Here is a 142,374-nt window from a genome sequence, read left to right on the forward strand (position 1 = left end):
CATCTTCCGACGGATCCAGGCACACTCAGGCAGGTGCGGATCTGTATCGCATGGTTGGTGCGCGCAGGCCATCATTGGAGGTTTTGTCCAGCAGGGTAGTCAGCCAGCTGGTGTTTCGAAACTGAGATGGACCTTTCCAGACGTGACCTTATAGGGAATCCGCTCGCAGTCGAAGTCGAATTGGCCGAAAAAGGTAATGCAACTCGTTCGAATTTAAAAGTATTCCAAAGTAATCTGTATTTTTTCAGTTTGCCGCTAGTCTAGCGCCAAAACCTGATATTTTTGTCCTTTGGAAAAGATCTGTTACGGATCAACGGCCGGAGAGTGGCCCATGGGCAGCTGATGCTCTCAGAGAAGGACAATGATGTGTGAGTCCTGCTTTGAACACGATTACGTGCTGGGATCAAGATCGCCGATTTTCAGGAAGATTCATGTGTTCAAGCTGGAACATGAAAATTGCAACCGCCAGCGAAAGATCTTTATTCGAAGCAGTTCAAGAGCCGTTCAAGCCACCTTCAGCGATGGTGGTCGGGTTGCGTTAACTGGAAAAAGACATAAATATGCATCGATAAAGAAGAGGGAGGGGGAGGGTACAGTCTCTTTATTTTGAAAGAAAAACAGGTGGCAAAATGCTGCAGGCATGATTGTGTTCGCTACGATAGCAGCTGGATACTGTGGTGGCAGTTTTGGTACATATATTTGTAGTCTCGCAGTGGATTGATCCACTTCTCGTCCCATGTTCTAGCCGACGGGCAAACCCAGCTGGCGGTTTATGGACGACCAACGGGCGTTGCTGGTTCCGACGGGCAAGCTTCTTCCCTCTTTGACTAATCGTCAGCCCCAGCATCCGCTGATCCGGGTGTGCCGAGTGGGGTCTCTCCATTAGTATGAAGGCCAGCGGCCTGAGGATAATATAACGTGGAGAGGTGCCAGACGACGGGTTTAGATGTTGGTAGCTAGCTATTCATGGCATTCACGCTGCCGCTGGTTGGACCGAGACGGAACGAGTGCTCACGGAACCTCTTTCCTATTCGGGTTGCACAGTTCAACGGAAACAAAACGTGAGAAATGAGTTTAACAAACGAATTAAATGTATTTCGATTCGAGCGCGAGGTTTACAGTTCGAGATCAACTTTGAGAGAGAGAAACGGAAGTGGCAAAACGCAGAAGGCGTTGTTGCTCGCAAGCAAGAAAGGAAGCACAACTGTCAAAGTGGCGACAACGGTCGAGGGATAGGACAGTCGTTGTTTACACTCTAATACTCCTCCTCAACGACCACTGCCGTGCGCTGCAAGTCCAAGCAGCGAAGACAGCTTCCGGTGCTTCACGGCTCCTACGGGTTTGGTGAGCACGTCCGCAATCATGTCCTCGGTCGGACAGTACTCCAGCTGTAGCACCTTCCGTTCACAGAGTTCCTTCACGTAGCAGTGCTTGGTATCTACGTGCTTGGAACGCCGCGTTGTTCTTTCCGCTGCAACAAATTTGATGCAACTTTGGTTGTCCTCCTTGATGGTCAACGGTTTCTGCTCCGGTTCGCCGAAGTCTTCCATCAGGGTCAGCAGCCAGACTGCTTCTTGGGATGTGTCGCAAAGAGCGACGAACTCCGATTCCATGGACGACAGAGTCACGCACTGCTGGAGACGGCTCGCCCAGGAAACAGCTCCTCCGGAATAGAGGAAGACGGATCCGGTCGTAGATTTTCTGGTTTTCAAATCGCCGGCCCAATCCGCGTCGGAGTAGCCGACCAATTCTCCGTCTGGATCGTCGTAGCGGAGCTGCCAGGATTTCGTGGCTTTGAGGTAGCGGACCACTCGCTTCGCCGCCGCCATGTCCGCCTGCGTGGGCGCCGTGACACTCCGTCCGAGTATCGAGGCACTTACTGCTATGTCCGGTCTGGCACAAACCGCCACATAGAGGAGCGCGCCGACGAGACTCCGGTACTCCGTGCTGTTCTCAAGTGGACGACTTTCTTCTACGGTCTTGGTGAATCCCTCGTCCATTGGAGATTTCGCACCTTTGGCATCCGAGAGACCGAAACGTTCAGCTATACGGTCGATATAGCCTTCGAGGGAAATGCCGTACTTCCCGTCGTTGCACTTAACCTCCAGCCCCAGGAAATAGTTAGCTGGGCCAAGGTCAGTCATCTTGAACTCCTTCTTGAGCAACGAATAGATCTTCTCGATTTCGCCCCCAGACTTGCAGCCGACCAAGATGTCGTCAACGTAGACTAACAGGTAGATGCGCTTACCTTCGACGACCTTCACGTAGAGACAGGGATCTGCGGTGCTCTGCTCGAACTCCAGCTGCTCGAGGACCGTGTGCAGACGCTGGTTCCAGCAACGGGCCGACTGTTTAAGCCCGTAAATGCTCCTCCTCAAACGGCATACCAGGTCCTCCTTGCCTTGCTCTTCGAATCCGGCGGGCTGCTTCATGTACAGTTCCTCTTGCAGCACCCCGTTCAAGTACGCCGTCTTGACGTCGAAGTGTCGCAGCTGCAAGTTGTGTTTGCTTGCGATGGCCAGTAGCATCCGCAGCGTTGTTTGCTTGATAACTGGCGCAAACACTTCATCGTAGTCCTGTCCGAACTTTTGACAGTAGCCCTGGGCTACCAGCCGAGCTTTGTACTTGATGGCCTCGCCCGCGGCGTTCCTCTTGACCTTGTACACCCAGCGACAGCCGACGGGTTTGCGGCCAGGCGGCAGCGGCACCAGCTCCCAGGTTCCGTTTTCGGCGTGTGACTGCAGCTCTTCTTCCATGGCACTTTTCCACTCAACACTTTGGTCACACCGCAACGCCTCCCGCACACTGGTTGGTTCCGCTTCGTCGTTCGTGGGGGACGCAGCAACCACGAAAGCTTCGTCAAAACGGACTGGTGGCACACCCTTTGTCGACCGCAGCGAGCGCCGCGCAATCTCGTCGAGAGGGAACCCATGGAAAGACAAATCTCCCTCCGACGCGGTTCTAGTTGCTCCACGTCGTCTTCGGTCGTTTCTGCACTCGGGCCAGCAACCGCGGGTTCGCGATTGCGCTGCTCTCCGCCGCTGATCGGCACGTCAAACGTTTCCGGTTTCTTGGCCGCATCAGGCTCTGTCTCGTCCGCGAACAGGTCGCCGCTGTCTTGTACTGCCTCCTCACCGGTGCTCTCCAGAAACTTGGCATCGCGGCTAATGACGATCCAGTCGGCATCCGGATGCAGAAAACGGTAGGCTTTACGCCCCTCCGCGTAGCCGACGAAAGTCATCTTCACGGCCTTGGCGTCCAGTTTTCGGCGTTTCTCCTTGGGTACGTGGACGTAGGCTTCCGAACCGAACACACGCAGATGGGTGTAGGATGGCTTCTTTCCGTGCCACAGCTCGTAAGGTGTTCTCTCCACGGTCGAAGTAGGCAAGCGATTCTGCAGGTAGTTGGCAGTGCTGATCGCCTCGCCCCAGTACTTCTTCCCCAAGTTCGACTCCACTAGCAGACAGCGCGCCATCTCCACCACGTACCGGTTCTTTCGCTCCGCCTTTCCGTTCTGTTGCGGCGAATACGGCGCCGTCTGTTGCAGCACAACACCGTTCTCGGCCAGGTACTTCTTCAGCGTTGCACTTGAATATTCCCCTCCGCCGTCCGAACGGATCACTTTTGGGTAGTACCCGAACTGATTTTTCATCAGGCTGCAGTACTCCCGGATCTTCGCTTCCACTTCCGACTTCTTCTTCAACAGGCACAGCACGGTGTAGCAGCTGTAGTCGTCCACAAAAATCACGTAGAACCTGTTGCCACTTGGCGTGGCCTCCTCCATGGGGCCACCCACATCGGTGTGAATCAGATCCCCCACGGCGCTGGATTTGCTCTGCGACTGCTTCGGAAAACTGTCACGACTCATTTTCCCCTTCAGGCACACTTCACAAACACACTTTACGGCGCACTTTTCCATCTTCAGGCCGAAGCCCAGATCTTCCCGCACAATCTTCGACACCGCATCGGGGTCTCGGTGACCCAGGCGCCGATGCCACATGTGCTCACACAACGCTGGATGTTCCGCCTTCGAGACCAAAGCGCGCTCGGGGTATTCCTTCAGCCGGTACAAGCCGCCGCTTCTCTCCCCCACTAGCACAACTTCTTCGCCCCGCATCACTTTACAGCCAGCTTTGTCGAAACACACGGCGTAGCCCAAATCACACATCCGGCTGACCGAGAGGAGATTCCCGGCGAGAGACGGCACGTGGTACACATCGGCCAAGGTGACCGACATCCGGATTCCACTGCCCGTCACGGAGATCAGCTTCCCAGTGCCCGCGCCGCTGGATTTGATCCTGGTTCCATCCGCCAGACAGATGTCTGGCTGCTTCGAGGCGTCCACGTTGTTCAAGAGCGATGTGTTGGACGTCATGTGGGAAGTAGCACCGGAGTCCAAGTACCACCGGTTTGGGCTACACTCTCCACTTACGGCCAGACACATCTCCATCCCAGCTGGTCGCTCCACTGCCAGATTTGCCTTCGGTGAACCCGACGTTGCCTTGGACAGCTTCGGGCAATCGCGTTTCCAGTGACCGACAGCTCCACAGTTGTGGCACGCACCGGCCTTCTTCGTTTTCTTCTTGTCGGTCGCCTTGGAACTGCCACCGACCGAGCTCTTGAGCGCCTTCTCGTGCAGCTGCTCGTCTTCCGAGCAATCCCGACGGCGTCGCCATTCATCCCGGAGCTTGCCCTTGATGTTGTCCAACTTGATCTCCGCCTTCGGGAGATTTTCTATCACGTTGATCAAGCTCCCGTACGACGGCGGCAGGCTCGAGATGATGAGCCCCACGAACGTTGTCTCCTTTAAGCCTTCGCCGTTCATCTCCAGATGGTTTGCCATCGCCGTCATCTCCTTGAGGTGCTCTGGGAGGTTGCCGCCTTCTCTGAGTCGCAACGAACACAACTTCCGCAAAACGTGCAGTGTGTTGCTGTAGTTCGACTCCCCGTGGATTTCCTCCAACGCGTCCCACATCTCCTTCGACGTCGTCTTCCGACAAATGTGGACGAGTTGATCGTTCTCCACGGCCAGCCCGATCGCCACCTTGGCATCTCCGTCCTTTTTGAGCCAGGCTGCATCCGGATTGGCCGGTTTGTCCTCCGTCACCGTTGCGGTCAGGCCTTCCTTGAAGAGCAGAAGTTCCATCTTGAACTTCCACATCACATAGTTCTCGTCGTTCAACTTTTCCACCTGCACCTTCGCGTCCGCCATCTTGTTTTTCACTGATGCACGCGACGCACAAAGTCCGATCAGAAAAAAACGACTTTTCCCGACTTTCACTCGCGGAAAACTCAAATCTTTACTACTGTGGGCCCACAACCTATTCGGGTTGCACAGTTCAACGGAAACAAAACGTGAGAAATGAGTTTAACAAACGAATTAAATGTATTTCGATTCGAGCGCGAGGTTTACAGTTCGAGATCAACTTTGAGAGAGAGAAACGGAAGTGGCAAAACGCAGAAGGCGTTGTTGCTCGCAAGCAAGAAAGGAAGCACAACTGTCAAAGTGGCGACAACGGTCGAGGGATAGGACAGTCGTTGTTTACACTCTAATATTTCCCACATATGTTGTCGGTATCCCCGGTCGGAAATGGATGGCACCTTTCGGACGTGTGTTTGGGGCTTTGCGCTTGCCATCTGGTAGATTCAACAAACCGGTCGCAGGATATCCCTCGACTCATCTGGCGTTACCCAAAACCAGGCTTAAACAAGTAGCCGACCTCGTTAATTTGGCCAATCGTATTGATATGGCCATTTGCCATGAATGCTTTGAATCATGACTAGATTGCCTAAATACCTTCGATAATTGATTCTCAGAGGGCTGTGTTTAACAATCGTACCGGCTGTAACAGTGCGATTTATTAGCGTGATAACGCTCGCTTGGGACAAGTACTAACCACGCTTCCATCTTCCCAGATCGACGACCGCAACATGTGCTGATCCTCCCCTACGTTGCAACTTATGAGCATAGATCGTTGCGATTTGAGTTTGGCAAGGTAGTGTGTGTGTTCGTTGATAGTGTAAGAGCCGGTTTGGAGGTGGAGAAACTGATGATTTACCGGATCAGTTTTTGATCAACCTTTGATTTGCCCGGTGAACTGAAGTGCGACAAGGCGCGAGAACCGTTATAGATTCGACTACAGCTCAATGAGCCTAGGTGAAGCGAGCCATCCAGGAACTCTAGAACCCCGCGATTAGGATACTCCGGCATCACCGGTGGCTCACCGAACCACGCCCCACCTATCAAAGTGGTCAGAAACGGTAATTGTCCACCAGGTCGACGAGCAGCGACCAGCCGCCATTGCTGAGATGTGCATCCTCCGTACGGGAACAACGAGCCACACCCAAGACCTGCCCTACAACTACAACCCTGCGCCGGGAACCGGGACATTCCACGAAACATCGGTGACGTCGAAATTCGAGATTCCGTCAACATACTCGAGGGCGATAGGGCAGGCACAAAGGGGTGAGCGAACGCCGGCAAGTTGAACGTTCACCACCAGACCAGCGAGCAGCAGGACGAGACGGCTGGAGCTGGTTCCGGAGATGTTTTCCTGCCTGAGCGCATGCTGACCCTGCAGAGCAATAGGGGAGTCATGTGGACCCCCACAGCCATTGCTGTTGTCAGCAAATCTCCAACTGTCTATCGGCTCAGGTTTCTAGACGTTTGGTAGGCCGTCCAGCGATGTGCTTAAGTGGTTCAGCACTGAATCCGAGGTATGAACCCGAGGTTGCAGTCTCCAAAAGCGTTTCCGACCAGGGAACTTTTTTAAAGTTTCAACTGCAAATTAAAAATGATCAGTTTCTATTACACCAACTGTTAAAATAAAAAACCTGTGTTCCTTGCGGCCTCGTTGATTAGTTGTTCTCCTTTTGTTCCAGATCTCGGTTATTTTTTTCACGGTGATCCGTCCGATCCGATTGGGACGCGAAACGAAGGAACAGATTTTTTTTTTGTTTCTGTCAATGTCGAATGTTTTGCAAGTGTTTGCAAAGGTTACTATGAGTTTTCTGGTAGTCGAGTTCCCTTTTCGAGCAGTTTTAACTTGGTTATAACTCTTAAAACTAGTTTTAATCTGACAGCTCGTTGTATGGGCAAAACCAGAGTTATAGCCGGTTTTAAGAGTTATAACCACTTTTGGTCTTATAACCGGTTATAACTCGCCCGTGCGAACGGGGTATTAAGTCGCTTTAACGCGCGTTAACTTGCGATAACTTACTTTCTGGTGGCGTTATGTGAAAACTCGGCACGATGAGTAGCGTTGATGCTTTTCGAGCTCGTTTTTGTGCGTTTTAGTGTGTTATCGCGGAGTGACATTCCCCTCGGGCAAAAATCTTAAACTAACTAAATTTAATTTGATTCCTGAACGCTTAGAAATTATGGGTTATATCACAAATATTACTACAGTCCAGACTCAATTATCCTTGATCCAAAGTTTTGTATGGGACTTCGGATAGTCGAATCACAAACATGCGGTTTCTTGAGAGAACAAAATACTCAGCGGCGAGAGAGCGAGGATAAGTAAAGAACTGATTGGACATTATTATATATTATTTGGAAAAAAAAAACTGAAGCGTGAAAAAATTCCCTTGAAAACCATCGGTCATGGCGATATCTACTCGAACCTTAGCGTTCGAATAATTGGATTGGGAGAGCACCCGAATTTAAATGTAGGATTTTGGGGAAAATTAATAAATTTTACGAAATTGTGTTTATTTTAGCTAAAATAAAAAAAAAACGCTAATAATTTATTTTGAGAAAATGTTCTGCGATCTCTTTTCAACATTCTGATTTAACTGATAAAATCTATAAATGCAAAATTTGAAACGGGGAATATGATTTAAATTTCTTCTTTAAAATCTCATGGTCTATTAAGTATTTTTTTTTGGTAAAATTTTACAAGTTAATCATTTTGAAATTCTCAAATTTGTAATTTCAAAGAAAAATAACATAAAATATGAATGTAAAAACTTTTAAGTGGTCTTAAAATATCGGCATAAATGCTATTAAGAGTTTTTCAATGTATATTGATGAGAGCATGAGAAAGTTCCCCTTCCCACGAAATACGTCGATTCAGCTTTCAAAATGTTAAACAAATCAGGGATTAAGTTATAAGCATTGGATATTTGAAATTACATTTTTCAATAATCAAAATCAAAATTAATACAGAGCGGATTCGTTAATTCGAATTTCGCTACTTCGAATGTCCGCTAATTCGAATGCTCGCTAATTCGAACGTATTCGAGAAAGCACTCATCCGTCAAAACCAGTTGTCAAACTGATGTTGACGTTTCAACCCCATAGAGTAATCTACGTGCGTATGTATTGTGTTTACGTACACGAAAAAAAAGTGAGGTTAAATTTTGTCAGCCAGCAAAATCAAATGGTGCGCTAGTGTGCGTACGCGAAACGTCATAAAGCTCTATTGTTCGACAATGGGGTTTCAAGCTTTTGACAGCTGTCAGTCGTTCCAATTAGCGAATTTGGATTCGCTCATTCGAATGCAGTTCCATTCGAATTATCGAATCCACTCTGTACTCCAATTTATCGGAAATTCAATAAATTATATTTATAAACTCAAAAATACACAAGCTTAAAAATCATTCCATCTCGAAACGATACTTTCAAAAGACCCGAGTTTCCACTAGAACCGCGGCTCTTTTTTGTGAGTCACGGCTCGCATTTTAAAGCATTTTAGAAGTATACAGATTGTAATGAACAGCTTGTAGAGCAAGTGCCATAAAATTGTATCAGTTTCAGTTCGATATTTATAAGTAATGCAGAGATATGACCAATTTCGTAAAATAAAAAGCGGCTTTCTCCTAAATTTGAAGATTAAATTCCTGTTCATAGGATAAACACCGCCTACTGAGTGTTTTTTATGATTCCCACGAGTTTTTTTTTTCATGAATTTCGTGTATTTTAATAATTTTTTATTTTTTATTTTAATTTTTTTTTTCAACTTGTATATTCAACAAACTTTTGCCATCAATACGAATATTTAAGTAGGCGTCATTCATCGTTGAAATAGAATTAAAGTCAGAAATTTTGGAGAAGACAATTTTTATTTTATGAAATTGGGCATATCTCTGCTTAAATTTAACTCGACTTTTTTAAGGTAAATTGATCTGCAAACTGTTCTCTAAAATCTGATTGCTTCGAAAATGTGGGACCGATTGGCTATTAAACAGCTTTTTCCTGGAATAATTTACGTTTAGCACTGTTTAGTGTTCCAATTTTTATCCGGGCAATACATATATTGCTGAATTTTCATGGCAAATTATACAAAATAAAAAGAATTATTCGGTTGTCTTGGATTTTCGACTTAATCGGATCTAAACTGTACTGATCTGCATAACATAGGGGATACTCGCTCTTAACTCCATCCAATTTGTTGATTTTCACTATTTAAACAACTTATTTTGTAAAACTAATGGTGTAAAGTTTCTTGCTCACTTCCTATTGAGGTATCTATCGCTCGATTTCAGTTGGAAACGCTTTTTAAGAGCTGTAATTGAACGTCAAAGTGCTGATACGGCAACATTAGAGGCACGATGGATTTAGATGCAGTTCCCCTAGTATTATAAAATACCAAGAAAAGTAATCAATTTTCGTAAACACTCAGCTGTGATAAGAGATGCACCAAAGAGTATTGAAATCCTTCTCTATGGATGCACAATGCTTTTGGATTCGCCCTACGCAAGCGATACGACCATTATATTTGGCAATTGGCATAATCACGAAACCTTCACAATCCTAAGGTTTCGAACCGTTTCTTCAAGACGCATGAAGAATCCTAAAAATCTATTTCGTCCCATGCGTAACACACTCGTTTTGATATAAAACCACTATAAAAACGCATCTTTGTGTTATTCCACCGCCAAACAAGAGAGAAATCGCGCGCGCGTGCTCTCACGAGAGAGAGAGGGAGCAGTAAACTACAACCACGCGCGAGAGTAACCAAGGAGAAGAAGCATTAGTGACGACCAAGTTGCCACACATCTCTATGCCAACTTCATTCATCGATTCGTAGTGGCCAGATTCGGCAGCAGCAGAGCTCTCCGGCAAGACACACAAGGCCCGTCGTCGTCCCCGTCGGAATCCGTCGTGTACACTCTCCGTCCTGATCGTTCAGCCAGTCTGCGTGTGTCGCGAGTGTGTGGAGTTCGTAGATTCCGGTGGATTTCCGCGTTTCCGTGGCCAATTGCTGTGTTTTGTGTCTGAGTGCGTGTGTGTAGTAACTCCTCTCCGACTTCCGTTTCCCGCGCGCCTCCCGGATTCTCCGTCGGAACCATCTTTTTTGCCAACAAAGAGAGGAGAGCGCTCTCTGCAAGAGAAGGCTCTGGCCCACTTGGATCGATTAATCGCGACATGTCCGTCGTTTGCCGTGGTTGTCGTCGGTCGTAGAAAGAAGCAGCGCAAATTTGGTGTGTGATTTTTTTTTTGTGTGGTGTGTGAAAGCCCCCAGAGCATCGGTTCCGGTTTTTGGCCACCGTGTGTCCACCGCAACAACAGTGAAAGTATGAATCTTTGAGGAACGGTGATCCCGCGGACCACAAGCAGTTGTGTCTGAGCAAAGTTTTGCAGCCCTTTTTGGTTTCGTCGTCGTCTTCGGTCGTCGTTTTTTGTTCCAGATTACTGCGATCCCCAAGGAATTTCTTCCGCAAGGGTGAGTACCTTAATCTTACAAGAACCAACTTATGACGCGTTGGCAGCAACTTTCGTGATAACAAAGACTGGCTTCAAGGGCCCCCCCTCCGATAGTAAGGGCAATTATTAATCATATATATTAGCAATTCAATGTACACGCGGAGGTAATCAATCTACTCTATACGAGACGAGATACATAACATGTCGTATAGTGAGTAAAGAGTTTCAACATGTCCGCGTGCGGGACTCTTGCCTGCCTCTGTCCGATTCTCTCTTGAGAAGATTGCTCGGGTTAGTTTTCAAAACGTCGTAAGAGCCAAACCCCTCAAGTGGGGAAAACCGATGAACAAGTTTTCAACCATTATTTTAATTCTTATTTATATGTAAGTGGATTTCAAGGGCATATTTTTAGTCAAAATCGTTGCTTTGACTATAAGCTATGGTTGTCATATCAAGTGAATTAAAATTTTTAACAGTTGAGCAATTCTCTACCAAAACCGGAAATGGATTTTATTTGTATTTTTTGATTTGGCTCAAACTTTGTGGGGGCCTTCCCTATGACCAAAGAAGCCATTTTGCATCATTAGTTTGTCCATATAAATTTCCATACAAATTTGGCAGCTGTTCATACAAAAATGGTACGTAAATATTCGAAAATCTGTAACTTTTGAAGGAATTTTTTGATCAATTTGGTGTCTTCGGCAAAGTTATAGGTATTGTTGAGGACTATTTAGAAAAAAATAGGTACACGGAAAAAAAAATTTCCCGATTTTTTTATTAACTTTTTTTTCACAAAAACTCAAATTCCCAAAATACGTATTTTTTGATTTTCGAGATTTTTTGATATGTTTTAGGGGACAAAAATCCGCAACTTTTGAGCTATAGAGAAACATGGTCAAAAAATCTGCCGCCGAGTTATGATTTTTTGAAAAACTGGTGATTTTTGGAAAAAATCGAAATTTCATACATACAATTTTTTTGACCTCATTTTTTTATGCAAAATTGAATTTGCAATCGAAAATTACTTTACAGATTTTTTGATAAAGGGCCCCGTTTTCAAGATATAGCCACCGAAAGTTTGATTTCAGCGAAATATTTGCAGTTTTGCGATTTTTAAAAATAGTGACCATGAGTGACCATTTCTAAAAATATTTTTTTTGAAAAGTTCAGAAAATTTGCTATAAAATTGTCTAAGAGACATTGAAGATTGGACCTCTGGTTGTTGAGATACAGCGGCTTAAAGAAAAAGAAACACGAAAATTGAAGTTTTCTAAGTCTCACCCAAACAGCCCACCATTTTCTAATGACGATATCTCAGCAATTAATGGTTCAATTTTCAATGTTAATACATGAAACATTCGTGAAATTTTCCGATCTCTTCGAAAAAAATATTTTGAAAAAAATTAAATCAAGTCTAACATTTTAAATGGGCATAATATTCAATGTTTGGCCCTTTTAAAATGTTAGTCTTGATTTAATTTTTTTCAAAATATTTTTTTCGAAAAGATCGGAAAATTTCACGAATGTTTCATGTATTAACATTGAAAATTGAACCATTAATTGCTGAGATATCGTCATTAGAAAATGGTGGGCTGTTTGGGTGAGACTTAGCAAACTTCAATTTTCGTGTTTCTTTTTCTTTAAGCCGCTGTATCTCAACAACCAGAGGTCCAATCTTCAATGTCTCTTAGACAATTTTATAGCAAATTTTCTGAACTTTTCAAAAAAAATATTTTCAGAAATGGTCACTCATGGTCACTATTTTTAAAAATCGAAAAACTGCAAATATTTCGCTGAAATCAAACTTTCGGTGGCTATAACTTGAAAACGGGGCCCTTTATCAAAAAATCTGTAAAGTAATTTTCGATTGCAAATTCAATTTTGCATTAAAAAAATGAGGTCAAAAAAATTTTATGTATGAAATTTATATTTTTCCAAAAATCACCAGTTTTTCAAAAAATCATAACTCGGCGGCAGATTTTTTGACCATGTTTCTCTATAGCTCAAAAGTTGCGGATTTTTGTCCCCTAAAACATATCAAAAAATCTCGAAAATCAAAAAATACGTATTTTGGGAATTTGAGTTTTTGTGAAAAAAAAGTTAATAAAAAAATCGGGAAATTTTTTTTTCCGTGTACCTATTTTTTTCTAAATAGTCCTTAACAATACCTACAACTTTGCCGAAGACACCAAATTGATCAAAAAATTCCTTCAAAAGTTACGGATTTTCGAATATTTACGTACCATTTTTGTATGAACAGCTGCCAAATTTGTATGGAAATTTATATGGACAAACTAATGATGCAAAATGGCTTCTTTGGTCATGGGGAAGGCCCCCACAAAGTTTGAGCCAAATAAAAAAATACAAAAAATAAAAATGGTCGAAATCGGCCGGTTTTGTAGAGAATTGCTCAGTTAATGTGTGTGGGTCTCGTGGTGCAGGGGTAGCGGCTTCGGCTGCCGATCCCGATGATGCTATGAGACGCGGGTTCGATTCCCGCCTTATCCACTGAGCTTCTATCGGATGGTGAAGTAAAACGTCGGTCCCGGTTTCTCCTGTCTCGTCAGAGGCGCTGGAGCAGAAATCCCACGTTAGAGGAAGGCCATGCCCCGGGGGCGTAGTGCCAATAGTTTCGTTTTCGTGTGTTTTAGCCTTGTTTTACCACACCAGGTTGATTCGACCTTTTACATGAGCAAATTGTTTCATACGTCCCTGTACTTGGGACTTTTTTTGAGTAAGAATGACAATACGACCATCGGCAAAATTTATTTATTTTATGACTAAACCACATTTAAATCAAACATTATTATTTTGAACATCGTTTCAACACCCCCCGCAAAGAGGGCAGTCGATGTTTTGTGTTTTTGGAGGAGATTGGGAGAAAACATCGCAAGGGAGAAAGGCCCAACTGACAGATTTTATTCTCCCTCTCTCGCGTTGGCTCATACGCTAGCTGAGAGCGCGAACAAAATGACGAATTACCACTGATTTGTTTATCTTTTCTTCAGTGGTCTATAGGACCTCGAAGAACTCGGGGTTTCTGGAGTTTTGAGAGGGCGTTTATGCGTGATAAGATGGATGCGGTCATTATCGCTTGTTCCTGAACAGATTATGCAACTTGATTTTGTGTTGGTTTAGGCTACCACACAAAATGATGATTTTGGGGGAAGCTAGCCGTCTCTTCCGGAATAAATGACTGAAAGTGGGTTTTGCTGGCTGGCAAATTGGAAAATATTCTTCGCGCATCCTTTAAGTCATATAATCAGCGCAACGTTTTTGACGGGATAACAAATATGCATCTTTTTTCGTAAAAACTCATGTGCGCATAATCATAAAGCAATTAAAACTGAACTTACGTCCTTTTTCTATGAGCGTAAGTACATTTTTGAAATTATCAGTACTTACGACCTTGCATCACCAAGGACGTATGTGACTTCTCCGTATGAAAAGCACTTGCGTCCTTTTATATGCGGGCGATATTTTTGTTTAAATTTATTTTTTTGGAAATTCTGCCCGAGTAGATCATTAGTAGTGCGTTAGAAGAGTGCAACCGTGCCAAAAACTCAATTTTGGACAACTGGCGCTTACGACCTTTCGAAAACTAACCCGAGATTGGTACGAGGTCATAGATCGGTTTTCTAGAAAGTTCACTGGGTTTGATAACGCGTGGTGCGAATGAGCCATGAATACTCTGCCCATAAACGCATAATTGTCCCACCGGGATTTTTGTCAATTATTTTGAAGTTTGGTTGCAATGTTGTTTCTTTCGAACTTCAGAAGAAAGCATTAAAAAACAGATTTAGTGCAGAACCTACACATGTTTCAAAATATTCGCAAAAATATCCCATAGTAAGATGATGAGATCAAAACAAAATATCAAGTTTGACACACCATTACTTTGCGGATGATTTTAAAAAAACTTCCAATCCGTTTTTTTCTTATTAGGATGTTTCTATATGAAAAAAATACTTGCAAACCCATAAAAAAACCAAAAATACATATTACCAAAAATCCATATTTTGACACCTTGCACAGTGGGAAAAACAGGCCCAAAAATTACCGAAACATGTTTGGTTGCTTCCTGAAAGCAGATTCAGATTCAATGGGCAAAGTTACAAGGAAAAACAAATCTAAAGCTTGTTTGAAAAGGTCATATAAGCATATGAAAGACCCTTTAAAAAATCTAGAAATAGTTCGTCAATTTTCGAATTTCTTTAGGGCAGTCTCATAAACATTTCCCTTGAAATTAAAATTTTCTAATTAAGATATCTCGAGTTTAAAGAAAAGTACCCTTGAGATTTTGCAGCTTTTATAGTGCTAGATCTCTCCTTTCGAATGCAAATTTTGCCTGCGCTTTTGGATATATTTATATTTTAAAATTTCATCTTTTTTACCTTGAGGTGATGACTTCCATCATTTCAATCATTTTGCAATATTTTCACAAAGTTCCTTCTACAAGTTGTTTAGGATAGTACTCTACACGTGTTGATACTTTTTGGCAACGATTTTCCTCTTTTTTGCACAGTTATGGAAATCATCATTATTCAATAATTGTTAATCAACAGTTCAAAGATTGCTTCACAATATTATATAACTTTTGGGGCAAATTTGATTTAAATAAAAAAAATATTTTGTTTGTTAGAGCTCTAAAAGTGCTCATAACATCAATTTTCTTTCAATCTTAACCTTGATTGCTACGTTCAAAAACTGTTTTTTTACTTAATTTTGCGATCTGGACCACTGTGTAATGGTAGACAAAGTTAATTAGTTAAGAATTGATTGTAAAAGTGTTTTGTGTGTGTGTGTGTGTGTGTGTGTGTGTGCAACCAATCAAACGGGACCACGCGGCCGCTTCTTACAAATTGAGTTGTTTCCATGTATTTAAGATTTTATATTCTATACATGCAAATAACTCGCATAGGCATTTGGAAGGTGTAAGCTCTGCCGAGCTTCGGTGACCCATTTCTACGCTGGCTAGCCGAGCGCGAGGTACCTCCGCTGAACCGACAAGCCCCGCCCTAAAGAACGGTTGCATCAATTTGATCCAAACGTTATTCAGAACTTCCGGACCCTCGTCAAATGGACAAAGATCCAGCGCGTATATAATTGTTAGCAGTAACAGTATTCCTAATTCCAGTCATAGCTCATAACGCCGCGAATCTGGACGGGGGATCGAACCCCGCCTTGAGCAATTTTGATTTTTTGTTCATGTTCAGGAATTTCAAGAATTTATATTTCCTTAACTTTCTCGTTGGGAGCAGATGGGAATCGATCCCAGAACTATTCGCTTATAAAGCGAACACCGTAACCAGTCAGCCACGGCCGCTCTTGAAAATTAAATAAGAATGCAAAAAGGAAATTCCTCACCGGGTTTGAACAACACGATCTCGAACAGCCGTTCTATGCCGCGGAAAGCACAAATCCAAATCCCTCAGCTCCACCTAGTTTTACATATTGGCCAACTTCCACTAATTTTCTTCAGACCAAAATTTGATAGCAATCACCTCCCAGCGCCGTCCGGTATAAAGCTGTCCGTAAGGCGAACTTAGTAATTCACTAGGTTGATGGCCGGCGCGGACAAAACAGTTTTCTTCTTCACCAGGTGCACAAGTTTTAAAACATTCACAAACCGTTCGAATAATTTTGAAGACATTTAAATTTTGTCTCAAACATTAAAAAATGAAAACTCCATGTAAATGACAGGAGCACAAAAATTTGCGTCCAACCCGCAGCGCGACCTACTTCGATCTCAATTGATTGTAAAAGTGTTTTGACTAAAAAATAATTCTTATTTTTTGGAATTAATTTTGAATTTTCAAAAAGCGTTGAGAAAGAGAACTTAATTTTTATTTTGAAAATCCTGGGTGTAATGACTTTTTTGTGACATTCTTGATGTTAAAAAAAAGATTTTTGGAGTTAACTTTGGCCATGCCTTTTAGTAATGTTCATCACTTTCAACCTAAAAACTAATGATTCCATTTCATCAGCAATTCCATAAGAATTTAAAAACGTAGATTTTCAAAAAGGGCAAAATCTTGTCAGGAAGTTGCCTTAAATAATAAGACACGTTTGATTATGTGGCCATAAGAGTGGCTCAGCTAGGCTGGCTCCAAAAATTGAATTATTCGTAAAACGGTAAAAAAAAAAACTTTTTTTAAGTCATAACTTGTCGTTGTTTTATCCGGTTTTAGTTCTCTTGGACGCAAATGAAAGGTTATTTGTTAAAGGCTGGTATGCAGATCGGAAGGAAAGGGGTCAAGAAACAGCTTTACGAACAGCAGAACAAAGGAGAGTGAACGATTTCTTGTGGCTTTTCTACACCTTCTCTGGCTTGCTTTCGCTGCCGCTGCTGCCCATTTGATTTTTTTTCTTGACCGGTTCCTTCCGAAGTGCGTATACCGCTTAAGCTTTTAAAGAAAAATAGACTTAGGACTATAGCCTTACATTTGAGAAGGTTGTATGAAACTTTGAACTGCCGTTTTGATCGTGTCTGGACTAAAAAGCCTATATCTGAAAATATGTGTTCTGGACTTCCGGAGAATTTCACAAAACATTATCAAAAATTGGAACAGTTAATTAACAGAATTCCGAGAAAGGTACAGCGTTTTGAAAAAAACGAACATGCAAGCAAAAAGCCCTTAAAATCGCCATAAAAGTAGTTTTCTAATTTTCGCAAATTATTTCGCGATCTTAAATTAGATTTTTTTTAATTGGATGATATTTTGTCCACAAAAGAAGCAATTTTGCATTATTAGTTTTTCCATACAATTCTGCGGGCTCGTCATACAAAATACGTAAATATATGAAAATCTGTATCTTGAGATGGGATTTTCTGATGTGATATGATATGATATGATAATATGATTTTCTGATGGTATGATATTATATTTCAAAAATACATCACCATAGTACATGATTGTTAGGGTGGTCCAAATCCATTTTTCTCGGGGATACCCCCCGAAATCAAAGATTGGCGAAATCAAAGAAGCCTTGATTTGGACCACCCTAATGATGGTGCAAAATTTGGTACAAGAAATATAAACTTAAAAAAAATGATTTTTCAAATTTTTGTTTTGGTTTTGGAGACAATTCTTGGTTATAATTTTAAAATTTTTCGTTTTAAAAAAATATTTTAAGAAGGATAGCACCAACAAATTTTTTGAAAAGCTGAGAAAATGTCATACAATGTTGATTTTCTCTCTGAAATTTTGAAGATTGGACAAGTGTCACCTAATTAGCCTGTATTTTTCAACTGACGATATCGCAAAAAAAATTGGTTCGATTGTCAATGTAAGAAAATAAAACTATAGTGGATTTTTTTTTGATCTTTTCAATAAAAATAATCCCAAAATTTTAAAATTTGGTCTAAAATATGAAATGACAAAAATTATCTATTTGTTGAACTTTTTAAAAAATATGCTTGATCAGATCAACAATAGAAAAAAATGAATTGAAATTATTTTTAAATTAAATTAAAGATGGCCCAAATTATGAAGAATTGCTCTCGTTCATATTCCAGTACGCACCGAGTCATGAAAACTGTTCTATGCTGCTCTCGTTGATGTGTTGATAACAAGTCAACAATTTAACCGTATTTAACGCGTTCAACGTGTGTGTGTTGGTCAGTCCAAAAGGCCGTGGATAATGATAACATTTGCAATTATCTCCTGGACTGGTGTGGCGGTGGCCAAACAACACGAATGTTCCAAACACACACACTCACCACTACCACTACCAGGAGCATATTAGCACATGGCTGCGAAATGAAATTACGCGGAACTCACACAACCGACCGACGGCGAAAAGACAGGTTCAACCGAGGGGGATGACACTCCCGAGATGAGCTCGCGATTTAGCCTCGATGACCACGATTTCCCTCGATTAGACGCGATTAGCGCGATTTGGTGCGATGAGCGCGATTTCATTGCGATGTGAGCGCGATTTGAAAAAATCTCACGATTTGAGCTGTCAAACTGCTCGAAAGAGCTAGGCAACAATAAAATGACATTTCACGCTGACATTTGATTCGAGCAGTGAAAAAAGCAAAACAAAAACATGAAACACGTGGGAAAATTCAGGAGGAGGAAGGATTTTGTACCTACCGAAGAAGCGGATTTGAATACTCCCGATCACCGTGCGGAGGTCTTCCGTTTGTTTTGTTGTGGTACGATCCGTGCATCCGCGCAATCGCTCGAGCTAGTTGCTGGAATCGGTGGTTCTGAATCCTCGCCGGGGTCCACGACCGCAACCAGTACGGCCACGAGAAGTGCCGCGAGCAGCGGAGGTGGAGACTGGTAGAAACAACAGAAGTGGTACAATGCGGTTGGAGGAATTAGCAGCAGCAACAGGTTCATGCACAAGAACCAACTCAATCAGCTAGTCCTGAACACGCTTTGCCACCAGAAGGTCTTGCAACGGTTTATAGTGGACCAGTCCAAATTATCGCCGGATACGCCATCAATAGTAAATATAGTAGTAAAGGACTGCCCAACCGTGAGGAATCACGCATTTTCAGATGCCGAACCGGTCGATCTGTCGTGAATCTTCTGCGAGGTCACGTGAGACTTCTGGTCGGACTTACTGCCCACGCCTGAGTTTGCCCAGGTTTACCAGCCCGTTTCCAACATCATTCAGCACAAGGCTGGCGGCAGTTTATCCTCGTCGTGGTCGCTTGTCCAAACAACCAACAAGAGTTGCTGGAGCGCACGACATAGAGAACGACTCGGACGAGCATCTGCAGATGTTCAACATTGATAACTCGCAGAATGAAACCATATCGGAGTGCGTCGGCGGAATCTACCCCACGCTGGACGAATCGCTTGACACGTTCAACTCGAAGGACGGTTCGGTGCTGGCGATGGACGACTCACGGGAAACGGCCTACAACTACAAGTGGGGAAAGTGCATTGACGAGGTAATCCATGCACCGACATTCCGATTGCAACACTGTCAACACTGTAAGAATCTTGTCGTTATTTACCAATCCTCAGGAAATGGCGGCCAATCTCAGCTGCCTGAACATTGATGCGTGGGCAAACCTAATCGACATGAACTCGTCCTGCAAGACGCGTTGGGCTGGCAACAAGAACCAGCTGGTGACGTCGCGGTTGGTAACCTGAACCTGACCGACGCCAAGCAGTATGGCATCCGGCAGGCAACGGCTACTGCAACTACAGCCAGACAGGCTGGCATGCTAATGACATTTGACTAATAGATGTGAGATTGATAAAGAAATCCGCAGGATTCCGGGAAAAAAGTCAGCTCGACCTAAAAAATTACTAAAAAGTTAACGATTTTGCTTTTAATATTGTATAACATTCGAATAAAACAGTTCGTTAATATTCCATTTATTGATTTCTGTTAGTACTTATTGTTGTATTACAACCAAGATTACAACCAAACGTGTGCGCCCATTATCCACTGAGTTTACCAAGTAGGTCATACTGCAGCCTGAACAACGCACAATTCTTGAGTTTCCAACGCGACCCACCCCACTAACATCTCTGCCTTCTGGTTCCGGTTTGGTGACTATTTTTCGTGAAGCGGTTCGTACGAAATAAATTCTTCAGCTGCGTCCTTATAGAATACGGTATCATTTAAACCTAAAGCAACGTCTAAATCAAATCGTTCAGCCAGTCAGTCTTCAATTCGATCTTCGTCTAAAATCCTCCTACCCTGGTCAACGTCAAACACGACCCAGTTTTCTTTCTTCACCACTTCCGGAAGTCCGTGCGAGACAACGATTGCGAGAAGACTCTAACCACCAGTAAAGGCATCGTTGCTAAAACTGTCCGGCAGCCTGTGGGTGTACAGTACAGACGCGAGCTGAAACCGAGTGCGAGCGGGTGATGCAGGAGGTCGAGAGCAAACTGCCGGAAGTTATTTTTGACCATCTAAACGCAACAGCATGCCAGGGAATTCCTCTGGGAAACACCATTCTTGGACCGACCAAGAACATCCAATTGATTGACAAGGCTGTCCTGCAGGCTTACACCAATTCGCACTTCAAGGTCCCTGCATCGTCCTGGCCGCGTTCGGTGGAGTCAAAGAAGAAGACCTAATTAAGCTGGCCGAGTCTTGCCTCGGAAAGGTAGGCAGCACCTTCGACGGAAAGGCCCCCGCTCTGACGCCGCCGATTCACCGGTTCTGAAGTGAGTTGCGGCTGGACCGATCAGAACAATGATCCGCTGATGGTCGCCAATATGCTGATTAGCGCGTGGTATGGCACGCAGGGTGGTGGCGTCAAAACGCCAAGGACAACCTGTGCTCTAGCTTCCAGAAAAAGAAACCGTCCTGTGGGGCATCTACTTTATGTGCGATCCGCTCAAGTACTAGGACATGGTGTCCCACCTGCAGAACGAGTGGATACGTCTGGCACGATGGTCACCCACAGCGAAGTTGACCACATCGAGAACCTGCTCAAGACGAACATGCTGCTGCAGCTTGACGGTACGACGCCGATCTTCGAAGACATTGGCTGCCAGATGCTATGCGACAACAGTCGAATTCCGCGGCAGTACATCTTTGACTGCTGCTCGGCCATCGCCCCGATCGAGAATCTGTTCAATTACATGCGCATCCGCAGCTCGATGTAATGGGTCCGAGTGTAAATTTCTCGCCGCGTTGCATTGTGGCGTGACCATTGTCACTTGAACCACCGACTTGTTTTTGGTTGAGTGTAGCTCAACCCGCTCGCTCCTGTTTGACCGACTTCCGTATCTTGACTCTTGCGTATGGTGCATCAGAAACGCCATTTGACCAGCTCGGTCCAGAGGTCAACCGCAAATGTGCAGGTTCGTGGTAGCTCGCGTCCTGTTTGAAAGATTGGTCTATTTTTTTAATTCAGACAGAGCGTAGCACTTGCCGGCATCCGAGCTGGACAGCACCGAGTGGCCGTTTGATGCGGCGTTTCGTTGACTAAACCAAATTGACCAGGATTCAGGAGGGCGGGGCGCAACAAGCACAGGTAGATAAACCCGGGTTAACGCGGGTCCGCACTAACGGTTCGCTAGGCGATGGCCACTTGGCGACCACGAACTTTTGCAGACAGTTGCAGATGAAACGCACCGTCCGGGGACACGCGCCCGTCGAGGTGAAGAGGGACTGCGTCAACTGGTCCAGGATCATCAACTAAAATTTCGCTTTTGAGCATGCATCGACATTCTCGTCCATTTTGGTTGGGTCGGACCGGCCGGACACGGCCAGTGAGGCACCACGGAAGAGCGTTGTCGTTTCGTTTTCCCGTGTCACTTTCGCCTGGCACAGGATTCTTGACAGTTCGGTTTCAAGCTTCTCGTAGTGGAAAACTTTCAACAGTGAGGTGGCCGGGATGCGATCGTTGATAGATTTCGAACAACGCACGAACCGCGTTTAACTCCGCCTCGACCAGCAGCTGCTGCAACGGGCTGTATTCCTGCAAATATCATCGTAAATGTTAAACAGACCTCTTGACTCAGGATCTCAAGCACAACTTACCTCGCACGGCATGACCAAATCGTCCAGATATCATACAGGCAAACGGATCGATCCCCACTCGCCCATCCGAGTCATCCCGATCAGCGAGAATGACAGGAAACCACTCTTCGGATTCAACACAGGTCCACGATCAGCTTGGCCCCATCGGAATCCTTACCACGTTTTTCCTGGCTCAGTACGGTGATGGTAACGGTCATCAAATCCGGCGGAATGTCACTAAAAACGATTCCTATTATTACACGAACTTATTCCACCATAAAAGCAAAACTTACTCCAGCACAAACTCCTCCTCCGAGATGGGATCGGGTGCGGTCTTGACATGCGTCTTTCCCATCTTGACCTGGTTCCGCGAAACGATACAGTACGGGTTGGGCACGAGCTTAAACGGCAACTGGTGCGCCTCCAAGATGTGCAGATTCAGCCAGCGCAGTTCGCACAGCCGCGGCAATTTCGACTGGGCCTTGCTGAGCTGGGACACGCACGCTTGCAGGCTCCAGCTCATAGCAGTCGAAAAAGTTCCGGATAAACCTCGAGCTGAACACCTTGTCCGCGAGAAAAAAAGAATCTGCAAAAGCAGCTGCCGCAATCCGTCCCGAAACAAAGAATTTTGGTTTGTTTACCTTTTCGGGCTGCTCGAATAATTTCAACAGTGCTGCCAGTTTTATGGGAAACTGCTAGAACGAATATTGTATGGCAACTCTGTCTGCATGATTGTAATTTTTCATTCGAGCACGATCTGAGCACGATGAGCGCGATCTGGCGCGATTTGGCGCGATGAGCAAAAAACGACCACGATGAAGGTACGATGAACAAGAATGAAGGAATTTGACGCGATTTGGTGCGATTTTATTCAAATCGCGAAGTGTCATCCCCCTCGGGTTCAACACACTTTCGCGATGTGCGAAGGTTGGCCAACCAACCGACTACGAAGACAGTTCCTGGTTCAAGAAGAATTAGGAACGAAAACGCGCCGGTTTCTGGAAAAAGGGGAAAGTTCTGGTTGAAACTGGAAAATGTTTGCGGAGATCAATATTTTTGAGGCGCAAATTCATCTTTATCTGAAGTTCAAAATCTGTGTGAGTAGTCTATGCACTTTCTATCGAACCTGTTATGCAAATAAACCCAGCCCTGCGTTTGACAGGTCGTGATGCCTTGCACACCTTTAGGATTGCCTACCTTGAGTGTGTCAAGGAAGACAATGCCAAAGGTGCAGTCGACGAGTTTGTGCACAACCTGTCAATCGCAGGGCTGGGTTTATTTGCATAAAAGAGGTTCAACGAAAAGTTCACAGGTTCACAGTCAGACAAAAAACACTCAAAGTACGTTCCGCGTTCAAATTTTCATAAATGGGAAGGTAACGTTGCTAGCCTGACCTGTTTCGGAAAAAAATAATTCAATATGATTACGGCTGGCCAAACTAGGCCAACTTCGCATCGAGTCAAATCATCCTTAGCCGGAACTAACCTCTTGCGAAGCAATCTTTAAATTGCTGTAAATTGAACAGATTACCCACTCGGCTGTGGGAGCACCTTTTGGCAACCCTGACACAATTTTGCACAACCCTGATGCTGGTAGGCTTGAACACACACGCTCATTGGTTTCTACTTATTCGCATGGCGATTTTTTTTTCGCTTGGTCTCCTTGCCACCTCTTTCAAGGCTGTTTCAATCATTCTAACATGGCAAGGCTATCTGCTCGACAGCCGGTTCAATAGCCAGACCTCTGCCCGCTCCATCTTTTTTATGGACTCCATGATGGATTGAGCGTTGGTTGCAGAGCAGATGAGCTTGTTCGACGATTTTTGAGCAGTTATGATGACAGCTGAGATGAGATGATGACACGTTTGCTAATCTAAAAATTATTAGAATAATTAATTATAATTTTGTGTCAGATTTTTCAAGATTTTTGTTAAACGCTTTTCTGAAATTGAGATCTGCTAAATTTATACAGTCGAGCACTTTTGACAGTTTGCACACCTTGCCATGGTTCGAGTACCTTGAGTCGTGTTTCGCAGGTTAAGCTACCGGTAAATTCCAGTATTCTCAACGTGTAGCTGGTTTCTGCAGGTTAAAATTAATAAAATTTCGTATAAAATTTTGACAAGCAATAAACAACCTGCTCGGATAGAGTGGAGCAACAAATGGTAGTTTGGAAACGGTCTGCTTACTATTATTTATAATTGGACAGCGACAGATTAGCTTTGTCCTTGCCCAGATAACGTGGCAATTCAAGTGTATTGGCACACAAAATGTATTGATTTGACTGCACGAGGGTATTTTGAAGTGAGTTTATTACCTTTATTGTACTTTTCGAGCAGCTGATTCCAGGGCTTCGTGTGACAGATGCTTACCTTCAATTAATGCAAATAATGTGGAAGGTTGGCAAAATCGTCAAAATATGCAAGCGTTCGTTTCCTAATCCCCCAACTGACAATGAGGTAAATGTCAAACAAAATGAGTTTGTTATTTTCGAATTCCAGTCTTGCGCGTGACGGAAGCTTATCCTTCACATTTTGTCTTTTGATTGTGTTCTACGCATCAAAGTAAACAATGCGGAAGGTACACAACTGTCAAACTCTGCAAACATTCAATCCCTAATTCTTCAACTGACAATCAACCTAATGACTTGAGTAATTTCTGTCTCCACACTCTGTCAAACTAAACCATCAATTTTCAGCTAAATTTAGTTCCTTGCCGTTCTCTCAGCATATCAGTTCTCTGAACCTCTTAACAGAAAAAAATCGAGATAAAATTAACATTCGCACACACTGCATGTCAAAGTGAGTCAAAAACGTGCCCCTTTTCCTGGACACGTCGCCAAGTCGCCGTGTCATGCCACCAAAGACCGGGCTAAAATTGTCTCGTCAAAAATTGACATCTCTACGCTCTAGGAGTGGACCCTATTTTTTACCGCTGTGAAAGATTGTTGGCGAAAATGACAATACTCTAGGTCATTCGCGGGGCCGTCGCTCCGGATTTTGGCGAAATTTCTCGACCAAATTTTACTTTTTGCAAAATTTTAGAAAGCTACGAATTTTTGAATTATTTTTATCCAGACTTCTTAGAAGTTAATGTTTTTTTTAAATAAATTTTCTGAAAGAATATACAAAAATGTATAATTTAAGAAAAGTTTAACTAACACTTCTAGTTGAATTAAACGATTTTTTCACGAAGCAAGGAAAACAATTTTGCAAAAAAATTTCACCGTTCCTTGACCAGTTCTGAATCATCTCGATGCGGTCACGGGAAGCCAGGGAAAACCCTGTCCATTATGAGAACGTGAATGCATCGTAATCATCATCGAGCTAGTGAAAGTGAATAATTGTTTGCTTTCGTTGGCACTTGAAAACAAATGCACATGGTTCTGGACTGCACACTTGGGGTGCTGGTGGTGCAGGCGCATGTGCAGCACCACGACCGACGGATGTGATTAAAATAGTGCGACGACTAGCAATTAAAAAAGCACATGCACTTTGTGTTTGCCCCTTTTTTTTTTGTGCGGAAGGGAGCAAAGTCGCCACTCGCCAAATATGCAAATCTAGGTCGAACGCAACAGGTGGGTAATTGTAGGCTGCATGTAATTTGCAGACTTCGATTAACAGTCTGGGTTAAATTAGTGACAAATCGTTAGGGACAATTTTGAATTTTGCATTTGATATGAAATTCGAATTGAAAAAAAATGAGATTTTCAGAAAAAAAATACATTTTATCTACCAATGTGTCTAAAGTTAACGGTTAGTTAAGCAGCTGTTACAGCAATATAAATGTTCAATTCTAATACAAATTCAAAATCAAGTCACTTTTTTTAATTATTGTTTCTTAAAAAGCTATTCACATTTTAAAAGCAAATTTTGAAAAAATATGAAGATGAAAGAAAAAAGATTTGAAAAAAACCTTGGGCATGAGTAAGGACCTCGACGCCGTTAGCAATGTTGGCTTTAAAATAAAATTTCGTGATAATATCACTTCCCCCCAGCCAACATTTTTGCCATGCGAAGCGGGCCTCGACGCTGTGTCTAGGTTTAATTCCTAGCTAGGAGCCATCAGTGTCTTAAGAGGTGGTCCCAAGGCCGAGTAGGAGTTCATGAAGCAAATTAGTCGTCTCCCACCCCTTTTAAATTGAAAAATGAACTCTGAAACCAGCGCTTACTCACAACAGAAACAGAGGCCTCTTCTAGGCATTGTAGGATAGAATAGATTTTGAAATTTATTTAAAAAAGATGTTACGTGCATAAATTTTAAACTTCCATTTAAGTAATAATACAAAGCATTTTGATATGTCAAAATTTCCATAGAGTCTCAGTCATTCAATAATGTAATGATATCGGACAAAATTCGTTAATCTGTTGAACTAACGGTTTTCGGATTATGGTTGTATCGACCATTGTTGCGAATCGAGGATCTACTGGAGCCTTGACGATCAAATGGAGCCTAACATTTCAAAGGACACATGGGTTTTGTGAACAGGAGTGTGTCTCCTTCACTCAAATGACAGTTTACATAAGGTATGATAGAGATGCACTCTTGTTTGCAAGGCTTTATGCCCTAATGAAATGAAAGGCACGAAATAGTCGTCTTAATGACGAGTGTTCAACTTATGAACTGTTCATTTATGTTTATGAACTGTTCATTTATGTTTATTGGTTTTTGGAAGCGGCAAGACTGGTTTAAAAACAAGGTCCTTTACCTTATTTGGCGTTGTAATAAAACATTCGGGGATTTGAGATTAAATTTACTTTCAGACAGTTTAGTTTAGGTTGTTGATTAAAGTTTGTTAGTTTTCCGTAGACGAATAATTGGACTTAAATGATTAGTTGATTTGGTCGAAGTGTAATATTTCATTGGAAGATCTGTTTCTAGTTGTAATGTAGGCCGAATTTATACTCCCTAGACAAGTTAGTTTTCATCTCTTGTTCTCTAGTATTTTTTTATTTCCTTTAAATTTGGAATACATCATAGGTTTCTTTTGTATAGATCTTCGATAAGTCACATTTTCTTATTTAATGAACTAATAATTTAATTTCTTCCGGGCCTTTTTACTTTGAATCACAATTTCAGATTTTCTTTATTCAGTTTTAAAGTTAGATTAACGTAACTGCTCAAGTCATCCAAGTTCTTACTACTCACACCAACATTAATTTTCTTTCCCCTTCCCCCACCCGATCCCCTATATCTTCCGGTGGTGTTCATTTTGTATGCAATACTAGTTCGGCCACTACCCTTTTTTCCACAAGAAACCGGACTTGGACTGACTTGAGTCCGCGTCCCCCACCTTGCTCCGTAAAACGAAAACGAAAACGAAAAATATGAAGATGAAAGAAAAAAGATTTGAAAAAAAATAATCCTATTAGTCAATCTGGTCAAAACTTATCTCTTGCAACAAGTTTAATTGTAGGAACTTCTCCATACAAATTTGGAATCAGTTCATACAAAAGTGCTTTGAAAATATTCGAAAATCTATATCTGAGCAATTCTCTGCGGAATCGGCTGATTTCATTATTTTTTTTTGTTTGGCTGAAATTTTTTAGGGAGCTTCCCTATGAACAAAGAAGGCATTTTGCTTCATTGGTTCGTGTATACAAGTCTCCTTAGAACTTTGACAGCTGTCCAAATAAAATGGTATGTTTTTTGAAATATATTCAAAAATCTGTATCTTGAAGAGATTTTCTGTTCGTTTTGGTGTCTCCAGTAAAGTCATAGGACAATTAAGAAAGAAGTTAACTCTTGAAAAATGTGTTTAACCTATTCACAAAAAGTTAAATTCCTATAAATCGTATCTTTTATTCTTTGATATATTTCCGCGCACCACCAAACCGAAGTGCGCATCACTTCCGTTGCGCGAAAAAATCTGTTGCGCCGAACAAAAATAAGGTGGTTTGTCGTTAGCGTGTACATCAGCCTGTTGCGCAACAGGCTCTGACAGGTTGCGCTCGTATTTTGATTTTTGTCTGCTTTCACAATATTATTGAGGACAAAAAACGGAAACTTTTGAGCCAAAAGAAAAAAAAAACAATTTTCAACATTGAAAATCCATCCAATAGTTCTAAGATAACTTTATAATATGACGTAACCTTGGGTGTTTTCAAGCAAGTTTACGTCCTTTTTAAAAATTGACTTGGAGTTGTCTAGCTATCGTCAGTTGAAAAATTGAGGCTAAATACAGGTTGATACGTATACGTTGAGGTTCGAAAAAAACTAGCTGAATATTTGAAAAGGTCCTATGAAAATTTCATTTGCTAATTTGAAGGTCTCGGGACCAGAGAGCTAATATCTGAAAATATTTTCCCTGATTCCTTGTTATATTTTACATAACATATCCAAAAATTCCATAAACACGATTCGGAAATATGCTTTTTGAACATAGGATAGGAGCACCCTAATCGCAAAACAAAAATACTTATTATTTTGGCCAAGGAACTCTCATGCCAAATTTGAGCCAAATCGGAGCACTTTTGATTTGGAGACTTCCTGATTGACGTGGAATCGCTGAATAGAAAAGGAGTGTTCTATAATTACGTAACGCAAAAATGTGATTTTGGACCCCCCCTCTCCTCTTGATACAAAATTTCCATTCATTTTTTTTTGTATGAAGCGTAACACGAACCTCGAATGACAACTTAGCCATACCACTTAGAATCAAATTTAAAATAAAAAATTAAATAAATAACGATGCACATCAACCAGAGTTTTTGCACCGAGATTTCTGTTACTCTCATTTGAGTGTTTTAAAAACTACGGAAACTTTCGATGTATTTTTGAATTCATCCCTAAAGAACTGTTTACAACACTATTTACAACAAAGTTTGACTAATTTTACAGTCATATTTTTGCAGGATTGGGTCAGTAAGTTTGCCAATGTTGGGTTAACAACATCCTTGGTTGCTGTGCACCCTTAACCTTTCGGAAGTCGCTTTTTTTGACTGCCGAAAGGTTGAAGTGGAAAAAATCAATATAATAATAAAAAGATCGAAATGCTTTTTTCGTCACCTGAAATTGTGGCATTTTTTCCGAAAATTTAACGTTCCATAATGTTTTAAAGCCTTGTAAGGCTGGTGCAATGTTGTTCGATTTGGTCTAAAAACAACTACGGTCCAAAAAGCAAATAAAAAATAATAAAAAAGTACGATTTCTGGGAATAATTTTTGGGAAAATATTCTAAACAAAACATCTATTTAAGAACTTTCAACAGTAATAACTATCGAAACGTGTTTGGCATTTTGATTGTATTGTCAAAAAATAAAATATTGGTAAAAATTTCGTATCTTTTAAGTTGAAAGTATTTTCAAAAATGTAACTATACATTTATGCGAAATTTTTAAAATTTTCTTATTTTTTCGAAAAAAAAAGATTGATTTGGTCAAGCTTGCCTTTATTGGTGAAAAAGTAACTTTTTATACAATCAATCACTTTAAGGGAAATAAAGTTATCATTGGTTTAAATTGGATTTTTTAATTAAAAATTAAGTTAATTTAAAAATCATACCTGGGAATCCTGTTGATGAACTCCTCCCATTATTTTTATATGTAAATTTTCCCGAGAAATCAGATGAAAAAAAATCACACCGTCAAAACGGCATTTTAAAGTTTCATACGACTTTTTCAAATGTTAGGCTAAAAAAAGCTCTAGAGAGGTCGGATCGATCTCATTCATTTTTAAATGCAATCGAAAAAAAAAAATCAAAAATCATTGAAAGTTAAAAATCGAGTGTCTGATTGATGACTACTCTACTGACAAAATTTCAGCCAATAAAATAGATTTAAAGAAAATTTACTGGTCTCGGGAGAAACCTGAGAAAAAAACGGGAATTTGAAAAACGAAATTCTATGTTTAGCAACAAATATTAATTTTACTCCTTGTTTTTTAAGTGAAAATTTTAAAGTTAGGGGAGACGAAAACCTGAAATAAAATTTGCATTGGCCTAATCATAAAAAAGCCGACATGACATCTCCAACATACTGCGTGCGTATCAACCGCAGTTGTTTCGCCATTCCCTCAAAATCATGACTCAAAAGCACGCGTGAGTTCACGAAAAAACACGTTTTTTCATTTCATCACCATTTCAACCAGTTGCACTTTGCACCACATATCGGGCAGCCCCTCGTATGTCATCGTGACACACAGTACGAGCACACGAGATCATCGTGCAAAACCGACAAGACACGACGAAGACGAAGATGCTGTCGGTGCGGATGCTGATCGTTCTCGACGTTTCGTGCTGAAACCCGTGTTCAGTGCTCACTCAGTACTCGTCAATCGTGCGGAACGTTCACACGCGGTCTGGTCTTGATGGGTGAAAGTTACACTTTAGTGAAAAAAACGTGCAATTGAAAACTGAAGTCGCTGAATTCGAGTGCTGTAGTCACACGAGAGCAGTCGAAGAAACGTGACATTAGACGAGTTAAGCTCGATCTATTTAAAGTGGTAATTTAGAAGTGGTGCTTAGAAGGGTACTTCAAACTACTATAGTACACTTAGAAGGGAAAGTCAAGTGGCGTGTTAGTGAGCTTTTCTTCAAATTACACTCGTTCTTTAGTGAAGCAAGATTGTTTCCAGCATCCCTTTGTTCGAGAAAAAGCTTTTATACGCCTTGCTTCCAAAGTCTAGACTTTTCATCTGCTAGTGGGTTTGCTAATTTCGTTGAAAGAAGGGAAAAAGGAAAATCGACCATTTTTCGCACGGCAGTGAAAAAAAAAAGAAACACAACTTATAAGGTGCTGAAAAGGTGCAGTGCAGGGAAATTGTGACACGATTTTCTGGAAAAACTGGGACACGACCGAATGCAGCTTTGAACGGACTATAGCTAGTGGTGTGGAGCGGTGAAGGTGACTTGATATTCGTTGAAACAGTTCATGGCATCGTTTGTGGAAAATGTGAGTTTTTTGGGCCATGCAAGGAGGGAATTGTGAAAAATTTACAAAGTGGAGGATAACAGTAATTATTCGATAGTTAACTTTTCGCGATTTCTAATTTTGTATTATTTTTAAAACATTGTCCATCGATTCCTTATGTCCAAATAAGCCAGTTCGCATCATTGGTTTCTCCATACAAATATCCTTACAAAGTTGGAAGTCCATACGAAAGTACTTCTAAAACGTTCGAAAACCCGTATCTTGCGAAGGGATTTTGTGGCAACGGAAAAATGTTTGCTAAATTTGATATATTTTAGTGGACCAAAAGTGCCAACTGTTGAGCTCTAGTGCATGATGGACGTTTTAATTTCGGCCTTGTTATAAATATCTTGGCAAACTGTTATTGCGATTTTTGTCAAAAAATTAAACTAAAGTTAAAATTTTCTCATCTTTTTGAAAAAAATCACAGAAAAAAATAATCAATTCCCAAAATCGTGAATTGCTGTTTATGAGTTTGAAAACCACAAAGGAATAATTTACTCATGAGTAAAGTTTTCACCATAAATGTGAATTAAATTCTTCGTCGTTGAACTAATTTCACGATTTCAAACATTGTTTTTTTTTTCGTGTAACAAAAGAGCTTAACATATTTTTTTTTTGCATTTTAAAATTTTAGCCTGCGGTCAAAAAATCCCTTCTCAAGATAATAATTTTCAAACGTTTTCATAGCTCTTTTCCGTAGATAACTTCTAATATTATTATTTTTTGTTTAATGCAAAACAACATTTTTTTTGTTTAGTGCCTTTAACAAATCACCAGTTGTGTTGCCAGGATTTGAACCGCGATCTACTGCTTACGAGGCGGAAGTGTTACCACTAGGCTACGTGGCTCAAAAACAAGAACGATTAATAAAATGGGTTAAGGCCATTACAAAAGTGTTCAAAAATTTCTATCTTATAAATTTCGTATAAAAATAAGAAGCATGAATCTTTCTTAAACTGGAGTTATGTAATTTGAAACTGAAAAAAAACTGACAGCAAAATAAATCCGTATTATTTTTTGGATAGAATACAAAAATCAGCAAAATAAAAGAAAACTTGATAGTTTTAGATGAAATAAAAAATAATGTCATCGTGTTTAAGTGTTTTTTTGATAATAAATAGGAATAAACTTTAAAATAACGTTATTCTAACTTTCCGAGAAACAAAAACATGATGTTTGCCAATTTTAAAAATGAACCTTTCTACATTGTACACCTTTAAATTATTTTTTTAAAAGTCTAATTATTCAAGTTTTTTCTCTGAGTCGAAATTATGAGTGCTTTATTTCTAAGATTTATTTTATATACATTTATGCCTTCCTCACCTCAATGAGGAAAAGTTATAAAATCACTCGAAAAATGAACTTCTTTTTTCGACCTCCTAGACCCACCTTCACGTATACCTATCGACTCAGAATCAAATTCTGAACAAATGTCTGTGCGTGTGTCTGGATGTGAAAACCCGTCATGCTATATATTGTTAGAAAGGTATTTGAAAGACCAACGCGTCCATAAGTTTGAAGATCTGACAACCCCATCAAAAGTTATGAGCACTTAAGTGTTATTTATACACTTTTTTGAGGCCGGATCTCAAATATTTTGATGAAAAAGTTGTCCGGATCTATTATGCGACCCATCGTTGGATAGGTAATCAAAAGACCTTTCCAACGAGTCCGAAAGATTGAAGATCTGACAACCCTATCAAAAGTTATAAGTACTTTAGTGTTTTCAATACACTTTTTTTGAGGCCTGATCTCAGATATTTTGATAAAAATAATTGTTATTTATACGCTGTGTAGTGTATTCACTTTATAAATGTGAGGAAGGCACCAACCACCTAAAGGTGGATTAAGTAACGTTTTTAGTTTCTTTTTTTACTAAAACTGTTAGTAAGGCTTTCTAGTCGAAAATTTACTAACAAATTCACACCTATGAGTGCCACAGAAATTGGTTTGTTTGCATCAGATCTGCTTTCTCTTCCTAGCAAAAGATTTTGGCATGCGACTTTTAGCTGGTTTTTAAAGGCCTTCCGCTCGATGACCGCTAAGAGACCGTCTTTTATTACGTAACGCAAAAAAATCGAATTTTTAGACCCCCTCCCCCCCCGTAACTAAATTTTCATACAAATAACAATTTATGGAGCGTAACATGGTCTCCGACCACCCCCCCGTTGCCCCTTATCTGCGTTACGTAATAAAAGAACGCTCCCTAACATATTTCGCAGGGACAGCCTTATTTATAGTTTGATTTTGTTTTAAATCAGAAATTATGTTCGATAATTAATTGGGAGATGAAAAGAACAAATGCGTTAGGTGATTTTCGAATGATCCCACTTTGTTTACATCTACGAAGAAGGATGCTGTTCAATGCATGACAACAATGGAAAGTTACTTGCTCACTTTTATTTGAGCTATTTGTTACTTTGGAACAGTCAAAAACACTTTATGAAGGCTGTTTCATGATGAAAGTGCTGATAGGCCGATAATAGCAATAGGCTGAGAAATGGTATATTTCCTCTACTTTCCTCGGGAAAGTTTTAGAGAATTTTCTCAATTTTAATGCTATTGTATTCGTTTAAAAAATTTAGTGGAAAATAAAAATGATAAAAATGAGGGTTTTTCAATACAAAATTGAAATGCAATGCGCAAAGTGTGGACGCAACCAATCGCTTCCATATTTTAGGGGTTTGTTTTGAGCCCCATAAGTAGGCTTAGTGATTTTTCACGCTCGAAAATAGCAAATTTCACGGGGACCTCAATTTCAAAACACAAAATTTCACGCAAATTTCACGGAACGTGAAAAATGTTAAAATAACTCTGAAAATCTTATGTTAAAATCACAGAAACTATTTTTTAAGCCTTATTATATATTATTCTTCAATAAACTAAAAAAAACTTCACTAAATTTGAAGGTGACACATATATTTTGAAACAAAATAAAGGGCATGCGTATTCTCATTTATTGAACTGCTTTTTTAATATTCGCTAAAAAGTTTTCGCTGATTTGTTTCTGTTTTATCAGTTTACATTTATATTTTCATATAAAAGCAAAATTTAACAATTTTGTCCAGAAAAAAATAGTAAAATAGATTGAATTTTCTGCGGCATTTAGCCCATTCAAAATATTTTTATGGCTTTCTTCTCTCCTTTTCTCTCTTTTCAAAAACTAAATTTAAAATCAATAGACAAAAATAAAATAATTTGTAACGAAATCGAAATTTTTATTCAAAATTAGAATAGAAAACATAAAAGGTGGTATTTTTTAACTTTCACGAGTATCATCAACCCAAATAATCAAATATCGATAAAATTAAACAGGACTCAGAAAAAAATGTGAAATGCAATGTTTTTAAGAGATGATTTGAAAGATAAAAATAATCTTCATTTTATTTTGAATAAAACAAAGCTTGATTCTTTTAATTTCTTTTGAAATTATACCTTCCAAATAAAAAAGTAATAAAAGTTTTACTACAGCGAATGAAAATATTACTAAATTTAGTTATTTTCTAAAAAAAACTGAAAAATTTGAACAATTCTTCAAATGGTTCATAAAAAGCTTTCCAATTGAAAACTAATAAAATTTACTTAAAAAGTCTTTATGGTTGAAATGTTAAATATGATTTTATTTGAAAAAAAAAAAAATATGTGAGGAAATTGATAAATTACAAGAATTTCACGAAACAGTCAAAATTCACTAACCCCATATTAGTAATTGAACAAGGGTATTCACTCGTTTAATTCTACAGTAGTTCTCAAGATTATTGTAATTCCTATTTAAGGTAGATAAAATACTTTGAGAAAAATCGTTACAGTTTCACAAAAACATAAAATTTCACGGGATTTCGCGGAAAAAGCCAAATTTCGCGGATTTCACGCTGTCCGCGAAATCGTGAAATTTCACTAACCCTACCCATAAGGCATCAAAAAATTTTTGTTCTGGTTTGATTTGATCACTTTTTAATTTTTCCGTATAAAGACGAGCCAGTCTACTATACACATTTACTTTCCCATAATTTCGTTGCCGGCTCACAGATATAGGACTGCTTGTACAAACACACACACCCAATCTAAATTTGTATCTAAAACTTTTTTACATAAACAGGGTTACCAGATCTTCGTTGGTAAAATTAAAAGTTTGTTTAAGGAGTATTTCTGTCGGGAAGATTGTTTAAACTCTTCTGAAATATTACGATTACTGATGTTTTTTCCCCATTTTTATCTTTTTTTCAGATCCCATCTGCCGATATTTTCGTTTGCAACCGTTCCATTTGATCCCAGCAAGATTCTACCCACCAGGAAAATGCGTCCCCGTATCGAGAGTTCAATTGGCGGTAAGTGCTTTTCCGTGGAAGAGCTCCTCCTTGAGGAGATGTTTTTATTTTGACTTTATGGAAACAGGAAATCTGGACCAGAATAGACTCGGGTTTGGTTTATTTTGGCTAATGTTTTTTCTTCCTCCGGCAATGGCATCCTATTTACGCTATCGTATCGATACGAGGGGGATATTATTTTTACTCCCTCGCAAGATTCTCTTCTTACTCAAAGTTACTACCACGGAGGGGGCCAAAATAAGTCGCATTCCGAGAACGAAAATTGAAACTATTTGCGGCGCGCTAAAATTAAGCCGAAAGGAAATGGCAGTCACTGTAGCCGGTACAAATTTGTCCATTGTGCAATACGCGCGGTTGATTTGGTCGTTTTTAGCAGCCGACGGAACGGCATTTTGTGTACTGCGTAGATAAACGGAACGACCCTGGATGTGCGACGAACTGCCAGTCAACTGCAGCCAAGTGTCGCGGTTGTCTTGCTTACCTGGCGAAATTGTCATTTGGAGAAAAAATTGACGCAAAGAGTTGTCGTGAAAAACGATGATGAAAATCTTTCAAAACATCACCAAAGAGTAAACGATATTTTCACTAATATCTCTGATATTTACCATAGCAATCCAAGATTTGTTTGTTTTCACTTTGTTTACAAACATCAAGACACTTGGGCGGCGCCTCACGTTAACCTTGCAAATCAGTGTTAGTTTAATCAAAAATCTTGAAATCATTTGAATGAACTTCAATTTCAACGATATTTTGCGCATGATTGTACAAAAAATCGGTTATCGTTTTTTTAAATCAGTCAAACTACATTTTCACAGATATTTTGAATAAACGGGAACTCACCACATAAAATTGATTTTCACCACAAATCGTTTGACATTTGCTTGAAAGTGTAGATGTCTCTAGCACGAGTTTTTGATAAAAATGGTCGTCGATTTACGTCTGTTTGTCTATAGAACCTCTTTTTTCGAAACTTTATAAAATATTTAAGTCAACAGAGCATGACATCGTCAAAAGTTGTGATTGTATGGATGCCACGTGTTTCATCGAGCGAAACGCGAAAAACTGCTGGTAAAAGAGTGCGAAAATTAGGAAGTGGATACAAATTAAGACATTACCGGTGGATCAATGGATGATCAAAACTGATAAATGATGAGCAAGAATTGTGAATGTAGCAGCAAGTCCAATGCATTAATATTGTTTAATTTAACTTCACATTTACAAATCACAATAAAAAATCACACACATTCTTGCCAGAGGATGTGACTTCTCTCGTTGCACTTATTGGTGAAGTTAGTGAAGCACAGACTAAAAGACGCAAATTATTGAACGTTTTTAGCGAGAATCGATCAATAATTCCTCGATTCCTCAATAATACTTTGAGAACCAAAATGTATGATCAATTTCAATAATGAGAAACTCACCACGGCGAATGTGAATTCAACACTACTGATTTTGAAAGGAAAATGCTCAATGATTTACTTGTGTTTGCCTCTGATAAATGATCACAACACGTCATGAGTTAATTCAAAAATTGCCTGCATCAACGCCAACAGTCTCGTATTTCGCGGATGCACTCGAACGAAAAATTACAACTAAATTCTCGCATGTGTCCACATCTCCCACACTCAGCACTTTCTCGCCGAACACTTTGCTTCCCGTTCAGCTCAACCATGTGACAGGGGGAGGCGCGCTAATTTATGACAAAATTTGTACAATTTCGTGAACCAACCACGTTCGGCGACCGCGTCTAGACATAACCTCTCACTTATTGGCGCAACCAGTGAGTCTAGTGAGGGAAGACGATGATTCGGTAATTTTTTGGCTTAAGTAGCTCTCGGCGAAGAATCCGGCTCTCATAAATCGACGACAATGTCGACCTGTTGTTGCTGGGGCCTAACCGTATTCGATCCTGTTTGACCACTTTGTCAAGCGGTTGACGGTGTGACGTAGACGTTCAATTATAAAATTCATAGAAATTCGTCAAACGAAGCCGGAGAAAACCCTTCGCGAAGGACATCGATTGAAAGGCGACCTTCGAGCAGCTGTTTCCACACAACTGGTGCGCATATAGGACATGTAAGCTTGTTATTGACTTGCAAATACGTCATACGAGAGCTTCCACAAACTGGTATCATATCGTAGTAGGCCTTAGGCAAAGTTGGTCGTTATTGATCTTGGACTTTGTCAGCGCTGCACTAGATGTAGTCGTCGTCATGGTGCTTAATTGATTCAACCTCCTCGGTAAACTTCCACTTCAAAACAACAAAGCAATTTTGAAACCGGAGGAGCAGCGCGGTACTTCACCAACAAACAGTCAGGTGCGAATGTTTTTCACACCGCGTATTTACACAAACATTACCGCGCATGGTAACTTAAGGCTGATACGCAGATGGGAAGGAACGCAAAACTCCATACAAAAAAACGCCCAAGAAACGGTCAAGGAAAGGGTCACGAAAAGTTTTTTCTTAAGCGGTACGCAGCTGAAAAGTAACAGAAACGGAAAGATTGCGTTTGACGTTTCTTAGCGCGGTGCTTGTTTGTAATATGTTTTGATGAAAAAATCAAAGAATTGTAATTTTCCTTTTTGAATGCGACTGATAATTACAAACGTTTTAATAATTTTGTATTGGATATAATAATATTTAAAATTCCCGCCGAATCTCAAAAAGCAGAATATTGAAACTAAAAGGACAGATTAAGTTTTTTGGAAGAAATGGAGGAAAAAAAGAAGTTGTCTTTATAGACGTCGGCCATCGTGTCATCAACAATTTATTGCTAGTACCAACCAGCTTCCTCTGGATTATGAGTCCCCTGCTCTGTCCGATTTATCCACACTCGCGGGACCAAAATGAAGTAAATCAGAGTGAAATTAAACTTGACAATAATCATACAAATATCTATGTTCTTACTGAAAATACAATAATAATCTGAAATTTTGAAATCCAACCAAACAACAAATTCAAAAATATAAAAAAAAACAAACATTTCAGAAATTTCAAATAACATTTTTTTTTTAAAATAATAAGGCCGTTGCAAATATTTTTCAAAGTTTATGTCGCCCTCCCCTTCAAAGTTGGGCTGAATAATCAGGGGGCAAAAAAAATATTTTTTCGAAAAACTTCAAAATTTTAATGAAAATTAAAGTTTAATCAACTGAAAACCAGTTAAAATGCATTTTCCCGCGTTTATAATCATATTTAGCATGTTTGAACTCCTTTGAAAAAAATTTAAATTTTCTTGAAATACCAATGTACAGTCCCACGAAAAGTTTTTTTTTTTTGCGAAAAAAAAAATTCGCAAAACTAATGATTGGAAAGCAACTGTACGCCTGTAAAATGCTTTATTAAACACTTTTTTCATCCAAATGTTTAAACCTAGGCTTGTAATTTCAATTTTTATATTTTTTTATTTTTTTGCCTCCCCCTCGACTTTGGTCAGAGCAGAGGGACATAAACTTCAAAAAATATTTGCAACGGCCTAAAGAAAATTTCAACAAAAATCTGAAATTTGGAAAATCGAAATTAAAAATATGCAGAATTGAATAATAATTTTAATATTCAGATTTTTTTCGAAATTCTAAAAGTTTTAATAATCGGAAATATAGAAATTCGTAAACACAAATTTACGAAAACCTCGAAATCATTGTTATAATCAAAAACTCTATTTCTTCCAAAATTAAAAAATCTAGAATGAAAATTTAAGAATAAAGAAATTTAAAAAAATTAAGAATTAAAAAAATTTAAGAATTTAAGAATTTAAGAATTTAAGAATTTAAGAATTTAAGAATTTAAGAATTTAAGAATTTAAGAATTTAAGAATTTAAGAATTTAAGAATTTAAGAATTTAAGAATTTAAGAATTTAAGAATTTAAGAATTTAAGAATTTAAGAATTTAAGAATTTAAGAATTTAAGAATTTAAGAATTTAAGAATTTAAGAATTTAAGAATTTAAGAATTTAAGAATTTAAGAATTTAAGAATTTAAGAATTTAAGAATTTAAGAATTTAAGAATTTAAGAATTTAAGAATTTAAGAATTTAAGAATTTAAGAATTTAAGAATTTAAGAATTTAAGAATTTAAGAATTTAAGAATTTAAGAATTTAAGAATTTAAGAATTTAAGAATTTAAGAATTTAAGAATTTAAGAATTTAAGAATTTAAGAATTTAAGAATTTAAGAATTTAAGAATTTAAGAATTTAAGAATTTAAGAATTTAAGAATTTAAGAATTTAAGAATTTAAGAATTTAAGAATTTAAGAATTTAAGAATTTAAGAATTTAAGAATTTAAGAATTTAAGAATTTAAGAATTTAAGAATTTAAGAATTTAAGAATTTAAGAATTTAAGAATTTAAGAATTTAAGAATTTAAGAATTTAAGAATTTAAGAATTTAAGAATTTAAGAATTTAAGAATTTAAGAATTTAAGAATTTAAGAATTTAAGAATTTAAGAATTTAAGAATTTAAGAATTTAAGAATTTAAGAATTTAAGAATTTAAGAATTTAAGAATTTAAGAATTTAAGAATTTAAGAATTTAAGAATTTAAGAATTTAAGAATTTAAGAATTTAAGAATTGAGGAATTTAAGAATTTAAGAATTTAAGAATTTAAGAATTTAAGAATTTAAGAATTTAAGAATTTAAGAATTTAAGAATTTAAGAATTTAAGAATTTAAGAATTTAAGAATTTAAGAATTTAAGAATTTAAGAATTTAAGAATTTAAGAATTTAAGAATTTAAGAATTTAAGAATTTAAGAATTTAAGAATGTAAGAATTTAAGAATTCCTAATTTCCTAATTTCCTAACTTCCTAACTTCTTAACTTCCTAATTTCCTAGTTTCCTGATATCCTAATTTCCCAATTTCTTCCTCACTTCCTAATATTCTAATTTAATTTCCTAACTTCCTAATTTCCTAACTCCCTAACTTCCTAATTTCCTAACATATTATTTTCCTAAGTTCACGATTTTCTAATTTCTGAATTTCCTATTTTCATTATTTCATAATTTCCTTTTTTCCTAACTTCATAATTTCCTAACATATTAATTTCATAATTTCTCAACTTCCTAATTTCCTAAACAACTAATTTCCTAGTTTCCTAATTTCCTAACTTACTATTTTTTTTAATTTCCTAACTTCCTAACTTCCTAATTTCCTAACTTCTTAACTTCCTAATTTCCTAGTTTCCTGATATCCTAATTTCCCAATTTCCTATCTTCCTCACTTCCTAATATTCTAATTTAATTTCCTAACTTCCTAACTTCCTAATTTCCTAGTTTCCTAATCTAAAAAATTTCCTTATTTCCTAATTTCCTAATTTCCTAACTTTCTAATTTCCTAATTTCCTCATTTTCTAATTTCCTAACATCCTAATTTTTTTACATATTAATTTCCTAATTTCCTAATTTCTTAATTACCTTGTTTCATAATTTCATAATTTCCTAATTTGCTAATATCATAATTTCCAAATTTCCTAATTCCCTGGTTTCCTAATTTCCTAATTTTTTAATTTCCTTATTTCATAATTACATATTTTTTTAATTTTAGTTTTTGTTGTTTTAGAATTTAAGAATTTCTAAATTTGCTTTTATTTATTGATTTCTTAATTTTGTTTAAAATTGTTGTTAAAAGTTTTTGAATAAACATATTTAATCTATTTAATTTTAAGTTTTGAATATTTTTAATCTTTTTATTTTTTCCTCGAAAGAACCTCAAGCGCGCACACCGTCAATCGCGCTCATACCGAACTGTCAACTTTTCTTGGGGGGGTCACGAAAAGAACACGCAACATTTCTTGACCGCGTTCCTTCCGATCAGCATACCGTACTTTAAGAGGAATAAATGTTTGTTTATTTTGCTGCATGCCCGCCGTTACTTTCATCGCACTTTTATGGGCACACCTTTCCCAACCTTAGGAATTGTGTTTACTCTTAGTTTTGCTAAATTGGCCAAAGTTCGATCACCGATAGATCGAGAGATGCCTCTTTTGGCAAGCGAATCTTTTGCTGTTTGCGATTGAACTCAAAGATCGGTGGAACGATTTCAAGGGAGGTCAGAAACTTTTGATTAGTATAATGACCGAAGAAGTAATATTGCATAATTGGTTTGTCCGTGCAAGTCTTTATACAATTTTGGCAGTTGTCCATACAATTAAAGGAACATAAATATTCGAAAATCTTTAACTTTTCAAAGATTTTTTTTATTGATTCGGTGTTTTCGGCAAAGTTGTAGGTAGGATTATTCAGAAACAAATAGGAACACGGAAAAAATGGTTTTTTTTTTCTCAAAAATTCTTTTTTTTTATATGTTTTAGGGGACAAAACCCAGCATCTTTTAAGGCATTCAGAAGTATGGACCTCAAAGTTAAATTTTGTCCGACAAATTCCGGTTTTTTAACTTATTTAAATAGTGACCATGATGGTCCACTCCTGAAAATATTTTTTTCGAAAACTTCAGAAAATTTCCTAAAATTTCGTCTAAGATACATTGAAGATTGGACCTCTGGTTGCTGAGATATAGCGGCATAAAGAAAAATAAACAGGAAAATTGAAGTTGTCTCACCCAAACAACCCTCCAATTTCTAATGTCGATATCTTAGCAACTAATGGTCCGATTTTCAATGTTAAGAAAGGAAACATTCGTGAAATTACGATGTTTTTGAAAACAATATTTCCAAAAATAAATAATCATAACTAACATTTCAAAAGGGCGTAATATTGAATGATTGGCCCTTTTGAAATGTTAATCGTGATTTAAAAAATAAAAAAAAATCGAAAGGATCGGAAAATTTCACGAATGTTTCTTTTTTTAACAAAGAAAATCGGACCATTGGTTGCTGAGATATCGACATTAGATGAAGTTGGAGGGTTGTTTGGGTGAGACTTAAAAAACTTCAATTTTCCTGTTTATTTTTCTTTAAGCCGCTTTATCTCAGTAAGCAGAGCTCCAATTTTCAATGTCATTTAGACAATTTTATAGCACATTTTCTGAACTTAAAAAAACATTTTTAGTAATAGATATTATAAAAAATAAAAAAACGGATTTTTTGGACAAAATTTAACTTTGAATAGCTATATTTTGAAAGCGGTGCACCAAATCAAAAAATTGCCAAAGTACTTTTCGATTGCAAATTCGATTTTACGAAAAAATGAGGTCAAAAAAAAATTAAGTAAAAGATTTATATTTTTACAGAAATCACTATTTAAATAAAATTATAACTCGTCGGCAAAGTTGGGTCCATAGTCCTGAATGGCTTAACCATCTACAACCTAACCCCGATTTTCCAACCGATTTTTGATCTTTAAAAAGCATTGGAAAGAAGAACTCTTAAAAATTTAGAAAATTTCAGGATTGGAAGTTTAACTTGTTTTATGTGACTTTGCCAATGTTTTTAAAAATGTCATTTTTTTAGGGGTCAACTTTGGCTGTGTTTTTTACTAACATTTTCTATATTTTCAGTAAAAAGAAGTATGCAGTAATTTTTGTAGTGTCCCAGACTATGCCTCTACACATTTTTTACAATTTAAATAATGATGGTAGCGTTCTATAGCAGGAAATGTGAAAAACAAGCAAAAAATTGAAAAAGTAACTGTAAAAACGTGAAAAAATTAGATAGGCAACATGTAATTATATTAGGTGGTAGAATAGGCACAATACTACCAAAAACAAACATAAACTAAACAAGATAAATGGGTAATTCTCTACCAACTCACACGAAATCGGGAAAAGTTGCCCCGACCCCTCTTCGATTTGCGTGAAACTATGTCCTAAGGGGTAACTTTTGTCCCTGATCACGAATCCGAGGTCCGTTTTTTGATATCTTGTGACGGAGGGGCGGTACGACCCCTTCCATTTTTGAACATGCGAAAAAGAGGTGTTTTTCAATAATTTGCAGCCTGAAACGGTGATGAGATAGAAATTTGGTGTCAAAGGGACTTTTATGTAAAATTAAACGCCCGATTTGATGGCGTAGTCAGAATTCCGAAAAAACCTATTTTTCATCGGAAAAAACACTAAAAATGTTATAAAAATTCTCCCATTTTCCGTTACTCGACTGTAAAAAATTTTGGAACATGTCATTTTATGGGAAACTTAATGTACTTTTCGAATCTACATTGACCCAGAAGGGTCATTTTTTCATTTAGAACAAAATCTTTCATTTTAAAATTTCGTGTTTTTTCTAACTTTGCAGGGTTATTTTTTAGAGTGTAACAATGTTCTACAAAGTTGTAGAGCAGACAATTACAAAAATTTTGATATATAGACATAAGGGGTTTGCTTACAAACATCACGAGTTATCGCGATAAACGAAAAAAAAGTTTTGAAAAAGTTACATTTTGCGTTTCTCTTTGTTTCGTCGTCCGTGTCTGTAGCGGGTGACCATGAACGGCCATGATCGATGACGACCAACTTTTTCAAAACTTTTTTTCGTAAAATCGCGATAACTCGTGATGTTTATAAGCAAACCCCTTATGTCTATATATCAAAATTTTTGTAATTGTCTGCTCTACAACTTTGTAGAACATTGTTACACTCTAAAAAATAACCCTGCAAAGTTAGAAAAAACACGAAATTTTAAAATGAAAAATTTTGTTCTAAATGAAAAAATGACCCTTCTGGGTCAATGTAGATTCGAAAAGTACATTAAATTTCCCATAAAATGACATGTTCCAAAATTTTTTACAATCGAGTAACGGAAAATGGGAGAATTTTTAAAACTTTTTTAGTGTTTTTCTCGATGAAAAAAACGTTTTTTCGGAATTCTGAGCCCGCCATCAAATCGGGCGTCTAATTTTACATAAAAGTCCCTTTGACACCAAATTACTATCTCATCACCGTTTCAGACTGCAAATTATTGAAAAACACCTCTTTTTTCGCATGTTCAAAAATGGAAGGGGTCGTACCGCCCCTCCGTCACGAGATATCAAAAAACGGACCTCGGATTCGTGATCAGGGACAAAAATTACCCCTTAGGACAAAGTTTCACGCAAATCGAAGAGGGGTCGGGGCAACTGCTGTGTGAGTTGGCGGAGAATTACCCAAATGCAAATTAAAATACTAGAAATGAAACAAGAAAAACATAAAACAAGAGAAGTAAAGTTTTTCATGGAACAAAAGTTTCTCAAAATGACCTCCTGAACACGGGAAAAATAAATATTTTCGAGAAACAAATTTGGGCAGTAGAGGGTTAATAGATGCGGAGTTTTGTCCTCAAAAAAATATAAAAAAATAAAAAAATTAAAATATAAAAATTTTGGGAAATTGATTTTTTACGCAAAAAAAAAATTGATTAAAAAATCCGTGTACCTATTTTTCATTATTGATTTGATCAGAAAATTCACATAAAAGTTACAGATTTTTGAATATTTACGTACCATTTTTGAATGGACAGCTGCCAAAATTTTATGGAGATTTGTATGGGTGAACCAATATCACAAAATTGCTTCTTTGGTCAAAGGGAAGGTCCCCACAAAGTTTGAGCCAAATAAACAAAATACAAAAAATAAACATGGTCGGAACCGGCCGATTTCGTATAGAATTGCTCATCCTTAATTTTTTTACTGACGAAAGCTCGGCAACTATTGGTCGGATCGGAACAAAACAAAAAATCTGGAGTTTTTTTTTTTTTGAAAAGGTCCAATAAACCAAATTTCCAGTTTTTGCTTTTTGAGTGTTTTTGAAACCGCCTTGAGTCAGGGGTTTTAAAAAACACCCAAAAAACAAAAACTGAAAATTGGTTAATTGGACCTTTAAAAAAAAACTTCAGAAATATAAAAATTAAAATTTCATGAAAACGGCCGATTTCGTAGAGAATTGTACTACTGTTTGCGTTCATTCGCTCCGACAAGCCTGGGGAAAACATGAAGAAACTTCTAGGAGCGGAATCGGCTGGAGAACAACTTTCCCTAAGAGACCAGGTCGATTCGCTCTAGACAAAACTCCAGTTTTTCAGCACTCGTCGTATTTCTTCAACTAAGTATAGCTTCTTTGGATAAACAAACGACTTGTGCTGGAAAAATAGAATTTTGCAAATTGATGCATAAAAGTCTCTTCTAACTTCACAGAAAGTACCTACAAAGTTTCACTTAATTGAAAATATTATAAAAAAAAGTTAAAACAAAATAATTCCTGGAAGATAGTCTAATTAAATAAAAATTTAAGATAAATACTTCTCAGTTGAAAATGCTGAGTCACAATGCACATGTGTGTCCGCATGCAAGTCCCCATCATTACCTGCTCAAATTTTAATTACCGGTCGCCGTAAATAATCACCACCGTGTGCGTTGTTTCAAACGTGATCTCAGCTGTCTGTATTGTACATGTGTGATACGGTTCTCCAAAGAGTGACGAAACCAACTTCCAGTCGGACACTTTTATATATTGTTCGCATGTGCGCATATGGTATTGGTTATATTTTGTTTAATCTAATTTGTGTGTGAGCGCGCGATATTTTTACCGGCTTCGTCACATGTGTTTGCATATTATTGTGTTGACAGTATTTTTATTTTTGCTTTTTGCAAGCCAGCACTTCTTTGTTACAGTTCATTATATATATGTGAGAAGTTGGAGATAACTACTAAAATCGAACAGAATAGAGTCAGCTACCATTTCATTGAATGATTTTGATCTCTCAGCATGAATTACTAATGAGCAACCTTGCCATTGAAAATCACAACACCCTAATATTATCGGTCTATTGCTTACCCCTATACACATAATCCAAACCTATAGAGCAATTCTCTCAGATTTCGGTCATTCGATTTTTTTTTGTAATTTTTAATCCGGCTGAAACTTTTTTGGTGCCTTCGGTATGCCCAAAGAAGCCATTTTGCATCATTAGTTTGTCCATATAAATTTCCAGAAAAAAATTGGCAGCTGTCCATTAGAGTGTAACAAAAAAGCCTTTTTGGCGGGCATTCAAGGGTTTGTTCCGGTGGGCATACTAAGCCCAAATCCAAAATATGAGCTTGATTGGACGTAACAGGAGCTGGCGCTCCGCCCTTCAATTTTAAATGGGATTTAACCCGTAAAAAAAGATTTTCTCAAAAATGTCACTTTTTGAGGCATTTTGGCCACTGAAGCGTTTATTTTCAACATCATTGGCGTGTAGGCCAGATCCTTGCGCATCTTTTGGTATATATAACATTGAAATTTGGAGCACCCTAGAGCTCGGTACAGGCCTTCAAAGTTTGGCATTTTTTCGAAAAATCGGCCCCAGCAAAATCAAATGGCGTCTAGGGCGTCGCAAGGCGCGACGCATATCTTTTTTGCCGGGACCGATTTTTCGAAAAAATGCCAAACTTTGAAGGCCTGTACTAAGCTCCAGGGTGCTCCAAATTTAAATGTTATATATACCAAAAGATGCGCAAGGATCTGGCCTACACGCCAATGATGTTGAAAATAAACGCTTCAGTGGCCAAAATGCCTCAAAAAGTGACATTTTTGAGAAAATCTTTTTTTACGGGTTAAATCCCATTTAAAATTGAAGGGCGGAGCGCCAGCTCCTGTTACGTCCAATCAAGCTCATATTTTGGATTTGGGCTTAGTATGCCCACCGGAACAAACCGTTGAATGCCCGCCAAAAAGTCATTTTTGTTACATCCTACTGTCCATACAAAAATGATATATGAAAATTAAAAAATCTGTATCTTTTGAAGGAAATTTTTGATCGATTTGCTGTCTTCGGCAAAGTTGTGGGTATGGATAAGGACTACATTGAAAAAAAAAACAAATATACACGGTAAAAAAATGATGATTTTTAATTTAACTTTTTGTCACTAAAACTTGATTTGCAAAAAAACACTATTTTTATTTTTTGACATGTTTTAGGGGACATTAAATGCCAACTTTTCAGAAATTTCTAGGTTGTGCAAAGAAACTTTGACCGAGTTATGAATTTTAGATTTTTTTTTGGGCAAACATGTGCACTGATTAAAAAAAAAAAAATTGCGAATATTTTCTAAAAAGTTACCTAAAAATGGCTTTAACCTGAAAACGGTGCACTTTATCAAAATTTCACTAAAATACTTCTTGATTGCAAATTTGATTTTACATCGAAGATGATGTTGAAAAATTTGTGCGACCAATATTTCGATTTTTTGAAAAAATCAGTATTGATTAAAAAATTCATAATTCGGTCAAAGATTTTTTGTACAACCTGGAAATTTCTGAAAAGTTGGCATTTGATGTCTTCTAAAACATATCAAAAACTTAAAAATAGTGTTTTTTTTTTGCAAATAAAGTTTTAGTGACAAAAGGTTAAATTAAAAATCACCAATTTTTATTACCGTGTATATTTTTTTTTCAGTGTGGTCCTTATCCATACCTACAACTTTGCCTAATACACCAAATCGATCAAAAAATTCCTTCAAAAGATACAGATTTTTTAATTTTCATATATCATTTTTGCATAGACAGCTGCCAAATTTGTATGGAAACTTATATGGACAAACTAATGATGCAAAATGGCTTCTTTGGGCATACCGAAAGCACCATAAAAGTTTCAGCCGGATTAAAAAATACAAAAATTAAAATTAAAAAAAAAGACCGATTTCGTAGAGAATTTCTCTATAGCAAAATGACTACAAAAGCAAAATCAATAACTTATGAACCTGCCTGTTTACATTGTTGTTCCACCCGCGTATAATCGAAGAAAAGGAGGGGGGAGGGGTTCCATTTTCCCACCCCAAACAAAATACCAACGAAAGCCACCCATACAACGACACACCAGGGAAACCCTACTTTTCAATGTTTACAGGAAGAAAAGTAAAAAAAGAGCTGCAAATCTTCCTCCCTCTGCCTGCCTTCTTGTGTTGGTAGCTGCTCTTGACCTCTCTCTCACTTTTTTCCACCACCCAAAAGAGGGGCACGTTTTGGGGGCCGGGTTGGAAAATCGGTAAATTAAGGGGTTGTGGGGTAAAATAAGGTCATTTGTTTTGTAAGCTCTCTTATGTTTAGTGAATTATTTTGTAAACTAAACTTTTATTTTTCGATAAATTCTGCAGTTTATTCTAACAGCATAATTTTCAAAACCAAATTTACAATACTTTGCCTTGAAAAGTTACAAATTTTACTTAAGTGCTTTTAACATGGAGCAGTGTTGCCAGATCTTTAATATCTATCCTCATTCCACAGACAATTTGAATACCTTTCTCAAAATGTTAACAAGATTGATATTCTTGTTTGATTACCCAGATTTTAATCCCGAGTCGATATGTATACGTGAAGAAGAGTCTACTAGGCTTAATAAAGCAATATTACCCCACTGACCCTCCAAGTTGGCCAGAATCGTATCACATGGCGCCGACATCCGCCACACACCACCTTTTCAAAACCCCGGGGGGAGGATTGGTTTGTAACGGTTGCGCGCAGGTTGTCGATACTCACCACCACCAATTTGCCCACCGGTCTCGTAATCAGCTCAGTCCAGTGGCAACCGTATCGCGGAAATAACACGATGCCCTGAAGTTCTGTGCCGCCGACTTGGCAGAGGTCCCCAATTCTAGTCTGGTTGTTTCCGCCGATGCACAGTCGTTATCGAGCCGCGAGCTATGGCACAAGTGCACCGAAGACGCCTCTGCGATAAACTGCCGACCGCCGCCGGCTTGGGCCAACGCGTCGTCACGGGTGTGATCCGGATCAACCAAGGGGCGAGTCCTGATGTTTAGAGGGACGAGTGTTGTGTAACTCTTCGAGGTCTTGGATGTGCTTTTGGAACGAATTGTGATTTTAAAATCGTAACTTCCGATTTACCAGTGTGGCCTGTTGTTATTTGTTAGTTAATATTGTCGTTGTTAGTAGTTTTAATTAGAAAAAAAAAGTTTGCTGTGCAACTCCTAGTGAATATCTGTGATAAATATTTGTGCAATTCTCGAGCAAAAAAAAACACCGGAAATCAGAATGACTCGCAAGCACGGTTACAACATCACATACGACAGTGGTAAGATATTTTTCCATCATTTTTTGGGAATTTACTTTTGCAATTATGACAAGTCTAGTTCCAGTGATTGTTCGAACAGCGGAAACGAAGCTGATAAATAATCCAATAATAATCAGTCTAACATTGATGATTCATGCAAGCTCTTAACAATGTTAAAAACGGGACCAATTTTTCTTTTATTTTTTACTTGAAAACATCAAACATTTTTTGATAATTGATATTTTTTGTCATTTAAAATCGGAGGGTTAGTTTTTTTTAGATATCTGCATTTAAAATGTAGTGTTTTTGGGTTACACTTAAAAACCTTTGCCGGGACCGGTGGTGTAGGGGTAAGCGTGGTTGCCTCTCACCCAGTCAGCCTGGGTTCGATCCCAGACGGTTCCCGTGGCATCAGGGATTGAATAATCATATAAAAATCAATTTCGCTAGCGAACTTTCTTCACCCGCGAAAGAGAGAGGAGGCAAATCACGCAAAAGAAAATCGCTCCCGAAATTCTTCAAGAAAATCAATCCGCTGATGATTATTTGTGAATTTCCTTGTCAGCACCACTTAAAAATATTTATTTTACTTTGTTTACACACATTGCCCATCTACAAAATGTGACAGATCGTTTTTAGACGTGTGACGTTACACTTGCAAGTGTAGTAGTGAAAAAGATGCTCTGCCGAATAATCAAGATGATGATTTTTTTAGATTCCTTTTACCGATCTTTCGTGCGCGAGAGGGTAGAGCCAAGCTCGCTTCGGATTTTTTCTCTTGATGAACGTCCAATGATTTTCTTTTGAAGATGATTATTCCATCGCTGCGTGGCATTTTTCGAGACGAAATTTGTCTGATCACGCCTTCCGTCGGCCGGGCAAGTAAATTTTGGTCCCGGTCTAACTCCCGGTCGTCTCCCTGGGTCGTGCCTCGGTGGAGTCGCTGGTAGATGGCACAAAATGGTAAATCTTAAATGTTTCTAAGACAATTTAATGGGAAGTTTTCTGAAATTTCAAAAAAAAAAAGCAGCAAATCCCAAAAAGCACCAATTTTTCGAATTGAGTCCCTTTGAAATTACAAAGCCGTTGGTTGAATATCTCTTATGTGGAAACAGTGCATCAGGGTCCTAAAGCCGTACCCCGTGCCTAAAGCCCTGTTTTATTTTTTTATGTACAAGATTAAAAAAAGATTGAAAACTATTTATGATCACTTATCTTTCTTTGATGCAGAAAAAAAATAAAAGACAACATTTTACTGAGGATGAGGAACAACTATGGTCCTCTTTTGGAGAGAACCGTCAGCAAGAAACTTTCTGTCAAAAAAGGCAGCGAGATTTTTTTTTAATTGACTTATAATTGTGGTGTTATTGTACTAATCTAAATAAGACATTGTAAAATAACACATTTTTTTCTGTCACAAAATCTGTTAACATTGCCAGATGCAGTATCACCATGTTTTTATTTACACCAAATTTACACAAAATCGAAATTTTCGAGTTTTTCCAATAAAAATCGGCATCTTTTAAAATAAGTCGGCAACACTGCCAAACATATTTTGACTGTGTGGAGTTTTGCTCAAAGCAGGGTATTTTTTTGCAGCAAAAACTTTTAAAAAATGAGTAATTTCAGAAGGCAAAAATTGTAACTAGTTTTCTGAATAGACTTTAGAAATGCTTAAAACAGTGTTTCTCAACCGGTGAGGAATTCCCCCCTGGGGGGGAATTTGGCTATTCTTGGGGGGGAATGAGGATGCAATAGAAATGTAATGCCTTTGAACAACGAGCTTGCAAAAAAAATCATGGTTTGAACATTCAGTCAAACTATCGAATTGGAAAGAATATTAGAACTTTTAAAATAAAAGTCCTCTTTCAAACATAAGCTGTTTTACAAAATTGAATGGGTTTGTAAACACATTTTTTCAACTTTTTGTTCTATTTATAGAAGATTGTTTTTATACTATCCTAAAATTTAACAGCTCTTTCAAGAATTAAATTGAACTTAGAAATTCTGAAAGTTTTTGCATTGCATTTTGAAAAGTAGATTTTATATTTTTTTGTGAGTGCTCTCCTCTTGAGTTTTTTTTAAGTATTTTGATTATTGTCAGTTATGTATAGATTCATACACATGCATTAATTCAATCAGGAACAGTTGGTTTATAACTGTTCCTGATTGAATTAATGCATGTGTATGAATCTATACATAACTGACAATAATCAAAATACTTTAAAAAAAAACTCAAGAGGAGAGCACTCACTTTCACAAACTGCATATTTATATGTTTTGCATGATTTTTTTTTTTAATTAAAACTTCAGTCTTATGATAACAATTTAATCTTTAATTATGAAATTTGTTTAAAATTTGTTCCAAATTTAAGAGGGGAATGAAAGTCATGAAAATTAGCCAAGGGGGGAATGGAACGAAAAAGGTTGAGAAACACTGGCTTAAAATGTCGCCTTCTTCCCCAATCAATCAGAAATTCATTCAAAATTAAGAGTAATGAAAAAAAAAACTATTACTTAACCCTCTACAACCCAACTCCGCCTTTAGTCGGGCTTCGATTTAAAAAATCGCAAAACATCAATTTTTCAACCAATTTCGATCTTTAAAAAGCATTGAATAGAAGAACTCTTAAAATTTTAGAAAATTTATGGGTTAGAAATTTTACTTGTTTAATGTGACTTTGCCAATGTTTTTAAAAATTTATTTTTTTGGATCAATTTGGCTGTGTTTTTTATTAACATTTCCTATATTTTAAGTAAAAAGAAGTAAAACAAGTTTACAACTTAAATGATAGTGGTGCCATTTTATAGCAAAAAATGTGAAAACAAGCAAAAATTTGAAAAAAGTAACTGTAAAAACATGAAAAAAAATTAGATAGGCAAAATGTAATGATAGGAAGTGGTAGAATAGGCCAAATACTACCAAAAACAAACATAAACTAAACAAGATAAATGCAAATTAAATTACTAGAAACAAGAAAAACATAAAACAAGAGAAGTAAAGTTTTTCGTAGTACAAAAGTTGCTCAAAATGACCTCCTGAAAACGTAAAAAATAAAAATTTTCGAAAAAAACTTTGGGCCGTAGAGGGTTAACACAATAAAAGATAAATCCTCGTTAGAGTATTGCCACAGTCCTGTGTCCTGTGTAATTTCCTAAATTTCCTAAAGTGTCATTCTTGACCTGATCAAAAGTATAAACTAATAAGTTTTCGTATCCAACAAATCAACAAATTACATGCAGATGAAAACAAAGGGCTGTCAGAGTCCCTGTAGAATATATTGGCTTGACATCAAGCGGTCGGTCTTAAAAATCAACTATAAGTCACGTGATGATAAACAACTTTTGCAAGAAAAAGAAAGCAGAATCCTGATGCAAAAAAACTCATTTTTGTGGTTTGACACTTTTGTATGGACAGATGTCAATATTGTAAATAGCATCTTTGGTCTTTGATATAGAACCGAAAAATTACCATTTGTATTCGGTTATATCCAACATCCAATTTGCAAATTCTCACCCTAAAAATTGTAATCCAATGTCAGAGAGCTAATGGAATTACATGAAAAATATTGTTGATGCATTTTTGCCTGCTGTACTTTTAATTTGGCACACTTTCTTTTTGTTGCCCAAGGACATTCTAAAAACATAAACTTAATGTTTTTTTTTCTTTTACTCAAAACTGCGTATTAAAAAAAACGCTCTGTTGTTTTAACAACGTTTAACGACTCAACCACGCGGCCAATGTTTGTGTTAAAATTAATGTTAGCCGACAGTTAACGCGTTGTTCGTGCGAACGGGCCGTTTGAGTAAATAAGAAGTTAAAAAGATGTCCAACTCGCGTGTCATCTTTCCTCGCACCGCGGAACCGTTCATCAACGATCGATTTCGATTCGTAGAAAATGCAAATTAGACCGGCGGGGAGGAGTCACTTTCATTATCGAGTGAAAGGACCAAAAAGGGTTTATCAACAAACTTGTCACGTTTGAGAATGTTTAAATCGCAACAGCCCTTTTACATTGTTTTGCTCGAATTTAATAATGCTCCCAATAAATCAACAGTCGATGGGTTAATGGGGCATTTGCATGGGAATCCGGAGGCAATCGAATGTTTCGTGTCCTTTGACGCAGTATAATTTAATGAATTGTAATGGTATAGTGGATGGAGGATGACCCTCGTCACCTCGTTATCTGACCTGCTCGGGATGCCCTTAATCTGTCCAATGTAAATTGTGATGAGTGGCTCTTCTGGCATAATAAAACTCTATCTAGGAAAGTCTGATTGGACCTATTGCCAAATGATAATGAAGTGCGTCACGTCTGGCGAGAGAGGTTGTCCACAATAAAAAGTCCAATTTGAGTGGGACGAAAATGTACCACATGGTCACAACCACCGTCTGCGAACAGATGGATGATTTATTACACCTTTGCCAAACTGAGCTGTCTTCTTGTTGATACGTTTCCATCGCGTCATTTTGACCTAGATTAGCTGACAGTGAATTTCTGGGGAGGTTTAAAAGTTTGAGTTTAGACAGCTGCTGTCGCTAAACTCGTGGGATCTCCTCAATCTCCTGCTTGCGTAACGCCAGGTCGGAAAGCCAGATAAAATCCCCCGGAAATACCCGCAGATCTTGATGCACCGCCAGAAACATGACGCAAGCGTAAATATCTGCTAAGCCTGCGATCACGTGCTAATCCACAGGAACACACGCTTCGTCCAGATGCCTCCAAGAATCTCAACCAAGACTTGCCATAAGCTTTAAAATTTGCAAGCAGAGATAACTGCAGATAACGACCAGATAGCGTCACACTTGCGGAACACGACGTTGTTTATAAACAGTGTCGTGAAGTCGCAGTGTGAAAAATCAGCGAAATAAAACTCTGGAGTAAAATTTGAAATGGTCCGATGGCTCTAGAAGCTTCAGGTTTTCGTTCAGTAAATTCACCGAAACCGGTTACTCCACAACGAAAAGTTTTTAAGACTCATTGGCTTATCTTATCGAAGTGATAAGCAGTCCAGAAAGGTGTTTTCTTTTGGACACATGATTCATTTTTAGACCAGAAATGCTAAGAAAGCACAAGTCGGTATGATTTATCAGTGTTGTGATACCGCAGCAAACAGGCCATGTCCCCGGATGTCGCAGTGCATCCAAAATTGATGAGGTGACGTTTCGATTGTTTACAAAATCGCTGATTAAGCTAAGCTTTGTTCAACTGTTTATTACGCTGAGCTTGTCAAAAGGTTTATTTGAGTTTGGCGTATGCCGAGAGTAAAAAAAGTAAGGTTAAAACTCTTTTTGCATCGAACAACTTTCAGCACCCTCAGCAAACGTCAAATCAGTACAAATCCGGATCTTTTTCTGAATCTCTTCCGGTAAAGATCCGGCAGCAAATTTGTACTGATTTGCGGGGAGAGTCGACAAGTTGGTTTGGAAAGGTCTGGCTGACAGCTTTTCTTCGCCAAGCAATCAAACACTGTCAATCGAAAACCAAAACAAATGAGCCGTTTTGTAGCAAAACGAAAAAAAAATACCTATAGGGTGCGTACACATTACAAATTATTATTACCGTAATCTGGGGTGAATCGGGACTACAGTCTGAATAGGGACAGCAGTTTTTAGAGCACTTAAAGCTTTTAAATTTGGAAATGGACGTACACATTATGTTGGCCTGAGTCTGTTCTAACCGAAACCAACCAGAAAAATCAAAATATTGTGCTCCAACATGGTTAAAAATGCTGTCCCAGTTCGCCCCATGTGTCCCGATTGACCCCAGTTTACGGTATTACAAAAAACAAAAAAGGTGCAAAAAAAGTTTTTTACACCTTTCGAAAAATTAACATAAATAAAGTTATTTGTTGACAAATCACCAGAAATCCAGTCTCTCAACTCCAAGTAGGCATCCTTGACTGATTAAAAAATAATTCGGATTTAATCTAAAGTTTACTAACTACTTAGTTTAAAAGTTTATATGATTGTGGAAATTCTATATAAAACTTATCAAAACTCATTTTGAAAACTTTTCATTTAACTAAATGTCAATATTTTACCATAGAATTGCTAAATAAACATTTTGGATTGGGTATAACACTGTTTTGGGGGTCTTTGTATCGATAGAATAGATTTTTCGTTGGAATTTCGTACCAACCCGGAATTACGTCGTAGGAAAATCCGCCGGCATTCGAACCGGTCCACGATTCACAAGTCAACCTATGCGGCATCGGAAAGGGCATAAAATATACGATCTTTTGATACCCAAGCTTCTAGGTTTTCTATAAAACCCACGTTTTTAAATACCTATATATGAACCAAAGAAGAAGAAAAAACAAACTGTTTATCTTGCTCGTTCCTTATGTTCCTTATGCCCATTTACAATGTTTTACTAGCATTAGCCACCTGTATCCCCCAGGAAACGTCAAATCGGTACAAACTTGCTGCCGGATCTCTTTCTGGATCTCAAAACCGAATTAACTCAGTACTGAGTTTTGATACCACACGTCAAATTTGAATGAATTTCACTCCTAATTCAACGAAAACAGAGTAAAATTCTGCCAAATCTGGCCTTAATAACTTGATACTTTTAATTTGAACCCGGATGGTTTGACAAAGTCAAATTTCAAATTGACGAACTGTCATTTTACAAGGAGCTCACGCTTACTGTCAAAACAAACGTATAGTAATGTGTGTAAGCGCCGTGTAAAAGAGTGGAGCAATTCTCAACCAAAACCGGAAATGGATTTTATTTATATCTGTTGAATTGGCTCAAACTTTCTGGGAGCCTCTTTTTGTGCCATTAGTTCAACTGGCAAAGGCTCCATACAAAAATGATCAAATATATATAAAATATATTACGCCCTTTTGAAATGTTAAAGTTGATTCCAAACCCTTTATTTTTTGGAAAGATCTGAACATTTTACAAAAAAAAACTCAGTGTCAAACTAAAAAAGGGCCCCAACGGTTCAACTTCAATCGGTGTCAAACCAACTGGGTTTGAGTGTACTGCGCACCACCGGCTCAAAATGATGATTAATTGCCTACTGCGATCTATTGGAGCACACACACATTTTGATGTATGGAGATTTCTCTCTGCTGTTGATTACATTAGCCATTTTTCCGCGTGTTATCGCGTGCTGTCAATTGGCCCATCTGACAAGCGTTCGTGCAACGTTTCTCCGCTTGACGCAAATTCTACGGAACCCGTTCTCTTCGGACGTGATCAAACCGTCCACAAGATTCTATCAGCTGCAACGTGACGTATTGAGGATATCACATGGAATTTTTGAAAATAACTTTTTAGCAGAAAAAGCTTTTAGCTCATTTCATAGCATTAAAGCTTGGAAGGCACGTCAACAGAGTTTTTAAGTGCAAATTTAAATGCGTGAATTTTTTGCATTTGTCTCTCCGTCAAACTTTCGCTGACTCACATCACTGGTTTGAAACGTGACGAAACACGTGTTTCTGTAGCGTCTAATGATCTGTAATGATGGCAATCATGGGTGCAATTTTGCCCTACCACAGAACGTGCAGTCCGCGTACACTTTCACAAAGTGACGGGTACGTCGCGTGAACCGGCAATAAAGGCGCTCCGACAATTGATGAACACGCCACCCTCCGCGTTCTGGGAATGATTTTTAGTGCATGCGGTCTTGTGATCATCATTCAATTTATGATGTGCAGTTGTTGTTTTTGTGGAAAGGTACTATTTCCGGATTTTTTATTGAGTTTGACAATTTTCATTTCAATTTTAAACCTTTAATATTAACAGAATCTTGCTTGTTTGAATTTGAATCATTCTCGACAAACAACAACTTATTCTCTTATCGAATTTCATTCCATTAGTCACCTCCAAAAAAAGTAGCAGCAGCGTCGAAAAATTTTAGCAAACGCGCAATAGCCGCCGACCGGCCGGCCTCAAGTTTCCAAATGTTTAATCGATATCGTTATTATCGAATTGGTCGGGTGGATTCCACCGACCTCCAAACAATCCGTTGGTTCCTGTTGCTGTCAGAAAACGGTTTGATTTTAATCACTCTGTTTGTTCTTTTTTGCTTGTTTTTGGCAAACCGGTCACGTAAACGAGATCTGCGCGAGGTTGTTGTCGCGAAATGGGTTGACGTAATTTTAAAGTCCATCAAAACAGCGGAATTACTGAATACTTGATGATAAGCAACACGCAAAAGACAAAGCAACTTCTTTCAATTTGAAATTGTTGGGTCGTTGGGCAAGAACAAAAGATGGCTGGATGTTCTGAAAACAAGTTATGAGTCGCCTTTGGCGTCATAAATTTCCAAATCCACGAAAAAAAAATCCAAATCAAAATTCCGTTTGCCAATTTCGGCACACTTCAACTGGAGTAAATCGTGTACCTGCTTGACCAACCTTCACCGGCGTCTCGATCCCGTTGGCCACCACTACTCATCGTATGGCCATATTTTTCGGCCAGAATTTATGACGCCAAAACGACGCCCCCACCTCCTCATTCGTTTCCCTCAAAAACAGGTGGTTCATTAAAAATTTACTACCCAGAATGCACTTAAAAACACGAGTTTGGAAAGCCAAAATAAATACCTATATTCCACCAACCAGTAATTGACGAGAAACGGCAAATGGTGGCAAACGATCAGAATCGTCTGGAAAGTTATACATGATACTCATTCTGATTCCGAATTTCAACACGATACAAAAAATGACAAAATTCGGAAGTTAATTAGTTTGACGTGATCGCAGTCTCGGAGAGCGGTCGGCAAAAGTTGAATAATTAATTTGGCACGACTTGCCAAAACATTTGCAAGTCATTAACCCACTAATTTGGCGCTGAAGTGTGCCATTTTTCATTCAAAATTTCTTTTCAAATTTATTGTTTCGTGAAGCTGTGATGGTGATCGTGATGATCATAGATTAATAGATATGATTTTAATAGAGGACATAGATATTCTAGGAATACAACGTGTAATATTAAGTGTCTTTTTTGACGAAGGTGATGTGCATGCTTTTGCATGCGATTTTGTCATCGGATTTTTTGCTGTGTAGATATTCTAGGAATACAAGTGCCACAATTTATTCACTTAATTTTAATGCGAAAATTATTTCTATAAACATATTATAACTGATTTTTTACCATCAAATCTACCGAAAAAAACTTTCTTTTCTTCAGTATTAACTCTCTGCACAATTTCTCGGTACAAAAACGGATGTTCATCATGCGGTTGAGAAATCTATTTTTAAGTTTCGGGTAGAAGTTGTATTTATTCACGAAAATGTGAATGAAGGAAAGACTATCGGAGTATTCATTCATAATTTTTGACGTTGCACTTACACCGTTTTTTTGTGGTACAACAATTCAAAAATAGAAACTCAGTACACCTCTGTTCGTCGATACTTCGCGTAGTCGTTTTTCATTTGATGGTGTCATTTGAAATGATTTGATTTTTTTTGGTAAAGATATGTTGTCCTAATAAGAGTTGGAAACGTTAAAATATTTTATTGTTTTTGTTGCATAGAGAAACTTTTAGACATAATCAAAAACTTAATAAATGATATAGGTTATCAGAACGGTTTTTTAAATATCTTTCTTAAACAGAAAAGTTTTTCCGGAAGATATTTACATCCAAATTTGCATTATCTGGCCTTCCAAAGATAAACATATATCACCTAAATGCTCAAAACTTTAGATATAGGGTTGCCTTGTCTTCAATGTAAGTCATACCCAAGTAACCATAAGCACTAAATCAAAACTCTAAATTCACTCTAACTTAACATTCCCGATGCTATGACACTTTAAATAGTCTTTCCAAATGTTTCGAAACATTTGTAGCTTGAAACATTATTAACTACTGTATAATGACATATAGAACTGCCAATTAATGTTTCATAGCATTTGGCACAACAATGTTTTGAAACATTAATGGCAAGCTTTATATATCACTGTAAAGTAAGCTTTTAATGTTATATCACATTTTTACATTTCTTAGAATGTTTCAAAACACTAACTCAACACTAGTGAAGGCAATAAAAGTTTGGCAGTATTTCGTGGTATTTTTATGTTTGCTGCAGGAAAAATCGTTCGGCGCACGGTTAAGCGTTCATAAAACGGTGAGTCTATTATACTTAGTTAAACTGTTATTCTCTTTGCATTGACAGTTTCTTCTCGTCGCATGATACAAATCTCCAGCTGCGATGGCTTCCTGTCAGAACTGTACTATGAAGGAGGATTTCCAGATTTCGCTCTACGGCAGCTTTCGTACAAGTCACGGATCTCTCGGGCAAGTAGAGTATCCCGCGCGTCACCGGTGACATGAAGGCCAAGGCCGATGGTGACGAGGCCTCACCCTACGCCGCTCAGGACGTCGTCGAAAAGTGCAAGTCGCTACGTGCCACCGGCGGAAACCGCACCAAGAACTGGCTGCCCAGTTGTTGCTCTGTGCAGTTCGTCGTAGATTGTTGTGAATTTTGTGAATATTGTGAATATAGTGCTTTGTAGTGTAATCATAAATAAATGCTCTCTTTCAGGAAGGTGTTTTCATTGTTCGTGAATAAAATGAAGTTGCTTCTTAGCATCTGATTAAACATATTTCAGGTCGGACGAGACGGTTGGCGCAGGGCATCTAGGTGAAACATCTCAGTACAAGCAGTTTAGAATCTCGAATGCAGAGTAACACAGCAAAAAACAAACAGACTTTCCAAATCGTCATCCCAGCTTGAAAGCACTCTCCTATATATAAGAGAGAGAGAGAGAGAGAGAGAGAGAGAGAGAGAGAGAGACACAAAGCTTTTTGATTTTTCTATTTCTGTTCTGTCGGTAACGTAGTATTTTGGCGTTTTACCGCTGTACAACTTTATATCAACTCTAGACTTCGCCACTCAATTTTACCTCCATGCGTAAAAAGTGAATATAAAGTTTCGGGACCCTATCCAGCTTTTTAAGCGAAAATGGCGTTGGAATGGTGAACGCCCGAAATGTCAAAATCACGCAGTGGTACCAACATTACGACAAAAGTGTGCCATGGCATGACAGAACCATTTTTTTTTTTCTAATGTTGCTGCTACTGCGCGATTTTGACATTTCGGACGTTCAACATTTGAACGCCATCTTCGCTTAAAAACCTGGATAGGCAAACTTTATATGTTGATATAGAGGGGATTTACAGTTACTTTATACAGCCCCGCGGTTGACGTTTGCGACGATACACATTTATACATTTTAGGAAGCTTGATGATTCATCAAAATTAAAGACAATTAGTATCGAAAATTAATGTAAATTTCACCTAAGGGTTCAAAACTCCAGATAGGGATGCCAGATCTTCAATAATTGATTAAAAATAATATTCAGTAGGGGTGACATTGATAGGGTGAATATTTTTTAGCAAAATGAAAAATACCTTCCCGCCCAGAGCAAAACCGAGATTTTTTTCGTTTTTCATCATTACTCGTAACAGGTTCGATCAAATTGGATGAAATTTTAATGGTTGTAAGCTAACGCAGGTTGAACCAGGTTAAATAATGCATGGTTGCCGAGAAATTTAATTTTGAAGACAAACATGAGTGGTGCTCTGGAGTAACTTGGGCGTTAGAGGGTTAAATAAGAACCATTCTGCTCTTCTGTTCTGGTACCTAGAGAAGTAGTTTTCAACAAATTTCGAAATGTTTAGAAAGTTAGTGAACTTTAACTATGAAAACATTGATAAATTAATTATTTAAATATTTTCAAAGTGTCATGTTTTTCTCATTAAAAATTAATTTGACTCAAAAAACGGACTGCATTATCGGATTTTTCACGGATAGAAACCTGTTTGCTAATCCGGTAACGCTTTGTTTGTTGTATTTGAAAATATTGAAATGTGTTCAAAATCATCAACAATTTTTTACGATTTTCGAGACAATGCTGTCGATTTTGAAAACATTTGTTAGGAAATCGTATTAAAACATGTTGAAGACTTTGGAAACATTTCCGTGTTTACAATTTCAACAACATACCGTTACCGGATTTGCTTACAGGATTTCTATCCGTGTTTACACAATTTTACACCTAGAACATCTAAAATTAGTTTATAGATTACATGTGTTAAGTGTTATTTAATCAGAAATCTAAAATATCTACAGATTTATTGGAAGGACAATTTTCTGAAATTAAACATTAAATTATTATTTTTCAAATCAAACATAAAAAGAAACCTTACTCAGGATTATTTTGACGTAATTGATTCAAATTGCTCACTTTTAGGGTGAATTTTGCAAGAAACACAGTGACCGACGACACGACAAGCCACTCGCCTCCAAAAAGTGGGCACTAAATCGACTTACCCCTCCGGTTCCTTTGGAACTGGAAACGTCAAACCGAAAAAATTGAAAAAAATGATTGACTTTGGCAGCACTTCTGCTTTTGACGTTTAGAAATGTCACTTCGTTTTGAAATCATCTTTGGGAAAATTGTTCTGGTTATGTAAATTAAAATTCTGCCGACGGAACGATCTTGACCGGTTTTTTTTTTTTTTTTTCCTTTGGGCTGACAGGCTAAGACCGCAGTTGGTCCATCTCGCCTCTTGACCGGTTTCAATAAGCACCGTTCCGACGGTCGGACGGAACGTAGGCATCGGGGTGCTATTCGGCGATGTGGTCGAGGCAGGTGAAACCAGAGTCATTCAGGCAAGTAAATCATCAAATTTTTAGTTGCTGGCTAAATTAACCGATCGTCGTCTTCCCAGGTCACGCGAACGAGTAAACCTACCGGGAGTATTTGCCTAGCAAACAAGACGGCTATAGTGCTCAAATGGCAGATGCTGGCAAACGGAATCTTTGCCGTCAATCCTTGTCGAAAAAGTCCGGATCGCGCTGCGCTTGCGATGCCTTGGTCGTTTCCACCGTCTTGGGTGCCGCCTTCTCGATGACTACCTTGTTGCTGCGGTAGTTCAGTTCGGCGTTTTCAACATATTCGAAAAACACGATCGCCGTGACATGGCTTGGCCGCTTCTTCGCAGTTTTCCACGCAGTAGTGATACTAGTCATCGTCGGTCATGATTTCACCGCCGCGCTCGTCGGCCTTGCTTACGAGTCCGGAACCGCGCACTAACCGGGTCGGGGAAATCTTCACCTCTAGGATATCCCCGCGCGCGTCAAAGTACGACTCGTCGATTTGTACCATGCACTCGAGCACGACGTAATCCCCCCGCTCTGGGATGAACGTCAACTCGACGTCGTCCATTTCTACGGGGATTTCACGCAGGTCCGTTTCCACCGTGAGCAACCCGTTACGCTTCGCCGTGATCGTGCCCTGTTCGCTGCGCTGAATGTAGTTGAAGTAGGCCGGCACCAGCTCCTTCATCAGCTGGGTGTTTTCCTCGTCGACCGTGGTCGGTGCTTGCTTGCTCTCCTCGCCCCAACCATCGTCCAGGAGGCACTCCAGCTTCCCAGGCGAACGAGTATACCTACCGAGCAAACGGAATCTTTGCCGTCAATCCTGGCGAAACATGGTCCGCATGATCACGCTCGCTCCGGATGCCTTGTCCCGTGACTCTTGAATTGCTTTACATCGTCGAAAAAAAAAGACGTTCATGAAAACGAGATTCGGTTAGCGCCGGGATGGCTGAGACGTCAAAATCGTTGCTGACCGGCGAGCACAACCCTCACCAGGATTGTGAAAGTCGCGAGCGAAAGCAGCTGAAACCGCGAATCTTGATCGTGATCGAACGATTAACCCCACGGGTATCCAAAACAAGAATTGAATCGAGAAAAAGAGAGAAAAAACGATCCCAGGCTGGTTATAGTAGATGACAAGTTCGAGTTGGAAATTGTTCACCCACCGGCACCGGTTGGACCGTTATTTCTGCTTCTAATTTAGGTGATCGACTCGAGGAACAAAGAATCTAGTGTTTTAACCACCTCCTCCGCCGTAGCTACACGCTTTGGTCCCTATAGTCCCAACGATTATTCTTGATTATATCCCCCTCCCCCTCTTGGACAATTGTCCATACAAAAAAAAAATCGCGTGGACAATCGCTAACCCCCCCTCCCCTCAAAGTGTCCACGTGGTTTATGGATGTTCCCTCAACCTTCGACGCTGTCCCACCATTGCACCGTTTTGGCCGGCAAGTTGAAGATCCAGGACACAAACCACATTGGTACCTGTTGGCATTATCTGTAGCGGTTCTAGGTGGACCGGATTTCGTTCCAGTTCGACGGGGCTACAACTGAACAGGTGCATCTTCCGTCGCGTTCTCATTTTGGCTACCATACATGAATGATCTCGATCCTGTGTACATCGGAAGTTCCTTCGCCGGAAATTTCCACAACCCCTAGGGAAGCTGCTTAGCGATTCCGTAACCAAAGTTCCAGCCATTTGACGGAGGACAAGTTTGAAAATGGGAGCTCTTGCTAGCCATTATGCTCTAAATTCTTGGCTGCAATCGGCTTTTGCCGGCGACTGGACTGTACGGCCGGTTTTTGAAACTTACGCTAGAACATGAGACCCACGGAAAAAGTAGAAATCGGTTCAGCGAATCTCAACTCATGTACCACCCATCTGCCTCCCAGCGTTCAATTGATTCGTCTCGAGCCCGGCGACACGCCCGTGCTGCAACCGATAACGACCCCCCGACAACGCGGATGCTGCTGTATTTGTCTCGCCACTGAACCTGCCCCGTTTTTAAAGCTTTAATCCTACTCAGATGCTTCGATGCGTCATACAATCGCCAGATTCCACGCACTCCACCACTTCGGCTCCCTTCTGCAGAAACCCGGTTTCCGGAATTAACGCCTCTCTCTGGAACCGCCGGGTACGGTAGCGTACCACGAGCCCCAATCTCCTCCTGACGGCTTGGACCGCCTCCTCTTCCCAAACCTGTCCTTCATCAAATGGCTGGAACTGAGGTTACGGAATTGCTAAGCAGCTTTCTGAGGCAAACCCTGAGTAATTTCCAGCGGATGAACTCCACTCCACGCCGGCCGTTAAGAAGCAGCGGAAGATGCACATGTTCAGCCGCAGTCCCACCAAACCGGGACGAAATCCGGCACACCTGAAATCGACACTAATTATGCCAACAGCAGTTGCATCTTGGTTCCTCCAATCCCCGACCAAATAGGCGAAACCTGTGTTCGTCGACAAGCTCCATGGCCCGGCCGGTGATCCACAGAAAGAAATGACCGTCCGGTTGGAGGGTGGGTACTCCCAGCTGTCTCATTCCGTCGTCAATCTTGGCGTGGGTGGTCATCTCCAGTTGCGCAGGTCTGGATCAGCTGAGATGGGTTGAGGATGGCGCACGGATCATTTTTGACTCGCTGTGCTTCGAGTAGCGAAGTTTCCGGATCGAACTTGGAACTATCTTTTCGACGTCGGAATCTTTCTTGAGTTCTACGATCTCAAACACTCCGTTGCCGTTCCCGCTAATAATCACATGGCGCCATGTCATGCCAAATCCACCGGTTCCACCTCGCGTTTCACCAGCGATCGGATCACGCTATCCATCGAAACAGGCTAGTTTGCGGCAAAAGAAATGCAAATCCGGTTTTTCCAAAGATCTCCTCCTCACAGGCCAAATGGTTGCTGTTGTTGGGCGTCTTCTCGTCTTGGCCAGGGTACCGGCCATTGCCCAAAAGGACGGAACAATTTCCGCAATTAGTCCAAATTCCGGCGTAAAAAAATCTGAACCTGTGAAAATTCCGAAAATGTGATTGTGACAGATTTTGATCAATGTAAATATTTACATTCAACAGTGTTGCGAGTTAATTTTAATTTGAGCGAAATCCGAGGGGTCTCTCAATTTACCGTGACTTTAGTCAATCACGGTGATTTCACGGGATTCACGGTGGGATCACTTTTCACTCAGATTTTTGCACCGAGTGTCTTGTCGTGTCGTCGCAGTGACTATCAAAGTCACCTCGGTTTTTTCAATTAGGTTTTACGCCGACTCGATTTTTAGGTTAGAAATTTGACAGTTCGGCTGCACTGTTTACGTTTTTTGTACGTGTGTCTAAGTAAAAATGTGTGTGCGTGTGCGCTCGTGACGTCACGCTGTAAAACCTAATATCAATTGACATAGGGTCTGGGGCAGGGTTGCCAGATACCCTCCTCTTTGTCAGATATTGACAGATTTTGCCAGAATTTTTACAGTTTTTTTTTTTATAAAAATTAACGTATTTAATAAAAATAGAACATTTTTTTCAAAAAGAAGGTGTAAATTCAACAGTTTTGAGGTCATACAATCAGTTAAACCTTCTAAATTCTACAATCTTTGGAATCAATTCATATCCTCCTTCCCCTTCGCCATTCGGAATTGTTAAATTTTCGTCTGCCAGATATTTCCAGATTTTTAATCGATACTTTGCCAGATTTTTCAAATTTTGACCTGGTAACCTTGCGGAAATGCGGAAATTTGTATGACCCAATTTCAACCCCGACCCAATGTCACTAAGGACCTTTATATGCTCTCTAAACCAAAGTACACACAAAAAAAAAGAAAGTGTTTCTAGACCATCCAAGCACTGACGAACTGACGTGCCACCCCATACATATTATTGAGAAAATTCTGACCGCAAATTCTCAAGCGAACACCAACTCCATCTACCTTCAGGTTCGCTGAACTAATTCTCTCTTCCACACGTGTTTTCGATATTGCGACTACGCTTCAATTTGTAATCTGCGTCGTTTCAAAAAAGTATGCGCTCAGAACGATTTTGGAGCGCGCTGTTCGTTTCGGCCGGGGGGATGGCAACCCTATTCCGACCAAAGCAAACTGACAACAGTCGACATTAGCACGGTTGTCAAATGAGGCTGAAAATTCATATCGAAAAAAGTGATTTTTCTGTTTACCTTTTTTTGCTTTTTTTCTTTTGGTCGACAAAACAGTGCGCCCGTACACTAAGAATCGGTATTACACATTTTCCAGTTTGCTTTTACACATTTGCATGGGACTTTTGAGTTCAACCAGGATAACACACTACGTGTAACCATAGTAATATGTATAATACTGATTGTCAGTGATTGTTTTCTGAACTTCCAAGATGGCGTCCTCTTCGCTACCCCCTGGTTTCGGCGAAAGCGTGTGTCAGATTATGCTGACTTCAATAATACATTGCATGTAAACATTGGCGCGAAGCGAGAGAAGAGAGCTAGTGAAGAGAGAGAAGAGAGAAAAATCGGTTGACAGATTGTTCGCTAGAAGCAAAAACGCCAAACAAGAAGAAGACAACTGCGGTCAAAGTGGTTTGTTCGTGGCACGTCAGTTCGTCAGTGATCCAAGTTTATGTCTGATAAGGCAGATTTTAAACCTCTAAAGAGCTAATTCGTTACCCCGAATTAAACTGCATTCGAATTAGTGATTCCGAATTCGCTAATTGGAATGACTGACAGCTGTCAAAAGCACAAAACCACGTGTTTGAAAATCGTTGAACAGAGGGTTTGAAATGTAAATAGTTTGACAACCCAATTTTGCCGTTTGAGGCTTCGTTCGAAGTAGCGGACATTCGAAGCAGCGAACGAATCCGCTCTGTATTTTCAAAATATTCGGGGTAACTTTGTCTTACTTGAACACCTAATCAAGCTCCTCTTCACCAAGTCTGGGCTGCATTCTAAAAGTAGCTTGCAGCGCGTGCCACTAATCCCTAATTAAACACCGCCTATTTTTAGCAGATGTGTGTGCATCGGCAGATTAAAACTAAAACTAGTTGGCTCGATCTTAGTCCAACATGGTCCAAATATCTTCTTTCTTTAGTTTCTTACAAGATGAGTTGACCCATTATCCTAATCTGTACCACAATTTCTCCTCTTTTTCGCCTTCCAGATGATGCCATGGAGAGCCTCGGCTATCTCAAGTTCACCGACGAAAGCATGAAGTCCAACTTCTTGCAGAGCTTAAGCACCATGCGCCGGCACCGGCTGTTTTGCGATGTGATTCTTTTGGTAAGTTTGTTTCGTTTGTGTTTTGAAGGAAGACGACGACGACCTCGCGGAGTCTCGAAAGAGCAGTGGAAAATTCCCTGGCCCAAAACTTTCCATTGCTGTTTAGAGGTTGGTGTTGTGGGTTCATTGAGAGAGGGGGCTCGTTTGAGGTGTGTCTCTTTTTTATAGGTTTTTGGTGGTTTTGATTAACCCTTGGTTAGACATCAGTTGAGTTTCAGCTGAAATCGGTTTAAATATTATGAATTTTGATAGAACTGACAAATCTACTTGAATTTGACAGCTTTTGACCTTACAATCCTTGGAACATGGTAGGTCAACATTGAGGTGTACTTTATTTGACAGTTTACCGAGTCAGCGTTTACGTTACCTTAGTGTTGATTGACGTTGAACTGCCTTGAGTCGGTCTTGCAAAGACGACAATTTTTGTTCAAATCAATCTCAAATGCATCCGAGGGTTAACGAAAAGTGGTCGTCGACCGGTTGTGGCCTATAATCATATGCAGAGTAGAGGGCCCACTAGGAAGAGCATATTTTTTGTCTCGTCTGCAGTCGGTCGTCGCATCGTCGCTCGCCGAGCTGATGTATGGCCGGAGAGAAAGACCACTTAAGCACACGGTGTCGTTCACCCCTCGAGAGTCCGAGTTGCATGGGCCGGGGGATCAGATGAACGGGGGTAACCGAAAACTAGTTTTTTGGCGCGGCGACAAACAAGCATGTTGTGTGTCGCGCGTGTGCCGGTCACATGTTGGTATATCGTTTGAGACTCAGCTTGAACGAAGCGGACTTGTTGCTTTGAATGGTTGGGATGCGATGAAGAATGAGGAACACCTCGCGAGTGGGATGACCTGATTCGGTTCATAGTTGAGTTAATGAGCGAAATTTCTTGATTTTGATTGCAGGTCGGCAACACGGAAATCCACGCCCACCGCAATGTCCTGGCGTGCGTGTCCCCTCACCTGATGGAGCTGTTCAGTTCGGACGTGGTAAGTGTCGAGCTTCGGCTCCCCCCGCATTAACCATGTGCTTTCTGTTCTTTTGGGATTCCAGATGTCCTGGTGGCTTCCGAGCTTCGACCGGAAAACAGTGCGCTGTTTCCTTTTTTTTGTTGGAATGATCTAGAATCGTCTCGTTGCACTTTTCCCTCTTGTTACAGGACACCGTCAATGGCGCCACCGCCGACGGGAAGGCTCCCTGCTACCGACTGAACGGCCACATCACGCTAACCGGGCTCAGGTTTCTGGTCGAGTACGCCTACACCGGCTCGCTGGAAGTGCCCGGAGACATGGTGAGTTGATACGGACTGAGCACGGGGATCTGATTCCGCAAGAGACCCCCGGGAAGGGCCGTGTCTTTGTGTGTGTATGTGCATATGTTCCGAACAGGAACAGTTACCGATAACAATTTTCTAGATACGCGATGTGTATCTGGCTGCCTGGCAGCTCAAGATTGACACCGTGGTCAAGGAATGCGCCCGGCACATGGTGAGCGACCTCGAGCCGGAGACTTGCATCGAAACGCGCTCCCTGCCCGGTATCAACCGGAACAAGCACTTTGTCCAGGACGTCGACGCTTACATAGCGAAGAACTTTGCGGAGGCCTCGCAGCAGCCGGCCTTCCTCCAACTGCCGTGCGTCCTCATCGAGGTGCTGTACCAAACCAAGCAGGAAATGACGCTGGTGACCGAGGCTTCCCTTTGCCGCCTGGTTCTGGACTGGATCCGTCGTCAAATGATGGAACAGGGCAGCTCGGTAACAACACTCACTCCCTCCTCCATAACCCCAAACACTTCTTAGCCGTTCCCTCTTCACAGGTATCAAATCTCTTGGAGCGCTCCCATCTGCTGTATCTAGCCCTGGACAACTCGCTGCAGGATTGCTCAGACCTGCCTCCGGGCCAGGAAGCCGACAGCGATCTGGTGCAGGACTACAAACGGTTGGTGCTCAAATGTCCCGGCAACAAGAAGCACCGCAAGGGCCTAAAAACCCCGAACCGTCCCCGTGTAATCCTGTACAACCGAGACATCGGTGAGCGCGACGAAGACACCAGCCAGGACTGTGACTGGACCCTGATCGGCAGCACGAAGATTTCCGACCACACGTTCATCTCGCTGGTCACGCTGAACGGCAACCTGTCTCGGTTGTCGATCCAGCTGCGTCTGAACGTGCCGACGACCCCGTCGCCGATCACCACTCCGGACGTGCTCAGCGCCAGCGTCAGCCGGGACGAAGATCTGAGCGAGGCGCAACAGCCGGAGCTGTTCTGCGAGGTGGCCACCATGTCCGGACCCAAGTGCGGCCTCGGAGTGGCCGAGCTGGAGGGCAAGCTGCTTGTTTGCGGTGGCTACGATCGGGCCGAGTGCCTGAAATCGGTCGAGTCGTACTGTCCCGTATCCAACAGCTGGACCCAGCAGTGCAACATGGGCGAGGCCCGCGGCCGGGTGCAGATCGCCGTGATCAACGGGACGGTGTACGCCGTCGGCGGTTGTAATGGTAAGGACATTTGTATGCCACAAAAATTGTGTCTTTGCTGAGCCTCTTGATCTGTCGCGACCACGGTTTTCTGCATAATTCAATTTCCACTTCTATTTCAAATCCAAACTTTTTCTCGGAAATTTTGCTAAATCCGGAAAAACGTACCAAATTTCATGTAGTGAAGCTGATTGCTTTTTGGAGTAAATCCGAATTTCATTTGATAATTTCTTCAAAACTGTCGATTTAGAACATTTTGCAAATAAATTGCAGTTTTGAAACTTACCACTTAAAAATGTTTACAAACTGCTAAAAGTTTTACAAAACCAATCTCTAAACACGTGGTTTTCAAATCAAATTGATCAAAACAAATTTCGTGACAAACCGTCGATGACAGCCGAGAAGTACACTCTGAAGCAAACTCAGTCAGATCAGTGCAAAGTTTAGGCACATTACCCAAACTAGAGTAAACAATGGTTGCTTATTTTTGTGCGCATTTGCATTTGCTAACACGGCTTACCGTTTGCAGGAACCACCGAGCTGGACTCTGTCGAGTGTCTCTCGAAGATGGACAAAAAGTGGCGCAAGATGTGCCGGTTGCCGCTGGCCCGCAGTAACGCGGGTGTGTGCGCGCTGAACGACAAGATCTACTGCATTGGCGGGTGGAACGGGCAGAGCGGAATCCGGCAGTGCGACGTGCTCAAGCCGGAGGACAACAAGTGGATTTCGATTGCGCCGTTGAACACGGGGCGGTATCAGGCCGGGGTAGCACCGTACCAGGGCAAGCTGTGGGTTGCCGGCGGGAGTGACGCGTGGAACTGTTTGGGCTCGGTGGAGGTGTACGATCCGGAGACGGAGCAGTGGACGTTTATGCCGTCGCTGTTGACGCCGAGGTAAGGAGAAGGTGAATCGTTGAGTTGGACGGGTCTGAAATTTGGATTTCTTTCGTAGACGCGGTTGCGGTTTGGCCGAGTTCAATGGTAAGTTGTACGCCGTGGGCGGAAGTGACGGAACGCACTCGTTGAGTACGACCGAATGCTACGATGAGGCTTCCAAGTGTTGGGTTGCGGGACCGAATCTGACGACGCCGCGGTCCATCGTGTCGGTGGCCGCCGTACAGAACCGGCTGTACGCGATCGGAGGCTTCTCGGGCAAGACGTTCCTGAACACGATCGAGTATCTGGACGCCTCGTCCAACGAGTGGACTACGTTTGTGCCGCAAACGAACGAGAACATTGACAGTCTGCTGCAGAATGCCATCTTCAGCGGGCGAGCCGGATCTTCGTCAACGTCTTCGTCGCCGGACAACTTGAGCGGCCAGAACGGGGACAGCGAGCACACCTTCAAGCCGATCAAGACCGTTGAGGTGAACGCGTACAACCTGGAGCGCGGCAAGGCCTCGTCGACGGACAAAGAAGTGTCGCAGATCATGGCGCCCGAAGCGTCTGCCAAAAAGCTTGCCATCGAGGACGTTGAAGAATCGAATAGTGGAGAACTTAATGGTACAAACAACACACACGATAGCAGTATTAAATTACAGAAAATTCTGGCAAACACGTGCGCGGAGATCGCCGCCAACGGACACAACGGCAGTTAACTACCGGCCGCCGTCCCGGAACAGCCGTCTTCGTTGCTCTCAGTGTCCGGTACTGAGTCCGAGCTGGACTAGCTGCAGACTCGTGTGTTTAAAAGATTTCGCGGTTTTTCGGTGGTTTTCTGGATTATATATATTATACACAACATTGAACTCAATATATTTGATAAGTGATCTTTTTTACTACTATTAAGATTAAAAGCAAAAGAAAACACGTAGTTTACTATCAGCAGTAATTGTAAAACACACAAGATCAGAAAAGTTTATACTATTGTGGTGAATGTATTTTAGCGAAATAAAACAGAAAAGTTATTAAATCAGGAATCACACGGAGCCACAACCACTGTTGAAAATAGTTGAAACTCAAGAGAGAAAAACAAGGATAACACACTGCTACCGAGACTATAAAAAGAAAGCTGATCAGGTTGTTACTCGATCAGTTTGTAGCGATCACCACTCTCCCTCCGTTTTCGAGGCAACATGTCATCACCGCTCGTACGCTTCCGAGGCATAGCAAGCAGTCAATGCAATAAGAAAGTCCAATTCCGTTGATGTTTCCAACCGAAAAAACGCCTCCAGCTGGCTTGAAATTTGATTTGAACACCTCTTTTACAGTGTAGCCCACTAAAAAAAGTATGGTTGGGAGGTATTTCAGCTCGAAATGAGTATTGTCTCGTCACAGTGTATCCAGGCGCTGTCATGAATCAATGACGGTTTTTACACGCTAACAAAAATATCTCATTTCTTGGTTAGTTTTCGACTAACCGTACTTACTCAAATATTAGTTTTTTTATGATTTTTTTTCACTCATTTTTGAGTAATTTTATAAAATTTTAACAAATAAAGTGAATAATCTTGTTCCAGAAAGTGGACCCAAAATTGAATAAAATGAAAACTTCCAAAACTTATATCAAACAAGCAGGTTATATTCTGACGAAGTATGAGTGAAAATAACTCAAAATTAATTTATTTCGAGTGAGTGTGTAGGGAGCATCTTTAACGAGTCTTGATACACTGTGACAAGATAATACTCATTTTAAGCTAAAATCCTACCTCGCCATACTTTTTTCAGTGGGCTGCACCGCAAAATCGGGGCTCAATTCCAATTTCACGGCCGCCGGAATAGATTTTTTCCTTTTCGCCAACATCCAATTGTGGTTCATTCGTTTTGAACCTAGCGCGTAAGTACATTTTACACTCACACATCTACACTACCTTACATTCGTTAGCGAAACAAAAAAGAAAGCAAAAATTAAAACCACTTATCCTAGCGTGTAAGTCGGCGCAGGTGGATGAAATACGCAAAGAAAAAAAAGAAAGACAAAACAATTGTGCGAAACGCATCCACGTAATGTTTAGGGAAAATTCTTAGTGCTAAGTGAGAGAAACATAAACAAAACAACATTTCTACACATAAACCAATACAAGTAGTAGGTGGTAAGCAACTAATCTACAACATACAAACACTTCTCGATGGTTTACTTGCTCTATACTGCCGTTCTACGCATAATTGTCCCATGTCAGTTTTGGACGATTTTGACTTTATGACATTTTTGAGTTTAGTCTGATGTGTACTTTAAGAAAAACACATAAAATCTGGTACTTTGTTCGGAAACTCATTAAAAACAACACCAAGTCTGTTTGTCCCATCGTTGAACTTCTACGCATAATTGTCCCACCAAGTATTTTCTTACACGGAATCATTAGTTTTACTAAGCATTATGTCTTATTTACCTGTTGTATAGCAAGAGAATCACAAATAAGGATGACAAACTGCTAACTGGGGCGATTAGGGACACATAGGGCGAATATTAACCTACGGGACAATTATGCGTAGAAACACAGAAATCGGTCGAAAAATTTCAATCGCGTTTTTCTCAGTTGCACTTTTTTGAACATGGGACAATTATGCGTAGAACGGCAGTATACCCCGCCCTAAAACAAACATTTAGAACAATGGATATTTTAGACTGGTTTATATTGTGCAAACATTTACACGGGAAATAAAAAGAAGCCACTCAGAACCGCTGTCTACACCCTAGCGTCTCTGTTTTAGTGACTTGTGTGCGGTGTTTTGCAGAACGAAAACATAAAAGAGTACGAAACATGCATTTTCTAAAGAGAAGATATATTACTAGACAAATAACTCACCAGGAACTAAAAGCAAACGTAACGAGTAAAAGCCATACAATTTTCTTCATAAGAAAAATAAAGAAACAAAAGTATCAAAAACTGAACAGAAACGGCGTGGTTTAAAACAAAAACGGTCACCGAAGCGCACGTGTTAGAACGACAGCCAGCGCGTTTAATTCCTATTTAAAGTGCTATAATTACACCAACTGTTAGTTGTTTCCCCTTCCCAGAACATGATTTTAATTCTAAACCTTAAAGGTCCCCCCCTTAATGATAGCGATACAACATTGTGATTCTTGTTTTGACTCGATTTGTACTCCCTCCAAAATCCATAAAAGAACAACCAAGGGGCCCAGCGAGTAGCATTAAATTTTTCTTTTTCAAAAAAAAAAAAAAGAAAACTTTAGCCATTTTTACGTTCGTATCGCTGCGCTGCCCGAAACAGGGGAACCATCGCGAACCCATAAGTTAGTATAAAAGAAAATGTGTTAACATTTAAGCGTAACATTCTGAGGTCTTGACAGACAGAACAAAAAATATTGTCCGGAAAAGCGAGGAGAGAAGGACACCCGCCCCAGAAAAGGGTGTCTGCCGAGAAAAGAGGAGCAGAAATTGTTGAAAGTTGGAAATAAAGTTTAAGAAGGCTAAAAGTGGGTGTTTCGACTCGGGGTGGAACTGAAAGAAAGTTAAAAGTAAAGATATAATTTCAATAAAGTAGTTTCTGAGTTATTTTCACTCAGATTTAGTCAAAACCGAATCTTCTTAGAAATAAGTTTTGGGGTGTTTTGCTTGCACTCATTTATGGGTGAATTTTCTAGAATTCTAAGACCAGAAATGAGTGGAAAGAAAACTCTTCATAACTTCCTGAGAAGGTTTGTTTTCACGAAATTTGAGTAAAAGTGGCAGTGCGTGGCCGAATGGTTACGCTGTCCGCTTTGTAAGCGGATGATTCTGGGTTCGATTCCCATCTGCTCCAACCTTCCATCGGATGAGGAAGTAAAATGTCGGTCCCGGCCTTGGTTGTTAGGCCGTTAAGTCATTCCAGGTGTAGGAGTCGTCTCCATGCCATAAGTACAAACAACACACCAAACCAAGCCTACTCCGGTGGAATCGCTGGCGGTGGTTGGACTCGCAATCCAAAGGTCGTCAGTTCGAACACTGGGGTGGAAGGTTCCTTGGAATAAAAAGAGGTTTGGGTGCTCTCCCCATTCAAGCCTTCGGACTCCTAGGTTCGAGCAGAAACTTGCAATAGAGACCACAAAAGACCCGGGGGTCGTTAATGTGGATGGTTTGATTTTTGAGTAAAAATAACTCAAAAACTAGTTATTTGAATGAGCGTGAGCCAAAAAATAATAAAAAAATTATTTCTTCTAAAAATCTACAAAAGTTTCATTCAACTAAATCATTTGGAAGTAACGAGGACTTAGGTCAATACATGATTTATTTTTTTTACCAAATCTCTCTAAGAGTAATTTTTTGATTGATATCGTCAAAAAGAAGTTTGTCAAGGCGATAAAAAATATGATCTCAATTTTGGGTTGAAATAGTTTTTGCTTGATGACCGCTTTGTACACGCACATTCAAAATTGCTCAGATTTCTTGCTTACTTTTCAAAAGGTCCTATGTGCATCAGAAACATAGAACGAATGCTGTGTGAAATTTAGAACCCACACGCTAATCCAAAATAACATGTTTTAGGATTTGTTTAAATTCACGGTATTTTTTTAAACTAATTTTCCAGCTAATTAAATTTCTAGTTCAGCCTTGGTTCAGCCTAAAGTTCAGCTAAAAGTCCAAATCACCCACATTAAATAAATAAAATTGAGCGTGTCAGAAAAAATCAACATGTGCGTGAAGTTAGCTCACATTGCTTCTACATAAAAAAGTGTAGCCATTTTTTTACATCGTACACTCAAAATCAGAAGTACCCTTCAAAAAGGGTTTTATCTACCCTTTATCTGTCATCCCAAAGAAAAAAAACCCTTTTTGAGGGTTACTTCCACCCTTTTTTTCAAGTTCACCCGTCGTCACCCTTTTGCAAAGGGTTACTACCGGTAAACTTGAAAAAAGGGTGAAAGTAACCCTCAAAAAGGGTTTTTTTTCTTTGGGATGACAGATAAAGGGTAGATAAAACCCTTTTTGAAGGGTACTTCTGATTTTGAGTGTAGGCTTTTCTGTATGCCACAAAATCTGGGTTGCCAGCAAAGCATTTTAAAGGGGTTTTGAAACAAATCCGTATTAACTTTTCAATAGAGCGAATCCTTGATTGTAAACAAACAATCTATCCCGAGGTCTTCCCTTTTTCTCAAGTGACAGTTCACGTTAAAGCGGTATACGCACTTCGGAAGGAACCGGTCAAGAAAAAAAATCAAATGGATAGTAGCGGCAGCGCAAGCAAGTCAGAGAGGGTGAAGAAAAGCCCCAAGAAATCGCTCCCTCTCCTTTGTTCTGCTGTTCGTAAAGCTGTTTCTTGACCCCTTTCCTTCCGATCTGCATACTAGCCTTAAGTATGAGTAATGGGCTTTCTACAATCACTTAGCTTAGAATAGTTCAAGCAAAACAATGTAAATGGGCCAAAGCCGAGGTGGAAACAAAGAGTCTGTTCTGCTCGTTCCAAACGTGAACATCCACTGACGTAAGCAGGACAGACTGTTTGTTTGAACATTGTTTTGTTTGAGTTAAGTTAAGTAAAATATATAAGTTACTTAGAATAGTACGCAACTTAAGGCCGTCATCCACAATCAACTTAGAAAACTTGCTGGGCTGATATATTTTGCTATGCAGTTGTTTGTTTACCTTTGATAATGAAATGTCAACTTACCGTAGATTTTGAAATTTTCCAATCCATAGGTACGTCAAGTTTCATGTTTGATTACTTTGCCATTGTAGAAGATCAAATTCATTTCTATTGATACAAATTGCTAAGCTAAGTGCAATCTAAGTACACTCAAACCCCGATGGTTTGACACCAACTGTTGTCAAACGAACGGGGTCACTTTTTAGTTTGACACCCCTTTTACACGGAGTTCACACACACTACCAAACGTTTGTTTTGATAGTGTGCGTGAACGCCGTGTAAAAAGTGACAGTTCGTCACTTTTTAGTTTGACTTTGACCAACCAACGGGGTACAAACTAAAAAACTGTCAAACGAAAAAGTGACCAACCACCGGGGGTTGAGTGTAAAGTGATTGTAGATAGTCCATAAGACTGCTAGTTTACAATGAAGGAATCGCCCTTTTGAAAAGTTAATACGGAAATTTAAACGAGCAATTTGAATTCCCGCGGGGTTGTGGATTTGTGGAATCCGAAGTTCGAACTAGCGAGTTGTGTCCGTACTCAAGCAACTCCTCGAAAACTTCTATACCAACCTTGCAGACATTTCCTGATCCTAAATACAGCCTTGAGCCGTAACCATCTGTTCTGGCATCCCTGTAACAACAACAAAAACACCGAATCTGTCAAATTTGACAATTCTCGCATCGCGCAAGAAAAGAGCATCAAATCAGTTTGTGCTGCTCGGTGGTTCGGTTGTGTTTTTTTTCGTTTGCTGGTGGAAAGGGGAAAAATCGCGAGTTTTGTGTGTGGACTTTGGGAGGCGACTAGTTTTCCCACATTTTCCTCTTATTTCGCATCGTTTGGCACCTCGGAGGTGCGAACATTGTTCTGTAAAGTGCACACTCATTGGTTTAAAACCTGGAAAAGTAGTTCACAGGTGGCATGATTTGGTGATTTTTTCGGGAAGAGAACAATCTTGGCGTTGTTGCGTTTCTTGAATGCCTGTTTTTTCCTCCTTTGATTCTCTTGCTTCACTTGCAAGACCGTTTTCGTTGGCGCTGCTGCCCCTCCCGTCTGGTCGTTTGTGCTGCTGCGGTGAAGAAAATTCAGTCTACGCGAAACAAGTTCGCGACTTTTACGCCACTGTGTGTGTATGACTTTCCGCGTTTGTCGAAACGCTGCTGCTGGATCACGTTTTTGGTACGGAGGCTGCGGCTAGGTGAGTGATTTTATTTATTTTGCTAATAGGTTTTGCAGATCTCAATTTGCTCACCTGTAACATAAAAACAATCGTGATACAGTTGTCCACATTCGCTTTATGGATTGAAAATTAGACTGATAAAAAATAATAAAACTTAAGATCATTAAAGTTTGTATGAATAAATAGCGTTATAAATTAACAACACACCAAGCTGCCAAACTCACAATCACAGATTGCTACAAATAAGCCGTACATATGTTGAGGGAACCAGTAATTGGGGTAAATTGGGAAACAAGTTCAAGTCCAGAAACGATCTTTCAGAACATTGAGAAATCAGGACTTAATCCACCAGAAGGTAGCTTCTTCCTTGCTCACTAACACCATTTGCAAAAAAAAAAAATATTTTTTTTTGTTTTCATAATGAATTCGTGATGAATTATAATTGCGAAGTTTTCATAATTTATTTAAAAAAAAATAAAGGTTTCAAATTTTTAAATGGAAAATAATCTAAAAAATTGCAAAAACTCAAATTAAAAAAAATTAGGATTAAAAACATCAAATCTGAAAACTTAAAAATTTTAGAATTTTAGAGTTCTAAAATTTAAAATTTTTAGAATTTTAGAATTTTAGAATTTTAGAATTTTAGAATTTTAGAATTTTAGAAGTTTAGAATTTTAGAATTTTAGAATTTTAGAATTTTAGAATTTTAGAATTTTAGAATTTTAGAATTTTAGAATTTTAGAATTTTAGAATTTTAGAATTTTAGAATTTTAGAATTTTAGAATTTTAGAATTTTAGAATTTTAGAATTTTAGAATTTTAGAATTTTAGAATTTTAGAATTTTAGAATTTTTGAATTTTTGAATTTTTGAATTTTTGAATTTTTGAATTTTTGAATTTTTGAATTTTTGAATTTTTGAATTTTTGAATTTTTGAATTTTTGAATTTTTGAATTTTTGAATTTTAGAATTTTTGAATTTTAGAATTTTTGAATTTTAGAATTTTAGAATTTTAGAATTTTAGAATTTTAGAATTTTAGAATTTTAGAATTTTAGAATTTTAGAATTTTAGAATTTTAGAATTTTAGAATTTTAGAATCTTAGAATTTTAGAATTTTAAAATTTTAGAATTTTAGAATTTTAGAATTTTAGAATTTTAGAATTTTAAAATTTTAGAATTTTGGAATTTTAGAATTTTAGAATTTTAGAATTTTAGAATTTTAGAATTTTAGAATTTCAGAATTTTAGAATTTTAGAATTTTAGAATTGTAGAATTTTAGAATTTTAGAATTTTAGAATTTTAGAATTTCAGAATTTTAGAATTTGAAAATTTTAGAATTTTAGAATTTTAGAATTTTAGAATTTTAGAATTTTAGGATTTTATAATATTAGAATATAAGAATTTTAGAATTTTAAAATTTTAAAATTTTAAAATTTTAGAAATTCAGAATTTAAAATTATACAGATTTGAAAAATTTAGAATTTTAGAACTTCAGGCTTTTTGAAGAATTCAATTTAGGAATTTGAGATGTTTGAATTTTTAAATGTTCACATTTTGAAATGGTCAGAAAACTTCCAGAATTCTTTCCCTTTTCAAATCTGGATACTTTGAAAGTCGTTTAAGTTTTAAGCATCTCTGCAAGGGATACCAAGGGAATCCACCTATCGCTTGGATGAAAAGTAAACACGGCTTCTGCGAGCTTCCCAACTATTTTGGATCTTATCATAAACAATTTTATTAAAACGTTTTCTCCAGTATTTCGTCGCACTGACCTGGTCCAAAGTGACGACTTGCTTGTTTGCTCTTGACCTTAGCTTTCCTGAATTGAATTAAGCCTATCAGCAGCGTCAACAAGCTCTATTGCATTTGGTATGCAAACTCCAAACATCATCACGCCCCTCTTCTCAGTAATCGTATTTATCCACCCAACTATTTTATTGTAGCTCAATGTACTGTTGTAAATGTTTGCGTTCATTCTCTCTGCTGCTGCTGCTCTCTCTCTCTATCTCGTTACATTCACTGATATGTTGCTCACTTTATTTCTTCACAGTCTCCTTCTCTCTGTATTTGTTGCAGGAACGGCCGAGCAGCTCGCAACATACTTCATGCCAGCAGTGTTGAGCTGAGCTGGCGCTCGTCGTTGATCATCGCAGCAGCACCAAGTTATTGCCTCAGTCAGTGGGCTTTCGATTTCGTTACCCGCCTAGTGTGTAAAGTGTATAAGGTGCGCACAATTACCCAAGAAGAAATAATTTCGTTCTGTAATTACGCCGAGAAGAGGTGGGGAAGACGAAACATACCTGATACTGTACGTGTACGAAGAGCTGGGGATTAAGTCAAGGAAAGAAGAGGAGATAAGGCTTCCCCAAGTGTTGTGAATTTTGTGGTTCCTACGCGTTGGCGAAATAAAGAAGCAGCGAAAAAAAAATAATCGCCTAAACACATATCTCAAGAGTGTCTGTGGGTGTGGGTTTTGTGTGAAACCGGGAAGAGAATCTAATTTCGAGTGGTGGCACATGCAAAGCAGCAGCAGCAACAGCAGTAGATTTCAAAGTTCAGTGACCAGCCGCAGAACCAGGAAGCGAGGAGAGTTTTTGGCAGCTGCAGAGTCTAGTAGTTCTCTCGCAATTCAGTTCAGCTGCACGCAGACAAAACAGGTGCCCCTTGCTTACGTACTTGAACCGCCGCACTTGCACGCGCTGCGAACGTCCCAAAGTTTGCAGAAACGAAACAGGGCAGGTGAGTTCTGGTGGCCACAACTTCACTCGATCATTTTCATAAATTTGCTCCGGTTGGTGATGAGCTCATTTTTGTTTTTATGGAAGTAAGGTCTTCTTCTTGGTTTGGCTTGACTGATCACGTTTTGGTGCAGAACTGAAAATTCGTGGTTGTGCACTTCTCTATCAAATCTCGATTTATCATGTCGTGAGTCAAAATTTTTCAAAGGGTTATAAATTTTAGCTCTTCAAGAAGCATTGTAGAGAATAACTTGTTTTGCCTTATTCACTGAGCTACAAAATGATTTTGTCAAAAGCACTCAGAAAAAGAACTGATCAAATAAACCTTACCTAAACTGCTTCTTTTTTGCACATGTTTAAGAAAAATATAAACTAACTTCTGACAAAATTTCATCCACATTGATGAAGTACGAGCTTTTTTACAGACATCGACATGGTTTTTTTATGTGAATTTTTTTGACGTAAAATGCAGATAAAAACAACTAGCAAAAATATTGTTCAATCTTTTATTAAAGTTTTGTTCACTGGTCCTCTGAGAACCGATTCAATCAAATAAATCATGAAAAAATGGGCAATTGTTATTTTGATGGTCAAAAATTTGAAAATTGAGTCGAAAGTGTTAAGCAGGCCTGTCCTAGACTATGTTTAAATATGATTTTTGCAATTTAAATGCTTATGATAAAACGTTAAAGCAAACATTGTGCAAAACAAGCAACACATTCATACAAAAAATATGGGAATCTGTTTGACTTAATATTATTTATGGTAATTATACCATAAGAGAATAAAATGTAAACATGATAAATGCACAAAACCACTGAAAACATATTAAACAAGAGAGACAAGTTTTTCGTTGTACAAATGTTCAAAAAAATCAAACCATCCACATTAACGACCCCCGGGTCTTTTGTGGTCTCTATTGCAAGTTTCTGCTCGAACCTAGGAGTCCGAAGGCTTGAATGGGGAGAGCACCCAAACCTCTTTCTACTCCAAGGAACCTTCCACCCCAGTGTTCGAACTGACGACCTTTGGATTGCGAGTCCAACCACCGCCAGCGATTCCACCGGAGTAGGCTTGGTTTGGTGTGTTGTTTGTACTTATGGCATGGAGACGACTTCTACACCTGGAATGACTTAACGGCCTAACAACAACCAAGGCCGGGACCGACATTTTACTTCGTCATCTGATGGAAGGTTGCAGCAGATGGGAATCGAACCCAGAATCATCCGCATACAAAGCGGACAGCGTAACCATTCGGCCACGCACTGCCACTGGACAAATGTTACCTATGGTAAAAAAAGTGAACAAAAAGCTTGAGCCGTTAGCTACACACATAGAATTTTACCGATTTTTCCACTGCTGAACAGTTCGGTAAAACGAAAACTAACGAATTTGGTAATTATTGTTCATTTTGTAATTTGTAATTCGTTGATTTATTGGGTACGATAACTTGTTAGTTAACACGTTTGATCAGGTCAAGGAAGACACTTTAGGAAATTACACAGGATCCAAAAAAAAAAAAACTTCATTTAAATAGCGATTTTTGTTTATCTTGACAGACGGTTTACCGATCTAAACTGTACCGAATTTTCAACTACCAAATTCGGTAAAGAAATCTAAGTGTGTTACCGAAAATCGGTAGTAACATGAACAATAATGCACTTCATTACCGAATTTCGGTAAAATATTACCAAATTCGATAGTTTTCAGTTTACATTTGGGTACATTTCAAGTCACAATTAAAGATATATGAAAAGTAAGCATTGTAAATAGAGGGTGACGAGCGGGAATTCCCGGAAATCAATCATTTTTGGACCTTTCGATTCCCGGGAAATTTGGTCGAATTTTATTCTTATAAATATGAAAGCCAAATTATATAAAATAATCAGAAAAAACATTTGAAAAAATCGAAACGTTCAGAACAAATAATAATAAAAATAATAATATTCAATGTTTGGCCCTTTTAAAATGTTAGTCTTGATTTAAAAAAAATCAGAATATTTTTTTCGAAAAGATCGGAAAATTTCACAAGTGTTTCATGTTTTAACATTGAAAATCGAACCATTAGTTGCTGAGATAACGACATTAGAAAATTGTGGGTTGTTTTGATGAGACTTAGAAAACATCAATTTTTGTGTTTCTTTTTCTTAAAGCGGTTGTATCTCAGCAACCCGAGGTCCAACATCTCTGAGACAATTTTATAGCAAATTTTCAAAAAAAAATAATAAAATTGGAAATGGTCACTCATGGCCACTATTTTTAAAATTTGAAAAACTGAAATTTTTTCGCTAAAATCAAACATTCGGTGGCAATATCTTGAAAACAGAGCCCTTTATCAAAAAATCTGTAAAGTACTTTTCGATTGGATGTTCAATTTTACATAAAAAAATTACGTCAAATTTGTTTTTGTATGATATTTCGATTTTTTTTTCCAAAAATCACTATTTTTTCAAAAGTTCATAACTCGGCGGCAGATTTTGGACCATGTTTCTCTATGGCTCAAAAGTTGCGGGTTTTTGTCCCCTAAAACATATCCAGAGTTTTTTTTGAAAAGGTCCTATAACCTATTGTCTTTCATATGTTTATAGGACCTAATCAAAAAAAAAGTCCAGATATCAAAAAATCTCGAAAATCAAAAAATACGTATTTTGGAAAATTGAGTTTTTGTGGAAAAAAAATTGATTAAAAAATGTGCAAATTTTTTTTCCGTGTACCTATTTGTTTCTCAATAGTCCTTAACAATACCTACAGCTTTGCCGAAGACACCAAATGGATTAGAAAATTCACTCAAAAGTTTCAGCTGTTTGAATATTTACGTACCATTTTTGTATGGACAGCTGCCAAAATTGTATGTAGACTTGTATGGGTCAACCAATGACACAAAAAAGGCTTATTAGGTTATAGGGAAGGCCCCTACAAAGTTTGAGCCAAATCAAAAAATACAAAAAATAAAAATGGTCGAAATCGGCCGATTTCGTAGAGAGTTGCTCATTAGCTAATTTTAATTTTTTTTAAATCTAATAACAAGTTCATGCAAAAAGCTTCAGAATTCAGAAAAAAATATATCAAAATGTGGATCTGTGAACTATAAAACGAGGCTACTTAAATTAACGTTTCATTGAATAAGTTTGAATTAATTGTAACTGAATTGGTTGAAAAGTAACAAATTTATTACATTTCTGTTAAATTATTCCCGGGAAATAACAAAACACAACTCTCGATTCCCGGGAAATTGAAAATCTCGAGAATCGTCACCCTCTATTTGTAAATAAATTTGAGTAACTTTTATGTTTAAATTCCACCAGAAATATATTATGCATCGGTGGTCCCCTCGTAATTTTTCGTTCAGCCCAGTAAGCGAGCAGCCTTCGGTGACTGGGCTACATTCTCAGCCCAGTTACCGAGCAAGTACTGTATTTAAAAATTTCATAAAGCCGTTGCAAATATTTGTTAAAGTGTATGTCGCCCCCCCCCCCCCCCCCCCTTAATAAACGGTCTGAAAAATCAGGGGGCAATTTTTTTTCAGAAAACTTGAAATTTGTAATGAAAAAAGAAGTCTAATCGACTGAAAACAATTTTAAATGCATTTTCCTGCTTTTAAAATCATATTTAGCATGCATGGGATCGATCAAAAATGTTTTGAATTTTTTTAAACTATGTTTTTTTTTAAATGCATTGCATGAGATGCGCATGCTTTAGTATGCGATTTTACCATTGGATTTTATGCTGTGAACATCACGGTGCACAAATAACAACTTTTTTAACGGTGCACATCAAGCAGAGCTTTCGCACCTAGATTTTTGTTATAGACATTTTAGTATCTTCAAAACTACGGATACTATCGAAATTTTTTTTCATTCATCCCCTAATGTACTGTCCACAAAGTAATTTACAACAAAGTTTGATTGTTTTTACAATCACGTTGTTGCAGGATTGGGTCCGCAAGTTTGTTAATTTTGGAATAAGAAGACAACAACTTCCTTCGTTGCTGTGCACCCTTAAGCGAGAGTGCTGCCAGAATGTTTATGACTCATCGGAAAAATGGTAGACACCATTCCAATGATGATGGCGCTATTTCCATCCGAATTTACATTATACAGCCTTGTTAGGTTAGCTGAATTCGTATAATGATTCATCCAGATTATGATATTTATGCATGCTACTGATATCCTTTGAGCTAAAAATGGATAAAATGACGCAGCGGTGATTTTTTTTTCAAATGGTGATTTTGTGTCTTCAAAAAATAAAATTTTCAAACATCAAGATGAAACCCGGAGGAAACAAATATTACAAACAACCAGATTTCAACAACCAAAATTTCGATTGTCCGATTCTGAACAGTTTGCAAACAAAATCAAATATTCAAACCTCAGATTAAAACACCTTCTCACCTCAATCTAACCATCATCCAACTAGTGATCTAACCCTGAACCGCCGGTCAGTGTGGTGTGCTCTTGTTAACTTCAAGGACACCTTCTTTCCGGCCTGAGCGCGCTTCAAAGCTCTTCTCCACGGTCAAGTGAAACCTGAATTGCGAGTGGGGGTTAAACCGCAAAAACACAACTTAAAACTGGAAATCCAAAACCAGCACAGTGCAAAACGTAAACTTGTGGTGGTTTATGGCTTACACCTTCCGCACCCACACAAACTGAAAAGAGCAACATTCAAGTTCGCCGTTACGCGTGAAAAGCGAACGAAAAAGAAGTAATTTCAAATAATTTCTTTCCGATTCGATCCCTCAATCGTTGGCGATTGGGGGGTTTGTTGGAATTTGATGTTGCGTTTTTTTTTTGTTGCTGTTGTTTTCGACGACGTCGAGAAGCAATGGACGCGAATGCTAATGAGGTTGCTGCAGCACCGGAGTTCGTATTTGGTTGTTTTAAGTAAGTGAAAGCAGATAGCTGTGAAAAAGTAATGATATATGTGTCGAATACTGTTTATTAGGTTGTTATTAAACGATTTATAACAAATAAGGTTGTAATGTTGTGAACGATGTAAGATTAATGAAATTAATTATTTTACAACACATGTTTTGCTCTGCTGGCGCCGAAGTCCTTATTAACTTTTCAAGACGTTCGAAGAATTAGAGGAATACTATAGAATTTCGCTAATCGTTTCGAGATATTCAATTATTTTTAATTTTGTATTTTTTGCTTTGTTTTTTGTTATCTCGTGACGGTGAGGCGGTACGACTCCTTTAATTTTTTTTCTAGATTTTTTCATTGTTTTTTTTTCAATGATGTGTACATACACAGCAAAAAATCCGAAGGTAAAACCGCATGCAAGAGCATGCACATCACCTTCGTAAAAATACACTTAATATTACACACTGCATGTAAAATTTTTGTAAACACAAAACAATGCAACCAATGGGATTCAAACCCAGCACCAACAGTACGGACTGGCGCCTTAGCACGCTCGGCCATCGGACCGACGAAAAATCGATATATGAGCTTGACAAACAATGCACAATTTTTTTTTACACCCAGGCTTTTTACACGCAGCTGGTTTACTACTTTTTTGCTGTGTAACTCCAACCCGTAAAAAGATATAAATTTGGTTTTAATGGAACTTTTGTGTAAAAATGGACATCCAATTCGATGGCGTACTAAAAATTCCGAGAAAAAACGCATCTTCATCAAAATTTTAAAACATAGTTTAAAATTGCAGCCATTTCCCGTTACTCAACTATCCAAAATCGAGATACATGCCATTTTATTGGACATTTAATGCACATTTCGAATCAGCAATAACCCAGAGTGGTGCGCTGGAAGTGGGGACGCGTTGTCGTGATTATTCAGGTTAATTTTTTTGTGTGCTTTTGTGTCGCTGTTCGTATGGGGTGAGTGATTGTGGTAATCGAATGAGAGTGCATAATTGGCAAAGGGAGCGCGTTGTCGTAAAAAATATTCGGAGTGAAAAGTTTTTTTTATGTGCCTTTTGTTTCGCATTTTTGTCGTGAATTGTATGCTGCGACGAGGCCACGCGGTTGCCTTACTAAATTATTTGCGTCTTGAGCGTCATTTTCGTTGAGTAATTTGTGTTTTATGTGCTTGTGTAATCTTTATTAACAGTTTTGTGATTTTCAAAGCCCTTTCTATATCAACGTTGACCGGAAGGCACGGCGTCGGCTAAATTGTGTTTACATTTTTTGAATAAGGTTTTATTTTTTTTACGGTAAAAAAGCCATTTCTATATAATGATCGAAAGATGCGCTGACATTTTGGAACGTCGAGATAATAGTGGAGCAAAAAAACTGTGTGTGTGTGATTTTGTGTGTTAACCAGAAAGACCTTCCCATAGCATCGTTGCTCGGAAGGCTCGCCGACGGGTCTGTTATGAAAGTCCTCCCCATAGCATCGTAGCTCGGGAGGCATCGAAAAGCCATTACCTTATCCTACTAACCCAAAAAAATATCAATCACGTGATGCTTGAAGGAGATGCTGTGGATTCAACGGTCTCATGCGGTATCAACAGGTATATAGCAAAAAGCTGTATGCTTGATGAGTCTGCAACTTCAATTATCGGACTAACATTCCTCCCTTTCGTTGAACTGCAGGCTTCTTGGGAGGGCGCCGGTATTGACTAATAAAGTAGGGATTTTCAGAGGTTAAACAGTGAACGGATGGTTGGCTCCCACTGATCATTTTTTATTCATTGTTTAACTTCAGCTGATCTGTCAATAACGGAGTCGCAGCTCATTGGCAGTCAACCATGCTCATGCTCATGCTGCTCATGCTCATGCTGCTCATGCTCATGCTGCTCATGCTCATGCTCATTTCGAATCAGCAATAACCCAGAGAAGTCAGTTTTTCATTTGAGTTTTCATTAATTCAAACATGAAATCGCCAATAAATCACACCGACCCAACAAACAAGAAATTACACCACACACTTAATCTAAACGCCAGCAACCGGCCACCCTCTTGGGTGGTGGGTCCATTCACAATCCGAGAAAGGCCCGCGTTAATTCGATACGACACCGTCCAAAATTTTCGGATCTTCACCTCAAGTAATTAATTGCAACAGACTTAAGCGCGCGTTGAAAACGTGATCGCGCGCCGCTCAAGGTCACACACCATTATTTGGCCATGTGAGCAGCCCCGACCAGACTTGAATCGATTTCGGCGAGAGAGGAGGGACATTACTGACCGTTTAACACTACAGTTATTTATAGATGTTGCAGCGAAATGCCGGACCACGCCGCTGGAATGCTGGCCCGCGAATAATAAATATTTATGCGTTGAATAATTATGTGTTGTTGCTTTTTTCTCGTTCTCTGTTACAGATCGTGTGCTGGGTTGGGTGACGAAGAAAGGAACCAGACTGACCGAGTTCTGACGCGATGGAAGCAGGTTGGGTGGAACGGGGCCAGGTAGGACGACGGTGATAGCTGAGAGAGCGCTGAGCTGAGAAGTGGTGCAACAAAGCAACCCCCGGGGCGAGATGATGAACGATGAGGACACCGTCGACAAGCGGATTCTGCTGGAGCGGGCCAACGCCGAGCGGGAGGCCATCTTCCAGCGGTACGATCGGGGTCGCAAAAACGTCGACATTGACTCGTGGGACGATCCGGTCTTCGAGATCTACTCGCAAGCCGACCGGTACGGCTTTCTGCACCCCGAGAAGGAGCGACCCGATCGGGACGACCTGGAGATGGCCCGCCGCAAGCAGATCGAGGTCGAACGGACGAAAAAGTGGCTCAAAATGCGCAAAAACTGGACCAGCGCCGAAACGAAGGAACGCCTCCAGCGACGCGTGATGAAGGGCATTCCGGACCGGTTACGGGCGGACATTTGGAAAAAGTTCCTCAACATCGAGGAGGCGGTCAAGGACAACGCGGGAGTGTACGACAAAATGCTGAAATTCGCCCGCCAGTACAGCCCGGACATCCGGCAGATCGACTTTGACGTGAACCGGCAGTTCCGGAACCATATCAACTACCGCGAGCGGTACAGCGTCAAGCAGCAGAGTCTGTTCCGGGTGCTGGCCGCGTACAGCATGTACAACATGGAAGTAGGCTACTGCCAGGGAATGTCCACTGTGGCGGGGGTCCTGCTGATGTACTTTGACGAGGAGGACACCTTTTGGGCGTTGAACGCGTTGCTGTCGAACGAGCGGTACGCCATGCACGGGCTGTACGTGGAGGGCTTCCCGAAGCTGATGCGGTTTCTGCAGCATCACGACAAGATTCTCACCAAGTGTATGCCGAAGGTGAAGAAGCACCTGGACAAGCACGGCGTGGACTCGGTGCTGTACTCGCTCAAGTGGTTCTTCGTGATCTTTATCGAGAGGGTAAGCTTCAACTTTAAACTTTAAATTTTGATATTTTCTTGCTTTTACAAATGTTTTAAGACGTCAAATGACAATTTTACAAAAAAATATAATGCACGATTTTGAAAATCTCAAATTCTAAAATTATGAACTTCCAAGTTTGTAAATTTCTATTAATTCTGAAATCAATAAAAATCCTAGTAAAATTCCCAAAGGTTTTAAAATTTCATTCTAAGAGCCTCAATTTTTTTGTAAAAATTCTAAAATTCTAAAATCCCTAAAATTCCTTAAAATTCCTAAAATTCCAGATCCTAAAATTCTTAAAATTTCTAAAATTCCTAATTTCTTAAAATTCCTAAAATTCCTAACATTCTTAAAATTACTAAAATTCCTGAAATTTTTAAAATTCCTTAAATTCCTTTAATTTTTCAAATTCCTAAAATTCCTAACATTCTTAAAATTTCTAAAATTCCTTAAATTCCTCAAATTCCTAAAATTCTCAAAATTTCTAAAATTTCTTAAAGTCCTAAATTTCCTTTAAAAAAAACACTCAAAAAATATTTAAAATTCTAAAAATTCCTAAAATTCTTAAAATTTCTAAAATTCCAAAAAATCTTTAAAATTCCCGAAATTCCTAAAATTCTTAAAATTCCTAGGATTCTTAAAATTTCTAAAAATCCCTAAAATTCATTAAAATTCCTTAAAATTCCCAAAATTCCCAAAATTCCTAAAATTCTTAAAATTCCTAAGATTCGTAAGATTCCTAAAATTTCTAAAGCTCTTCAAATTCCTAAGATTCCTAAAATTTAAAATTCCTTAGATTCCCAAGACTCCAAAAATCCTAAAACTTCAAAAAAAATCCAAAAATTATTTAAAATTTCTAAGATTTCCAAAATTCCTAAAATTCCTTAAAATTCCTAAAATTCCTTAAAATTCCTAAAATTCCTTAAAATTCCTAAAATTCCTTAAAATTCCTAAAATTCCTTAAAATTCCTAAGATTCCTATTCCTAAAATCAATAAAATTTCTGAAAATTCTAAAATTTAGTAAAAAATCTTAGTTTCATAAAATTACTAAATTTCCTTAAAATTCCTAAAATTCCTAAATCCTAAAATTACTAAAATTTCTAAAATTCCGAATTTCTTAAAATTCCTAAAATTCCTAACATTCTTTACTAAAATTTCTAAAATTTCTTAAATTCCTTAAATATTTTCAAATTCCCAAAATTCCCAAAATTCCTAACATTCCTAAAATTCCTAAAATTTCTAAAATTCCTAAAATTCTTCAAATTCCTAAAATTGCTAAAATTCCTAAAATTCCCAAAATTCCTAAAATTTCAAAAATTCCTTAAAGTTCTAAATTTCTCTAAAAAAACTAAAAAAAAAAAATTAATAAAAATTCTAAAAATTAAAATTCCTAAAATTCTTAAAATTCCTAAAATTCGTAAAATTCCTAAAATTCCTATAATTCTTGGAATTCCAAGATTTTTTTTAAAATTCCTTAAAATTCCCAAAATTCCTAAAATTCTTAAAATTCCTAAGATTCGTAAGATTCCTAAAATTTCTAAAACTCTTTAAAATTCCTTAAAAGCTCTTTAAATTCCTAAGATTCCTAAAATTTAAAAAATCCTAAGATTCCCAAAACCCCAAAAATCCTAAAACTTCAAAAAAATCCAAAAATTATTTAAAATTCCTAAGATTTCCAAAATTCCTAAAATTTCTTAAAATTACTAAGATTCCTAAAACTCCTTCAAATTCCCAAAATTCCTAAAATGTCTAAAATTGCTAAAATTTCTTAAGTTCCTATTCCTAAAATCAATAAAATTTCTAAAAATTCTAATAGTCATAAATTTCTTAAAATTTAGTAAAAAATCCTAGTTTCATAAAATTCCTGAATTTCCTTAAAATTCCTATAATTCTTAAGATTGCTATAACTCCTTAAGAAATTTTCCTTAATTCCTAAAATTCCTAAAATTAAAAAAAAAATATATAAAATTCCTAAAATTTCTTAATCTGAAAGCCATAAAATTCCTAAAATTTTAAAATTCCTAGTTTCATAAAATTCCTGAATTTCCTTGAAATTTCTAAAATTCCTAAGATTCCTGGAATTTCTTGAAATTTCTAAAACTCATCAAAATTCCTCAAACTCCTAAAATTCCTAAGATTCCAAAAATTCTTAAAATTTCTAAAACATTTAAAATTCCTAAAACTTCTAAGATTCTTATAATTCCTAAATTTTTCAAAACTTCTAAAATTCTTTTGCATTCCTAAGATTCTTAAAATTCCGAAGATTCTTAAAACTAAAAAAAACTCCTAAAATTCCTCACATTTCTAGAATTTCTAAAATTCGTAAAATTTCTGAAAATTTTAAGAGTCATAAAATTTCAAAAATTTCTAAAATTCGTAATTTTATAAAATTTCCTAAAATGCCTAAAATTCCTTCAAATTCCGAAAATTTTTAGAATTTCGAAAATTCCTTTAAATTCCTATGATTCCTAAAATTTCAAAACTCATGAAAATTCTTCAAACTCCTAAAACTCCTGAAAACCCTAAGATTAATAAAATTCTTAAAATTTCTTAAACTTTTTAAAATTCCTAAAACTCCTAAGATTCCTAAAATTCCTAAAAAAAATAAAACTCTTAAAATTCTTTTGTATTCCTAAGATTCCTCTAATTCCTAAGATTTCTAAAAATTTTAAAATTTCTAAAATTCTTCAAAATTCCTAAAGTTTTTTAAACTCCTAAAATTTCTAATATTCCTAAAATAATTAAAATCCTAAAATTCTTTAAAATACCTGAGATTACTAAAATTTCTAAAAATTTCTAAAATTCCTATAATTCAGAAAATTCCTAGAATTTCTGAAAATTTAATTGATTTTCTCAACTTCCTAAAATCCTAAAATTTTAGAATTCTACGGTCCTTTTTTTTTGAAAATTCTATGATTCTGAAATTCTAAAATTCGGAAAAATAAAATTAATAAAACTTCATCAAATTGGAAGTTCCATCCGTTGCCTTCCGAGCCACGATGCCAAGGGAAGTGTAGTTACTACAAATAGCTTTTTAAACTGACTTGTCATGTGCCTTCCAAGTGGAGATGATATAGAAAGCGAGTCTTTAATTGATCACGAGTACAATTTCAACTCCCCTCCCCTCCCTCCTCCACAGATACCGTTCAGCTTGTGCCTGCGCGTGTGGGACATCTACATGCTATTTGGGGAGCGCGTGCTCACCGCCATGGCCTACACCATCCTCAAGATCCACAAGGTGAAGCTGCTGCGCATGAAGGACATGGACCAGATCACCGAGTTCCTGCAGACGACGCTGTACAAGGCGTTCGGGCACGACGACGACACTGTGATAAAAACCCTGCAGCTGGCGATGTACGAGCTGAAGAAGCTCAACCTGGACAAGCTGCCGCCGGCCCCGGTCAGCGAAGGACCCAAGTTCCCGTTCGGGCAGTTTATCGAGCCGACGCTGGAGACCAAGGTGAGGGTTGAGTTGTTGGCTTGTGGTTTGCATGGTGTCGTCTAACTTCGGGTTTCTTTTTGTAGATTGGCCATCGAAACGAAAAGTTCACCGAAAAGGAAACGGAACTGAAGGAAACGGTTCTGTACCGGAGCGAATCGAAGAATGACCAAGATGAGGAGGAGGAGGAGGACGGCGACAGGGAAAACGAAGAGGACGAACGGACGGAACGCGACTGCGACGACATCACGGAGGACACGATCAGCAACCTGCACACAGGTATGTCGTCTTGTTCCTCCTCGCTTGCGTCCCGACCGACGTCGACGGTGGCGCTCCAGCTGCTGGAGAGTCACTTGTAGCGTGTATTTTTTAGTTTTTTGTTGTGTGTGTGTGTCGAAGCATGATGATAATATTTTTCGTTTGCGTTCCTTATTTCAACTACTCTCTAGTGATAATAGGTAGCTTCCTAGGTGTACTGAGCTTAGCTTTGTGTGTTACGTTTCCTTTTTGGTGTCCATTCCCAGTACTGAGTGTGATAACAAATGGTTGACGATGGCGTGCATTAAACGTTTTTTGGTGAAAATAGTTCGTCAGCGGGCGGAAACAGCATTGGTCAAAGCTTTGTCCTCTAACATCCATCATTTTCATTATTTAAGGAATCCCGGTGCTAACTTGTTGAGCTAGACATTTTTGTTAAATATGAGGGTGCTTCATGATTTGTTTAAAATTCTCAAAACAGTTTCTAATAACATTAACTTTTACTTTAAACCTACTTGCTTGGTATCGAATGTTTTTTATTATTTAACTTACCTTACTAACTCCCCTAACAGGTAATTTCAGCTCTGAAGAAGGACTACCATTTCCCTTTTGGAGTAAATATTGGTTGGTTTTTAACTAGAAATGATAAAAATATAATTAGAAACACTTTGAACATTCAAAATTACAAATATAACCACTTTACTTTACTTATTCAACTATTCAAATTTTACAATTTGGCTCAATTTTTAAGGGTAGATTTGAAGCAGATTCTATTTCGCGGAGAAAAAATATTTTGGTAACAGACATTTGTAGAATTATTTCCAATTTGATTAAGGTACACAAGACTAGTAAGTCGTTACATTAATTTATTTTAAAATGATCAAATCAAAGCAGAGCAAGAAAACAAAAACTTTGGGAATTCAATTTTTAGTGATAAAAAGTCGAAAAAGGGGATTTTTCGTGTACCTTTTTGACTTTCATATCGATATCGAGAAGATCACAGAGCAGTACTAATAAATATGTCGTTTACGACACATTGTGAGAAAATCTCATGTTTTTTCATGAAATGTTATTAACAAATATCGTTTTTGAGCGAGCAAAATAAAAATATCCAAAATATATGCCTTCTCGTTTGTAATCATAGTAGCCCATTTTTTATGCTAAAACGCTTATATGCGAAGAATTTTGAAAATTCGTCACTTTTTGTTCACTAAAATGTTAATATCTCGGCTTTGCGTGGACATAAATTGAATGTTAAATGATCAACGTTTTTTAACTCGTTTTGGGGAGTGATTTTTGAAAATTTTTAGATAAAAAATTCAAATTTTTCTCCCTAAAACAACGTACTTCCATGCTCAAACACAAGCTTTTATGGACTATGTCTGTACAGGAATTTGTTCAGGGGACATTAAACTATAACTTGAAGCCCAAGGCGACCAAATTTGAATGACTTTAGTATGATTGTACGCGCATTTCTGAAAAATACTCGAAAAATGCACTTTTTCATTCAAGCTCCGCGCGCGAGTTGTAAATCATTTTTGGGAATTTTTTGTTGTATGAAAGCATTGTTCCTAACATCCTAATCTATTATTCTAGGGGTGAGCGAGCACCAAAGATTTGAGAACTTTTAATTATTTCTGGACGGCCTAGGCTTCATCCATCAAGTACGTCACGCTAAAATCAGCCAAAATTTACACCCCTCCCCCCCTTTGTCACGCTTTTCCTATATTTATCACAGGCAATGTCACACTTGCTCAGACCCCCCCTGCCCCCCATAGAGCGTGACATACTTTATGGATGACGCAAAAAAAAAGGCAAAGCAATCCACTTTAACCACCCCCGGGTCTTTTGTGGTCTCTGTTGCAAGTTTTTGCTCATTGTGGATGACGCCTAGTATTGTATTAACATTTTAATGAAAATGTGTTTTAAATGCATTTTAAACCAGTTGTTTTGCAATCATTAGTTTTCAAAATGACTATGTTTCGAGGAAATTTTGGAAACTTTTTGCGGTACATAACTCTTCCTTGGAACTTCACAAAAATTAAACATATTTTTGATCGATCCCAAACATGCTAATTATGAGTTTTAGTTGGTTAGATGTCTATTTTCATTAAAATTTAGAAGTTTTTGAATACAATATTTGTTCTGCACCCTTATTGTTCAGCGTGCGTTAATAATTAGAGTTCACGCGCGGTGATACGACCGCAAGATAATGGTCGCATGACAGCCGCATGACAACCGCAGAACAAATTTATGGCAGTTGTCAAAGGTTGCCTTGAGTTTTCAGCTGACTTTTTAGAAAATATTCAAAACAAACCAAGTTGACAGCCAAATTAATGCACAATTTCAGTTCAACTTGCTGATTTTTACACTGCGGTAGTAAGGCGGCAATAATCTCCTGTCGATCACAGCGATGGAGAAACGTGATTTTATCTCGCAATAAGCAATAGATATTGCCTAATATAGCCATGCGCTATCAAACGACCACAGTTTAGCCTTCAAGTTGAAAGAAACCTTGAAATATTTTTTTTCGTGTTGTCAAAATCAGAAGAAAATGTTGCCAAAAACGGAAAATGTTGGATGGCACTGTATTTGAGGTTCTGGAAAAAATAGTCGGGAATTCGAAACTAGGACTAGAGTGGTCACCCTGTAAACACATACGCAAAAGATTTTACTGCCAAAAATGAAAAAAATGGGATGTAAATTTAAATTTTAATGATAAAAATGAACGTATCACTTTACCAAAGACACAAAATCGATCAGAAAATCTCTTCTCAATGTGCAGATTTTCGAATATTCACATGCCTTTCTGTAAGACGAGCAGGCAAAATGTATGAAGACATGGGAGCGTTCAAAAAGCGGAGCGTAACAAAATTTCCACACAAATTTAAAAAAATGTATGTGGCGTAACACGGCAAAAATAAAAATTACAAAAAAATCAAATAAAAAACGCTTGTTTGCCCAGCGGTGGATGCAACCAATTGGTTTCAAATTTTAGGGAATAATTGAGGCTCGAAAAGCACAAAAATACTTGTTCTAGTTTGATTGGATCATTTTTGAAATTTTCCATATAATGACGAGCCGGTACGTAAAGTATACGTAAAGATATGTCTTGAGTGATTTTATAGCCTTTTCTCAGTGAGGAAGGCAACAGCGGTAGCATGTAGGCATCTTAAGCTGCACTTGATTAAAAAGCTTTAAATTACAATACTGTGTTGTCAATATACCATCGGTTCGTGGGATTGATTTCCTGCTTGGGCTGGAATTGCTTCAACTTATTCTAACAAATTGCTCTTTTGTTTTATACCTTTACATTGTTTTCTTTTCCGTGTTTTCCCCTCTTTTCTCTCGCATGTATTCATCTTACGCGGGGTTTTGGTGTCCTAGGTTCTCCGTCATCCCGGTTTCGCCGAGCCCATCCTTTGGCCAAAGGTATTAAAAGCACGCGCTCTTTCGTTTTTGTTTTGGTTTTTTTCCTAACCCCAATTTTAAACCAAAACCAAAACCAAACATTTTTGCTCTTTTAACTTATCTGTTCGTTCTTTTTATTTCTTTCTTTTCTTTCGTTTTTTTCTTCATGTTAAATTTAACTGGAACGCTGGATGTGTGCCCCTTCTCATCGCTCGAAACACCAAAACAACTACACTACTTTTTTTCGACCAAAATCACTCTCGCGACCCTCCTCTCCTTAACACAATGCAACCGCACTGCCACCACCACCACCCACGTGTTTGTGTCCTGTCCAGGCGTTAGCATGTCCTCGCTCCGAACGATACAGAGTTTCACCACGCTCGACACCAGCACGTCATTGGCGACCAGCCTCAACTCACTCGTAATAATCGACTCGTTCGATGAGAATTGTGATAATATGATCGAGGAAATTACTAGGCTTTAAGAGTTTTTGTTTCGGAAGGAAACATTTTCGATTTTAAGAACAATATTCTTTTAGGTAGATTAGTTTATTTGAACACTTCTTGAGGGATGTTAGGGCGAGAGCAATTTAAGTTCAGTGGGGCGGCGACCGGATCCTAGTAGCCTGGGACTGTTGACGGGGGCAGCCAAGCAACGGAAATTTTCAAACCACCTTTCGAAACGGCACCGTTCAGTCGCAGTTCGAGACAAGATCTGGCCCCGTCAAGATGTTCAAAATTCTCAGTGAAGCCGTCGTGAAGAATCTGCCGGTCGGCAAGCAGCTGGCCAAGGGTGGACGACCCTACTCGAGCAAGGGCGGCAAGGACGCCGGGCTGACGGACTTTAGCCAGAAGAAAGACTGCGTTCAGAAAGCCTGCGAGGACCGCTCCACCAAGATGCCGGAACCACCGTCCAGCTGCGAAAAGGCCGCAAGCCCCAAGACCTGGCGAGCCTGCCCGGAACCCCCAAAGCCCAAAGAATTCTCCTGCGACGACACCCTGCAGCAAAAGGTCCCCCGGCGAATCAAGCGACCAGTTGCGTCACGGCCAGCCTGCTCCAAGCCGGCGCCCAGCCTGGAAGCGCCCGAGTGCGTCAAGGTCAAGAAGGAGCTCTGCCCACGCGCCATGATGCCCGGCTGTGGCAAGGCCAAAATCCCACCCCGTTGCGAGCCCAAAAAGGTCGTCCGGAACTGCATCAAGGCGAAGCCCCCCGTAGCGTCCTTCTCCGAGTGCTACAAGAACCCGTTCCCGCCGCAGCCCCGCTCCGAGTGCAACTGTCTGTCGATGCCCAAGATTTGCTAGAAGAAGAAGGGTACGAAACTGTAATCTTGACGAATTGATATTGAAACCACCTTCATGTTCGCCCTCCCATTTGATTAGGTTCCTTTCCCCTACGAATGTCGCCATTCCAGATTCAGAAGAAAAGCAGGAGAAGGTGGTTTGCGCGCGTTATGAAATTAGAACGAACAGGAAATTCAAAGTAGAACGGTAGCGAGCAGTTCACGTTTATTTGATAGATATTTTCCACGTAATGTACAAATTGATGAAAGAAAAGTAGTTTATACAATACAAATTTGAAATGCATGGTTTTGTTGTTTGTTTTATTTTATTGTAATTTTAGCACTATTTTTAGCAAACGAATGTGTGACAAATGCCGGAAACCTCCGAGCTCTTTTCAAATGTTGATCATAAATAAATAAAATGATTTTATTGAAAGTTTTAGAACATTTTACATAACTAGAAACGGTCAAGAAAAGGGTCGCAAAATGAATTTTAATGAGCGGTACGCAGCTAGATTGAAATTATAAAAAAGCCGTTGCCATTATTTTCCAAAGTCAGGAGGCACTACAGTCATCCCTCATATTCGGAACAGTTTACAGATCGGCCAATGTTCAAAAAATCATAGAAAATCGATAATTGAACTTAATGATTCGCTTCTACCTTCATTTGAAAGCTTTTCTTGCGATCTTTAGAATGCTGTATCGAACTTGCTGTATTTTTACTTTTAAATCAAGTTTTTGAAGAAAAACTTTGACCCTTGAAATCCACAAATTCGGAACACTTTTTTCTTACGGATGTAAACAAACTTTAGTTCTCTCCAGGAGTACACATTTTTTTTACAAAATAATGACTTCACGCACTGAAACCAACGAAAATCAAGCTTAGTTATGTGTTATGAATGGTCTGATAACTTTTTTGTAAAAAATATCAGTTAAATTCAGGTGTTCCACAATTGTGGGAGGCACAATAACATCCCACAATCATGGAACAGGCAATTTGGAGGCAGTGTTTTGCCGCTCTGGATAAAATAGTCTTGAAGTGAAGTTTTTTGTTCAAAAAGTACTACTTTTACTATTGAAATAGCAAGAAAATCTCCAAATAAAGGTCCTTAAAATAGTAGGGTCGAGAGAAAAGCTGCATTTGGCATGCTATTGACAAATTATCACAAAAGTGTTCCGAATATGTGGGTGTTCCAAATATGTGGGATGACTGTACAACATATTTTTTTTAAACTTCAAAATTGTTTTCGAAAATATTATTCTTATGTGTTGAGCTCGTTTAAAAATATATATTTTTTTTTATAAATTCCAATTCCGGAAAATAATTGTTTCTACAATTTTATTGTTTTAATGGCAACTAATGATTGCTAAACAACTGAACTGGTGCATAATTAAACTAAAATCGCACCCATATTTCTAAAATTTTAATGTTTAAAATTTTAAAATTTTAAAATTCTAAAATTCTAAAATTCTAAAATTCTAAAATTCTAAAATTCTAAAATTCTAAAATTCTAAAATTCTAAAATTCTAAAATTCTAAAATTCTAAAATTCTAAAATTCTAAAATTCTAAAATTCTGAAATTCCAAAAATTATAAAATTCTAAAATTCTAACATTCTGAAATTCTAAAATTCTAAAATTCTAAAATTCTAAAATTCTAAAATTCTAAAATTCTAAAATTCTAAAATTCTAAAATTCTTAAATTCTAAAATTCTAAAATTCTAAAATTCTAAAATTCTAAAATTCTAAAATTCTAAAATTCTAAAATTCTAAAATTCTAAAATTCTAAAATTCTAAAATTCTAAAATTCTAAAATTCTAAAATTCTAAAATTCTAAAATTCTAAAATTCTAAAATTCCAAAAATCTGAAATTCTAAAATTCTAAAATTCTAAAATTCTAAAATTCTAAAATTCTAAAATTCTAAAATTCTAAAATTCTAAAATTCTAAAATTCTAAATTCTAAAATTCTAAAATTCTAAAATTCCAAAATTCTAAAATTCTAAAATTCTAAAATTCTAAAATTCTAAAATTCTAAAATTCTAAAATTCTAAAATTCTAAAATTCTAAAATTCTAAAATTCTAAAATTCTAAAATTCTAAAATTCTAAAATTCTAAAATTCTAAAATTCTAAAATTCTAAAATTCTAAAATTCTAAAATTCTAAAATTCTAAAATTCTAAAATTCTAAAATTCTAAAATTCTAAAATTCTAAAATTCTAAAATTCTAAAATTCTAAAATTCTAAAATTCTAAAATTCTAAAATTCTAAAATTCTAAAATTCTAAAATTCTAAAATTCTAAAATTTTAAAATTCTAAAATTCTAAAATTCTAAAATTCTAAAATTCTAAAATTCTAAAATTCTAAAATTCTAAAATTCTAAAATTCTAAAATTCTAAAATTCTAAAATTCTAAAATTCTAAAATTCTAAAATTCTAAAATTCTAAACTTCTAAAATTCTAAAATTCTAAAATTCTAAAATTCTAAAATTCTAAAATTCTAAAATTCTAAAATTCTAAAATTCTAAAATTCTAAAATTCTAAAATTCTAAAATTCTAAAATTCTAAAATTCTAAAATTCTAAAATTCTAAAATTCAAAAATTCTAAAATTCTAGAATTCTATAATTCTAAAATTCTAAAATTCTAAAATTCTAAAATTCCAAAATTCCAAAATTCCAATATTCCAAAATTCCAAAATTCCAAAATTTTAAAATTCCAAAATTCAAAATTCCAAAATTCCAATATTCCAAAATTCCAAAATCCAAAATTCCAAATTCCAAAATTCTAAAATTCTAAAATTTTTAAATTCTGAAATTCTAAAATTTTTAAATTGTTAATTTCATTTTTTTTGAAATTGTTAATTTCTGAAAATCTAAGATTCTAAAAATCTGAGATTCTAAAAATACAATTCTACAATTCTTAAACTCTTAAATTCAAAAATTCTACAATTTTTAAATTCTAAAAATCTAAGATTCTGAAATTCTTAAATTTAAATATTCTTAAATTTAAATATTATAAAATTCTTAAATTCTTAGAATAAAAAATTCTACAAGTCTTTGAATCAAAAATTCTACAATTCTTAAATTCAAAAATATTTAATAAAATGTTTCTAAGAGTCATATAAATAGGAACTTCGAAACTATTATGCAAGGCAGATGTCATACAAAATCCGAAAACGTCCTTTTTATTACAAATCGATTTACAAATCGTGTTTCTTTAGTTTTGCACGTGGCATGATTGTTTGGTTATTATTCTACTCCTCATTTTTTCAAGGTAAGAAACCTTATAATTTCTCGCAACATTTCAAAGACAAAGCCTCCCCAAAAAAATCACCGCTCCCCGTTATCTCACCCCTTCCCAGATTACGACGAGGGCAGCATCACGAAGCAGTCGCTGACGGGGACGTCCGTCACGTCCACCAACGACGTCAGCATCGCGTCGTACGAGCGTACCTGTGATATCTTCCGGTTGGCCACGGCCCAAAACTGTGGTGGCGCCCATTCCGGCCCGCTGTGCGGCGGCGGCAGCATCGAGGACAACGTAAGCATCCTGTCGACGCAGCTGGACCTGTGCTCGCTGCCGAGTGACCACGCGGTTCCGCCGCCGGAGATTGTACTGGTGCCGCCCGAGGGAGTCGGAGACGATGGGGACGAGGACGACGACGAGGTTACCGAGAAGCAGCTGTCCGAGTAGGAGTTGTCTCCAGCCAGACAAACCCGCCGTCCAAGCAAGATAGAAAACAAAAAACAACTAGCAACACTGCCAACACACAACGTGGACCTCGAAGATTTTTGTTCTTTTTTGAAAAAAATGTACTCGGATTGTTGTGAATCGTGACAAACTATTGCCATCGGGAAATGAGTGATTATACAGCAATAAAGAAAAGAAAAAATCTTTCGCAAAAACATTATTGAGATGCATTTTTGTCGTACTCTACGTAGTTTATAAGAAAAAGCTAGCGCGTAAGTTCGTTTTTATACTGTAGAAATTCCAGCTTGAAGGAAAACTGTGAATTCTTCTTTTTTTCTGTAACAGAAACGTAAACGATGGTGTAGTTAAGATATTGAAGTGAATTCTAGATTGATTCCGTTGTTTCTCAAAGTGCGTGTAAACTATTCGGCCGAAAAGAATTATTAAAGTGAACTAATTTATTGAAAATATTTGATTTTTTCATGCTTTTTAAATTAATATCACCTCCTATCGCCATCTATTTATCATTTTAATATTTTATTTTTAACATCTTGAATATTAGGTACAATTATTATTATTATTATTACCATTGAAAATGTGTACAGAGCGGATTCGCTAATTCGAATGGAACTGCTTTCGAATGAGCGAATCCGAATTCGCTAATTGGAACGACTGGCAGTTGTCAAAAGCTTGAAATCACGTGTTTGCAAATTGGCGAACAATGGGGTTGAGAATTCAACTTCAGTTTGATAACTGGTTTTGACGGTTGAGTGCTTCTTATTTCGAATACGTTCGAATTAGCGGACATTCGAAGTAGTGAAATTCGAATAAACGAATCCCCTCTTTACTTTCAGAACAGATTTTTTATCGGTCTGGCGACTTTAAAACTTTTTTTTTCTAATAAGGTAAACTTATTAAAAAAGTTATTTTTTTTTCGTTTGGCTTTCTATTATGCTGTCGCAAATATTTTTGAAAGTTTGTCAAGGGGCAAAACATTTTTTTTTTTTAGAGAACTTGAAAATTTCAATAAGGCTTTCTAGGGCCAGTGAGAAAAATATAGTTTAACCCAAAAATTACCTACATGACACCTCGAGCTGTCACAACCCTGCGAAATGTTTTTTGGGGGTCGGGCGGACTAAAAGTATAACAGATAGAAGTCGCCTGACTAGAAACTTTTGCTAGAAAGAGATAGCAAATCTGATGCAAACAAATCCCCTGCTGCTTTGAATGTGTTGGTAAATTCATGACTACAAAGCCTTATTGAAATTTATGCGAGCAATTCTCTACCATTTTTAAACTTTGTCGAATGCACCAGAATCTTTATGTACCATTTTTGTATGGACAGCTGCCAAAATTGTATGGAGACTTGTGTGGGTGAACCAATGACACAAAATGGCTTCTATGGTCATAGGGAAGACCACCTATTATACAAATAAAAAAAATACTCACTGGCCCCTCGAGAATGTTGCCTTGTTATTGTTTTTGACGTTTGATAGCTTTATAATCCATCGATTCTCCCATAGAGTTATCTAAGCCCGATCTCACGCACACTAGCTTATCATTTGTTTTTGCTGGCGGGTATAAATTTTAACCTAAAAACCCTTCGTGTACGTACACGCAATACATGCGCACGTCTAACTCTATCGAGAAATTAAAAGTGAGAGTGTGTACAACATGGAGTTAAACTTTCTATGAAGTTGCTGTGAAGATTACCATGGCACTTTGAAAAGTTTAACTCCATGTTGTACGCACACACTCTCACTTTTAATTTCTCGATTAGGTTTTACGCCGACTTGATTTTAAGGTTAGAAATTTGACAGCTTGCCTGCATTACTTACATTTTTTGCACGTGTGTTTCAGTGAAAATGTGTGAGACAGGCTAAGACCGGCACCAAATTTGTACACTGAAACCCCGATGGGTTGTCACCAATTGTTGTCAAACGACGGGGTCACTTTTGAGTTTGACACCGTCTTTACACGGAGCTCACACACACTACCAAACGTTTGGTATAATAGCAAGTGTAAGTCCTGTGTAAAAAGTGACAGTTCGTTACTTTTTAGTTGGACTTTGACCACCCAAACACAAACTAATAAAATGTCAAACAAAAAAGTGACCAACCACCGGGGGTTGAGTGTACTGGTTTGACGTTTGCGGAAGGTGCCGAAAAATGTCAACAAATCACTTGGAACATTGGGCAATGTACAGTCGACTCTCTGGCTGTCGATCTTCTCTATATCAATATTGCTCCAACTGTCAATAAATTAGCCAGTCCCTTCAAGAAGCATACTTTGATTTCTCGTTCTATAATTTGAAATCAGGGTGGCCACTCAAGTCGGGAAATCGGGAAAGTTGGGAAAAAGTCGGGAATTCGCCAAATTCCGCCAAAAATCGGGAAAAAGTCGGGAATTTATGATTTTTTGTCAAAAAGTCGGGAAAAGTCGGGAATTCTAGGCATACTTGTTTGAAAATTATTTTTCAACTCTTGAATAATTTTGTTTTTTTTTTACAATTTTCCAATTGAATACACTGAATTCTGCTTTAGTAACTTACTTTAAATTTAAGGTTCTTTCCACTATTTCAATATATTTGAGTATGGAAAAGCTGTTTAAGACAATCCAAATGTATGAATATTGGATGCCTTTGACACAGATTTTCATAATATTTTTTTTTTAAATCAAATGATCTCTATTAATTAATGTTTTATCAAACAAGAGGTAAAGTTAATGAAAAAATAATATAAAAATAGAGCCTAATGGCCAGCTTAGAGTTATGACAACTTGAGTTTGGCAATGTTTTTTTTTGTAAATATTTTTAATTGTTTAACTAAATTCATTAAGTAATTTATAATATGTTTTTTTTCCAAATATTGCCCTTGAACTTTTTTTGAGAGTATGGATTACCTACCATAGATAAAGCTTGATTTTCACTTTTCGGAAAATTTAAATATCGAATAAAATCCAAAATTTATAAACTTTTTCACGTTTTAAAACCATGAAGAAAATATTGAAATTGCAAAAAAAAATCCAAGAAATTTTCAGTTTATTGCAAAATTGTTTAAAAACTTTGTCTCTCCAAACATTTTGCTTAAAATAAGTGGGAAAACACAAATCATATCAAACTGAATTCTCAGTGAAAAAAAATAAAAAATAAAAAAGAGTTAAATGCTGGCCACTAGATAAATTAACATTGATTAAAAAAATCAATATCAAAAATTACAAAATTAAAGAGGGAACTTGGCAAAATTTTTTTTATGAATTCCTTAGCATTTTTCTGAATCCTTTGAAAGAATAATAACAGTAATTATGTTTAAATCGTTCTTTGATTTGAAATGATGATGAAATTTAAAAAAATAGGAACGAAATTTCAAGTTCAGTTATCTTTAACTTTTTGTCATTTCCAGTTGAAACCAAGGTTGAAACGAAGTATCAAAAAGTATACGTTTGCCAATTTATAAAATAACATGAAAGTTATAAGTATTGTTGATCTTTCGATTATATTTCAAAGACTAATTGTTTGTGTTCCAACTCTGAATCATAATAATGAATTTCCTAGTGAATGTCCATTTTCAAAAATTGCCTATAAATGGATTTTTTTTAAGTTCATTTAGATTTTTTTGAATTTGAAAAAGGGCTTTGAGTGGTCACCCTGAATTTGATACCTCCCACTCTCAACGGTCCCTTCAATATCGACAACTAGAGAGTTCACTGTAGAACATTCAGCGTATCCTCCCTTACGAGCACAACTGCTGATCACCAAACGATACGGAGACACATCAAGATCGTGACCGTTGCCCGCAGCGGTATTATCTGGAACGACGAAAGAAACTGGAGTGCCAAGGACATGGAACATCTACATCGCTCCAACGAAACGCGTAAGTTCTACAAGAAACTCAGATAATCTCAGAAAGGTTTCCATGCCGCGAGTCGAAATGTGTCGGGGTAAGGTCGGAGGAATCTTGACGGACGAGCGTGAGGTGATCGAAACGTGGATGATCACTTTGGATGCATAGGACAGAGGACAGAGCACCCCAGCGGCTTGGTTTGAACAGCATCCAGGCTGGGGAAATTGAAAGGCGATAACGGGGTGGAACTGCTCAAGATGTGCCCGGACAAGTCGGCGATCAGTTCGCTCTGGGGGATAGTCAAGGTCTGGGACACAGAACAGCTACCTGAGGATTCTATAAAAATCGTCAAGAAGGGGGACGAGTTGGAATGTGAGAATATCGTGCCATTACTGCTCTCAGTGTGGCCTAAAAAGTGATCATCTTCTATCGTCTGTCAAAGCATGCCATGGAGCCGGTTTCGTGGCGGCCAAATCGACGACGGACCAAACCTTTTTGCTCCAAATCCACTAAATCTTCAGTAGCAAATGACTCGATCGATCGTGAATATTTCGATAGATTTCGAGCCCGTCGAGCCGAATCGGATCGCACAAGGGGCAGCGGCTATGCGACGGTATCTTTGTTTCAACATCGGGTTGGAAGATGTCCTGAGACGGGCGGACTTCAAAATTTGGGACACGATTATTAACCTGCTTTGCTGACGACATGGACATTGTTAGTGTTTCTTCAAGCACAATTAAAACACAGCTTATTTGCAGATCATTTCAAAATTAATTTCTACAAAATCGGTGCATTCAAAATCGCTCACAAATAAATACCCAGTTGACACACAATGCTTTGGCAGTGCAAATTTTGACCGTTACGTCTGCGTCGTGAGGCTACTCTCGAGGTCGATGCTGGCCAACAGCTTGTCCCAGTCGATCAGGTTACCCGTCACGCGGTACGGCGTGAAGAAGCAGATGTCGTGCTTGATGTTGAGCGGCTGCAACGGCTTACAGGGTGCCTCGATCGGGTCCAGCATGCTCAGGAAATCGCTCACCTCGATGTCTCCGCGGTTGTTCCGGTTAAGGCTGGAACGGGTTGTGGGTCGTTTAGGGAATGAGGGGTTATTTTTGGAGGTATTTTGACTTACACTTCCAGCATTCCATCGATGAGGGCGTTGTCCAGCGGGATTCGACAGGCTTTAATGGTTTTTACGATCTGACTCGGGGTCATCCAACCGTCCGAGGTGGGATCCTGGTGGTACAAGTGCTCTTTGGTGCGCTGCAAGTCGTGCCACAGGTCTCGGGTTAGCTCGGCATGAACCGCCGATCGAACTAGCTCCTTGTCGCACTTGACGTGCTGTTTGGACTCGGCCGAAAACTGACGGCACAGGGTGACAATTTCCTGGTCAACGATTTGGTCGCCGAGCAGTTCCAGCAGCATGTCCCGAAGGGCTTCGTAACTCACGGTGGCCACGCTCACGTCGTCGATCTTCTTGTGCACCACCTTGGACATGTGCCTGGCCACGTAATCCTTGTAGATCGGTTGCAGGGCGTTACGGATTTTCTGGACGATTTTTGACACATTGGAGAGTGGGAACTCTTCGCAGTGCGACTCCATGAACTTGAGCGCGTAGATGTCGGCGTTTGTTACGTTGAATTTATGGTCTTGTAGGATGACGGTCGTGCCGAGATAGAAATCTTGGGCTTTGTAGTACGATGGTCGGTTCGGCGTGAAGATGTCTTGATTCGGGGTTAGAATTCTGGCACGTTTGATGAACTCACCACCCTAAAAAGATACGGAAATGTGAGGTATTTTAGATTTGTGAGTGTACAGCAATTACCTGAAAGCCCGAGTTCCTGATCTGAAGCTCGTACACAGACACCGTATCGTCGCTCAGGTAGTAAGTGATTACGAAGAACCGATCGTTGTTCTCCTTGATCTTGGAGATCATGCGCGATCCGAAGCGCAGATTGCACCGATCGTAGATGACAAACTTGCGGAAGTCGATCTTGGGCGGGTGCGGTTCCACCGTGATGCAGTTACCTTCGGAGTCCTCGTGCGATCCCCAGCCATTGTACGGCGGGAGCTCCCGTTCGCGACGGCACCGCCGTTGGTATTCGTCCCTAATGACGCTGTAGCCCTGGATGGGGGTGAAGTCTTCGCAACCAAACTGGAATCGTCAAAAACGGTTAATATCGGAGATCTCTAAACCCACAATCATCTCCCTACCTTCGTCCTGTAATAATCCTGCGTGTAGCGATCGCAACCAGTCAGCATGATCGTTCTTCCATAAACGTTGATCATCTTCCCGATCGCCAAGTCCGCGTCCCGATAGTAATTGTCATCCCTCTTCCCGATCCCAACGCTGTCCGTCAGGTATCGACCGCCCTTGAGTCCCCCGCCCAGCACGTTAAGCACCGTCACCGGCGTTCCCTCGCCCATCACCGGAAGTCGATCAAACTGCTTCGGCAGGCGGCCCCTCCGCAGAAACATTCCGTTCGAGTCCCGACCGGAATTGAGCGGAAGTTTCTCCTTGACTTCGAACGTATCATCGCTCAAATGGTACAGCACCTCCAGCTCGTGCAGGTCGCCAAACAGACTGGACCGATCGTCCCAGAAGCCCTGGAAACGGAGCACTTTGCGATCGTACTCGAGAAACTTGCCCAGCGTGTCGATCTTGTAGGCGGGTCGTTTGGCCAGCTTGGCAGCGTCCTGCTTCTTGCGGAGTTCGGTGCTTGGATCGCTGTGAAGAATCATTTTCAAACAACACTTATAAATTTAAATTCATTGGAGTTTATTTATTTGATATCAAGTAACAATCGATAACAATGCATATTCGATGGAATAAAATAACAAAAATAAGTTTCAAGTCAATTGCAACTCATGAAATTCAAATGTTGCACTAAAAAGTCCAGATACATATAAAGATTCAAACAAATCAAATTGAGTCAAAAATCGTTGGATTCCTCAACATGACGGTTTCCACCCGCGCTCCTTTTCATCTGCTGCTGCTCGCACCGAACTTCGTGGTAGATCCGCCGCAGCATCTTCTGATCTTCCTTTGTTCTCCCAAAGTAGTTAGGGGTCCGTCCTTGGGCCAAAGCCCGTTCGGCGACACCGCGCATGTTTGCCAGCTTACTCGCCATCTGCTTCTTTGTCAACGGAATCCCAATCACGCCCTTTCCGGTGCCCTGTTCCGGCGGACCCCAGCACTCGATCGCATTCGGCCGTTTGTTGGCCTGTATCGCTTCGAGGAAGGGATCGTTCAGGTCCAGCTCAACGGACGTTGGATTCTGTCGAACGCTATCCAGAATTTGGTCCTTCACGTCGCTTTCGATGTAGCGTTGCTTTCGCAGAGCCTGGTCGTGGGCCACCGGCGACGGAACAAACTGACGCTCTTCCGCGAGTGCCTTTTGCATTTGAGCGACGTTGTGGAATTCGGCCGCGCCATTGCTGATGTCGAACTTGACCACGGTGTTGGGTCCGGCTCCGTAACGAACCAGATGGCGCCACAGAAATTCCTCGCTGTAGACGTAACCGAAGCGCATGTTCCGGTACTGGATGCTACGATCCGCCCGGAAGTAAACCGGCTCCCGCCCAGGAAACGCATTCATCGTGTAATGGTTGTAGCGCTGATTGTTGCAGGCGTTCATCGCACGAATCGCTTCACATTCAGAACCAAAGTAAATCAGTCCATCGTACAGGTTGGCGTTCCGCTGGAACTGCCGAAAGTAATCGTCGGCCCGGCTAAAGCACCAACGCACCAGCAAACCCCGCGCAGCAAAGTACTGCCGGACAGCCTTCTGGCACATGTTCAGATTGGAGCAGCGAAAGTTGCTCAAGTAAATCGGATAGAGATGGGCCAGTGGCCAGTCCGGATCGCAGCGTGGATCCAACACGCGAGCGTTCAGTGCCTCGTCGGTATACGGACCATTTCTGATGGACTCAAAGCGCTCACGTTTGGGGTTTTGCCAGTTAGGAATCGGTGGCCATTCGCCCTCCACCTGCTCCGGCTCCTGTCGTTCCGGTTGCGATTTCTTCTTCTCAGTCGAACATGATGGGATTTCTGCTCCCTCAGGTTCGAGTTCCGGCGGTTCTTGTTTGATAGTTTCAGCCAGCTCGGCCGTCAAATCCGGGTTGGTGAAGTCTGGCTCCGTCATTGTGCTGAGATCGCTAGAACAAACCTGGATTGAAATATTCTGTTTGTTCGGCAGAATGTCCGATAACTTTCTTACCAAGGATAATGTTCTCAACGATTTCCTGTACCTTTGACCTTTCCGAACAGTTCGTACAAAATTAATAAACAACGCAAAACAAAAGGGTTCAGTAATGAACTTGAAGTTTAACAAACTGTCAAACTAACTGTTTTGACAGGGAGGCGTGAACTGCCCTGCAGCGTGATCCGTTTTGCAAAATGTTCCACGGATCGTTCTGAACATTTGGTGGTCGATTCTGCATTTAAAAACGTAGGTTTAAAAAAAACCTAGATGTTTGGGTATCAAAAGATCGGAAATTTTATGCCCTTTCCGATTCCACATAGGTTGACTTGTGAATCGTGTACCGGTTCGGATGCCGGCGGATTTTCCTACGACGTAATTCCGGGTTGGTACGAAATTCCAACGAAAAATCTATTCTATCGATACTAATACCCCCAAAACGGTGTTATACCTACTCCAAAATGTTTATTTAGCAATTCTATGGTAATATATTGACATTTAGTTGAATTAAAAGTTTGCAAAATTAAGTTTAGATAAGTTTTATATAGAATTTCCAGAGTTATATAAACTTTTATACTAAGTAGTTAGTAAACTTTATATTCAATCCAAATTATTTTTTAATCAGTCAAGGATGCCTATTTAGAGTTGGGAGACTGGATTTATGGTGATTTGTCAACAAATAACATTATTCATGTAAATTTTTCGAAAGGTGTACAAACTTTTTTTGCACGTTTTTTATTTTTGTAATAGTATTTGTTATATAACTTTTTATAGAAATCATCTTTTCATGAGCTTTTTGTAGCAAAATGTTCGGCATGAGTTTCTGAACAAAACGTAGTTCTAGGTTCCTGTCAAACTTTAAATTTTTTACATGTTTCATCACAAAATGTGCTTAGTGCCCAAGGGGTGTAAATACTTTTTTTACATACTGTAAATAAATAAGCTAATAAAGCTTTTAAATAAAATACCTTTAAATATTAGGTAAAAATGTAAAAAATAGTCTGAATTTTGCCTGAAATTCGTTTAAACTGGTTTCGTTCAAAAAATTATCGGCAATTTAAACTTAATTCGAAGCACGAATCAAAATTTATCACATTTTATATGAAATTTGTTCAACTGAAAATGCCTACAAATTTGGAGATATTTTTGAATTATGTTTCAAAAACACATCATTTGTTATTATTTACAAACTTATTTTACCTTCTCCTTGTGGAAAATTGTCCAAAAAATTTGAAAATGCTCCGATTACAAATCGTGTGCATTGAGAAAATAATGACACTTCAAAAATAATAAAATAATGCTAAGTTTGCCGAGACCGTGGTGTAGGGGTAAGCGTGGTTTCGAGACGAGATTTGTCTGATCACGCCTTTCGTCGGACGGGGAAGTAAATGTTGGCCCGGTCTAACCTAGAGGTTAGGTCGTTAGCTCAATCCAGCTGTAGGAGTCATCTTCCTGGACCCTGTCTCGGTGGAGTCGCTGTTCGGCAGTTGGACTCACAATCCAAAGGTCGTCAGTTCGAATCCCGGGGTGGATGGAAGCTTATGTGTAAAAAGAGGTTTGCAATTGCCTCAACAATCAAGCCTTCGGACACTTAGTTTCGAGTAGGAATCTCGCAATCGAGAACGCTAAGGCAATGCTGTAGAGCGAATAATTTGATTTTGATTAGATTTGATTTTGAAATATTTTTACGTACCTACTAATTCTTTTTTTCAAGTGCTGGAACTTGATTTTAGCACATTTTCCGTCAATAAAAAGTAAAGATATTGGAGGCACACTAAAAAAATACTTGAATTTCTTTAAAAAAAAAAAACAAAAAAAGATGTTTGCACTGATTTTTTTTTGAGTACTGAAAATTGATTTCAGGAAATGTCTGAAAATTTTGTACCAATAAATATAAAGGTCATCGCTTTGATTTTTGAAATGTTTGCCTACCAAAGTAAAAACGAGCAACGCAATCAATTTTGAAATAGCCATGATTTTTTGAAAAATATTTTACTAAAAAGCACCGATGGAGAAGAAAGACTTTTTTTTTGGAAATAAGTATCAACCCGTGGTAATTCTGAAAATCGTGATGTCCTTGGGTTTTGATAACCACATTCCACAAAACATGTAATACTTACATCGGTGGCTCGACACATTCCGGCACGGACACGCCCAGCCGGTTCAGAAAACGGCGCGTAAAGTCGTCACATCCGGTGATGGTGTACACGCGATCGAACAGCTGCACCGTGTGGTTGATGTTGAGGTCAAGCAGCGAGGTGAACTCCCCGTCGTACGGCACCGGCCGGGGAATGCGTTGGCGCGTCACCAGGCAACCCTGCGGAATGCCGGAATTCATGGTGCGTGGCTCGCTGACCTGCATCGTGCCGTCCTCGAGGTAGTACAGGATTTTCACCTTCCGGATCTGGTACGGAATGCGGTCCACCTCGGACAGGGTTTCCTGGAAGAAGCCGTGGAAGCACAGAACCTTCCGGTCGTACGATAGCCACGACGGGAGTAGTGGGCCCTGGCGGGGTGGGTACAATGAAGGGAGACAGTACTCGGGGCCATCGGTCGGGGAGTACTGCTTGCCACCGATTCCGGGTCGCTTCTGGTCCGCTAGCATGCACGTTCGGCTCCAGCGGTCAAAGTGGTGCGACTTGTGGAAGCGCGTTTGGCTGAGCTGTAACGAAGTGGTTTTGCTGTGACGAAGACAGATGTTTGAACGGAAGTCGCGATACTCACATCCGGAAAGGTGTTTCCCGGAAGAAACGGAAGTCCGGAACAGCGAAGCATTTTGAAGTTAATTGACTATTTTTGCGGAATCCGCCTGTCAAGTTTGAAAAAGTGAGTTTTGTAAACCTTCTGGAAGTATCAACAAAACAGGAGCCATCATTCCCTTGGTTACCTCATGTTCGGAATCCTAGTTCCCTGGTCGTCTGTGTAGTTATTTACGTTAGCTTGTAACTATGGTATTTTCAACAAAACAGGTACGGGTTTTAGGGGGAAGTTTTGAATAAAATTAGCCAATCTAAAAAAACTGAAGAAGAGCAGAATTTAACCCGTAAGATACTTTTCTTAGGTATTGTTACTTTTTGAGCACATTAGCCATTTTAGCAAATAATATTGATTTCAGACACGTGTCGGCCAGAAATTTGATATGTACAATTTCGGTATTTGTACATAAATATCCATTAACAACGTGGGTACTTTTTTTTAATCACAGACAAATCACAGATCACAGACAGATTTCCCGAACTCGAATGAACGTGCTCGATTGTTAGCTTTGGTTTTAGAAAAATCAACAATTTTGTTGGTTGAATATAATTAACAATTGGTTGAATATTTAAAAGATGAACTTGGGTTTGTTTACGTCTGTCATTTGAAGTCAGGATTCGAACGAGAGCAGTCGATTTGTTGAGTTTGTGTTGTTAATTGTGAAGTGAGAGAATGTGAAAGGTGAAAATCACACTATTTGGCTAATGTTGAAGTGGCAAATCAAAGTGTTACAACTGGAGAGGTGGAATTGGTGAGTAGGTTTGTTAATGATTTCTTTGCAGGTTATATACTATGAAGAGCAAGAGGACGACCTTCGCCATGAGGACCTCTGATGCGAGTGAGTTGAACACGTTATAAGAATGTTTGAAGGAAAGAGAGGGCAGTAGAAGGGAGATGCGGGCCAACTATGCACGGATAGAGCAGCCCGGGCAAATTTAACAAAATGTTGGTTTATCTAAGTAAGTAGGTAGTATGGGTTTATTTTTGCACAATAATTTATCTAATGTGATTCTTTTTAGAAAACTGAATTATTAAAGAGCTTCGAGCTTACGACGGATAAAATCGTAATGAACCATTATTTTTTCAGAATAATCAATTATAAAATACATAGAAATGCGTACAAATGACAACATAAAAAATAAATGTGAGGGAAAATATGTATCACAAAAATAAAAATATATAAAATATATAAAAGATAATTATTATCTTGAAAATTTTGTTGCAATAGGAATGCTTAATAAACTGGTAAGTTAAACTCAATTTTTTTTGCAGGAATCGGAGTACGATGATTTAAGATAAAATCAAATGCAATGAATTTGTGTTGCCAAAAGTAGTTAAATAAATATAAACTTGGTAAGTAGCATTATTGATATTCTTCATTCATCATTTTAATGTATGCAACATTTACTTACGTTCTTTTTTCAGTTTATAGCCGAACATGAATGTCTTATTAAGTGACTAATAAATTTAATATGTCTATTTGCAGCAAAAATGTTCGCTTTGTGAAAATTCTGTGTCCAACCAACAGAAAAATAACTAAATCTGAGACCGTTGTAGATGATGACTTATCGGATGATTTCACAATGATGGTAAGTGAATACAACTCTTAATTTTATACAAAATAATAAAAATAAAAGCTTAAAACTTGGTGAAAATTATGCTCGGTTTCTATTTTTCAGGAATTCATGTTAAATTAAACATCTTTTTTAGTATCTTTAACAACATTTTCAATATGTTTTTTTAGATTTATGCAGGGTAATCATTTAAAACATTAATCAAACTTTACATGTTTTATAACAACAGTATGAAAAAAAGTTTTGTTCTTATACTTTTTACCAGTAATTTAATTACTTCATGAAAAAATAGTACCTATAAACAGTTGAGATTTTAGCCAGAATAAATGCGAATATAAAAACACCCAGCATTTGTTCACGAGGCAGTATTACAAAATTTACTGCAAATTCAATAAAAAAATATTGCTGACAACAGCTGATTATTGATTACATGTACGAATATTTTTGTGTATTCAAGTAAGACATTAGTTGAAAATATAGCTAGAAATTCGGCCCAGCCTGTATCGTTAGATATTTAATGAAAATTTATACCGACACTCACATTGATTTTGTAAGCAATGTTTTGTTATAAACCCTTCATAATTTGCTGCATGCAAAAATATTTCGGTTGAAACAACAAAAAAAATGCTGAAAAATAGTTGAAAATTATGGTCCAGCCTGTTTTGTACAGAATATCCCAAAATATTTCAGCTGATAACAACAAATTTTTAGTAAATTTTCTCAAAAAAATATTCTAGCAGTCGACTGCTAGAATTTTTTTCGGCCATTTAACCAGCAGTTACTGGTGGTCAGTAATTTCGGGTTAACAAAATCAACAATCGATTGTGGAAAAAAAGCTGTGTTAAAAATTGACCAATACTGTGTTTACTAAGAATTTAGAAAATTCGTCACTTTTTGTTCACGAAAATGCTAATATCTCGGCTTTGCGTGGATATAAATTGAATATTAAAAATACAAAATGATCTCCGTAAAATTTCCTATAAGCTAAATGCATTAGTTTTGGATGCAAATTTTTTGGCTCGTTTTGAGGAGTGATTTAAAAAAAATTATAGCTAACACATTTTTCTCCCTAAAACGCCCTGCCATGCCCAAACAATAGCTTTTATGGACTATGTCTTTACGGGAATTTATTCAGGGGACATTAAACTATAACTTGAAGCCCAAGGCGACCAAATTTGAATGACTTTAGTATGATTGTTACGCGCATTTCTGAAAAATACTCGAAAAATGCACCTTTTTCATTCAAGCTCCGCGCGCGAGTTGTAAACCATTTTTGGGATTTTTTTGATTTATGAAAACATTGTTCCTAGCATCCTAATCTATCATTCTAGGGGTGAGCACCAAAGATTTTACAACTTGAAAAATCTTGAAGTTTCATCTTGTTTCTATAGTATGCCTTTTGCATTAACGGTTCAAACGGATAGAAACAAGAGAATTCATGTTTCAATCATGCTAAGACATATCAGAACCCATAGTTTTTGCTGATACGCGTCGAATGAAGTCAAGATGATCGAAATCCATAATAAAATAGAGATTTTATGAATGATTTTAGAAAAAGCAAAAAATCGATTTTATGTACATTTTTACCCAAAATGGTCAAACTTGTAACTTTTGAACCCCGGGGTTTAGAGAGTTGGTCCAGAAGACTTTTTTTCATGTCTCAGCGAGATTTTTCGAAAAAAGTTGGTCCCGTTCCTGTACATCCTTGGACCAGCTCCCATACAAAAACCCATTCTCCTTTCTAGGCAGTGTGCAATTTTCTAAGTAAAGTTATTGTAGATAGGCCATAATCTAAATATATCTAGCAACTTAACCACTCAATGAACAAAAAACTTAGGATTTGTGATCGGAACACTAATGGCAAAAAAACAACCTGAGCGTTATTTCATCACTTAAAAGTAAAATTGCATTTCACTTTATTCATTCGTTACTTTATCGCCATTAAGTTAACATATTCAAAGTACGTAATTGGTTCAACGGTTTCTCACACGTAAAGTTTGTTTTTTTTTGTCTTATTGTACATCACAGCACCGCATGAGAGTCGTGTGCAACTCGTGGTTCCGTGCGTTATTTCTATCTTCCCAGAGTTCCCTGGTAACTAACTACTTTTTCTTGGCCAACTTCTCAATTAAACTCTCGATCATGTTCGCGTCTACGAGGCCGATAAATTTGTCCACCACGACCCCGTTCCGGAAGGCCAGCACCGCCGGGACGGCCTTCACCTCGAACGTCTGCACCAGGTCGGCGTTGTTGTCCACGTCCACTATCGCGAGGTCGATCTCCTCCGACGGGCCCAACAGCTCGGCCATTTTGGGCGTTAGAATTTTGCACGGATCGCACCACTCGGCGTGGAAGTTGACGATTACCGGGTTTTCGCTGTTGATCACCTGAAAAAGATGTTAATTTTTAGAACGATTTGGAAATAGAATTCAACTCTCTGACAGAAGTTCAATTCTTGACTTTTTTTTGATAAGGTCCTATAAACAAATGTAAACATTGAGTGTATCCCTTTCACACCTTATGTCAAAGTCGATCGGAGTAAGCGGGATACACTCAATGTTTACATTTGTTTATAGGACCTTATCAAAAAAAAGTCAAGAATTGAACCTATTTCAAGAAACGTTTCCGCGGTGAACTTAAACAATGTTACCAGGTTTAAACCAGCTAGGGGAAATATACCCATTTTAAGCCTAATAAGCGGTCGTGTTTGAATGATGCTGGATTATCTGGAGTGTTCCTTGAAATTTATTAAAACCAAGTACACCAACGAGTAGAGAATCTCACTTTTACTAAAAGTTATTCTATTCCTTTTACAAGCATTAAAAAATATATTTCCCAAATGTATTCTAATCAGACAAGAATGCATTCGGCCACGCCCTTTTTCAATTTTCAGCTAAGTTCTTTTTTCTTCCAGCGCTCTTTTGGGTCTGCTTAGTGCTGCCAAATGTGATGAAATTTTAAGCGGACACTCACGAAAAGTAGCATTTATAGAGAAAATTTCCTGGCATCACTGGCTCACTCAAACAGGCTCTTCTGGTGGTGTGGTGGCCACCCTTTGTTCTTTATTTGCCTTCGCCTCTCGCTCGGTTTTCTTCAGCCTTCGATTGGAATGGGTCGTCATAAGTCAAACATCAAAATACTTGGCGCGTTTGTTTTATTGATGGCGCTGGCTAATTATTTACATGTTTCGGGATTATTTTTCAAGTGAGTGAGTGAGTGTGTGAGTGTATTACACTCATTAACTAATGTTCAAAAGAACATGTTGCCGGTAGATGGAAGCAATTTCATATCTAAAGCGCTTTGAAAACGTTAGCGCAAGTGAAAAGATATTGATGGCGACTTTCGTTAAGCAGTTAAGCTCTCATCTTGCGTGTGGATGTGTGTGCCAACAAAATGATGAGAAATGGTCTCGCAAAATAGAAATTATGATCAAAAGTGTATTAAATTTGACCTTTTGGCCAGTAAGTGGCATACATTTGCGTGCTTACTCGAGGCGGTGCTGTTGGTAAGTTATAGCCTAAATAGTATTTTTTGAGCTTTTATCGAGCATCAAACTCTCCATATGACGAAGATAGGTGTTTGATTAGAAAGGGTATATTTACTCTAATTTGATTTTTTTAATTCTTCGATGAATATCTTTTCTTGTAGTAAAATTGTCAACCCAAATTACACAGTTCACACTCCTGTTTCTTATTACGTCAATTCCTCAAGCGTTTCATGACTTGAGCAAATTGTAGACAAAAACCTGAACTTGCGTGTTTTGCGTGTTATGCCAAACAAAAATCCGGTTATTGTTATTTTTTTGCTGCCTCATTTACTCTCACTCACCTTCTGATCGAACTCATAGTGGTCCTTTATGACGAACTTTTTTGCCGCAACCGCCGAGAACGAGAACGTTTTCCGGATAAATCGCTCGCCGAGCACCGAACTGCGGAAGATGCGTAACATGCTGGTGGCGCTACTGCTCTGTTATCTCAGTACTTCTGCAATGATTACGAGTACGTGGTCGGTCATCCCACGCAAAAGATATGAGTTGTTATGTAAACTTGGCAAATATAAATATTTTAAATCATTGCACGCCATTCAGACACGTCTCACTCATCAATCAGAAATGATGAATGGTGACATTGTCTTCGAATACTTACAACAATCTTACTGTACGTTTAACAACAAAATACACATACACATACACTACAGTACAACGAAGCTGCACTGAAGGAACATCAAAATATCAACAAAAATTGAAACGAGTTTAGTTTAACAATGAGAAACCTCTGTGCACCATAACCAGGTGTGACAGGACAACTTCTGACGACGATATTTGGTGGTTGTTTTTGTTCTGAGCAATATTCATGAGCCTGGTTAGTTCACTCACGCAGCGCTAGGTGTCGCAGTTTTGTTTTACTTCAGTTTTTCGTTGTGTTTGCGTATCTATGTATGCGTGTTCTTTGGATGTAATGGAATGAGGGATGCTTATGTTCAGAATGTGTAGATGATTATAGTTGTATTTTTAATCTTTTTGAATAAAATACGATTTTTACAAATTTTCTATCTTTTCTTATTCTTATTTCATGATGACCTAGCTGTGGAAACGGATCGTAAACCATTGACCACCGCGGGTCAGAGTCGAGACGGCTGAAAGAAAGGGGCGCGACAATGTGGGAAAGGGAAGTAATTTGTGATTGTAGACGGGATTGTTTTGATTCGCAGTATGTTGAGTCAACTGCTGTGGATGTACCTGAAACATCGCATAACGAGGGTTTCTCTTTTCTTCATTCTCAGGTACCACCTATCTCCTATTTTTATTATGCTCTACTGATTCTCACTTCTTCACTGATTCTTATATTTAATATCCATCATTTGATTTTTATTTTACTAACTTTCGATTCTCTTATCTCTCAAAGCTTTTCATTCTTTTTTTTACCAATTGATACTGCTGTAACAAACTTTGTTTTTTTCCTTAAAAATATACTTTTCCTAAATGTACTAGTAATATCAAGTCTATTTATCATTTGCCTAATCTTTTTTGATTTTATTGCGAATTTATTTATTTGAATAATTCTTTATCTGTCCTGTAAATTATCATTAATATAATCTAAGCTTGTTTTGTATCTCTATTTATTAACTATTGTCTAATTTTACATCTAATACATCCAGCTTCTCATTTTTATTCTTTAAAATACGCTCATCATTCTCTTACTATTGATTCTTGATTTTTATAAAATATATTCTCTTTTACTGTCTATTGTTTCCAATCTTCATCCTTTTTTTTTCAAACAAGTGAGGTTTGAGCCCTTACTCAATTTATGGAATGGTTAAAGGATTAACACAAATATTACTATTGTATTTTTGGTAAACTTTTATAACATGCTTAGGACCAAAAATTGTAACAAAACATCGCGACAAAAGAAATAGCAACATATAAACACGACTCAACACTAGGAAAGATTTCAGGAGAAAACAATACACAGTAAAATAACAACTAGTTTTGAATTCAAACTAAAAATAAAACAGTTTTTGCTTTAATGAAAGTTGATAGGCACACTATAAATGGTTAGGCGCTTATACTTACATCAAACCCTACGCAATGTACCACCCCCGGCCGAGTTAAAATGCGTAACCGGAAAAGAAGGTGTTCATGCCTGGCACGAACACTCAAAGCGTGTTCTAGCGTGTTGCTCTTACTGACTTAGAGCAAGGGTGAGATGTAGGTGTAAGGGCAGTGCGTGTTCATCGGGAACCTAGTGCATAAGATCGGTCAAGGCCCGTTCTTACACTGAAAATTGCGAAATTGCGAATTGCGAATACAGTACCGTAAAAAGTTTATTTTTCGTTATAATTTTTGTTTTCCTCAAATCTTACATTTTTTTCAATCAAGGTACAATCAGTTCTTTTGCAATTCATAACAGAGTTTTGGAGTTCCTTTCAGCTGTGTGTTGCATTATACACCATTTTGGAACAATTATTTCTTTAACTATGGCACTAACAAGAGCAAGAAAAAATTAAAAAAAAACTTGCTAAAATTGCTAAGGAAAGGGGAAAGAAAGAGAAAAAGCTTATAACTAAATCACAGTATTTTATCCTTTGTAGATGTGCTTGATCATCAGCTCCCCAAGGGCTAGAAATTGCTCCGCCTTGTTACGGCAGGTCCGAAACCTCGACATCATCTCCCCCGCGAGAGCAAAGAACTCTGGCAGGGTGAAGAGATCTTCCCCGGTGACTTCTTGCTGGGCCGCATTGCCGCTACCGGCAGCACCCACGCTGGCAAACGATCGCCCCCAGCCAGGGGGAAATGCTGAGTTGTCCGCGGGAACCGTACGCTGCCCAGCAGCCGGCACGGTAACGCTCGTACTTCGCTGAGGAGGGTGGGACGCTGCTGCTTTCTTCTTCCTCTTTTCCTGCTCCTCGAGGTAATTTTTTCGTGCACTGCATCCACGGTAGTTGCTGGTATGGTTACCTCCACAGTTGGCGCACTTGATGCGCGCCTTGGTTTGCTCTGCCTTGTCCCCCAGGTTCGCCTTGCACGGCAGTGCACACGCCTCAGAGAGGTGTGTTTCACCGCACTTCACACAGCGGGGCGGGAGGTTGCAGTTCCGCGAGCCGTGGCCGAATTTCTGGCAACGGTGGCATTGTGCTGCGTCCGACGGGTTCTTTGAGTAGAACCGCCAGTTTACCCAAAACCCGTCCAACGCCTTAGTTCGTCGCAGGTCTTGAATTTTGACGGTGCTCGGTCGAAGTACAACAGGTACAGTGTGTGAGTACCTGTGACTGTTGTCTTCCGCGAGAGGACTTTTACGTTACGCGGCGTTATTCCAGCACCCGAGAGGTCCTTCTTGAGGTCGGAGATCGGGCGGTCTTGGTACCCCTGCAAGACGACCTTAACGGCTGTCTTCTGCACGGGGTCGAATGTGTAGAACTTGAAGTCTTTACTCTTCAATTTCTCCACAACCAGGTCGAAGTTCTTGTTGTCAAATGTGTAGGCTTGCACTGACGACTTACCGATTTTCAGACAATATCCGAGGCCTTCCAGCAACTCGTCAATATCGTCCACCAACGTGTCCAAAACAAAAATTGGAGGTGGTCTACGTTCCTTTAGAGAATTGTTTGTTTTTAGCGTCGGCACTTGTTTCCGTGCACGACGATCGTCGTCGTCGTCGTCGGTAGTGCTGCTACCGTCGGTGTTGTTGTTGTTGTTTTCTTCGTCGTCGCTCAGTATCTGGAACTCGTTCCTGATGGGAATGTTGGCGGATGTTGACGTGTTGGTCGTGGCACCGGAAGTACCTGAACGGGTTCGCACTGGTGATCTCGGAACATATCCGGGATGTAGTAACTTTTTGTCGATGCCTTCTGCGCTCACGCTCCCATGCGCGATGGCGGTCGACACGGCGTTGGTTTGTTTACCTTTTTGCACACGGCCGGTAGACGAACTTCGCGGGTTTTTCGAGGCCGCACTCGAACTGCCACGGCCACGGCCGGCCTTTGGCATGCTGCAGGAGCAAACTCGCGGGTAATCACGGTAATTTACGGCGAAAAAAAATCGAAAAAACAATGGAGCACTGAGCACTTGACTGCTGCTTGCTCTCGTGCTTACACGAAATGTGATCTTACATTTTTTGAAAACTAATGATTGCAAAACAAAACAACTGAACCAGTGTAAAATGCATTTTGAAACACTTTTTTCATTCAAATGTGGAGATTATGGCTTGTCATTTCAATTATTGTATTTTTTTATTCTTTTGCCTCTCTCTGCTCTCTGCCATTATCGCTTTTTTAATTTATCATTCAACTAACAGTAGGGAAAATGTTGAGGAAAATGTCTATGTGGTGTACTGTTTGCTATTCTTTAAATATTAGACACTTTTGTTATTTGAATTGTGTTTTCCCTTCTTTTATTTAAAAAAAACTGATCAAGGAAGAGAAAATCTACTAATAGCCGTACACTTTTTCTACCGTCATCTAGGGTGAATCGGGACTACAGTCTGAATAGGGACAGCAGTATTTAGAGCACTTAAAGGTTTTAAATTTGGAAATGGATGTACACATTTTGTTGGTCTGAGTCTGTTCTATCCGAAACCAACCAGAAAAATCGAAATATTGTGCTCTAACGTGGTTAAAACTAAATTTTCGATTTTTTGCACCAAAATGAATCAGCAGATGCCGCGCCGGTTGTACCCTTCTTGAAGGCCCTGAAGGAATTTTGGATTTATAATTTTGTGAAGCAATCATTGACTTCCTGGTTGACAATGCATTCATTAATGATGATTTTCGTAACTTTACAACAAAGACAACAAGTGCAGGGTACTATTCTAAACTACTTGCAGAAGGAATTTCGTGAAAATATTGTAAACGAAGCAAAATTTATATCGTCTAACGAAAAATCATGGCAATTATGGAAGTCGTCAGAGTACATCTTTTTAGAGATTTTCCCATTCTTGAAGTAGATTTTTTCAATTAGAAGAAGGAAAAATTCTTTAAACAAATGTTTAAATAAAGGTATGAAAAATTGCATGCAAAAAAAAAAATCAAATTATTCGCTCTACAGCATTGCCTTGGCGTTCTCGATTGCGAGATTCCTACTCGAAACTAGGTGTTCGAAGGCTTGATTGTTGAGGCAATTGCAAACCTCTTTTTACACCTAAGCTTCCATCTACCCCGGGATTCGAACCGACGACCTTTGGATTGTTAGTCCAACTGCCTACCAGCGACTCCACCGAGGCAGGACCCAGGGAGACGACTCCTACACCTGGACTGAGCTAACGACCTAACCTTTAGGTTAGTCCGGGGCCAACATTTACTTCCCGTCCGACGGAAGGCGTGATCAGGCAAATCTCGTCTCGAAAAATGCCACCGGGACCGTCTGGGATCGAACCCAGGCCGACTGGGTGAGAGGCAACCACGCTTACCCCTACACCACGGTCCCGGCTAATTAAAAAGCTTTATTGTGAAATATTTAAATAAAAACATTTATTATGGGAAACTTACAGTGATGATGGTTTTAGACAAAATTCTAGTCAAAAAAATATTATCTGTTTCTAGTTTAGGGTATGCTTTACACGAAAAAATACTTAAATTTTGGCGAGCTATTTTTTGTTTTGTATAATAAGTTATTATACAAAACAAAAAGTAGCTCGCAAAAATTTTGCCGAGCTTCCCTGATGTTTTTTGAACGAATAATATTTTTTTTTGTTAAAAAAATTACTTTAACAACTAATCCTAACTTAAAACTAAAAAAAAAAATCATTGAAATATTCAAAATCACTAGAACGAGTAAACTACGAACTGTATTTTAAGATGAACGCTCCAAGAGTTCTTACTTGTTCCTGACAAGTTTTGCCACCACGCAGTGTTGTTGTCATCTCGATGAAAATGTTCAGAAGTTCTTGTGGTGAAAACAGGTCACTACTGCCTTCACCCGTTAATGTTGGTTGGTTTTCCCTCGGTTGCTGACTGAAGCCTGGAGGTGTTGTATTCTCTGCAACTTTTTGCCGCTGATTCAACGGCAATCCACCAGAAGGTGGTTGCTGCCTTCCTCCTAAAAGCCTAACGCTTACTTAGTAAAGACACTATACACTCAACCCCCGGCGGTTGGTCACTTTTTCGTTTGACACTTTTTTAGTTTGTACCCCGTTGGTTGGTCAAAGTCAAACTAAAAAGTGACGAACTGTCACTTTTTACACGGGACACACACTTACTATCAAACCAATCATTTGGTAGTGTGTGTGAGCTCCGTGTAAAGAGGGTGTCAAACTAAAAAGTGACCCCGTTCGTTTGACAACAATTGGTGTCAAACCATCGGGGTTTGAGTGTACATCTGAGAGCTGCTACATTAGGGTGTAACTAGGGGTGTAATAACAAAATCGATTTTCCAGCACAGCAATTTTTCAGTTCCTTTTGGGGTCCTTAACAACTCCCCAAAGTTTGAGAACGATTGGTTCAGTCCTCACATTGCGCAAAGCGATTAAATTTTCCATATAAATTTGTATGAAGAAAACCATATTTTTGGATTTTGATATTTTAAAAATCCACGTTTCACGCTGTATCAAAACCGGACTCATATTCGGTTGCTGTGGAAAGTGCTCTACAACTTTCCCGAAGAGAGTATGGTGCTAACTTGCTTCTGAAAGAAGATACAGCGTCCGAGCAAAAAACACGTTTTAGACGAGTTTTTAACACGCTGTATCTTTTTATAGGAGCAAGTTAGCACCATACTCTCTTCGGGAAAGTTGTAGAGCACATTCCAGAGCAACCGAATATGAGTCCGTTTTTGATAAAGCGTGGAACGTGGACTTTTTAAACATCAACATCCAAAAAAAATGTTTTCCCCATACAAATTTATATGGAAAATTTAATCGCTTTGCGCAATGTGAGGACTGAACCAATCATTCTCAAACTTTGGGGAGTTGTTTAGGACCCCAAAAGGAACTGAAAAGTTGCTGTGCTCCCAAGATTTGAACAACTTTATTTTTTTCCATACAACCATATTACACCCTACTGCTACATACTATTGGTACGTTCGTTTGATGGCTAGTGCCACACTGAGTGCCGCACTCAGAGCTGTCAAAGTGTTTCTTTGAAGAAACTCGCGCTAGTTCCGCACGAGTTTCGCCGCCATCTTGGAACTGAAACTCTAGTGCCGCATTCAATATTTTTTTCAGTTTCATGCGAGTTCCACGCGCACTGACAAATGACGTTCGATTGAACCAAAACTGACACCGACGAGTGCGGCACTCAGTGCCGCACCGGCTCTTCAAACGAACGTACCATATGATAAATTTAATGAACCATTTGAAAGCACTGCAGTGTTTGTGTGCGTGCACTGAGCGAAAAGTTCCGACAGCTATCTGCCGGAGCTTTCAAATTATGTAAATAATGACCCTTTTTTGTATCAACCAAAACAGTTTTTCGAACATAACTTTTAATATACTGCACCAAACCGGATGAAATTAAAAAAAGACTTAAAGAACCTGAAGACGAATCCAAAAACATAGATCCAGACAAAATCGGTCGAGCCAGTTCTGAGAAAAGTGAGTGAGAAAAAAAATTCTACGTCCATCCACACGCACAGACATTTGCTCAGAATTTGATTCTGAGCCGATATGTATCATAAAGGTATATCTTGGAGGCTTATTTAAAAAAGTTCAATTTTGAGTGATTTTATATCCTTGCCTCAATGAGGTGAGGAGAGCAAAACGCCAATATTTAGCAACGCAAATTACTTTTTCGTGTTCTAATAATAATTGTATTTGGGTTTGTTTTAAGGACATGTTAATCTCTGCTGGTTCAGCAGCAACATCAATGCTTCATGCTACGTCGGAACATAGATTCGTTAAACCAATACCAAAACGTTTATTAATCTGTATACAGCCAGATTCATGATTTAATACACCGACCGTAAGATTGAAACGTGTATTAGTTCCTCCAACACACCCACGAAAACCATATGGTGATGACAACCCAGGGAAGGTCACGTACGCCAAATTTTGACCCAAAATATTTTTATTTGTTCGACTGATTGATAGCTCACACTTTTTTTTTTCTCTTTTGGGTAGTTATCACAAATCGATTGTGTCATGCTTGATTTGTCGCTTCTGGTTGATGGTTGCACCTAGCAGCTAACTGCATTTGGAAGCCGCAGGTGCTAACTCGACCGCATGAGATGTGTCGATTGGTTGACGACTTTAAGCCGGCGTTCACTTCTTTGAGCCTCTTCCTCTGCGCTCAGTAAGAGTTTGCGTTCGAACCGTAGCACATCGCGGGCTCGCGGTTTTGGCTTTCTTTTTGCCTAACTTTGTACATTAAAATCGTGTTTGTTAAAAAAATATCTTATCTGTGGTGCCAATTATAGATTTTTGTTTTTCGGTAGATAACGGCAGGTAACCAACACCGTTTAATGTGCTGGAATCCCTCAAGGGGGCGGCTTTAACACTTTTCCGTCTCTTCTTTCTCACTGTACAGAATCGCACCACCATCACCATCATGAGTTCCCCATCGCTGGCGGTGACTCGCGTATTAGCGTCGTCCACTAAGCTGTTGCTTCTACCTGTCCCACTGAGGCGGTTTCCATCGCGATCCATTGCCACAACATCGACGACCCGCATAAAGCCCAGCTCGCTGGTTCGGATCGCTCACAGTGCCAGCAACCTTCGCAACGTGAGAATGCTCGCCGAACGCAAACCCTTCGCGCCGGACTTCTTCTTCCGTCAGGTAGGTGCCCGTCCCGTGAGCAGCTGTTATCAGCATAGTGATATATTTTTAAGAGGGTGTGTATTGGTTGAAAGTGACATGTATTGGCAGTGCGCAGAGCTTAAGTAGGGAGAAAGTGAAGTTTTTGAACAACTAACGCGAGAAGGCCGTACAGCATTCGACGACCTACTTAAGATAACTCTAGTCAAATCGTTGTACAATATCTAGTAGATAAAGTTTAGTTAAGCTACCCTCGTGATCATCCGGTTAGCGTGATAGTAGCTACCAAGAAGTCAAACTATCAAATCAAGTTCCTCTCCGGGACTCATGCTTAGTCGCAAAAATTTGGGGCCCAAAATGATGAATTCGTCATCGTTTAGCTTGACCTTGTCAAAAGTGCTGAATCACGGTGATGTTTGAGGTTTTGCGTGTTTCTGCTCGCTCTCTATGATGTTATGTGTATATTGCGCCTAAGCATATCCATCAACTCGAGAGTAGTGTTGCGTATTGTGACACGCGGATTTGGAAGACATTTTGACGAGAAGAAAATATTGAAATTATGCAAAGCATCCGGAAGAGAATTGCTGGCCCTTCTCGATTATGTTACGTTCTCTTTGTGAGACTTCTTCGTTTGATTTTAAAGCTAATGCTAGCTGAAAAGTGTTAAACCTCTAAGCTCGAACTCACCCCGCCCCACCCCTCCGGTAATAAGCGTCAATATGCTGTTATTTAACCCAGCCCTGTTGATAACAATTAGCTCAATGCAATTACACTCACAAGCACACGCCATCACACACTCTAAGAGTAACACTGTAACGTTATGCATTAATTAGGGAACCCGGGGCCTTGTGTTAATGAAACGGAAAACGTAGCGCGGACCTTCTGTTTCACTCCACTGCCATTTAATTAACGCGCTTCTATTTATTTTGCCAAAATAGAACATTGGCAAACTTCAAGGTTTTCGCGCTTCAAAGTACGTTGGGAATGAAATAGATTTGTTTTTTAACACTCAAACGCTCGGGTAGTCATTTGACCCCTATTTTTTTTTCTTAAAAATCTCATAACTTTTGGTAGAATTGACCAAATTGGATGCTTCCGGTTGCAAAAGATCCAGATTTGTCTATATTTTGAACTGTCAGATGGGGGACAAATATGGTCCACTTTTACCGGAGATATTCCGGATTCCGTTGGGGTACCTCGACCCTCCTATTTGGAGTTTTGGTCAATAGAACAAAAACCATTGCACAGAAAAATGCCGGAAATGATGCAAAACTTCAAGGAATCATTCTAATACATCATGCTTTTAACTGCACTAAATCGTGCTCTCCATATTCATATAGGAAAAGGACAAAGAAAACAAAGAAAAAATATTACAAAAATGTTCGGAAAACCGCAGGATTCGAATTAAAAGTTGTCTGATCGGGCTCAAAATTGGACTGGGGATTCCTTGGCCGAAATAATTAGATCCGTATTTATTTTTTCGCCATTAGGGTGACCTGAGTAGTGTTGGAGTGATCCGAAAAATGACCGTTTTCGTCGAATTTCGCAAAAATTACATTTTTCAAAAAATCATAACCGAATTTAGCTCTCTTGGACGCAAATAAAAAGTATTTTTTTGGGATTTTAAGAAAAATAGTTTGGAGTTTCGAAAATCTAGGTTTATTTTTGAAAAGGTCGTGTGAAAACTTGAATTGCGGTTTTTGAGATCTTTGGACCAAAGAGCCTATGATGGAAAATACAATTTTAGGTAACATATCAAAAAATGGTGGCGGTGATCTATTTAGTTCTGGGTACCAAAAGTTTTGTCTTCAAATTGCAATAAAATTAGTACCCAAAAAACTATAGGTCATCGCTTGAATTTTAAAGTTATTGCAGTTTTAGTGAAAAAAGTAGATTTCTGCCGTTTTAGTCATTTTCCAGTTTTTGGCGCGTTAAAATCAAAATTTCATTTTAAATGGACAAGTTATGTAAAACAAGCAAGTTATCAAGTTTACTTAAAAATGTAAGAGATCTTTGAGGGTTAAATGATATTTAGACTTAAAATTTTAAGCTTTTTATAAGCTTATTTCAACAGAATAAAATAAATTGTGGGGGTTAGAAAGCTTTATTGTATTTTGGACCTTTTTAATTTAGGTTTTCTATAACAAGGCATAATGTTTCATAGAGTTATATCAAAGATACCTATGTATGGTGGAATCTCATAGATATTCCTACTCTAACCGCGTTTGGCGTGACTTATTTTCAACTCATTGTGTTGTTTATTATGAAAATATTCAAGAAATCATGAATAAATAGTGTTTGTCGGGTTTTGAAATTCAATAAAAGTGCCCAAAAAAAAAATACCCAATGTGACTAAAAGTTGATGAATGGACTTTAAATTTCATATTTGGCAGCTCACAATTTTGTGTGTGTGTGTGTGCTTCCATTCCAGTATACGGCCGGCAGCGAAATTTTGGGAATGTTGAAATTTTAACAAACTTAGAATATAGCTCATTAAACAGAACACAACAAAATATAAAAAAAATATGATTATAAACTTTATAAACTTAAGTGCTACGGGTTTGCAGTTAATGAACTCTCCGTACTCTCTCTTAGTTATTTGACGAAAAGTCATGGACGTACACGTACCTGCTGGCGGATCTGACCAGCAAGGAAGCGATCCTGATTGATCCGGTGCTCGAGCAGGCTCCGCGCGACGCCAAGTTGATCCAGGAGTTGGGCCTCAAGCTTACCTATGCCCGTGAGTTAACTGATAAGTATGTTTTTTATCATCACCTAAAATAATCTACTTTTTTTTTCTTCAAGTGAACACCCACATGCACGCGGACCACATCACCGGAACCGGCTACCTCAAGCAGCTGCTTCCGGGGACGGTGAGCGTCATCTCGGAGGCTAGCGGCGCCAAGGCGGACAAGCACCTGAAGGACAATGAGGTGGTCAAGTTTGGCCGGTTCGAGATTAAGGGACTGAGCACGCCCGGCCACACGAATGGCTGCATGACCTACTTGGTGGACGAAATGGTAAGATTGACCTCCTTGTTGTTGAATCAGCTGCTCTGATTCCCATGGCATGACGTTGTTCTAGGTCACGCAATTAACTGTGTTTGTATTTTTTTCTAGGGCATCGCTTTCACCGGAGACACGCTGCTGATTCGTGGCTGCGGACGCACCGACTTCCAGGAAGGTGACTCACGCACCCTGTACAAATCGGTTCACGAGAGAATTTTCACCCTGCCGGACAACTACCGGCTGTTCCCGGCTCACGATTACAAGTATGATTTTTTTAAAGCTATAAAAGCTTCTTAAGTTCTAATTTTGCTACCCTTCCAGAGGCAACATGGAAACGAGCGTGGCCGAGGAGAAGCAGTACAATCCGCGGTTGACCAAGGACGTTGACGCGTTTGTGGAAATTATGGCCAACCTGAACTTGCCGTACCCGAAAATGATCGACAAAGCCGTTCCCGCCAACCGCGAGTGTGGGCTGTACGATATTCCGAAGGAGTAATGAAGAATGAGAAGAAAAACTTTGCTCACCACGTGATCCTTTTCCAACGTTTAAACCTACTTATGATTGACAGCAATATCGAGTATTCTGTATGTTCAAATCAATGCGATCAACCAATCATCCAATGTTGCTGTTTGAAATTATTTTACTTAATAAAATTGCGTTATCTTGTTAACATAATTAATAATGGTTATAATTGGTACATTTAAAAACAGTAACTATCAAATGGTCGACAAATACATTTTTCATTAAAATATACACCGCGTGTGTGTTTAATCTAACCAAATTTTTTTTTTTCATAAAATTATTTTTATTAGGTCTTTTTCGGTGCTGGGACCTGGTTAGGACCGAGTCGGCTTATGTAATTACATTTGACTTACTAATTACAGCTTTTCTGCTTTGTAAGCGGATGATCATGGGTTCGATTCCCATCTGCTCCAGCCTTCCATCGGATGGGGAAGTAAAACGTCGGTCCCGGCCTTGGTTGTTGTTAGGCCGTTAAGTCATTCCAGGTGTAGGAGTCTCCATGCCATAAGTACAAACAACACACCTAACCAAACCTGCTCCGGTGGCATCGCTGGCGGCGGTTGGACTCGCTATCCAAAGGTCGTCAGTTCGAACTCTGGGGTGAAAGGTTCCTTGGAGTAGAAAGAGGTTTGGGTGCTCTCCCCATTCAAGCCTTCGGACTCCAAGGTTCGAGCAGAAACTTGCAATAGAGACCACAAAAGACCGTAGCATTCTTGTAGGCTAATTGGCCTTTCAAAAATGTCTCAGCACCCTTCTTGGCGAGCAAGTCCGCTTTCTCATTACCCGGAATCGAGCAATGAGCGCGGACCCATGCCACCGTGATGCTGAAGGACTGAGCCGCCAGGTTGTTTAAAGTCTTGCGTATTTCCGTGAGGAAAAACGCAGACTCCCTGGTCGGCTTCAGAGACCGGATAGCCTCAACAGAGCTAAAGCTATCGGTGAAGATGAAGTAGTGGTCAGGTGGCATGGTCTCGAAGATTCGCAGTGCGCAGTAAACCGCAGCTAACTCTGCGACGTAAACCGAACTCGGGTCCTTCAGCTTAAAAAAACAGCTGATAAGATTCATGATAAACACCGAAGCCCGTACATCCGTCGAGCTTGGATCCGTCGGTGAAGAATCTGTTGTTTGGAGAAACATTGTTGTACCGACGACGTTGTACCACTGACGAACTCGATGCCAACATTTCAAAAAGCATCATGTAGGGGAAAGTGGGGCAAGTGTAACAAGCTAAGGAAATGCTCGTTATAACCCATTAAAAACGTTAAAAAATCTGTCAGAATCATTGGAATCATCTTATTCCAGGTCCTTTCCTCTAACTATCCCCTATCTATTAGCAATTTCGAAGGTTATTTTGTAACTTTTTTCCTTCCCCTGCTCAATTTTTCTCCCGTGTACCAGTAAACTCTAACAACGTTTGAATTAGTCAGCTGTTGAAAGGTACCCCATATCTCAGCTTAGGATAATTACTGCACTTATGTTTTTGCCAAAACAATCCAATAAATGAAATGAAATGAAATGAAATCTTATTCCAGGTCTTGACTGAGACTTTGATAGAACAAGTTTTTAAAAAATTCTGTTTTTTAATGTAAAAAATTGATTTTCATTTTTTTGTTTTTTTCGTACGTTCTACTCAACTAGTGGGGCAAGACGAACAACCCGTTGGGGAAAGAGGAACAATGCATGAAAAAACATGCTAATTTACTAACATCAGATAAGGATGTATTTGAAACGTTTCTTTCATTTTTAGATTAAAAAAAAATATTTTGCTAAAAATTTGACCGTTTTTACGAAAAAAAAATATTACTTAGATGATAAATAGTAAATTTTCATGATATTATTATATCGTGTATGGACAATTTTTTAAACAATTGATTATCAGTTTTTAAGAACTTTTATGTATTTTTTTTCACAATAAAATATGTTGCTGCAGCAATTCGTAATTTTTTCCATACTTAAAATCCATATGGTACACTTGCCCCACCTTAACAAGATTTTTTTAAAACTCTCTACAAAAATAACCAAAACATAAATCATACTTTATAATACGTGCAAGTCATTGGTAGGGACACTACTGATCTAGGAAAAATAGCATTTTGATAAAATGAGCCTTAAAACGAACCCTAAGCCTTATTTTGTACTTTCCAAATATTATATGGAAACAAAGGTTTTGAAAAAAACTTCATTCAATATTATGCCCCGTGGCGTTTACGTCGTTTTGGTGGTTATGTGGTAGTACAATCATCTAATTGCAGCAACAATTCCTCATACTGGACATAATCAAAATTTTAAAAATTACGGCTGTTTGCGCATGCAAAAGGTTTATATTGTAGATTTGTATCAGTTCAGTTAGATCTAGTACTACAGAATAATTCTAAGCATCTCCAAATGAGTTCTTGGCATTGTTATAGAATTTCCCGCTAGAACTACCAGCTTTGGTCACAAGAATCTTCTCTAGAAGTGGCCATTGCTCCGCGAGACACAGTACAGAACAGATCAGACAGAACAGAACCGTCCTGAAAAACAGCTCAAGATGTAGAAAGTTAGTTTTCTTGTCTAATTACCGTCCAGTACAGTTCAATAAACCGACAGAAACCAAGAGCAATAAAGTTTTAACTACAAATTACTGTGCACTAGCTAATCCGCGAGTTTCAGTTCTGTCCAGATCCGATTATGCCACGAACCAAGCACCAGACGCTCTTATGTGCGTTAACAACGGCTTTACTAGCGATTGTTCCTCTTGTCCCATATGGTCGTCTTGCCCCACCTTCTCCTACACATCATCCTTTTTGAGAAAAACGCATTTGAATGTTGAACATCCATTTTCAATTCCCATTTTAATATTAAAGCAAAATAAGATATTCTAAAGATAACAAAAGATGAAAAACGTTGCTTTTATTTATACTTGATCATCAAAATTCAATAAAACATAAGGGCTATATAAACAGGGACTGCTGATGGCAGAGATTTTGTTTATGTTACTTTATTCAAAATCATGATTAAACAGACTTTGCTGAAGTAACTTTTGCTCATTTTTTGGTGGAGAGATAGCTTATTAGGAGTACTTTCAGAATATGCAATAACCCAGAAAGTGTCAAAATGTACATGATGCCTTTTGAAATGTTACCGTCGATTTGTGCATCGACTTCAAGGCGGCGTACGATTCAGTCAAAAGAAACGAACTTTGGAAGATTATGGTACCATTATGGTTCTATAGAACACGGCTTTCCGTCGAAGCTAAAAAGACTGATTCGTGCAACGCTCGACGGAGCAAAATCAAGCGTGCGAGACATCTGAAGCTTTCGTAACGTTGGATGGATTGAAGCAGGGCGATGCTCTCTCGAACTTACGTTTCATCATAGCTTTGGAGGGTTGGAGAGTGGGGTCCTCGAAGGTCAGGCGTGCAAAGGAACAGTGTTCCACTGATCACCAAATCGCATATGCTGTTTGGATACGATGATGACATCGACATCATTGGTATCGACCGCCGTTCAGTGGAGGAGGCGTTCGTCCCTTTCAAGCGGGAAGCTGCGAAGATCGGACTGACCATCAACACTGCCAAGACCAAGTATCTGGTTGCTGGCAGAGCGCGTGGCAGTGCAGGTGGAGGTGTTTCGGAGGTGGGAATAGATGGGGAAAGATATGAGGTGGTGGATGAATTTGTATATCTTGGTACACTTGTGACGTGCGACAATGAAGTGAGCTGCGAAGTGAAATGGCGGATTAGTGCACAGCGCATTCTACGGTCTTCGTAGTCAGCTAAGGTCCTGTCGCTCTGTACGGTCACGAATCGTGAACGCTAAAGGAGGCTGACCAGAGAGAACTTTGGAGAAAAACAATTCGGCTCTGCTAAATATTTTTGAAAAATTCAAGGTGCTCGTGTTTCTGGGGACCCCAAAGTTCATGCTTCTCCTCGAGTTGAGCCTGTGTAGAAATTTTGTTGGTCTGTGTTATTGATCTGTTGTCATCATTCAATAAATTGATACAATAGCCAAATTACCGGTTTCGTACGTTCGCTTGATTGATTCTTTATTATTATTTCGTTTCGTCGTCAAACACTCACATTTTTATGTTCCTCGATAACTCTCACACGTTCACACACATAATCTCATTCATTCATATCTAAGCCCAATTGCTCGCGTGTCCCTCCCTCCCATCACAGAAGAAAGCATCTCTCAGCAGCAGCGCGCGCCGTTTGCCGCCTCGCAGGACTATTTTCCGCCACCGGCGCCACCGCTCTTAAAGTTAATTGAGTACGACCCGGTCGAGGGGTCCTGCTTCATCTCAAAGTTCTGCGTGGACAGCCCGAACGGCCGCAGGATCATGTTGCCGAGGTCCTTCAGCTTGCCCATCATCTCCTCCTTCATGCGCTCGTTGCGCTCCTGGATCTTGGGCGGAAGCCGGGCCTGGGCGGCCCGCGCCTCCGCGTTGTCCGGGTCCAGCTCCAGGATCTGCTTGAAGTCCTCGAGACTCTCGTCCAGCTTGTCCGCCTCCTCGTACAGGGTGGCCCGTCTGGAAGTGGATTCGATAATACTTAAAGAAACGATGTACCATCGGTCGTTCTTTGTTACTCAAGCCGGGGTTTGTTTCAAGCGCGTGGGTGTGTGAGTTTGGGTAAGTGTGTGGGGGGTGATGATGAGTTGCGTGCGTGATTTGCTCGATGATCAGTGCTTTCCAATTAGGCTGAAAACAAACAGTCTTAGACAAATTGTATTTTTGCTACTTATTTTAGAAGGGTCATTTTCAATTTCTTAAAGTCAGCTGCTTCGTCTGTCTGTCCAGTTTTCTTCGGTTAATTTCGAAATAACTTCTTAGATATGGTTCTGTAGGTCATGGCGTTTATATTTTAGTCAAAGTTACAATGAATAATGAAAAATTCCGTCCCGCAAAAATCAAAGCTCTTCAAGGAATGTACTCACAGCAAATCTCTCTTAAAAACAATGTTCAAATCAATCAAAATGATTACCTCAGCAGTGCCTTCAGGTACTTGGGGTTGTGCTCTATCGCTTTGGTGCAGTCGTCGATGGCCGACGGTTTGAAGTTGAGTTTAGTTTTGGCCGCCGCCCGGTTCGCGTACAGAATTGACCGTTCGGCGCTGAAATCCACCGGGCAGATCCGGAGCGCGGCCGTGTACATGTCGGCCGACTTCTGGTACTCGCCCTGCTTAAACAACTCGTTGCCCTCAGCCTTCAGCTCCTCTGCCTTGGCCTTGTTGGCCAGCCGTTCCTCCTCCGACAAACTCTTCTCAAAGTCCCGCTGCGATTCGTCGTCGATGTAGTCGTCCTCGCGTTCCCCGGACGAACTCTCCTCCGCCGCCGAACCCTTCCCCGTTAAAGTCTCCTCGTCCGAGCCGGGATCCGAGCGGCAGTCGACGAATTTGTCCGTCTGTTCCGACGACGACGAAGTGTTGGTCTTTGGCGATGTGCCCATGCTGAGGCCGGTGACCTGCTCGATGACCTCGTCCACGGCCTTCTCGTTCGCGTCCTCGAACCGTTCCTCGTCGCTGGTCGAAGTGTCCGCCAGCGTCGTCGTCGTCGTCGTCGCAGCCGTGGATTGGTCCTTTGAAGTGGGTTCCATTTTTTTCCACTTCCTTCTCGCGGTTGTGCAGATTTGACGTCGATCCGAAACTCAACCAACCAGGCTCGAAATTGGTGCTCTTTAGTTTGTTACGTACGAGATGTGTACTCGTTTAATCACTAATCGCACTTTAGTTAAGATTTATTCACTATTTTCTAACAAAATTTTCCTCAAAATTTCACGCACGCAAAATTCCTTCCACAGCTGTTTGGTCCGTTTTCTATTCGCAATGTCATTTGCGTGGTTGACGTTTTGCACAAACTGTCAAAACAAATTTAACCCTTTCGTGCCCGATTGCAGAAAAAAGTATCTGTAACGATTTGTTTGCAGACTTTTATTTAGCAGTACAGCAAACTCGTGCAGATCTAGAATAGGGTCCTAAAAATGAAAAAGAAAAACAAATCAGTAAATAAATCTAAATATTTCTTTTTTTCTTTTCTTCTTTATACTCTGCCGAGTTATTGTATAAATTCGACGAGTACTAAACAAAACTTTTGCAACGACTTTCATACACTTTTTTTTTGCATTTCCGAACACCACTTTTAAATAGGATTTTTTATTGAAACTTTGCTTTTTCCCCGCTTTAGATTGGCTTCCGTGTGTTTGGTCAACGTAAAAACCAAAGCAGTGTAGAAAAGTATTGCTTTTCGAAACAAGTAGACCTTTTCAGCACTCAAATGAACTTTCTTCATTCATTCTCTATGTCAAAAAAAGCCGTTATGCATCGTTAGTTTACCATACAAAACATTTGAATATTCGAAAATCTAATCGAAAAATTGTAGTTTATAATTAGGACCATTCAGAAAAAAAATTTACAATCAAAAAAATACCAATTGTTTTAATGACTTTTTACATATCACAAAACCTCGATTTTAAAAAACATGTATTACTTATTTATTATTAAATAGTCTTTTGAAGACTGAATTCGCATAAATAAGTCACCAAATCGATCAGAAAAACCCTTCTCAGGATATCAAATCAAATCAAATTCTTTGCTCTACAGCATTGCCTTGGCGCTCTTTATTGCGAGTTTCCTACTCGAAATAAAGACCCTCCAAACCTCTTTTTACACCTAAACTTCCATCCACCTTGGGATTCGAATTGACGACCTTGAAAATCTTAGGTCGGGACAAATTAAAGTTATCCTCATTTGAAGTTTTTGAACAATATTCCAGGGGACGAAATTTCGCCTATTTCAATTTAGTATTGCTATAAGTACACATCGTCGCCGTCGTGCTAACTTGTCACACGTGCATTTTGGGTCAAATTGAGAAGAACGCCTTTTTGTGCAGCTAACAATGCCTCACCTTTTTGTGATATTCTCAAGCTTGTAATAAAACACAATAATGCGGTTTTCTACGCACCGCTTTATTCGTCCATCTTCGTACCCAGACTGACTCACTCCCGCTCACACGCTTATCTTCCTTTACCTAAACTGAACACTAATTTAGGCATAACACGGCTAATCTAGAATACCACACTTTTGACCTTAACAGATCCCCAAAATTCGATTTCATTCCTGAGATATTCAATGAAAACCGAAAAAACTCAGTGCATTGTTGCCACTCTACATATGAGCAATTCTCTACCAAAACCGGAAATGGATTTTATTTGTATTTTTTGATTTGGCTCAAACTTTGTGGGGGCCTTCCCTATGACCAAAGAAGCCATTTTGCATCATTAGTTTGTCCATATAAATTTCCATACAAATTTGGCAGATGTTCATACAAAAATGGTACGTATATATTCGAAAATCTGTAACTTTTGAAGGAATTTTTCGATCAATTTGGTGTCTTCGGCAAAGTTGTAGGTATTGTTAAGGACTATTTAGAAAAAAATAGGTACACGGAAAAAAAAAATTCCCGATTTTTTTATTAACTTTTTTTTCACAAAAACTCAAATTCCCAAAATACGTATTTTTTGATTTTCGAGATTTTTTGATATGTTTTAGGGGACAAAAATCCGCAACTTTTGAGCTATAGAGAAACATGGTCAAAAAATCTGCCGCCGAGTTATGATTTTTTGAAAAACTGGTGATTTTTGGAAAAAATCGAAATTTTATACATACAATTTTTTTGACCTCATTTTTTTATGCAAGATTGAATTTGCAATCGAAAAGTACTTTACAGATTTTTTGATAAAGGGCTCCGTTTTCAAGATATAGCCACCGAAAGTTTGATTTTAGCGAAATATTTGCAGTTTTTCAATTTTTAAAAATAGTGACCATGAGTGACCATTTCTAGAAATATTTTTTTTGAAAAGTTCAGAAAATTTGCTATAAAATTGTCTAAGAGACATTGAAGATTGGACCTCTGGTTGCTGAGATAGAGCCGCTTTAAGAAAAAGAAACACGAAAATTGAAGTTTTCTAAGTCTCACCCAAACAGCCCACCATTTTCTAATGACGATATCTCAGCAATTAATGGTCCGATTTTTAATGTTAATACATGAAACATTCGTGAAATTTTCCGATCTTTTCGAAAAAAATATTTTGAAAAAAATTAAATCAAGACTAACATTTTAGAAGGGCCAAACTTTGAATATTATGCCCATTAAAAATGCTAGTATTGATTTAATTTTTTTCAAAATATTTTTTTCGAAAAGATCGGAAAATTTCACGTATGTTTCATGTATTAAAATTGAAAATCGGACCATTAATTGCTGAGATATCGTCATTAGAAAATGGTGGGCTGTTTGGGTGAGACTTAGAAAACTTCAATTTTCGTGTTTCTTTTTCTTTAAGCCGCTGTATCTCAGCAACCAGAGGTCCAATCTTCAATGTCTCTTAGACAATTTTATAGCAAATTTTCTGAACTTTTCAAAAAAAATATTTCTAGAAATGGTCACTCATGGTCACTATTTTTAAAAATTGAAAAACTGCAAATATTTCGCTAAAATCAAACTTTCGGTGGCTATATCTTGAAAACGGAGCCCTTTATCAAAAAATCTGTAAAGTACTTTTCGATTGCAAATTCAATTTTGCATAAAAAAATGAGGTCAAAAAAATTGTATGTATGAAATTTCGATTTTTTCCAAAAATCACCAGTTTTTCAAAAAATCATAACTCGGCGGCAGATTTTTTGACCATGTTTCTCTATAGCTCAAAAGTTGCGGATTTTTGTCCCCTAAAACATATCAAAAAATCTCGAAAATCAAAAAATACGTATTTTGGGAATTTGAGTTTTTGTGAAAAAAAAGTTAATAAAAAAATCGGGAAATTTTTTTTTCCGTGTACCTATTTTTTTCTAAATAGTCCTTAACAATACCTACAACTTTGCCGAAGACACCAAATTGATCAAAAAATTCCTTCAAAAGTTACAGATTTTCGAATATATACGTACCATTTTTGTATGGACAGCTGCCAAATTTGTATGGAAATTTATATGGACAAACTAATGATGCAAAATGGCTTCTTTGGTCATAGGGAAGGCCCCCACAAAGTTTGAGCCAAATCAAAAAATACAAAAAATAAAAATGGTCGAAATCGGCCGGTTTTGTAGAGAATTGCTCATATAAAAGATGTTTCAATCATGTCGTGCTATCTTGTCACTCCCTGAAAATTGTTGTAAGTGCGACAACTGGCCAAAGGGATTTCAGGTCAGAACGCGTTTGACGCACGTACAAGTTAGAATACCGTAAACATTTGTAATTATAACTCGAGACTCCAGCAACCAACTTCAACCAAACTTCGGGACAATGCACAGAATGGTCAGCCAATCAAAACGTGTTTGTTATTGTTTACATTGCGTGCTCTAGTTTTTGTTTATTCAAGGTCAAACATTAAAACGCGTTTTCCTCGAAACGTTGAAATGGCGGGTGCGACAAGATAGCACAACAGCGTCGACATGGACATGAGTTATGGTTCAGATCATATAATTTCTTATGGGAAATTATGCAGGGAACATTTTTCTAGAAGCTCGCAAAGTGATTGGATTACATTTTTTTGCTGTTAACTTTTTTCACTCAGGGTTCCCATACTAATGTGTTACATATTTCAGAGTGTAATATTATTGCTTATTGCGAGATAAAATCACGTTTCTCCCTCCCTGTGAGTGACACGAGATTATTGCCGCCAAACTACCGCAATGTAAAAATCAGCAAGTTGAACTGAAATTCTGCGTTGATTTGGCTGTCAACTTGGTTTGTTTTGAATATTTTCCAAAAAGTCAGCTGAAAACTCAAGGCAACCTTTGACAACAGCCAAACATTTGTTCTGCGGATGTCATGCGGCTGTCATGCGACCATTATCTTGCGGTCGTATCACCGCGCGTGGAACGAGCTGTCAAGTAGGAACTTTTCTGTCAAGAAGGACCGTGAGGTTATTTTTTCAAAATTGATTTAAAAATCCATTTTAAACTCTTTGTGGTCGTACAAAGGGTCATTGTACTCAGAAAAATAAGCTTTTTCGCTGTAACAATAATATCAGCAATCTAAGCTTCATTTTCGGACCCAATTATTAACGCCCGCAGTAATACATAAAATTTCATAAAATAATGCAAAATTTATTTCACGCCCAGGCCTTTTACATGCAGCTGCCAGCTGGATTACTATTTTTTTTTTGCTGTGAAAACGAATAGAATTACACTGCTTTATTCATAAAAAAGTAAAATAATATAAAAATCAAAGTATTTTATTTTTGTTCAAAATGGATAAATAAAACAATCTTTGTGTCTCATGATTTATTGTTCATTTTATTTGTTTCATTACACTTAAAACAATATTTTCTTTTGTTTTTCTTTTATTTGTTTTGCTATTTCCCACTCATTCAGGTTCATATTTCAACAGTGTTAGTTTAGCTATATTTTCGTATTTTTTTTCTTCTCCTCTCCATATTATACCTTCCATTTTATTTTGTTGTTTTCATTTTGCTAACACAACTACTTTTACTTCGTACACACATCCACATTTTTCTTTTCCAGGACAGGTCCAACCTCTCTCTTACAATCACTTGCCTTTTCTCTCGCTCACTTTCTCGCGCAACTCGCTCAGTCTCGGAACTTAAAGAACAATTAAAAATGGCTTCTCGTTTTCTTCGCTTCGCGTCAATTCTTTAGTTATTTTTTTTTGTTTAATTTCCATTTCAACACATTATATCGATAAATGCCTCGTTCGTAGTTTCTACGGTGGCTCACATCAAAACGGCTGGATAAGTTTATGTTTTTTTTTCGGTATAGCTGTGTGTATTTTTTTTCTGATCATGCTTGTTTGATATATTGTTTTTTTCCTTCTGTTAAGTGTGATGATTTTATTATTTGTTTGAAATAAAATAAAATAATGTTTCCTAACCTTTTTCGATTCGTCTGCTTGACAATCGATTTCCTTTGCGATTTGTGTTTTCTTTTTTTCATTTTTATTATATGAAACTTTCCACATTTTGTGAGAGTTAATAAATTTGGTAGTTTTGTACACCGTGTTTATTTCAGGATTTTTTTTGTCATTTTTAATTTTTTCAAGTGTATGAAGAAATTTTCTTTTTAAAATACAATTTCTTGCTCGATTGTTGTCTGACAACTTTTTGTTCAACAAATAAAATTTCATTCATTCCAATTTTGTAACGTTTTAGTTTCAGGTTCAGCGTATTTGTGTTTGTGTGTATTTCTATGTCGGTGAGCTAAGGGTGATTGCCAAATCTCTAGAATGGGTTTCGACTTTTTACGTTTAAAATTTCGTTTGTATTTCCTGTGCGTGTGTCGTCGTTGGTACACGTGGTACATTATGCTCCTAAAAAGTGCATGTTTCGCAAAAAGGGTTTTTTTTAACTTCGTTCAATATTTGCCGTTGGAATGATAAGTACAAGTTCCTGCTTTGTACGTACAACAATTTGTGGGATTTCTGCTCAAACATGCAACAGTTTCTTGTTTTTTTCTTCGCTTACCTTGCTTAGGACGACATTTAACCTTAACTTAAACTCTTGTGTATTGTTAGTTGATTTTTTTAAATATGATTTCTGATTTGCTTGAGGTGATGCCACGTGCAAAATTTAAATTATTTTTTTCTAAATTACTTTAAAATAGTAGGGGAGAGTGGGGAGACTTGATCCCCTTTTTTTGTATCGCACATAACTCTGTAAATTTCTCACAAAACTATGATCTTTTTGCATGAATTGAAAGCTTAAACATTCAACTATGTTTGGCTGATAAGGGTATTTCATCAGATAAACTCTTAGAATAATGCCAAGCGTTTTATAAAAATATTTTAAACCGGCATTTTCAAAATGTTGGGGGTAATTTGATCCCCCTTTCAACATTTTGAAGAAATCTTAAGCAAAATGTTTCTTATTAATCCAAACTTTTAATTTTCTATAAGATACAGCAATTTCACATTAAACCTGTACGTTTGTGTTCAAAATATAACAAGTTTAGCATGTAAAATATTTAAAAACCTAAAACTTTCTTTTTTAGACCAAAATTGAGCATGTTTACAAAAGCTGGTAATTTTTGTTTACAGAACTTTTGAAAAAAGGTTCAAACTGCAGTAAGTTATGTACAACTATACTAAAGGAAACTATGTACGAAAACCCAGCCAAATTATTTAATCTTGAGGCTGATTCCAGTGACTGTAAAAATGCAGGGATCAAGTCTCCCTAAACGCACTTTTTTAAACAATTGATTGTAAAAATAGTATGACGATAAATTTAACGTCAAATGCGTAAGGGTTGTTGATATGTTTATGAAACAATTCATGTATAAACATGTTTTTTGAATAATTTTTGAGTGTTTTCTATACTTATCAAAACAAAGAAAAAAGATCTCTTGGAAGTTTTTTGCAGCACTTCTTCGAAAAATGTGTGTAACTCAATCTAAACATTTTTTATTTTTTTTCTTTGTTTTCTACAATGAGTTTTAGTCAATTTCGCACAACTTTCTAGAACAAAGCTAATTGTTTTACCCACATGCTGACGAGATACAGGCTTGGGATCAAGTCTCCCCGGGGATCAAGTCTCCCCACTCTCCCCTAACCCTTTATATCTTTAAGAAACAATATTAGTTTCTGAGAAAAATATCAATTTTGTATTGTTTGAATACAAAGAATTAAAAAAAACAGAAAACACGATTTTTGAAGGAGAAAATAATAATCTTTTATTAATGAAAATAATTCCGTCTATATTGTTTGTTTTGTTTGTTTTGTTTGTTTTGTTTGTTTTGTTTGTTTTGTTTGTTTTGTTTGTTTTGTTTGTTTTGTTTGTTTTGTTTGTTTTGTTTGTTTTGTTTGTTTTGTTTGTTTTGTTTGTTTTGTTTGTTTTGTTTGTTTTGTTTGTTTTGTTTGTTTTGTTTGTTTTGTTTGTTTTGTTTGTTTTGTTTGTTTTGTTTGTTTTGTTTGTTTTGTTTGTTTTGTTTGTTTTGTTTGTTTTGTTTGTTTTGTTTGTTTTGTTTGTTTTGTTTGTTTTGTTTGTTTTGTTTGTTTTGTTTGTTTTGTTTGTTTTGTTTGTTTTGTTTGTTTTGTTTGTTTTGTTTGTTTTGTTTGTTTTGTTTGTTTTGTTTGTTTTATTTGTTTTGTTTGTTTTGTTTGTTTATTTTAAAACTAAGAAACATTAATAGAAATTTTTAAGAAAAATTTCCACGTGTTTCGCATCACCTCAAGTGTATTTTATTTCTGTAACTTTATGGTCAAAACATGTGCCATTCTCTTTCTGAACAATCCTATTTTTTCTCCACAAACAAACAGTTGGTCATTTACTGGGATGTGTGTGTGTGTGTGTGTATTTGTGTTTTTGTGTGGGTAAACGTACATCTAAACATAAACAGACACGGATTCACAGAGATTTTGAGAGGGTCCAGGGTTCTCAACAATATTCTTTGCTCTGTTTTTTTTCTGTGTCTTATGATTTCTGTTTTTTTTCCATGGTTATTACACGTGTTTTTCCAATTTTGTGTCGGGTGGGCAGCACTGCTTCGCTCCACCCTCGCTAATATGCGTTACGTTTAGTCTACAATCTAGAAGTTTGTTTGCGCTTTTGTGTCACACCGGCTATTTGTTTTTTTTGTTTTGTTTTGTGTTTTTACTTTTGCTTCACTTAACTTACTCAATATTGTGTTTTATTGTGTCTATTTACGTAGAGCTTAAGTTCTACGCACTCTCTGCCTCATCTGGTTAGTTTATTTGCCTCGATTTCTATTATTTTTTTAATTGAAAAAAAAAATGATGCAGATATTCGTGTATTTGTTTGCAACAATTGGAAGGCTGGCAAAAAAGAAAAAAATGTTCAAACCCGTCTCATAAAACTGATTTTCTCTATAACTAAACTTGTTATAAACACATCAGAACGAAAGATTGAACAAGCGACGAA

The 142,374-nt window shown here is 38.7% G+C and overlaps 10 protein-coding genes and 1 pseudogene across 18 annotated transcripts; 6 read left to right on the forward strand and 5 right to left on the reverse strand.

The window, feature by feature from the left end:
* The first annotated feature begins 10,010 nt into the window (after positions 1–10,010).
* On the forward strand, positions 10,011–73,780 carry LOC120417888 (influenza virus NS1A-binding protein homolog A-like). 3 transcript variants are annotated; one of them, XM_039580111.2, is made up of 9 exons: positions 10,011–10,670; positions 35,244–35,344; positions 67,025–67,143; positions 68,043–68,126; positions 68,297–68,428; positions 68,553–68,891; positions 68,954–69,632; positions 70,141–70,504; positions 70,563–73,780. In XM_039580111.2, the coding sequence occupies exons 2-9, from the start codon at positions 35,314–35,316 to the stop codon at positions 71,206–71,208; spliced, it is 2,394 nt and encodes a 797-aa protein (XP_039436045.1). In that variant the 5' UTR covers positions 10,011–10,670; positions 35,244–35,313; the 3' UTR covers positions 71,209–73,780. The 3 variants fall into 3 exon arrangements, with proteins under 3 accessions (XP_039436045.1, XP_039436046.1, XP_039436044.1); XM_039580112.2 differs by lacking the exon at positions 10,011–10,670 and adding an exon at positions 30,799–30,995; XM_039580110.2 differs by lacking the exons at positions 10,011–10,670; positions 35,244–35,344 and adding an exon at positions 48,796–49,278.
* LOC120417891 (uncharacterized) lies at positions 18,464–19,997 on the forward strand. Its single transcript, XM_039580113.2, has 2 exons — positions 18,464–19,565; positions 19,642–19,997. Exons 1-2 carry the CDS (start codon positions 19,167–19,169, stop codon positions 19,768–19,770), a joined length of 528 nt encoding a protein of 175 aa, XP_039436047.1. The 5' UTR covers positions 18,464–19,166; the 3' UTR covers positions 19,771–19,997.
* LOC120417890 (mitochondrial-processing peptidase subunit beta-like) lies at positions 20,500–21,261 on the forward strand (annotated as a pseudogene).
* On the reverse strand, positions 20,546–22,628 carry LOC120417892 (ras GTPase-activating protein 1-like). 2 transcript variants are annotated; one of them, XR_005605518.2, is made up of 3 exons: positions 22,399–22,628; positions 22,127–22,342; positions 20,546–22,064 (listed from the first exon to the last, which is right to left on the reverse strand). XR_005605518.2 is itself a non-coding variant. In XM_039580115.2 (2 exons), exons 1-2 carry the CDS (start codon positions 22,626–22,628, stop codon positions 22,240–22,242), a joined length of 333 nt encoding a protein of 110 aa, XP_039436049.1. In that variant the 3' UTR covers positions 20,546–22,239. The 2 variants fall into 2 exon arrangements, 1 of the variants encoding a protein (XP_039436049.1); XM_039580115.2 differs by having other exon boundaries at positions 20,546–22,342.
* A 3,053-nt stretch (positions 73,781–76,833) lies between the features above and the next one.
* Positions 76,834–117,523, forward strand: LOC120417898 (USP6 N-terminal-like protein). 5 transcript variants are annotated; one of them, XM_039580122.2, is made up of 7 exons: positions 76,834–77,334; positions 79,392–80,054; positions 87,341–88,347; positions 91,491–91,811; positions 91,877–92,069; positions 95,436–95,480; positions 95,795–95,943. In XM_039580122.2, the coding sequence occupies exons 3-7, from the start codon at positions 87,499–87,501 to the stop codon at positions 95,941–95,943; spliced, it is 1,557 nt and encodes a 518-aa protein (XP_039436056.1). In that variant the 5' UTR covers positions 76,834–77,334; positions 79,392–80,054; positions 87,341–87,498. The 5 variants fall into 5 exon arrangements, with proteins under 5 accessions (XP_039436056.1, XP_052566798.1, XP_052566797.1 ...); XM_052710838.1 differs by lacking the exons at positions 95,436–95,480; positions 95,795–95,943 and adding an exon at positions 117,383–117,523; XM_052710837.1 differs by lacking the exons at positions 95,436–95,480; positions 95,795–95,943 and adding an exon at positions 100,096–100,896 and having other exon boundaries at positions 79,366–80,054.
* LOC120417901 (uncharacterized) lies at positions 96,139–97,042 on the forward strand. Its single transcript, XM_039580130.2, has 2 exons — positions 96,139–96,770; positions 96,839–97,042. Exon 1 carries the CDS (start codon positions 96,188–96,190, stop codon positions 96,758–96,760), a length of 573 nt encoding a protein of 190 aa, XP_039436064.1. The 5' UTR covers positions 96,139–96,187; the 3' UTR covers positions 96,761–96,770; positions 96,839–97,042.
* LOC120417897 (EF-hand domain-containing family member C2) lies at positions 105,037–111,351 on the reverse strand. The gene is made up of 6 exons (XM_039580118.2): positions 111,193–111,351; positions 110,589–111,130; positions 106,481–106,994; positions 106,092–106,421; positions 105,399–106,036; positions 105,037–105,336 (listed from the first exon to the last, which is right to left on the reverse strand). Exons 1-6 carry the CDS (start codon positions 111,241–111,243, stop codon positions 105,126–105,128), a joined length of 2,286 nt encoding a protein of 761 aa, XP_039436052.1. The 5' UTR covers positions 111,244–111,351; the 3' UTR covers positions 105,037–105,125.
* On the reverse strand, positions 107,061–108,579 carry LOC120417900 (uncharacterized). The gene is made up of 2 exons (XM_052710839.1): positions 108,487–108,579; positions 107,061–108,424 (listed from the first exon to the last, which is right to left on the reverse strand). Exon 2 carries the CDS (start codon positions 108,409–108,411, stop codon positions 107,200–107,202), a length of 1,212 nt encoding a protein of 403 aa, XP_052566799.1. The 5' UTR covers positions 108,412–108,424; positions 108,487–108,579; the 3' UTR covers positions 107,061–107,199.
* Positions 114,683–117,145, reverse strand: LOC120417902 (thioredoxin, mitochondrial). The gene is made up of 3 exons (XM_039580131.2): positions 116,945–117,145; positions 116,628–116,782; positions 114,683–115,186 (listed from the first exon to the last, which is right to left on the reverse strand). The coding sequence occupies exons 2-3, from the start codon at positions 116,745–116,747 to the stop codon at positions 114,902–114,904; spliced, it is 405 nt and encodes a 134-aa protein (XP_039436065.1). The 5' UTR covers positions 116,748–116,782; positions 116,945–117,145; the 3' UTR covers positions 114,683–114,901.
* Positions 117,524–124,341: 6,818 nt separating the features above from the next.
* On the forward strand, positions 124,342–128,744 carry LOC128092259 (persulfide dioxygenase ETHE1, mitochondrial). The gene is made up of 6 exons (XM_039580127.2): positions 124,342–124,672; positions 124,755–125,003; positions 127,578–127,722; positions 127,788–128,002; positions 128,102–128,253; positions 128,312–128,744. The coding sequence occupies exons 2-6, from the start codon at positions 124,776–124,778 to the stop codon at positions 128,484–128,486; spliced, it is 915 nt and encodes a 304-aa protein (XP_039436061.1). The 5' UTR covers positions 124,342–124,672; positions 124,755–124,775; the 3' UTR covers positions 128,487–128,744.
* Positions 128,745–132,507: 3,763 nt separating this feature from the next.
* Positions 132,508–134,269, reverse strand: LOC120417908 (tetratricopeptide repeat protein 1). 2 transcript variants are annotated; one of them, XM_039580137.2, is made up of 2 exons: positions 133,478–134,269; positions 132,508–133,044 (listed from the first exon to the last, which is right to left on the reverse strand). In XM_039580137.2, exons 1-2 carry the CDS (start codon positions 134,086–134,088, stop codon positions 132,723–132,725), a joined length of 933 nt encoding a protein of 310 aa, XP_039436071.1. In that variant the 5' UTR covers positions 134,089–134,269; the 3' UTR covers positions 132,508–132,722. The 2 variants fall into 2 exon arrangements, with proteins under 2 accessions (XP_039436071.1, XP_039436073.1); XM_039580139.2 differs by having other exon boundaries at positions 132,508–133,023; positions 133,478–134,265.
* Positions 134,270–142,374: the final 8,105 nt, after the last annotated feature.

Source organism: Culex pipiens, chromosome 3 (assembly GCF_016801865.2).
Source record: "Culex pipiens pallens isolate TS chromosome 3, TS_CPP_V2, whole genome shotgun sequence".
Lineage (NCBI taxonomy): Eukaryota > Metazoa > Arthropoda > Insecta > Diptera > Culicidae > Culex > Culex pipiens.

Bases quoted from the DNA above. Each gene is read 5' to 3' on its own strand.
- LOC128092259 (XM_039580127.2), top strand. From the start codon at position 124,776: ATGAGTTCCCCATCGCTGGCGGTGACTCGCGTATTAGCGTCGTCCACT. The intron at 125,004-127,577 runs GTAGGTGCCCGT...ACTCTCTCTTAG, and splicing joins CGGACTTCTTCTTCCGTCAG to TTATTTGACGAAAAGTCATG. The intron at 127,723-127,787 runs GTGAGTTAACTG...TTTTTCTTCAAG, and splicing joins CCTCAAGCTTACCTATGCCC to TGAACACCCACATGCACGCG.
- LOC120417897 (XM_039580118.2), bottom strand. From the start codon at position 111,243: ATGCTTCGCTGTTCCGGACTTCCGTTTCTTCCGGGAAACACCTTTCCG. The intron at 106,995-110,588 runs GTAAGTATTACA...GATTCTTCACAG, and splicing joins GAATGTGTCGAGCCACCGAT to CGATCCAAGCACCGAACTCC. The intron at 105,337-105,398 runs GTAAGTCAAAAT...AACCCGTTCCAG, and splicing joins ATCGATGGAATGCTGGAAGT to CCTTAACCGGAACAACCGCG.
- LOC120417888 (XM_039580110.2), top strand. From the start codon at position 49,239: ATGACTCGCAAGCACGGTTACAACATCACATACGACAGTG. The intron at 68,429-68,552 runs GTGAGTTGATAC...ACAATTTTCTAG, and splicing joins TGGAAGTGCCCGGAGACATG to ATACGCGATGTGTATCTGGC. The intron at 69,633-70,140 runs GTAAGGACATTT...TACCGTTTGCAG, and splicing joins CGCCGTCGGCGGTTGTAATG to GAACCACCGAGCTGGACTCT.
- LOC120417898 (XM_052710837.1), top strand. From the start codon at position 87,499: ATGATGAACGATGAGGACACCGTCGACAAGCGGATTCTGCTGGAGCGG. The intron at 88,348-91,490 runs GTAAGCTTCAAC...CCTCCTCCACAG, and splicing joins TCGTGATCTTTATCGAGAGG to ATACCGTTCAGCTTGTGCCT. The intron at 91,812-91,876 runs GTGAGGGTTGAG...TTCTTTTTGTAG, and splicing joins AGCCGACGCTGGAGACCAAG to ATTGGCCATCGAAACGAAAA.
- LOC120417902 (XM_039580131.2), bottom strand. From the start codon at position 116,747: ATGTTACGCATCTTCCGCAGTTCGGTGCTCGGCGAGCGATTTATCCGG. The intron at 115,187-116,627 runs GTGAGTGAGAGT...CATCTTTTTCAG, and splicing joins ACTATGAGTTCGATCAGAAG to GTGATCAACAGCGAAAACCC.
- LOC120417908 (XM_039580137.2), bottom strand. From the start codon at position 134,088: ATGGAACCCACTTCAAAGGACCAATCCACGGCTGCGACGACGACGACG. The intron at 133,045-133,477 runs GTAATCATTTTG...CGTTTCTTTAAG, and splicing joins TACCTGAAGGCACTGCTGAG to TATTATCGAATCCACTTCCA.
- LOC120417900 (XM_052710839.1), bottom strand. From the start codon at position 108,411: ATGACGGAGCCAGACTTCACCAACCCGGATTTGACGGCCGAGCTGGCT.
- LOC120417901 (XM_039580130.2), top strand. From the start codon at position 96,188: ATGTTCAAAATTCTCAGTGAAGCCGTCGTGAAGAATCTGCCGGTCGGC.
- LOC120417892 (XM_039580115.2), bottom strand. From the start codon at position 22,628: ATGAGCTGGAGCCTGCAAGCGTGCGTGTCCCAGCTCAGCAAGGCCCAG. The intron at 22,343-22,398 runs GTAAGTTTTGCT...AATCGTTTTTAG, and splicing joins GAGGAGGAGTTTGTGCTGGA to TGACATTCCGCCGGATTTGA.
- LOC120417891 (XM_039580113.2), top strand. From the start codon at position 19,167: ATGCCGAACCGGTCGATCTGTCGTGAATCTTCTGCGAGGTCACGTGAG. The intron at 19,566-19,641 runs GTAATCCATGCA...ACCAATCCTCAG, and splicing joins GGGGAAAGTGCATTGACGAG to GAAATGGCGGCCAATCTCAG.